Below are 144,179 nucleotides of genomic sequence, written 5' to 3' on the forward strand. Positions count from 1 at the left end.
TGGAGGAAATTACACTTGCCTGTGAAATGAAACCTTCCAGATTTATGTTGTTTCAGAGAAGAAATTGACTCCGGGCAGCTGCCTCTGTACAGTGATAGATATTGTTGTCTGCTGAAAAGCTTTACTGGCCTGATTGGATTTGATGAGCCAGGGAAAGCAATGTAAATGTAACCCATGTAGAGGTTACCAAAGCACCTATGGCAATGCAAGCAGATGAAAGAGGTTTATCTGATGTGAACAGTTGAATGTCTGGAGGGAACTTCAGCCTGTTAGTTGTGAATTTTGGTCTGACAGAAAAGGCGGAGAATCACAATCAGTCTACCAGCAGGGAGATAAAACACTGTTTTTAGATGTATTCTCTTTGGTGCACTGCAACCTGATAAAACCATAATAAGAGCATCATTAAAATAGATACACCCTAAAATAATTGGTCAAGCAAATTTGATAGTAATGGAAAACTCAACACAATGAGATGGCACTGACATCTTTGGCATCCCAGCTGGTGGATGAAAAGGATGCGTGTCAGAGAGAGGGGCGCTGCTCCTGCAATATCCTGTTTGTGACTCGTCTGAAATGCTGCTGACACAAGATCGTCTGACGGGTTAAGGAAGGTAAAGATTAACAATATACCTTGACGGATTATACCGCGTAGAGAGAGCGCGCGGGCCTTCTGATATTCAAGAAGTTTAAAACAGAAGCCACAAGTATCAATCAATCCCTTTCCCCATTTGTGCCACTTGTGCGTCACTGAGTGCGCACGGCGCGCTGCCTTTTGCTGCTGGAGGAGAGGAGAGGCTGTGCATTCACTCCCACATTCAACAGGCACTGAGGGATACTTTCTAGATGCAGTTTTCCCGCGTTGCATAAGTTGTATAGCCTACTTAAAAGTGCAGAGTGGTTGCAGACAAGGATCTTGGAAGAGGATACGTATTTCTGGGGGTGTTTAAATTGCGCGCTATGGCACATAGACGCAAATCCTCTACCAACACACCTGCTTTGCACTTCTGTAGATAAATCAGACAAGTAAAACAACTGAAACCGTCACTACATTCGAGGGAAAGAGGAAGAAAATGGCAGCTCCACATAACGGATCCAACATAACGGGGAACTACACGAACCAGTTTGTTCAGCCGCCGTGGCGTATCGCTCTCTGGTCGGTCGCCTACAGCTCTGTGCTGGCGGTGGCGGTGTTTGGAAACCTCATTGTGATATGGATCATTCTCGCCCACAAGCGTATGAGGACGGTGACGAACTATTTCCTGCTGAACTTGGCGTTTTCAGACGCGTCGATGGCCGCATTCAACACTTTGATAAACTTTATCTACGCCGCTCACGGGGAGTGGTACTTCGGGGAAGCCTACTGCAAATTCCATAACTTCTTCCCGGTCACATCCGTGTTTGCAAGCATCTACTCCATGACTGCAATAGCTGTGGACAGGTGGGTTTATGGAATGCTGGAATAATATTTAACTAACGATGCCAAGTCCACATCTCTCTATATATATAAGTTATCCATTAGGCTTTGTGTGGGTAAAATATTGTGTTTTTTATTAAAAATGTAACAATTGTTTTTAATAGGTTTCTGTGTAAATCTGTTCCCGTATTGTAATCAATAAGAACAGTACATCCACTACAGTGGCCATACCTCCTGTGGCGGTATTTTCTGTACAGCTATTGAAGTAAAATAGGCCTGTACTCCATATTAATCCAATCCATCTTCAGCACAATTTAATCATCAAAGAAGCAGTGAACCCTCCAAAACATTTGCACGGAACACGAATATGTCAAGCTAATAAGAATGTAAAAATATTCTCGTCAACCAACCACTTTCATCTCCCGGGTTTGATGCATGTTTTGGACCTTTTCTTCCTGATTATTGGCTTCCACCAGCAGAGGCGGAAAACCAACTTTGTGTTATGACTTGCTTGATGTCAATTTAAACGTTTGGTAAGGATTGTGTAATTTAAATTATTTGTGCCCTATCACAAGAATATAGCCCCCCCCCTCCCTCCTGTATACATTTATTTCAGGTCCCAGTGGAGGAGTGGGTAATTATTTGCATTAGGAAAGCGGTAGCTCAGCAGGGTGACTGCCATCTCACACCGCATGGGTCTATTCCACAGATTTATTTTTACATTTCACTGCAATGAATCTTCAAGCAGTTGTTTGGCAAAGAGGCGGTGAATGACTCTATGTGCCATCACATTAAAAAAAACAACACCCTTTCCTCTGTGCTTCTACACGCTTCGACTCTCTTGCTTTGTGTCACATGCACTCTGCTCATCATCTGTGCTGTTTCACACGTTTTCTTTCTTGGTTCCTCCATCTGGTTCTATAAGTCTCCCCCAGTGGTTTCCAGCAATGCAGGGATGCAGTAAATACCATCAGCTGGGCTTTGATTCTGATCAGTGGACCATCCTTTAAATAAGGGGATTAAACTGATGAAGGAAGCAGGGGGAACATAATGAAAACAAAAAGCTCGTTGAAGCTGAAAGCAAGCATAATGTGCGTCTCCAGCTTGTGTAAGTGTCACAATGTGTGATATCGTGTGAGGTGTGTTCCTCCTCCAGTTCTTCTCTTTGACACACAAATGGAACAATGCATTTCCTCAGGCCGTGCTCATTTTGGCTCCTCTACGACAACTTACATGCGTTTGTATTTTTGGTCTGCAGTGTCCATTCGATTTTGTCAACCGTGCACTGAGAAAGAGAACATCGGCATGACCTACATGATGTCGATGTAACCCCCGGACATGCTTTTCGTAACCCCAGTATGGTGCTGTCTCTGCTCTGATGTCTTGAAATGGCACGAGGCCACAGTTCGTGATCATCTGTGAATTTGTCCTTCCTGTTGACTCTCTCGGCTGCCGAGTGCGTTTCCTTGGGCACTGCAGCAAAAGAAACACAGGTTTCTGTGTGAAAGGTAACTCTCGGGAAGATTTAATGATATCCCAGCTGGTGACTTTTACCATTTCCCATATTTTATACATCCATAACTATTTTAAGGGCATGATTTTTTTTAGGTACTAACAGCTTTGAAAATGTACTTCTAAAAAATGTGTTTCTTTCTAAAGACTTTGTTCTTGTTACTCTTGATAATCGACTTTGATGAAAAGTTCTGATTAAAATTACTATACAAAGGAAGAAATGACCCCTCTAACAGAGAAATAGATGTCACGTGTTCTCTAAGAATGTTTTTTTTAATACTTTGAGCATTGATAGATAAAAGTTAAAGCAAAACAATCTTCATAGAAACCAGTATTAAGTGTTAAGTGTTAATAATATCATTAACAAATGAATAGTTTTTTGTTTTTTTTTGGTGATACTGTGAAGTGAAGATGGCTGAAACATTTTCCTCTCTCCTGAGTACATTTGAGGCAGCACTTGACATTTAGCTGCATGCGCAAAGTCTGGCTACTTGGCCTGGAAGTCTATCTCTGCTAGTTAAACAACAGGTGGAGATTAAGGGAGTGTTTACTTGGTAATGTCACACTGTTGTGACATGGTTTTAAAACAACATTGTGTCTGAATGCTTCCCTGTGGAGTCTAAGGCATGACAGAGTCCCATTTAAAAAAAAGAAGAAAAGAAAAGAAAAAAATGTGAAAGGATTGTTGATGATGATGCCTCTGAGTGTGCTTTGATCCATCCATACTAAAAAGGAATATGTGTGCGAGTGTGTTTGGGGAGGGGGTGTAATCCTGTTTAGTTTATTCAAGTGCTTCATTGTGGTTATTGTTCAGTGGCTATCAGTGCTATTAAATCAGCACTCATTGTGCAAGCTTGTTGGATCCTAAATAACTCTGCTGCTCGGGCGCATCCTTGATTGGACATCTAACAAGGGCCAGCAAGACACAATAAGTTCCAAGAAATGACTGGTGAATAGACGGGGTATCTTTGTTGTTGTCCCCCAGAGAGCTCCAGTCTCTAAGGTGAAAAGACAAGCCCTATTCTTAACCAACATTATGAAAATTGAGTTAGCAGCTCTAAGCCTGTGCTAAGCAATTTAAAATCATGTATCATCCTGAGTTGGGTTCATGCAGGCGGTAGTCTCCTGCCAGATTTGACGGTTTCATCGTGTCCTTTGAACAAAATCTCTTTCAAGTTTTTTTTTATTTTTTGAGAATGAATTTCCCTGAAAATCAAGCATCAATGTGGAATTGGAATTGCAGACAAATGTAATTTTAATGTGGAAAATTGTATTCAATCATCATTTGAACTGCCTGAACACAAATACATGCAAGAAATAGTTGTTTACCTCTCGTACTTTTCTTTAATATTTGCATTTTTCTTGTAAAATGCTGTTCATGTTCACCTAAAAAAAAAAATCCTTTATATTCAACAGTTCAGAAATCATATTCACTGTAATGTCCTCATGTACAAGCAGACTTTGCCTAATGTGAATATGGGAAAAAAAACGATAAAAAACAAGAAAGAAGAAAATGTCTCAATTATAAAATGTATATCATATCTCGGGAGACTTCTGGTTTAAAAAAAAACAGATGAAATCAATAAATCAATCACTAATTAAATATGCTGTCAATTTTTCAAACACGATGCTGTCTTTTTGACCGACCGACGTCTTTCCTGTAGGTACATGGCCATCATCCACCCTCTGAAGCCTCGTCTATCAGCGAAGGCCACCACAGGGGTCATCATATGTATCTGGAGTCTGGCTGTGGTTCTGGCCTTCCCTCTCTGCTACTTCTCCACCATCCGAGCTCTGCCCCAAAGAACCGTCTGCTACGTGGCCTGGCCCAACAAGGGAGAAGACCACTTCATGTGAGACATATTTAGTTACTTGCTTTGATAACAGGCTGCACAGCTCAGACCTTTCCATTTTAATAGGGCTGTTGTTGTTGCAACAGCTTTGTCTGAGTTTAAATGTAAGTAATCTTAACTGGTTGCTCCTGTAGACTGTATGTAAAATCGACGTTGTCTCTGAATCTGAAAAGTGAAAACAATGCAGAAGTGCCTTAAATTGCAATACCACTGAGGGCCAATAGGTGCTAGCTCCAAAAACCTCTCTGGCTCCCACAGACTGCCATTAAAAAAATTGTCATATTTTCTCATGAAATACATAGTCATTTTTTCACAGGTCATGGTGTCATTCACTAAATTCTCTCCTGATCGGTTTTCTGATGATCCTTCTTAAAATAATCCATCATTAATAGGCCTCAAACAAAGGTATGTTTGGGGGCCTCCCTGGTTTGATTGATGTGCCTGGGGTGCAGTAAAGTTGCTGATATAGGTGGCATAATGTCTTCTGGTACTCAATTAGATCCACCTCTTCACTCCTCCCCAGCCTTTCCAAATATGATCACATGGCTCCAAAAAACGTAGATCGTATTAGCCAAAATGCCCGACTCAATGCTTCTAAATGGCAGTTCACAAACCAATGGGTGATTGGTGAATTGAGCAGAGCAGTCCAGTATGGTTGGGAAAAATGAAAGCCAGGACAGTTTACCATCTATATGATAAGCTTCGCTAACAAACTGCTGTCTGCAGCCTCATATTTACTGTACAGACACGAGAGGGGTTTCAAACTTCCTTCTCACCAAGAGCATGACTAATTGTATTGAAAATGTCAAACTATTGCTTTAATTGAAGTCAGTTGTAGGTTTCAGTCAGTAAACTACTGCAGCTTGAATTTGTCCCCTCCGAGTCAGACTGTCAAAACCGAGTTCTGCTGTGATGTTCTGAGGCGTCTGTAGGAAAACATTCAGTGCAAATGACTAGATTTTGGCGCGATTGCACTGCTCTCAGCGCATTGAAAACCTACAAGTTTCGCGCGATTAAACAATCGTCACTCCTAACCATCCCTACTTGCCCGATTTTGCTCCCCACTCCTTCTTTCTGTTCCCCAATAATTTGTCACAAACTTTGATGTGCGCTCTCTGCGTTGCCTTTGTCCCAAACACAATGGGTGAATTTAGAGTTTGTCACTGTGTTTGGATGCCATCCAAAGCCCCTCCAAATTGAGACACTTGCTACTGCAATTACAAACAGACCTACTCATTTGTTCTTATGGCTGCAGGTGATTCACATTATCTCTTCACAATGATGCACGTACGTCAGAGGTCTGCCGTCATTAAACGGATGGCGGCACTATCAAGGAGAGTAGTTTCACCAGGAGTTAAACACAATCCGTGTCTTTGTGCTCCTTTAAAGATGAATTATTACAGTGTAGAACAGCAAATTTTCTTGTACAGCCTCTCCTCAAAATAATCAACCATTTTGTTTTCCTGGCACAGTCGGTACTCCAGTAATACATACAGTCCATGCGGTCACAAATTTTGGGCTGCACACGGACGTGCACAGCGGGGTACGCACGGACCCTCACAGACTTTGGCAAATGACAAAATGACGAGTGGATGTGAAAGAGCATGAATTGGGCTTTAATGTAACATGCTGAACCTCAGTGATGTAAAAAGGTATGTATTTGTAGTGAAACATGAAAAAAAAAAAAGGCTCATATGAATGGATTCACTACCTCACCATTTCTCTACTTTCTTCCCAGGTACCATATCATCGTTACAGTCCTGGTCTATGTGCTGCCCTTAGTGGTAATGGGCATCACTTACACCATCGTGGGGGTGACGCTGTGGGGAGGTGAGATACCTGGAGACTCATCGGATAACTACCACGGACAGCTCCGGGCTAAAAGGAAGGTAGGCAAGCTTAAGGAGGAAATAGTCTCAGGTCACTCAGGAATTGAGGTGTGGTCTAATTTTTTTGTGAACACGACGATTGTTGAATGCTTACTGGGGCCTGGGAATAATCTGTCATTTTTCAGCCATTGTAAAGCTTGTGGCTTCAGGTTATTTTATCTTGCTTCTGTTTTGTTACCTAAAGTGGAATAGGAAAATAACAGTTTGAGGCAGTTTGGTGTTAATATATATTTGTTGTTTGGAGTCTCAAGAGATTTTAGAATCTTTAAAGAAAGTGTTTAAAAAGAATCTGCCAAGGCAGAACAATTATGCAGGTCTTTTTCACTGTGAATATACCTTCAGGATTTGGATTTAAGCTTCTGTCTCTATTAATGACTGCGGTTACAAACATTTATAATCCCAGAACACCACCAAATCTGATTAATTGTTCCTTGGCCTGTTTCATGGACTCAGTTTTTTATGATAATGTCTTGTTAAGAGTGTCCTGCTGATGACAGCCTGGTGAGGACATAGCATGTTTTGCTGGGGATGAAGGTAATGCTTTGCAGCACCGAAATTATAGCAACTCCATATTTTTACTGTTTTACACGGTCTGCAATATATAACCTCTTAATATTTCATACATTTAAATGAACCAAATTAACCCTATTTAAGCTTTTATTGGTGTGTTTAATCACTGGAACTAATATTTCTGTTTTCAATATGATCAGGTAAACATGCAGTAGCAGCAGCAGGACTACATAGGAACCATACATATTATTCCTCACTACAGCAGGAAAATTGAGCTCTTACATTTGTAACAAAGACACGACAGATAGGCACATTACATCCAGTTCCCACTGGTGAAATGAAAAAGAACAATGATGTAGACTGAGTTCAACAATTCTTAATCTAGTGTAGCTTTGCAGAAAGATTAAAGTCACTGATAAATGTTAAACTTAAATGTGAGAATATTAACCTCAGCATATTAGTGAACGAGATGATGACTTGCGTGTGCAGCAGGTATTGTGCCGGGAACATTTCAGGGAAGAAAACCTTGATTCTGCACAACACAACCTTTGTGACTCTTAATTATTGTCAATCAAATGCTTGTGAATGAGCCAGACAGGTAGATGTTTGGAAAACCAACAGCGTCTCAAGGTAATTAGAGTTTGTCCCCACTGTCGCAGACACAAATGAAACCAATGGCTTTTTTAAAAATCAGAAATCGGTATCTCATTCAAGACACGTCTTTATAATGAAAGTGTTTACTGCCATGAACAATGGCCAAATTCGAGAAAACACATTTCGAAGCAGGATGATGAACGCAAACAATTCATGACACATTCTATTGTGTCATTGGCAAATAGAGTAACTGTATATAAATCTTGGCTCAGACTCAGTTAATACCACCAGCGGATATCCTATCTTGGATCTCTTCATGAATCACAATAATGTACTAAATCAGAAACCAAAGGTTCTCAACCGTTTTGTTGTTGTTGTTGTTGTTGTTATTGTACCCCTTCAGCTCAAATAGAGTAGTTCACTTTCATTGATGTCACCCATCATGTTCATTATTGTGTCAATTTAAGTGAATATTAGACAGAATGCTAATTATAATGAAAACAGGGTATCAACAGGTTTGGTCAAGTTTGAATTTACACTAGTACTGCCTGGACTAGCAGAAGCTTTTAGCTATTCGATTAAATGTTTCTCATTTCTCAAATGTTAGGTTCTTCAGAGCACATTGTGTACAGCTTTCTGGTTGGTGGAAATGTGTCTTATTCACTTATAATTCTTTTTTTGTTGTTGTTTGTGACAGTAAATGCACTGAAGATTGTTTCATTTATGTAGATCAATTAACTTAGGCTAAAATACTTCAGCGATTTTTTAAATTTTTTTTTTTAGCTGGGCTGTTACAGTGAGGCCACACAGATCCACCCATGCCCACCTCATACGCACGCTTTGATTGGCACATTTTAAGTTGTTCTAATAAGTGTCAAAGTAATACTTTGATGCAATCCTATGTTTAAAGTTTTAATGACATTTCTGGATAACTGACTGGATGAACTGTAATACAGCTTTCATTATAGGCTCAACCACAATTGTTAACTAAGTAGTGTTGCTGCTCACTAGTCACTGCAAATCCCCCCAGCTTCTACTTGTGGCTGTTATACGTTCATTAGAAATGTTTTTGTTTTGCAAGCCGTGGTTCACACGGTGATGCTAATGAGCTTTATATCGCTGTATGAAACCAGTAAGTGGTCAAACTCGTAGGAAACAGTCAGACAACAGTAAAAGAATGGCAAAGTAGGTTTAGCTCACTTCATCATTTCTTAAATGGAAAAAATCATCCCCATGCTTCTGAGCTTGTCATCCAACAGTTTGATTTTAGTAATGGCTGATGTACTCAATCCCCCGAAGAATTGATGCCAGTTACTACCAGGTAAAAATTTTCATCTTTGCCTTTTCCTGTTTTCACTTCCCCAAAAATCAATATGGGCCTCAACATTTTTTATTTTTTTATTTCTGTCTTCCTGACAGAAAATGGGTCTTTGGGGAGTCCTTCCTAACTTCAGATCATTCAGTAAAAAAAAAATATTGTGTGTGTGTGTGTGTGTGTGTGGAGGGAGGGGAGGGGAGGGAGGGGCGGGGGGGTTACCCATTTGCTTTCAGTGTTAAAGACAGACTACATTTTTTTTAACACAGTCTGATTCTGCAATCGCAGTTCTGTCCTCAGCGTCTTCTTCTACAATATCAGGTTGAGAGTTTAGTGCTCACGGACTCTGGTCAGAGTACGTTACAGAAAGTAGACACCATCCTGAAGCCACACTGTGAAGTATCACAGAAGTAGCTGCGTCAAAGCATAATGTTTTTTTTTTTTTTTTACTGTATTCCAGACTCATGGCAAAACATACTAAATACAACAAAATAAAACATTCAGCTCAGTGAGCTGAATCACAACCACAACACAATCAAAGCTTGATGACCCACACTGGAATTTAAATAACTGTGACAGAAATTCTGACTAATAGATTCTCTAACTACTGTCTTAGATCTCCTCTTCTTTCCAATGATCAGTGTTTTTGCTTTTTAAGACAATCCTTTCAATATTATAATTTATTTTACAATACATTTTTAAATAGTTAAAAATTACCAACATAAAAAAAAAAAAAATTGCTTTTGGAAAACTCACTGCTAATGTCAGCATTTTAACACCTCTATAGAGCTTTAATAAACTCCTGGCTTACACACTGTCGGCTGTGGACACCACATAGTAGCTCTCTTTAAACTTCTTTCTGGAGTCCACTCAGAGTTCTTGTTCCTCACGTGCACAGTAGGTTGGTGTCTCAAGGAAGAAACTCTCGTTAATTGTCCCTCTACAAACTGTAGCACATTTGATTGCCTTTATGTTGTTATAATACGGTAGTGCCGGATCTCTTCACACAGCCTCTTTTTTTTTTTTTCTTTCTGGAAGCCAGCGAATTACAAAAGAGAAATCCCAGAAATTATAATAATGATCTTTGATTGTAAAGATGTGCAGGTGAACTATTTACCTGCCACTATGTTAGTTTTTTATTCGGTAAAACACTGCATAGTTGTTGGGTAATTTTTGCCCTTATTTGCATGAAATTGTGAGCCTCACCATTTTTGCTCTGCTAATATTACTTGCTTTTCCTAAAATTCCAAAAAGTCTTCTGAGACTATTTGCTCATGTCAGTTGAGTTTGTATACTTGTGGCTCTAAGAGGCTCTACAGAATTTCACCACAGCGGTACTTTGAGATAAATGCGAAGCATTTACACAGGCGACATGACCAGCATGCTAAGTAGGACACAATGATGGTGCTAACATTGAAATGTTATGTTATGTTTGCCATCCCAGTTTAGTGTACGATGCCGACTCCAAGCTGGAAATGACCTCATGAAGACACGGATTCGAGCCCCGCTCAGGTATCACACATGGTTCATGGTTTATGGAGGGCGAGTCCCCTTAATAAGCCACATGGTTCACAGAGAGCAAATCCCTGTAAGGGTAAGCCACGTGGTTCACGGAGGGCGAGACCTCCTAAGGCGAGTCCCTCTAAGGGTAAGCCACATGGTTTCGGGTTCGTACGTGTAGTCATACTAATACCAAACCAAAGGTCAACAACAATACAAAACTCAAACAACAAAAAAGTCCAAAAGAGACTTTTTTTTTTTTTTCATTGTGCACTGGTTAGAGCAGTTGCCTCCTCACAGTGAGAAGTAACTTGAGGCATACATGTCAGTTCAGAAAAAGGTTATACTCAAAAAAGTGATAAAAAAAAAAAAGTCATCCAAAATATCCAAAGTATGTTGTCCAAATCAAGATAAACCTATACAATGTTGCCATGTCCAATTTTAAGACAGATGAAATTGTTATAATTCTGCAGAGATGTTACACCCTAGGCATACCTCAAACGTGTGCATGCTACCTTCTTGTTACAGGAACGTTGCCATGCTCCGAATGATCCCGTGATGATTGATGGAACTAGCTAATTCACTCACTCCCTTTCTCATTCATGTTTAGCATGCGGTAGATTGACTGCGGTGAGCAGCTGTTAGCTGGTGTGAGGCTCTATTTTGCATTCATGTTCATCGTTAGCATAGATTTTGGGGTGAAACATGAGCATGAATGCAGATATTAGCTGTCAGTAACTTTGCAAGAAACATGACCTTGCATGTGTTTTGCTGCAAAGGCAATCATGTAGAAAAATCCTTTGTTAAAATTAACAGATTTAATTCTACTAGTAAAACACAGAGACAGGCTGCCTGACTGCACAGGTCACATAGCAGTAAAGCTGCTCAGAAGCTTCACTCGCTGTGTTGTAAGTTGTAACTTAGAGACAAACATAGGTTTAGTGCTGCCAGAGAGCTCTGTGTGCGATCGGTCGTGAGTACCATCGATTGTCCATTGAATCGAAAGTGAGTCAATAAAATGTTCGCAGTTCCCCTGATCTGGTGGAAAATTGTTTACATTTTTTTAAGTGCTTGATGATCCAATCATCTGTAAAACATGTCATGCAAGAGAGCCAATTAAAAACAAATGGAATGGTAAAAGTTATCATTTTGATAATTAGGGTGTATCGATTAATTCACATCATTAATTCAAAGCCATTCAGGAAATGTTGGTGTTACGTGAACTTAACTGTATCCGTTTCAGATTAACAGCCCTCTAATGTTTCATCTGACAGGCACCCTTCATTTCTTGACAAGGCTCTTATTTTTTAAAACATTTGCAGGAAGTTGTTGTGTCTGAAATTGAACGTGCTAAATGTAATATATCTTCAAATTAGTAGATTGGTGGAAAGTTCCATTGTGACAAAACACTGGCAATTCTATAAATACTTTCACTCCACAATCCACATGTACAGGTACCAGTAATCCTCTGAGATACGCATGTGCTTGCGCAAAAATAATACAGCGAGCAGTCGATATGTAGATTACTCGGGGACAGTGGTTTCATGGGGGACGACAGCTGAGATGTGAGGCTTCAGGTAGGCACAAGCACATTTTGACATCAATGCAATAGGTTTTGAAATATATTCAGATGTATATCATGGTGTCAGCTGCAGATTTACATATCTTAGAAAAAGAGCCTTGGCGGAGGTCTGCGCTCTCCGAGTGCCCTTCCTCTCATCATTTTTTTTTTTTTAATAAATTATTATATATTATTTTTCTCTGTTTTTATCCCACTTCTCTTTGTAGTATAGCCATCATGAGACATCAAAGTATTGGAAATAGATATGACATGGTCCCTTGAGGTCTTCTCAACTGAATCTAAATTTACCTATGTTCTTCATACTTCTGTTATTCTCTCTACTCTGTCTGAGCCCATTTAAAGTACACAGGAATTTTCAAGACCTACCTATAGGAAAACCATCCAAGGCACTCCGACTGTCCTCTTGAATTGAATCAAGAAACAGTGTACTTGCATGTCTGCATATATTATTCAGCATTCATCCATCTGGCGTTTTTTAATTACAAACCTATGCTGCAACATGTACTTTGACAGCATCAACAGCTGCCTCATGAAAACTTGTCACATGTTATGTTTTTTATTATAGATGAAATTTACCATGTTTACAAGGTAAATTGTTTCAACAAGGACTTCAGTTGAGTTTTCCTAGGACTTTATGTTTTATAATTTGCTTCCATTCCTTTTATTAAACAACATAGATAGAGCATGTACTGTCTGTGGTGTCGTTGTGTAATCTAAATAAAATTAGAATGTCCTTTATACCCTCATAGTACAATTTTATTACTCAGGGTTTACCGCAACATGAAAATAAAGATTCAGAGGATATTCATATAGACATGTTGTCCTTGTACCATAGCCAATAAAAAGGTTTTATGTTTGGTAGCAGAGAAATTGACAGAGCACATCTGAGATCCTCTGGCAGGGAGTTTCAGCTCACAAAAGTGTAAAAAAAAAAAAAGGGTGCTTTTCTAGTTTTAGAGATGACTCTTGATGTTTTTAAAAGGCAACAACAGATGACCTGGTTGAGCTGGAAAGCCCTGGTTGATGGGTACTTCATAAATACAGTGCATTGTGCCAGAATATTTAGTACTTAGTATATGAGAAAGAGCTATGCAACGATCAATTCCTAATTTCAGTATTTCAGTGAGGCAGAACAAGAGTATTATTTATGTGATGAACCTGCTACATACACTTTAGTACCTAAAGTAAAACAAAGGAAAATACTATTGTTTGTTGGTTCTGCTGGTTCTTTGCATGAGTATTTGTATTTTTGTGGGCAGGCAAGCAAAAATTAAATTTTCACTGACTTCAGCTCAACCCTAACAGCCTCATTCCAAGGTGTTCATGTCAAACCATCAGTTGAAAAACATGCTTAAAGGGATTAAAGTATGTGAAGATATGATCTACAGACCTGACATCTCCAATAAAAAACTTTCAATGCTCACCAACTTAAAATGAATCTATTTGTCAACATTTCTGTCATGAATTTCTGCTCACAGGATGACATTCTCACTTATTTTATCAAAGATAATTTTCACATTATAAGACCCAAAATTATGATCAGTCAAGATTTTGTTCATTTTGCCTATTTTCATCCAGTTTCAAGAAAAAAAACCCATTATTTTTCATTATAAGTTTATTGAAAACCCTCTCTTCATCAGAAAGACTATGGTTAAAATAATTCTGATGAATGAACACAATTCTTGGAAAATTCCACCTTTGCTTTATTATTTTCCTTCATCGCACTTAAACAGCTGTTATCACAGTGAGCATTGATTCATGTTTGCAGCTGACTGGTTACTGTTCTACTTTAATTTAACGCCACTTGAACTCTGCCTTTCATTCCTGTCAACACCTCTGTTTTAATTGGCCATCTCGATTTAAAGCGTTGGTGTCACAGATGCAGCTCTAAATTTGATTTATTTTTATATTACTGGTGGAAGTTTTATCTTCTACCAGTTTATAAGCATCCATTTGGCCACATATGCATGTCCTTAACGCAATAATATTAAGTTCTGTGCCTGTGCTGATGATTCACAGCTTTCTGTCCCCCTAAAGCCTGATGTTTACTCCCACCACCAACACTTTCATTGGTTTCCATTGACATATGTTTAGTTTGTTGTTAATATTAGTTCAACTTTTCTTTGAAAAGAAGTGTTGAAGAAATGTGCGTCAATAAGCGAGGGACTGCTCATATCACTTGTTTTACTCCTAGCTGTTGTTGTTGTTTAGCAGGCTAATTCAAATACAGCTGGGCATAAAACAATTCTTGGTTCATATTACCTCCATTTTTGCTTCTTTTCATCGGCTCCCTATGAGATTTACTCTACATTTTTTTCATCATTTTTCAAAGCTTTGCATTTCAGATGTAAGAGCCCCTTTGGTTCAAAGGCTCAACAAATCTGTGTATTTGCTTTGACTTTAACCCTTTTATTCTCAATCTATTTCATGATAATAACACAGATAAAAAATGACCACTTGGCACTCGAGACATTTTTTATTTGAGCTGCCAGGGCTTCGCAGACTATCCTTTCAAATTGTTAATTTAGCTGTTTGAGGAGAGAGTTGCGAGTCTGTATTTTTGTCACAGATCAAACCTTGGCCACTGTTTTTTTACTATAACTTTTTACTGCATGTTCCTGCTGTGCTCTGGCATTTTCAAAACCAGTCTGATATACAATTATTGTGTTTTGTTGTTATTTATTGTACTACTTTAGCTATGTATGTTTGATGAACAGTATTTCAACTGTCACTGAATGTATTTTCAAAAGCCTTCAAAGAAATGATGTGCCTACATTGTTTCCTTGGCAGCGATTGACTGATAACAGGCACAAACAGACTGCTGGTTTACAGCACTGACATCTTGAGAGAGGGACGGCATGTTTACGCATACAATCAGAAGGACATGCTTGTACACGGATTGCAGAGATTTCACTCATTCAATGTGTAGGACTTGTAGTTCTTAAAGTAGTTGCCAAAAATAATCAGTCAAAGAGACTGTGATTAAGCAGAGGCCTACTTTTAATGTTTTGGAGGCCAGCCTTACATAAAGTATGCGGTATACTCATAATAATTCTCTGGAAGTCCAAATATGGATTGTTCAAAGAACACTCAAGAGCACTCAGCAAATGTGTCTCTCTTCTTCAAGTTTATCTACATTTTCATTCTACTGAGAATCTAAACATGGTGATGGGATAGCTTAGCCCTTATTAACAAGAAATCAAAGAGTATAATAAGTTTTTCAGCAGTTGGTTCTCTTACTTGAATTGATTCTACTAATATTCTGCACTGCATGTCGCCTGTTTGAACATAGATTTCCATCGTTGTACATGACCTATTAAAGTCACATACTTGGCCACACTGTTACACAGTATGAGATGCGTTTTCATGTTTATAAATATGGACACTCAAAGTTTTTTTTTTTTTTTAGTCAATCCCACATTCACCTACTGTCAAAATTGCTTGCCAGAGCACCAAATGTGTTTTTATCCACTACTGAAAACAGTCCCCAACAAATGTTGGTGAAATGAAAAGGTTATTTTTTCATGTTTGAGCATCATTTTGCGGAAACTACAGTACCCTTCTGCTTAACAAAATTCAATTATCTTCTCTTTTTTTCTTTTTTTTTTTAAGGTACATTTTTAAATATATATATATATATATACATGTTCATTGAGAGCAGATGAGGAATGAGGGGAAGGGTGCCAGAGGCATAGGAATATAAACAAATACTGAGATGGGGTCAAAGACATTGCTGGTTTTGGGATTTGTTGACATTAAAAAAGAAAAGAAACATAAGAATATGATTTATTGTATTTCACTGATTGTCGTTTTATCTGTGATTTAAAAAAAAAAATCATGACCATAATGGCTATTAACAACTGACATCAAAATTAATTGATCAAGACACCTAAATAACATAAATATATGTTCTTCACAATCTGAGCTATGCACATGTAAAAATCAGTTTTACTATTGCAGAACTGTCTGACACAATACACGTACTTCAAATAAACACGACTCGTCACCGTCCCCTAAATGTTCTCCCCTTAAATGACTGTAACACACGGTTGAAGGATTCTTTTAAAATAGAACACGCCACGTGGAATGGAAACTTTTACTCTGCACGCATAACAACTTCTCACACAACTTTTAAGTTCGATTATATCATCAAAGCATTCATTTCATTTTACAATCTTTCATCAAACGAAAATATGGACTGAATGCTTCAACACTGTTTTAACAGCCCATTAGTTTATGGTATGATTTGTAGTATGCCGTAAACTTCTTTGAGACATGCACTTAAAACAATAGAGTGCCAAGATTCTGTTTAGATTTCAGGGGGGTATTCGATGATGTCTGTTTTGTCTCTGGTCATGTCTCCACTTGCAGTGGCTCTGCATCTGAGGAGTCGCACACTGTTGTGGATTCTGTTCCACAGCCACCACCCAGAGACAATCCACAGCAGTTAATTTCTTCCATTTTGAAAAAGACACTAAACGAGTAATCAAAACTGATAGATGGAAAGAGAAGTTGTGAAAAGGACCTTGCATCTTTATGCGCAAATGTTTTTATGTAAAATTACTTTTACTATTTACACTTGTTATTTATTGGTGTATTTAACAGAGATACTGTACATAATTAAAAATGGCTAGAAATGGGCTTCCAAATGTTACAAAGTTAAACTGAAAGCAGAATATAAGTTTAAAATCAGTAAGTCAGGGAAATCATTTAGAAACGTGAGCAATCATAATTCCAGAAGAAAATATTAACATCTAATTATATTGATTCTATGAATGTGACACTATTGTACTACATTTTAAGATACAATTTTAAACATGCAACAAAATAAACGCATAGAAAATATATACAAAGAAATAAAATGGGGAATTTTCATGTTAATAACAATAAAGACTTAAGGCAATACAATAATTTCTTCTTTCTCCTTTAACTTATATTTTCAATTGATTTAATTTAAAATATCATCTCAATAGGTTGGTATGATGAGGGTGCCAATTTCCATTTTAATTTCAAAGCTTTTTAAATGGGAGTTAATAATAACAATGATTTTTTTTTAGGTGAGTAAACAGTCATGGTAAAAGATGATGATTCTTATTAGTACTGCAATCATGATCCAAATTTGATTAATTACATAATATTCTAAGTATATAAATATTGGTTTTCCCAAAAGTAATTCATAAAACAGGGAATTCCAACCTTGTAAATTGCAACTTAATTATAAATAAACTCAGATGTAGGCCAGGTGAGGAACTGTTTTGATTTCAGGCTGGATCACTGGATTAGTCCGGGGCTGGTCCTGACCTCCCTGAGGAACGAGCCCACACACCAGACCTGAGCTATTTAAACCACTGCTACTGCTACACAGTTGTGCCTGACATCCCATTGCTACCACTGCAATCCTCGCACGTTTAAATCAATTTGCTTCATCTGTCGGCGTAAGAATAAGTACACTATATACAGAACAGAATGAAGCATATCATTTTTCAGGAACAGTGATGGTGGGGCGGCAGTGATTTTTTTTTTTTCTTCTCTCCTGCCATACACACTGCTGCACTGACATATGTCATAATGATTACAGCATCTGAATATTTCTCACTGTCTCTGTTGCAGGTGGTGAAGATGATGATCATTGTTGTTGTGACCTTTGCCCTCTGTTGGCTGCCATACCATGTCTACTTTATTGTGACTGGTCTCAACAAGAGCCTCAGCAGATGGAAATACATCCAGCAGGTGTACCTGTCAGTGCTGTGGCTGGCAATGAGCTCCACCATGTACAATCCTATCATCTACTGCTGCCTCAACAGCAGGTGGGTAACAACAACGACAACTAAGAGTTACTACTGAACATCCCTACCTTATCATCATTTCTGAACGAGGCCAGCAAGCTTCTCTTTCAAATCCGACCCACAATCATCTGCGCAGCAAAATATACATCACATCGACTGAGCTGGTGGCACTAATGCTCCGCCCAGTTGCTATTTGCAAAAGGAAGAAGATGAAGAGGCATTAAAAAGAAGCATAATGTTAAGTGTAGCGCTCGTTGCAAATTCCATACATTTCACAATTATTTGAATTGATTACAATCCCCTCTTAGCTTACTTGCCAGTCTTCGGTGTAGTATGGTGCACAGTGAACGTGGCTTCACATAAAAGAAAACATGCAACATTTATCAGAATTAAATATCATTGAAGGACTGCAATGTACAATCATACTTTTAAGACAGATTCCAAACAATAACCTGGCCTGTGTTGGCTAACTCTTCCCGTCTCCCTCCTGATGTGCTACCAGGTTTCGAGCTGGCTTCAAGCGAGCATTTCGTTGGTGCCCGTTCATCAAGGTGTCCAGCTACGACGAGCTGGAACTGCGCTCCACACGGCTGCACCCGATGCGCCAGAGCAGCATGTACACGCTGTCACGAATGGATACCACCGTGGTGGTGGCTTACGACCCTGCTGAGGGCAACGGCGGTGCTGGAGGTGGCCCTGGAAGGAAGCCCTCTCTGTCCTCTCGGAAGAGAAGCTACACCACATCTCGCCACACAGAGATCACTGCATGCAATGATAGCAGTGTTTACGTGCAAAATGGAGGAGCTCCGACCGCTCAGCCTGAGGAATTCTCTTGAGGAGCCTTTCTGCAAACATGAATACAGCAGAACATTTGCATGTGGAGAGGTTTCTACACATGCATGATACACTGTAAATACAAGCAGTGCACATGGTGTTTGCTTAGCTTGAACATAAAGCATTGTACAAAGGCAGAAGGAGATACTTTGGCATGAGAAGTTTAACTCTTGTCCAATCAAAGTCCCTCTGCAGAGGCTGTTCCTTCTTCAGACAAACATTCAGCTCTGACTGAGATTAGCGTCGAAACACAACCCGTGTCTATGTTAAGGTCTCAGTCCTACAGTTGAATGAAAATATAACTAAGTCTATGCTAGAATGGCCTTCTCATAACAGAGATACACGATGAAATTACATGATGGTAACAATGTAAGTATGTCATAGTTTTTATTACCATCAATTACAACTGTGAACTTTATGTGATTCAGAGGATGGACTCTGCATCTGTTTCCCCCTGAAGCCTTGGGCAAGCGGCTGCAGAGTCACCAATGGAATAGCTGCTGATTGATTTCTGCCTTGCTCCACTGATCGCCCTGCCTTTTGACTTTCGGTTATGTAACTGCTGTAAGGAACATTTTCCTGGTGATTGGCGATAAGCCAGAAGTGAAATCCAGTGTACATTTGCAGCATGTCAATAAACAGGCTGCTGAATGTGCTCACAAAAAAGCAAGCTAACTAATTACAGTAGGGGCTAATGTGTCAGTGTCTCGGTATAGTTGCTGTAAATGCCTTTCTACAGTGCGTAATCAGAAAGCTTTTGGCCTCATGCTGCTGTTGGTGTTTCAATGCTGTTTTCCTGTGTTGCATGTTACTTGAAGTCCCCGCCTGTGTGCACATGATGTGTTGAAATGTGCACCAATCTAGTCTTTTGCCATGCTGGGTTTACAGTATGATACAATGAACCATACTGTGACAAGTAGGATTATAATGACTACAGGAGCAGAGTGTCCTCTCTGATTCAGGCCTCAGCGAGACAAATACATGACCTCTGGTAAAGGTGAGACAACCCTTCACTGTATATACTCCAATGTGTTGCTGTAATGTTTTGACCATCTGTATATTTCCAGTTTAAAGTGAAATGGTTTCAACATTTTATGATGTACAGCATATTCCACAAAAAGTTCCCAGACATTCAATTTATCACCAAATCGAGACAATAAATTTCTACATCCCTAAAATTGACCACATATATAATTGCCCTTAGCTATTCTTACCAACAATTTTGAATGTTTAGAGGATTCATGAAAGTAATTACATAAGAATGTAAAAAAAAATATGTTGTTGTACTTTTCAGTGTTATGCGGTTTTGAGCTGTCGTCAAATCGTTTTATTGAAGCTGGTTAAATATTTGTATACGTGGTAATTAAGCCATTTTCTTGTCTTCTATATAAAATTGTTAAATGTACAGAAATGTGTGCCTCAAGTGGTGACCATATTGTTTGTTTTGTCTTTAAAGGATAGTTTATTTCAGCCTGAGCCTCAAATATTTGTCTTTCTTTCTTTCTTTCTTTCTTTCTTTCTTTCTTTCTTTCTTTCTTTCTTTCTTTCTTTCCTCCATACATAGATAGTGCTTCTATCACTGCTCTTATTCAAAAAGACTCAGGTTGAAAATAACTATATTATGCTTTAAACAAAAAAATATATAATGATTATTCCTGGCAAATCACAAATATTTCGATATATTGAGAAAAGGAAATTTTTATTATTGTTGAATTGTTGTTATTGATGATGCAAACTTTACAATTCTATATCAGATTTCTTATAAAACTGCCTCCAAAAGGTTTTTCATTGCTCTTTCATTGAGGTATGAGATGGTTTGCTCATGGTTATAAAATCTCTTTTGTTGTTCAGCTGTATTTCCATACTGATGAATTTCCAGCTGTTTAAACATTTTGCGTGTGCTCTTGTACATCCATGTGAACAGGAAACTAATAGCTACAGCCTCTCAGAGATTAAATCACATCAGATACATATAATGCTGAACAATACTCCCGTGAATGCCGTCATTAATTCAAAAAATGTGTCAGTTATATAATTCCTTAAACCACTGAACAACTCACACTTATTTATTGATTTGTTTTGGAGCTTCTGTTAGACCACTGAAATGCAGTTCAATGACCACTCATCACCAAAGGAACAAATATTGTAGGTTATAACATGAATTTGACCTTTAATAATGTGCCAGTACGTGCTTTTTCTCTGTCTTGCTTTACCAAATTTTTTTAATAAACAACTGTAACAGTGAACATTAGAGCAAAAGTGGTTCAGTACAAAGCATTGATCTGACACATAGATTTCTCAGGTGGGGGGCCATCTTAAGTTACTTTTATAGAAGCAGTTTTTCAAAAATGTGTCACGTTATAGGTGAAACTACAACATCGCTTTATTGCAAATCACACAAGGGAGTATATGTGATTGGATGTGTGGACAATGGGCTGAAGGCCAAAGAGATCAAATTAAAGTAATTTGAAGTAGACGCAGTATAAAACTTCATGACATCTTATTGAGTAAGACTGCAGTGTTTCATAGTGAGACAGCCATCCTTTCTGCCTCCCTTTCCAAATTACAAGCTCTGCTTTGATATCATGTTTAATCTCACTACCTCCTCAAAACATTATTACAGCATGACTTGTCAAATCTTTGAAAATTAGATGCTTAGCAATAGATTTTAGCTTCCAGATGCTCCTCGTACACAGAGTTAAAAACAAATGCTTCAGCTGATAGATTTCTATAAAGCCTCGTTACAACAATATCTGAGATTACTTTGCTTGATTACCTCATTGTTTTTACATATTTATCAGTATTTTTGTCACTGAAACTTGTTGCCATGATCTCACTCATCACTCAAACTGAAAGAAAAAAAAATAATAACAACATACAGATACTGACACAAAATTAAATAATGCATGTATTATTTGGCACTTAAAATCAGCAGGGGCAGATAGCTGTTTTTTGGAAATTCACTAGCTTTATGCTTTGTTGGACGTGTCAACACATCACCTCACATAGCTTAGCACAGGAAAATTGTATTTCTTCAAAATTGAAATGATTAAAAACTCAATCATTGTAATGTGATGCGTGTAGTAATTGTCTGTAATAAAATGACTATTCTTTGGACTTGGGCCAGTTTGAATGCTGTTGTTAAACCTTACAGGAAAGCTAGTGTGCTACAATTTGTCAATCAGTGATTTCAGTACATAAAGCTTTATTATTAAATATTCCAAATGACATGTAACTGATAGCTGATCAGCTTTTCAACACGGTTGTATTATAAGATTATTTCATTCTACAGTGAACAATGCTGAATAAGATAACAGAGTAGCTTGTTCCAGCTAGTTGCTGCTTTATAGTGCAGTCTGCTGATCTGTGGCAAAGCATTTGTTCAGCATGTGTTTATATGTTATATATGTTGTATTAAAATATAGCCTACATACAAGTTAAGTGTTCAGTTTGTGATGTAATATGTTTACATCTCATCAATCTTTCACTCAGTCAGTGGAGGAACTAAAAATGGAATCCTTCTGATGTTCAGCTGAAAACTTCACGGAGCACAGTGGCCTGCAAAACAGCACTATTTCTGAAGCAGAGGTGCCTTTTCACTGCCAACAAGCATGGATCTGCACCACTAAATAAGGACATTGTTACCAAGAAATCTCTGTCTACAGCATGCGCTTTAGGAGTGCTGGACTGCTGGTCTGTGTCAGACCACTTGGCAGCTCTGTCATTTTTAGAGAAACCCAGCACAGCAAGTGGCATAAAGCTGTCAATTTCCTCAGCACCACTGCAGCCAAATTACACACTTTGTGCACAGTTGTGAAAATTGTTTCTTCAGCTCTTCTCAGAAGAAAACATCTTTCATTGCTGTGGTTACTTGTTTTTTTATGTTCACAAAACATCGAATGGATCTGTTTAAGTGATTTAAAATTCCTCTCATGGCAGCAATGATTAGTCAAACCCTTTTTGCTCTTACTTCTTTGAGCAAAACCGCTTACAGTGTAAAAATTGTAGGCCTATTTCTCCTAACGGCCACATGTGCTATTCAACATATCTTTGTATCAGCCATGAGGAATCCATTGCCTCTCAGATGAAAGAACATCATGAAATTATCACCTGTTTACAACATTTACACATATCTGTGTATTCTGTTCACTGAATCTGAATGAAATCACTTTATTGTACCCTGAGCAGAGACTGAAAATCCAGCATGTGACTTTCACTGCATACTGACAGAAATGGTGTGAAATTCTACATTAGTTTCTATAAATGCATCCTCACTACTCCTAGATCTGCTCTCACAGTGAGCTTCGCAGAAGTAATGCTCACAAAAAGCCCAAAAGATCTATTCATCTCAACGGCCTCAGGGCAAACAAATGACAACAATAAAAATTCATGTTAAAAATCAATAAATACAATTCTGTAAACTAGAATAAACACAAAGGATAAAAATACTAATTAAAACTTAAAAACCAAGACAATAAATACATAATAAATAAATATTTGTGTGAATCTTGCTTGTAAAGTCTTACAATCCAGCTGAAAACTCTCCAGATTGTACCAACATACACTGAGCGACACTTGTTGGCTGCAAAGCAACACCTATAAGCAGTGTCACTGACGTCAATTGACTCGTGCAGCACATACTTGGATATGTCATGCAGTGAGTGATCAAGGTGCAGAAGGCAGGATGGGAAGATATGGGCAGCGAATGTGATAAATCTGCTACTTTTCTTGAGACCTGATGTCTTACATCATCGTCAAAAAATGCGACAACCTTACGAAGAAACATCATGCGCCACTGTTGTGTCTATTTTTTCTGTCTTCCAACCTTCATACCATCATCCAGTGCAGTCATTTTTAGAATGCAGCTCTAGCTGCTAAAGATTTTTCCAGATGTCACCTTATAGGCCAATATGCTTAACAAACGAGCTCAATGGCATTTTCACAGTAAGAAAGACTTAAATTACACAATCATTATTCCAGTCTTGGCCTTTCTGCCTTTCAGTTAATCAGTTTGTTCCCTGTACCAATCCCTCCAGCCATCAGTGGGCCCCAGTATTTCTGTCACTCTCTCTGCCCAGTCACCTGCTGGCCATGCCCACCTGACCTGCTCCCAGTTCCCCCAACCTGCAGCCACTCTACAATCAGCTGCTCTGAATCATGGTGAGATAGATTTTAAGTCTAAAGAATCAATTTAATGACTGTCAAGATGGGATTTATTTTCATCATTATTGTTAAAGGAAACAACAATGATTACAAAAAATAGTATTAAGGTGTTCTGACTGTCTGCTAATATGCAAGGTTAGTTTCTTAAACTTAATTAGATCAGAGTGAAGTCAGAATTCTTCATTCAACTCAAGTCAAAATGGTTTGAATTAGGAGAACTTTCTTAGTTCTAAAGGGGTCTTTAATGACGAATTTTACATTTTGAGTTAAAGAAAGACTTAAAAAAATAACTAGAAATTAAACAGTCTATTTACATTTTACTAAATTGTATTTTCTTCCGGTGCAGTGCAAGAATATCACTGGGCTGTGAAAACCTGCAGTCAAAACAGAGACTGATGTCAGATCTGCCTCAGTTTTGTCAGCGTCTGTAGAAAATGTTCAGTGAAACCTGTCCTTTTCCCACAAAAGCAAATATCTGCTTTTTAAAGGATTATCGAAACAAATCCAAAATATGCTCTGACTCATCACCTCTCAAATTTTTACAGACCAAGCTGGTCCAGAGAAGCCTTCAAAGCTGCACCAGGGTGATTCCTGACAACACTGAGGTAAGCATGAAATATGCACTAGTTTACAAAACTTGCTAGGCCTGAGGTGGTTTTTAGAGTGATGTTGTGAGGAAGTAAGTGTAGTATTTTCCTGTGACTCTGGTCAGTGAAGAGGATAGCTTGATATGTCTGTCTGTCTGTCTCTCTGTGTGTGTGTGTGTGTGTATGTGTGTGTGTGTGTGTGTGTTCTCCTGTGTTTTGGCCTGCATTGTTTACCATTTTATAACTTTCCATATAAAGTCAAACTGTGCAGATATGGCAGCGCAGTGAGCGTTGGGTGGCATTTTGACTTGTCAAACACGGGTGTTATTAGATAAATAATGGCTCCATTCCAGCCTCCATTAATGTCATAATTACACCTTTTTGTTTTTCCAGCTTTTCCTGAAATAGGGAATTTTAAGTGTGTATGTGTGTTTCATGAAAAGCTCAAGTTAAACTGTGTCTGTTTCGAACATTGTTTGGAAGAAAGTACTCGTGGCTCTCTAGATGAGTAATAGCTCTCCAGAGAGTGTTTAACATTGGCTGCGTCCTCTTGAGAGGCGCCCTGAACACTTGATTTGAGTATAGGAATGTGAAGTGAAGACTTGCGTGGCATACCAGGAGTCTCAAGCAGTGACTCCCAAGGTAATTAAAGAGCTGCAATGAGTACAGCGCATTTAATGAGGATCACAATTCAGTCCCTCTTGGACTGAATAAATATTATGTAATGAGGTGTATACAAATATAGTTGCTGAATCTAATTACTTACAGCCTATTTACTTCCTCCACATGTTGCATTCAGTTTTTGACCTGCGTACATTTTATACAGTAGTCCCATGGTATTTCTCATAATTACGGTCCAATAATCATTGTTGGCAATGATATCATTAACCAATATATTATTAAGATATATATATAAAACAAAAATTGCTGCAGAATGGGTGGATTTGTGGTTTTCATTTTAAAACACTGTCTAAATTAATACTTAATATTCTGAGTCTTCCACTAACAGTACAATGCAGGACAAACTACAGCTTTGTTGGCCAATATTAATCATCAACTATGAAAATACAGTTGCAGCAGATACAATCCTGTGTATTCATAACTGACATTCAGTCTATACTCCTCAGTTTATAATTGTCTGTTTGAACAAGGGCTTGACGCCAACAGTTTCACCAGTCTTTATCAAAAATGAATCAATGATAAGAGAAGTGTATTCCGCTAACATACACAGCTCTTCTAAACACAAAACAGAGCAGTAACTCCGTGGACATGCCATCACTCTGAAACGGGTCTAAACAGTAAGCCAGGTTGATTCCAGATTCATAGCCTAATTAGTTTGACAGGCACACTGTGGCAAATCTGCAAGCTCTCACTAACACTTGATTTTTATTGAAATCCTGGTCAGTCTGACCAGTATATATTAACTGCAAAAAGAAAATGTATGAAAGGCAGGCGCAAGCCGAACTTTAACCGATTCTTCAGGACTTTCTCACACTTAACCCCTCTTGAGAAATCATAGTCATTGCAATGTCTTGTATTTTAATAAAAGGGCATTCCTTTTGGAAGCGATCACCTCAAAGACAATCTAATGATACAGATGTTATATTTCTATTCATCTAACTTAATAGCAGTCCATTAACATTAGATATAATTCCAGCATATTGTGTGAAGAGCAATGGGGAGTAAACACTGCATTTCTCCAAAAATGTCACCCTTATGTGAAATCAAAAAACCTCTATGGCGTAAATTTCTTTTTCATTAAGTACCTATTGTAGCTTCTGGAAAAAAATGACTCAAAGATTCTCAGTGATTCGATTTATTAGGCTTTATGAGACCACCAGTACTGTCCTTCCATTGTATTTCCACACTTAGATGGAGCTTCCTTGTCCAAATGCAGGATGGTGCTATATCTTCTGAATGAGCACTGACCACTGAGGTCATTTGCAACAATTGATTTTAAACAGATCAACACTTGGTAGGAAAGGTGCCCTCTATTGAAGGGTATGTTCATTAAAACATCACAGCATTAAAGAGAATAAATTCTCTGAGCGCCACTAACTCAATTCAAACTTTGTCTGCGTTCAATAGAAATCTGACATTGACATCAAATCCTGATGCAAAAAAACAACTGCAACAAAAAAACGCATTACTCCAATACCAAAAGGTACGAAGAACATGTTATTGTAGCCACTGACGCAGAGGGTACTGACTTACATTCTTACAGGCTCCCACAGTGATCATTGTGTAAATTACGACTCACATTAAAATTTTTGCAATTCTACAATTCTCTGGAAATTGCACTCTTGATCATCCCTGCTCCATAGTAATTGCTGTCATTGTTTAAATAAAAAATAATGAATGTACCAATAAATAATCCTGTGCAAAAAGCAGTAATACAGATTATGATATTTAATGCATTACTTTTCATGTTATACAATTGTGAAAACTTTACTGAAAAACATGAAGTATAAAAAAAAAAAAAAAGATAAGTTATATTCCTTCTCACCTCACAAACTTTACTCAAAGTATTTTCACTCTTCTTATTTCAAAGTTCTCAGAAACTTCTCGGTCACGTGCGTGAAATTGTTCATTTGTATTGACAGGTTATCCGATTTCATGCCTAACACGTTATTGAAATACATGAACACAATGTAGGGTATTTGAGAAATGAAGCACCGTAGTCTTCATGTAGCAGTTTATAAATATATGTAAACAAAGCAGCGAAAACTTTAGTAACTTAATCATTGTGGCATTTAGAACTGCTTATAGTTATATAACTTGAACATTTTCAAAACGAGTGTAATTAAAGTGAAAGTAAGTAATGCTGTGCTGCAGCTTGGTTCAAATGACACCAACTAAACAATTAAAAGGAGCTCAACAGTAAATGCTACTGCAGCACTAATGTGCGGTACATGTGATAACGTGTTCTGTAGCTTTGAGTGACTTGACACCAAATTCACCTTTTTAAGTTTGGTATTTGAATGTAAAGCCACTTTGCTATGTTATCTATTAATTTGGGGTCCCATATTACAATCCACTTGACCCAAACAATCGATGACGTGCATGTTTAGTTAAACACTATATTGCTGATGTACTAATAGTCCAAAGCATAAATTTAATCAGATTCTATGTCAATTTTGGTGTGGTGTCACATTTTGTTTACAACCAGGAGTTCTCTACTGCACTGATTTATTGCTCTGACTAGTTTATTCCCCATTGCAGCAGTAGCAAAGGCTCAAAACCTTCATATGATGTAAATTGACATTCATTTCCTCAAGCCTCAGGGCAGCTAAAGAGCTTCTGTGTCGGGAATCCAACTGTGTTAATTCAGCAGAAAACCCGGTGGGAAAGTGTCTATTTAATTTGCCATACACTACTCTGATAAAAGTGTGGAAAATGCAACTGAAGTACATCTCCTGTTGGGACCATCTTGGTCTCTGAAATATTGTGACTGTGTTGCGAAGGATAATGACTTGAAGCACTGCCAATACATATTCACTGCAGGGTAACAGCAGGGTGGTACAAAGATATAAAGAACAGCAAAAAGTCTGGCATGTTCTGCCACTATGTAGTGTGTAACTCTGATCAGGTTCATTCCTGTGGTAAGGGTACAGTTTCTGCTTGATTGCAGTAATACTATGATGGACTCAAAGCAGGTTCCAATAACACAAGTGAACTGCCAAATCAAAGTGATAAATGATTTTTGCTGCTGTAAAACCTAGCTTGAATCAGTTCTTATTCAAGCAGAGCTTGAATTCCTTTTTGTTTGGTCCCTACACATTTAACTTACATTTTTTTGGCGGAGAGAACTTGGGCATTGACAGTTATTAATTGTCTGACACTTTGGACTGTCAGCAAAACCATTAAGTGGTTGAGCTCGTTTTAAACCCCAGATTTATTCATTTTACTAGTGGTAGTTTTTTATTCACTTGTCGATTTTACATTGGCCTGTAAATGTTATCTAAATTGAACTTTAAATACAAAGTACAGCTGTTTTCTTGGCCATTTGAAAAGAAAACCATCTGGAGATTTTTTTTTTTACACAAAACATGTACTGTAGAAAGTTCAAGATTTACAGGTAATTCCCTCCAAACCTTTACAGTTAATGGATCAAAGAAAGTCAAGTTAGTTTGTTTTATGTTTACGCTGATAAACTGATAGCTTGATGGATCTTCTGAAATTTGTCACAACAAAAAGCCAAAGTCATTATAGGTACCAGCAGTCTAGCAACAAACAAGTTACAAGTCCGATATAATAATGGTAGTTATTATTCCTAATGCGTTGCTCTTCTCAGTTCTAAAACTGTAAATGTAAAGTATTTTAAATAACATAATGAACCTGGTTGTTTGTGCTTTGTTCAACTTGGCGGGATGTTACCAATATGGATTTCAATAGTAGAGACAATAGCATCAACACCACTTTTTTTTTTTTTTTTTTTTTTTCTTATATCCATTGACTGAAGCCAGTGTATGAGATGGGAGAAGAAAACAGTAAATATTGCCTGGTGCCCTCGGTGTCTTTTGATTCAGCTATACGAGATTAAACTGAGGATAGAACTTCTGCAATGTCATCAAGAGTCAGCACAATATTTGTATGACCTGTTCCTATAGATGAGTGGGATTTTAATAACAGATCCAACAGTTTAATGAATGAGGTTAGACTGTAATATTTGAGTTAGAAGTGGCTGTCTCGGTTGCTTCTCTAATATTTTTCTCGAATCAAATCTCCTTCTGAAGGCAAGTTCGCCTGCAGTTGCAACACGGTTGCAGAGGCACCTAACCTTGGTGACCTCATCGGTCTCGCCTGCCCAGGCAAAAGAGAGTTCTTGTCTCCCTGTGTCATCTTTATTATTAGCAGGGCTCACAGTGTGTGGATTGGGCTTGGCATAACTGGTAAAGGTCAGCTAGGAGGTGGATGATGTGGCAGGGCCCAGGGGTAAGCTGAGGCAAGATGAGGAGGAAGTGAGGAGTGGTGGGTTATTACATGGGGTGTTAGACTAAATGAAGCACAAGGAGTTCTTCAAGAGACTTATATAAGGAATTGAAGTGTTAAAGCAGTGTCAGAAATTGGATCCATGAGCTGGTTGTCAATGAGATAAAGCTGGGAATCCATATTAACGGCAAGATGTGAGCAGCATGCATATGTCCTCAGATCCAACTGTCTGTCAGCAGCACAAAGGAGCAGAGAGGAGAGGGGAAGGACAAACTGTCTTCTTTGGAAAAAGTTAGTTTTCAAGTAGGCCCATCAGGAACAAATCAGTGAAGTTTATAAGTATGAATTTATTGATTTGCCCATGAAACCAGAGAGTTCTGTGAAACAGCGAGCCTAACCTGTCATTGCAGAAATGTTTGTGACATAAATGTAAATAACAGGAGGATTTTTCTTTTCTTAGGAAAAAATGTATTCAAAGCTTAAAAAATATGAAGGGTAAACCATGAGAATGTTATTCAAATCATCGTTTTAGTGGAACAAGTTTAAATGTATTCCATGCACGTTTTGCAATTAGATTCAGTAATGTATATTTTGTGCGTATGTGGCAGCTCTCATTAAAAATGTTTTACTCTATGCTGATACCAAACCTGATCCAACCAGCATTATATTTCTTTCAAAATGTATTTGCTGTTGCCAATGAGGAAAAAGACAGAATGCACCCAATTAGTTTTGTGAAATTAATAGAACAAAAACATGTATGGTTTCAGCAAATGCCCAAAACACATTTACATTTACTGAAGATGAAGTCCTACAACTGAACCTGTTGATTCCTCTGTTGACTGTTTGAAATGTTCACCTCATCGATCTTCACATTTGATTATTTTATTTTATTCCTCCTTTATTCCTTCCTTTTTTCTGGCAACATTTTCTTTCATTATATCAAAAGATTTTCTGCTACTGATTTGTGTGTGTACTTGGTTATGCTATCACCTACAAATCACAGCTAAGACTTACTTAAGGTCATGTTAATTAGGACTCTAGTTCAACCCAAGGCCTTTCAAAAATAGCACTAATCTATTAAGCCCCACAAACTTAACAGTGGCTTCTGACAGTATCATTGCTTCTCTTATTGTATGTGCTGGGAGTATAGATGTGAAAGAAATGACAGGCTCCTCTGAGATGTAGCCCACGTTGAGACGCTATTGTGTCTTTGGTCTCTCACATTACTCGGACTAAACCTCTCTTCAATTATCGCCTTTGAATACTGTATGTCTCTTGCCGGCAGGTTTTAAAATGAAAACCATGGTACACAATTCCTGACAAACAAAACTCATCCTGTTTTGTGACAGGACCAAAAAAAAAAAAAAAAATCTAATTTAAAGGTAATTTAGGAGTTAAGTGCAAGAAAAATCGCTGCAGAACAGTTGAAATGAATGAAAGAATGAATGACTCAGTGAATGAATAAATTCAGATTCTAACTTTTCTACAGTAAACATGCATTTCTGTCAAATCATCACTAACATGTTGCGATGATAAAACAATTGCATTGACAGTATGTTTTTAAATCAAGTTGACTTGCTTTGTTCTGAACAGCACAAAAAGAAAATATAACTGATTTGCTGGTGCACATGTTTCCATATTAGTCCTCAGCCGTATCAGACCGCTTCTACATTATTTGGTAGACGAAGACGCTGTGTCCCCGGTCTTCAACACAAGCACATTTATTTTTGTATTTTTTTAAGGACATTGTTGCAGTTAGTGGTGTGTACAGAAACACTACAATGGAATTAGCCGATGTGTTACCACAATTGGCGTAGTTTCTTTACAAATGAATCACTCTTCTTTTATTGCTGAGGGGAACTATTGAAACAGACCATGCCCTTCTGGGAAAAGTTAATTGTAAATGATAAGCATCTGCAGTGCATTCACTGTAATCATTTCTTGAGGATTTTCTAAGCAAATGTTTCACATGGAATTGGACCTGATTTGAATGTGTAGATGTGCAGCTTTTTGAACAAAGATCTTTAGCTATCAGCAGTCACCAGAGACAGGAAAAAGCATTTTGAATGACAGGTTGGTTGGAAGTGCCGTAAAACCTCTTCAACTCTGTTTTCTTTTTGTTTGTGCACATTAAATCTCTCTCAAGGAGAAAAAGAGTTTTGATAGTAAGCAAGTTTGCAACAGTGTGCGCCCATAGTTATTCCTCAGCATACCATTCAAAATGGGCCCCGAGCAGTGTGAGATAAGAGAAACGATGACCACTTTCTGTTTCCAATATCGACATTCATCACTTGACCGAAGTACCTATTTCAACAGCAGGTCTGACAGCTAGGGCTGCTAGCTCTTGCCTTTGACATATTTTTCAGGTCTCAGACACTTCTCCATCCCCCAATCTCAACCCTCAGATAACAGACAAAGCAGCTGGCATGTGGTTTGAAGGCAATCACTACTCTGGTTCTCAAGCACAACGCTGTATATAAAAATGATTTTCTGTAGTGTGATCGGTGGTAATGGACGTTTGACGTGATTCAAAAGTTGTGAATTGGCTGCTGGCATTGCTTGTTTGAAGTGTCATATTTGTGTCTGCAGCCGTGGGTCAGGAGTTTTGCTGAAATAAGTGTTACTGCTGACACGAAAACAGAAGCCACGTCCACAGTACATCAGAGCACTGAGCAAGTGTGCAGTGTAGTTAAAGACATTTAGAAAGAAGGCTTTTGATGTGGTGCACATGCTGTATATTTATCGTGGATTGGGGTTGTTACATTTTACAGTTACATATCAGTGCCATCTGAAAACATGCCAGTATTTTACAACTGCCAAAATAACAGTAACAGACATTTTAGCTCATTACTCCCCTTCAACCTTTTTAACCAGGGAATGATCCTTTTTTTTGGGCTACAATCATTACATTATCATAAAAAATAAAACAACACAGGTCTAAAACCTTTAGGGTTTGTTTTTTTTTTGTTTTTTTTTGTAAAAACATGTTGCCCTGATGTAATGCTGAAATACTACTACTTCATAGAGACAAAAAAAATTGAAATGCCTCTCAATATAATGTAGTTCAGTACAACACCACCTTTAATGCTGAACTCTGTAATAGACATAATATGTAGTTAACAGGTATGTCAACAAACCTTGAGTATTATAAACATGTTTCTTGCAATTTGTTGGATGATCGGGAAAAAAATTATATCAATTGGGTGCAGGGATATGATACGTATTCTCACTCAACAAAAAGCAAAAAAAAATAAAGAGCAACAATTAAACGAGTTTGAATTTGGAAGTACACAGACTGACTGCCTGGAAGGGGTGGGTATCCAAACATTCAAAATGGCCAAATCCAACTATGGCATTGTAACAAGTTACAAATGGATAGAGTCCAAACTGCCTTCTTCCAAAATATAAAGAGATGCATTATATTTAAAAGGTGCAGACACATGCCCATACAGTGATGATCAGTCTTGCTAAATATGCTCGGAAACAGATGATTCCCTTTCTAGACTTGATTTCATGTTTTTGAGATACAGACTGTTAGGTTAGAAAAGACGACATTAACATATAATCGGTGAGTTTAAATTTGAGATGACCTCCACTGTTAAAGGTTTTAGAGAGAGCATGCAGGGGCAACATGGCTGATGGTTCAGTGTCTTATCAAGGGACACAGCAGCAGCCCCGGGCAGAAACCTGACACTGATGACCAAATATTCGCTGGAAAATCCCATTAACAATTTCCAATCTGACACCGTTGGAGTCTATCAGTGCAAGAAAATGATGACACTGAGTAAAGTTTGATTGTTTGGCCATTTTAATGTAAGCAAAGAAACTCAAACACGTGGCTTCTGTTTACACAAGAGATATTTGTGTCAATCTCTGGAGAACTGGAAGGACTGAAATATTGATTCTGATTCCATCTTTGCTGCGACTTGGTCAAAATAGAAATCGAGCACCAGCCTCCCATAAATAATCCCATCTGTTGCAGTTGGACCTTAATTTCTTTGCAATTTCTATAAAACTGCCATCTGACAAGATATCTTCAAGCTAGAAGAAGCCTATGGTTGTACGTGGTATAAATGCTTTGACCACTTGTTTGGGAAAAACAAATGAAAAGCAGCTCTATAATCTACTACAACGGTACGTTTGTGAAAGAAACTGGCACGTTTAACAATGTTTTTATGTGTGGAAAAAAGGCTATAAACTTATTTTCGAGTTGGATAAGAAGATAAATAACAATGTGAAAATAGCTTGGAAGTACAAGGTTCATCATATAATTAACACATTACATCTTGTTTGGTAAAACCATACAAAAAAAATGTTTTTTACTTGATCATTCTAAACATAACTACAGCATAACTTTTCTCTTTTGGCTGACAAGCAACTGTTACAGAAGCTTCCCAGAGGAGAAGTTTTAACAGATGTGCGCTAATGTTTAAATTTATTCACATTGTTTTGAGCACAATCCCGGTAGCATATCCCAAAATACATTTTGGCTGCGGTCAATCCAAATTCCCCTCATCCTTTTCTCTGAGGAACAGACCTTGTTAGTGTTGTGCAGACTGAACAGGAGGCTGCTTGGTTTCAGAGTGTGCAGAGACATTTACATTAATGACCATTCAGCGTTGGATGAAGGGCCTCAAAATTGTCAGTTTATAGAATGGTTTTATAGCCTGCGAGCCACAGCAGCGTGCACCTGCATTTTATGCAACTTGCCTGTTTTTCCCTCAGCACACAAATAAATGTTGCAATGCACAATTTTGGTTCGACTGTGTTCTCTGACAGCAGTCTCACTCGAATGGCAAACGCGGGTGTGATGTATTCGACACACAGACGGGCATTTTAAGAATGTACCCTGCCGGGATTAAAAAGAAACAGGTCCTCATAAATCAAGAAAATAAGATGAATACAATAATTTTGGCTGGACAGCAACAGCTGTGGCGGGGCCAGAACTATAAAGCGAGTGTCTGTCACTGAGTGAGAGAAATATCAAAGAATTTAAGCTGCTGTGCTACAAAATGTGTGTTGAGTATAAAATTATAAATGTTTTATTGTTCACGTAAAAAGCATATTCAGCTGGTTTGGGTGGAGCTCAGCTACGTGAATGAATGTTAATATGCATGAGTAGCTCTCGGACACTTTCATTGTGCAAAAGTAGCTCAGAGGAAAAGAGGTTGGGGACTCCTGATGTAGATTATCTTGTAACAAACGTGGAAAAGTTGGGATATATGTATTATATGTGGCACTGAGTGAACGTCACTGAGAGACTCAGGTCTTTACACGCCTTGACAAAAGGCTAAAATGACAAAGCTTTCTTGATTCTCTTGGTCAACACTGATTACCTACTGACAGGGACAAAAAACATAAATGTTTAGGAATTCATCTGTTTCAGGGCATCTCCAACTCGCAGGACTGAAGGAGCTACTGTCATGGTAACAGATGACAGAGAGCCCCAGCCTCAGCAGGCTGCAGCTGTGCCAGCGGCACCAACAGCATATTAGGCAGGGTTCGTCATAATGTTTCGGTTTATTATGCGAATATAATTATAATTATTTACTGCTCAAAACAACTTCTGGGGAGCTTTCGGCAAAAGGCAAAAATTCTTGAAGCAGACAGCCGTGGCAGGAAAGATTGTCTGATACTCAATCAGTTGTGTCCTTTATCAATAACATATGTGCCTGAATTACTCAAACTTGACACATTTTTATCTGAAGTAACAGCAAAATGTAGTTTTGCCCAATTGTTGCGGGATGTGTGCACCCTCATGAAAAAAATACAACAAATGTAAAACTTCCAAAATAGGAGGATTATTTTTCTGATTTTTACTTCATTTTTTACATGTAGCTGCCAAAGACCAAACAATTCATTTAACATCTGTGCTGTCTCTGAGCACCTCTTTACAAACATTAATGTGTTTTTTGGTGTCCATTCATCATGCTGATTGTAGTCACTAGAATATCTTTAGTAATTTATGTTGCTGTTGTGAAACATGCAGCACCACATGAAAGAAATAAAAATATGATCATGTGCTTTGTCAAATTTGATCAGACAATGCACAAAAAATTAACATGAACCATCACCTTGTAGTTTTTCAGAAAAAAATATCTAGATATGTTTTCACAATAGAATTACGTTTGAAGCTTTCAGAACTGCATGAAATATATAAGCTATACTGTTAAAGTTATGTAATTGACAAGCTTTTAAACGGGCTGATATCAGTCCCTCCAAATGAACACGAGTTAGATTCAAACATTTTTGGCACACATATTTAACCATGTCACCATAACAACAATTTAGAATCTGCCAAATTATTGAGAGCAAAAGACAGATTTTGAAAGAAATATATTTTTATTTTTATATTTATATTTTTAATTATACAAAAGAGAAATACGTGCAGCTTCAAAGGCTGTGGATGGATTCCAAATTGAAACCCTTTGTCTTTGAGTATATTGTAGGCTCTTTAACATGAATACTGGCAAAATAGGTGACCAGCAGAAAATTGAAATTCTATATACAAGTTGCATTTTCCACCTTCCAGTGACAACTCTTGTTGTTGAAGAAATCAGAAGAGTGACTATTTAAGAACAGGATGTCCCAAATGTTTGGTTACCTGGAAATAATGCACACCTTGGGAGGCACAAGTTTCTCACTTTCTTTTTAACTGCATCCACATTGAGGGTTAAATAAGGTATCATATAAAAGCCCAAATGAAATTGTAACTTCTGGGTTCTATCCCACAAATACAGATAAGAAAAACATATTCATTACTACATATTCAATTACTCAACCAGGACACCGAAATCCTGCCTTGGAAAAAGCCTGTCTTGTGTTTGATTTATAGTTCAATCAAATGTTTCTGTTTTTGACTGCCTTTAACAAACAATGTTCCCCAAAAGCCCTGGACCAATTCCAAAGAAGGACCAACTGTTAGAAACATCCTTAGACAGCTCAAAGTGCAGTTTAAAATTTGGAGAAAAATTAATCACATTAAGAGAAAGCGTCGGTAGGTATGGCAGAACCCATGTTACGGTAAACACTGGTAAATCTGTGGTTTGGGCCTGTATAAAAACTAAATGAAGTTTAGCATTAAGTTCAAAAGCCAAATAAAATGAATTTCCCATTGCCTTCATTCTTCTGTAATATGGTTTCACTGTAAAGTTTAGTTTTCCCAGGTGGAGAATGAACTTGTTTAAACTTCCCAAAAGAATGAAAAGAACATGAATGCAGTCTGGCTATCTTAAACATTCACAGGGATAAGCATACGATTTATCCTGCATCTTAAAAGTGACACAGGATTCAGCTTAAAATTCTGGGGCTGTAAAATAAAATATGTCATGGAACAAAAGCATAATAAATTATGCATCCCAAAGAATAAAAGGGCACTTGGAGAGCACAGACCTTCAGCAAGGTCAATATTCTGATATACAACTGACTGCTTGCTGTAGTAAGTCTGAGCAGGTACATGTGTATCCCAGAAGGTTACTGGTACTTGTAATTCTAAAATGATGATGTTATTGTTTATTAACATTAGCCTATGTTTTGTCACAACTGAACTTTACTACCATTTAGTAGATGTTTCTGTCAAATTAAATTCCATTTATAAAGCAGTAAATCACAACACAAGTCATTTTAGGACACTTAAGATCATGATCGAACAATATTAATGTCAGTAATTTAACAATTCCCACACATGCAGCATTTGGCATCAATACCGATTTTTAGAAACTCCCATTTAGCAGGAAAAACCTCCAACAGAACTGGAGGAGGATAGTCACCTGCCTCAACGGGCTTCAGTTTAGAGCTTTGCTTTCTTCATGCTGTTATGCAGCCGACTTCCCAGGACAGCTAACGGGGGCTATCGGGTCAGCCTTCAGCATTGTGCAGGAAGCACATGAAGTGAATGTCTCGATATTGGTATTGGTATCAATTGGTATTGATGTCTGTATTGTTTTGCGTTTCTTTATCTGATGTGATTGGACAACTCTCGATGCCGTCTTTCAGGTTCACCTCACATCCGGCATTACGTAATCACACGGTTACTCCTGCTTCTTTGCTATCTGACCGGCAGTGGAATGGCAACTTAAACCGGAACTGCGGAAAATTCGGGTATTTCTAGGGATGAGACGAGTACTTGGCTGAAACGAGTATTGGGTACGGATAATGTACTTTTGACGAGTACGAGTATCACCCGAATAAATATGTCAATATCCGTGTTGATGAAGACTTCGAACAGACACTAGCTGTCACTGCTTGTGAACGTCATCCTTTGATGTTACAAGTGAATTTAATTTACTTTACTAAATATTCCAGTCACTGCCTACAGATGTGCGTGTCCTATGTGGAACCAAATTCTCTCCTTGTACTGCCAAAACTGGTATTACAGATGCTACAGGCGAGTCTGCATGACTTCAAAGAATGAGCTTGACTATCACACTTTGTAGCCGATATTTGGAAATCCTCCTTTGTAGAGATGGAGAGTTGACTGTTTGCCTGCTCTCATCAGTTCAAGGACTATTAGATAAAATAACTGAAACAGATCGGCGTGCCAGAGAGCTGACACTTCTTTGAGCTGACTTCAAGGCCACCGACACAAATAACTCCAGCTTAATAAAAAAATGCATATGTATTTAGGATAGTTTTTCTGTGGCCATTAATATAATCTTATTGTTGACCTTAAATGGCATAAAATCTTTAAATCATAAATCTTTGAAAAGATTATGCTTAGCTATTTCAGCTGCATCAGACAAGGCAGAGGGAAACCCCCCAGCATGTGCATATTTGGCAACACAGCATTTGATGATTTTGACCCGTTGTCTCTCACTATTGTCAGAATTAGCTGTATGGAGGCTTCACAGCCCATTTAACTCTTAAACCTCCAGGAAACAGGGTTGTTGTTGAATATGGAAAATTAGTAGTCCATCATAAAGGTATGTAAAAATGTCTACCTCTACTCTGGGAAAACTGTACCACTTACAGAATAGAAAGTAAGGTCAGATTTAGAAGTTAATGTCAGATTAACTTTAACAAGAAATCCTGGTTGGTTACTGGAATTTTAATACTTCAACTACCTGTCAGCAATAAATGTTACAGCTCTCTTTTATGGCTGCTTTTGTTTGTTATATTTAAACTGACTGGCTTATTAATAGCTATATATAAATCATACAAAATAATAAAACAAATCTTGTCTATTTTATCTCACCATGTGTATCTCACCATCTGTCCCACTTTATATTCTCAAACAAGTGGAAAACTGGATATGCTTTAATTACTTTTGATTGGTTGTTTAGATGCATAAACTGATGATGGTGACTGCAGTTTAAACATGTATACTGTAAGGGGTCCACATTTATTGACTCATTTAGTTAAAACAAAGAATGTAAACCTTGTAGAGTCTTGACGGGTTCCCTTGGATTGAATGGATATGTAGCCTTAAGGAGTTAAGCGCTTGAATTTTTTTCCTCCAACACAATCAATACGGCGTGGAACAAGTCACTTTTAATGTAGATTCTATGCTATTGCTTTGATTTTTTTTTTTTAACGGATACTCTGGCAGTCTTGTCTTGCATTACAGATACAAAGACTGCTCTAAATCAACTCTAGTAAAGGCTGAGATATCCTAGTTTTAGCCCCCCAGTATGCATGGGACAAGCTCCAGAAATCCAGACATAACCTCAAGCAGTATCTTTCATTAGACTCTTGCTGCCCAGTATAAGGCCCTGGTTTTCAAATCTGTGTTAAATCAGTATTCTGCAGTCACAGTGCTTGTAAAATCTTAAAATAGCATCTGAAATCTCCTCCCTTCGCACCCCTGCAACATCACCTATGTGTCCAACAATATTTGATAGTTTCTGAAACCTACAATCTGGCAAGCTCGTCCACACAGCCATCAGTGAGCACAGCTGAGACTTAAGGTTCCCACACAGAAGACAAAAAACACCTGTTCTCAACACTTGTTACTTTGTGTAAAATGAAATAATTACTTTTATCAGCTGAATATGTAAACTTACAGAAAATACATCACTATAATTATATAGCATAATTTGTTCTGAAGAAATTTGAGATTTTTAGTACCTGTTGGAGACCTTGGAAGTCTCCAACAGAGAGCTGGGTTCTGAACTCCGAATGTCACTAGAAAGTAAAGATCTTGCAAGTGCTTTGAATAGAGAAACTTGTAGATTAGCCCTCTTTGTGGCTAAACATCAAACAGGGAGAGAAGGCATCAATTTCATATAAAATGGCTGTATTTATTTATTTAAAACCTAATAATTTAAAAAATTGTGCAGATTTCATGAAACTATTAAGAAAAAAAACTAGAGATTAATACTGATGTGTAAATATCCCTTTAAAAAAATATCCCTTTTAAAAAAAACACTACATCATATTATTCAAATGCATGCACTGTTAGGATGGGTTTGAGCATCTGCTATTTCCCTCTTCAACAAGCGACCAGTGGCAGAGACTGCCTTGATGTAATTGGCCCACTAGTTGCTCCATCTTTTCAAAATATTGTGCAACGACTGAGGTGTGTGTGTTCGAGTAAATCCAGTTATCATCTGTGGTGATGAAGATACTCGCTCCCCCTTGGTCTCATTTAAAAATAGCTGCTGGGCTGATGACGCCCACGACAAATGGGGAAATGTTCAGAAACATTCAGTCATTCAACTAAACCAATGCAGTAGGTCAGAAGATGACATGCCATTCACAGTTTGCTGAGTGTTCATCATTTCAGTAACAGGAAACCGATGTCAAGAAAAGCTTTTAGTGTATTTCTGGTCAGGTGATTGCACCTGTGATGTTAGGGAATATGAGAGACTGGCATTGTTTAAAAATGATAGTTCTTTTCTGATTATGAAACATTGTTCTTCAAATGTTTTGGGAGTCAAGAATTGTTTTGGGTGAAAATTGTACAATGGGGTAGGGTCACATTAAAGTCGTATTAGATATTTTAATCTTTGTAAAGAACAACTTGTCCATGATTAACCTTCTCCAGCAAACACGGGTTACAAACCTGTGGGATTCCCATCATTATACTATGAAATTTAAGATGGCAGAGGAAAAAGTCAGACTGTTTTCATGGTGAACTCAAAGTCCCTGATCTCGAATGTAATAGGCTAGCTGCTGCTACACAGCGTAGCGTCTTACAAAAGCTTAAATTAACAGCTCCTACTTAAAAGAAAATGAAGTTTGATTTTGTAAATAATACCGTTTGGGGCTGTTCTGGGGTTTTCAGGGATTTTGCCCAAATGCCATAGAAATGTAGATGTTAATTTTACGGAACACTTTACAAAGTGACTTCTCTTTTGTGTCAGCTGGAAAAACTGCCATGGAAACTTTAATGCTTTTTGACATATTTTAAAGTCCCGGAAAAAACTATAGTCAGATCAAGAATGAACTTCTATACTCAAATGTCTGAACTAAAATGTCTTCTTTTTTCTCTTGTTCTTTGTAATTGGCTAATGTTTTGACTGGAATTATTAAGTTGACATCCTCAAATCATAAATACATTTGCAGTTTTTGTAGTTTCAGCCAAATTATTAAGAAGTTTTTATTTTGTGTGTTCTTTTTCAATAAACCATTAACCCTTTGTGATAAAGTGATAATAAAACTGTCTCTGGCTTTGTGCAGACCTCAAAGGTTAGTTTCCATTTCTTTCCAAAGATGTTTTATCATCAAGATGGTTCACACACACACAAAAAAAGGAGAAAAGGACCATATCACTTGCATATTGCATATCATTATTTAATGGCGCTTAAACAAATAAAAAGTCAGACAATACCAAGCCTACACATGGCTCGTATAGGCTTATTCAAAGTCTATGATATGGCTAAGTGTGGTGTAACTAGCCTAAGAGTAGTGTGATTTAAGGACACTTAGGATAACACTGCCTTCAACGCAGTTAAAAAAAAAACCCCGCTCATAATAAATTGTTTGATTGTTTTGCAGGAAAGGAAACCTAACTTTAACTCTCTCATCGTGCACAGCAGGCGGCAGAAACCTTAAAAAAAAACCCGTGACTGCACTCTCTTGCTCTCGATTTCCTCTTTTCAAAATACAAGCCGCTGTCTCGCACACGCCCCGGTCTCGAACCAATACCATTACAAGCAGAAGGTCACGTGTCCGGCCGTGCTGCTCTTTGACGTTCACTGTGTCGGGAGCTTAAGCAGTGGTAAGTTTCCAAAACTAGTTTATGCAAGCTTGTGCCTAACTTTGCAAATACAAATGAGACGTAGGTGTACGCGGGCGTCAGTGGACATCATTGTTGCCCGTTTTGAAGACTACAAACTGCCTCTTGTCTGTGCTGGAGTTCGTGTTGCTGAGGCACGTTTATAGACACGTATTATCCAAAGGGCACAGTCATAGAAATACGAGCGTGTCGTTCAGGTCACGCTGGTGCAGGGCAGTCCAGCATGATCGATGCAACTATAAAGGACGCGTGGGCACACCAAAATAAAGCCTTTATTAATGGCCTATACAACTGCGATCATGCCATCAGTCATTTGATTTTTTTTTCTTTTTCTTCCATGTCTCCACCCTCCCCCCCCTCCTGTCTCTGCGACTGTATTTACACCTTTATACCTCTAAATATCGTCGAATTAATCCTTGAAAAATGAGGCTCCTTGTAACAGAACTTGCCTGTGATTCATCAAGTTTTTAATTACATTTCTATAGCAAAATATTCCAGTGATAGTTGGCTGCGCGTTTGTGGATTCATTGCAAACAGGACCTGCTAATGGATAATTCGGCATGTTTCCACGGCCTTGATGAAGATACAGCAGGCACAAATACAGGTGTCAAGTAAATCCGGATTTCAAAATTACATTTTAGTCTTTTTTGTTCTGCTTTTTAATACGATTATGCATGAATGCTCATATGCACCACTGAGACTCTTGGATATTTGAATCTGCACCATCAAAAACCTTAGTCCTGACTAAAATCTCAGCAATCCAACTCAATAACGTAGAAACTGGTTTTAGTATGTTAATGTATTGCATTATTAGAGGCAAGAAAACCTGTGCACTTGTTGGCATTAACATGTGCATGGAAGGCAAAAATTTATAGTCAATTTCAAGTCCACTTTTGAGAACTCACTCATGTAAAATTGCACCTGCCACACTTCCGGTATACCGCAGCCTATATAACAGAACTATTCTCCACTGTGGTTACGCTGTAGCTTCACCAGCGTCGAGGAGATTTGAAATGATTCGACAGAAAATGAATTGCCATTTATTTTGATAATCGGTTGATCGTTTTGAGTCATTGTGTTTAAATGGAAAATGCTAAAATTCTGTTTTCAGCTTCGTTAATATGAATATTTTCTGGTTCCTTAAGTCCTCTATTATGATAAACAAAATATCTCCTGGTTGTCGACTGTTGGTCAGGAGAAAACAAGAACTTTTAATCTTCTTTTTTTTTTTGTCTTTGGGAAACATTTTTAACTATGTTCTGACATTTTAAAGACCAAATAGTTCATCAACCAGAGAAAATAATAAAGAATAATGATTTCTGAAATTAATTGTTATTTGCAGCCCTACCAAGTGGCGAGCGATTTTAAACAGTATTCTTATAGTCTTTTAGTATAGTTACTTAATATTTAATGATTAACTCGTTCTTGGAAGATATTAGATACAATTACTTATCAAACACATTTCCTCATGATCTGCTACAATCATCTTTTGTGATGTAATCAAATATACATAAATATTTATAGCCTAGGACTTTGTAACTATATGACCGCTCGCTATAAAGAGGTACTATGTTGTCTCCATTAGTGGTTTCATAACGCATTATTATGTATGAGTGGTCACTTCAAATTTTCTTCTGAAGCTATGTGACATTAGAAGCCGCCACTTTCTGTAAGACCATTTTACTCGGGGAAACAAATGGCCTGTCAAGCATTGCTTGTTGGTTTAATAGCAATTGTTCGATGATTGAGCCATGCAGTTAAAAGTTAAAATGGGTAATATATTGCGGTGTTTTGAGCTGCACTTCCCAAAGATTGCTTATCAGTCAGTGGTGGTGGGCTTTGACATATTTCTCTCTGTTGGATGTGCTGGTTTCTGTGTTTATCCAACCATAGTGTCTTCTCGGCAAATTTTAACTGGCCAGTTGTCCTTCAAAATATTTTCAACAAACGGCTGCTAATGAGAGTTCATTTAAATGTAGTATGATAAAAGGAAATTAAACGTGCTTCATGGCCTTCTTAGATTATATTTTTTCCCAAAAATATTACGACTTGGCTTTTTTTTTTTTTTTTTTTTAAATTAAATCACATGTATTTGAATCATTTAATGGCTTGTAATCCTTTAGCACTGTTTACCACATGAAATATTCTTTCATTCTGCAACAATTATTTAAAAAATTTTTTTTTTACAAGCAGGAGCATTTATCATCAAACTGCAAACTGAATCTTGTTGCTGTTGTTGTTCAGTACTCACTTTTTGTTTTGTGTTCTGGTCGCAGCAGTGAAAGGTGAACTATGGGCCGCCTGGATGGGAAAGTGATTGTGTTGTCTGCTGCTGCGCAGGGGATTGGACGTGCTGCAGCAATAGTAATGAGCTTTAATAAGAACTTATATTAGATATATTTCCCTCTCTTGCAGTGGAAAAACTGTTTATTTACTAGTTTGTGGTGTTCAGACTCAAAGCTGTGTATTTCTTTTACATACATTTTGTAGCAGCTGTACCACAAAACACTGTCCTTCCAGATTACTGCCACAGTCTTACACACTGTCATATAAATGTTAATGTTAAAGGCCAATTCAGGCCAATCCTCTCCTGATGTTCAAAACAAGGAGATAAATGAATACTTGAAAATCTCACACATCCTTGTCAACATTGGGTCATCACGATTTCATTTACACTCAAAAAAAGGTGCCTTTTGACTGGAGGCAGAATGGATTTATGAAGAGTTGAGGGAATAGGGTTAGAAATTGACATTCTGTGTCTTCAGATGTTTGATAATGAGGTCCTGATTATTATTGATAACCTGAATTGTTCCCTGAGGGGGTGACTCTGTGCATTCAGGAAGCAATTCAGATTTAATAAGTAGCCAAACATTCCTGCCTCTCATTGTTGCTAGCATAATTTCTTTCATATTCCAAAGCTTTTTTTTTACCTAAACAGCCATAATACATTTTAGAAATAGAATACATTTGTTTGTATCCCAGGAACATAAGAAAATATTCTTTGTCTACAAGGTCAAATTGGGATGCTAGTTGTGACTGACTCAAGTTTTTCCACCTCAGGCATTTGCGAAGGAGGGAGCTCGGGTCACTGCAACAGACATTAATGGAGAGAAGCTGAAGGAGCTGGACCGCATACAGGGTACAAGTCATCTCAGTTGGTCTGGAGCTGCCATCTGCTGGGAACCAGTGTGATGTGCACTTGATGCCTGGTGGATGTCCCCCCCCCCTTCACTCAAGTTATTTCACAACTTTAGTTTTAAGGCACTAACTTAGTAGTAAATTAGACAGTTTATCTTGTTTGTAAAATTACAAACTATCTTATCATAAACATAACAACTATAAAATGTTGCCAACAATCAAACAGTGGCTGTCAAAAATGCAAAAACGCGCTCCAGAGCCAGTGTTTGGTTTGTCTATTCAGGATTTCTGTAGAAACGTGGTGGGCTATATGTACTGTAGATATGAAGGGTTAATTCCAATATAATGAAAATGTTCTTGGTTTCAGGTGATTATGCAGTAATGAACACATAAATGAAGCTGTCCTCCTACAAAAAACAGACTCAATAGGTCTTCTTCACTTATTACAACTCACAACTATATTCTAAACTTAAGCAAAATCTAGTCGTCTAAATAACAACAATCATGTCTCGGAAAAGTGAAGTGTGAAAATGTGAGTTTACCATGTGAGTAATACAACAGCGGACTTGGATGCAAGAGTCCAGAGTTTGCTTCTCGTTTCAGTTGCGAATTGAGACAGTTAATTTTAAAATGATTCCCTGCTGCAATGACATGACACACAGCAAGGTTCAAGTCACAATTATTTTTGCCTAGCTAAGTGTTTTTTGTGCCTAGACCTAACCGGGTGCCCGAATCCAGGGAACACTCCTGTGGGTCATATTTGAGGGTCGGAATAAATGACCTTAATGGACATATGGGTTGGAGGACTTGTTGGCCAACACACTATTTTTAAAATTTTCCTTAGTATTTCCGAGGCATATCCTACTGTTAAAAATATTTGTTTTGCCATTTGTGTCTGAATGGATTCATATGTGGTCGATTTCTATCTTTTTTATTTCATGACCCAGTAATGTCTTTTGAGAAACATGTTAACGGATCTCTATTTATTCCAGTCCCTGCTGGAACAGTGACTGGAATAAATAGGAGGTGATGAACACTCCTCCCTCTCTTTACATGCACTTCACCTTTAAATGCTTTCTGAAGAACTGTTGAGTGTAATGTAGGAAAAGATAGCAGCCACGTCTGACTAATTGTGAATGTGAAGGAGTGTGGTGGCAGAGAGTTACTAGAGGTTATCTGTTTTATCTATTTTGTGGGGGACAATATTTTGCTAGACATCTGAGTTAGCTAAATGCTAATGGGGGAGTAAAGCTAATAAGTTAAAATAACCAAAATATTATGATCTACATCTTAAACTGTCTTCTGCAAAAAAAAAATTACGTCATGACAATAAATCTGCTTTTATTACGATGAAAACGGTGCAAGTGTCATCAAAACTGATTGGGACATTTTTTTCTTTTCATCATCAGGGATCAAGACCAAAGTGGTGGACGTGACCAAGAAGGACCAGGTGGAGGCTCTGGCCAAGGAACACGAACACGTAGATGTGCTGTTCAACGTTGCAGGGTACTTTTCTTGGAGGAGTGTCACATACATTCTCAAACATACAGTTAATGCATAGCAGAACAGTGTTTTATTTGTCTCTCTCTAACATGCTGTCTCCACATTAAGGCATGTTCATCCATCTCCTGCTTAACTACATTTCTTAAATCCGTATACCGCACAGTTTGACCTCCACTTGACCTTTTCTCAATCTCATTAACAAAGGTCTTTAAATTGCTACCAATACTCAATCGAGGCTCAGTAAAATATGGAGGGGAGAGACACAGCTTTGTATCTTGGAAACAGCAGTGGTTTGTAGTGTAATGATCAAATTTCTCTGTTTTTTTTAATTCTGATTAATAGATGAGGTATTTTGACTCAGCTTAAACCATATGTAATATGATCGTGTTTTACATTGTACTCGAGTGAGTATATTTTTTCCTGCTTTCTGTGTTTACTTGTCATCTGTTGCATCCAGATTCGTGCACCACGGCTCCATCTTGGACTGTGAAGAGTCCGACTGGGACTTCACAATGAATGTGAACGTGCGCAGCATGTACCTCATGAGCAAAGCTTTCCTTCCTAAGGTGACCTTTGCCTGCTTTACTAAATAGTTGACACTGTTTATCCTGTTGTTGAGAGTATTAAATACCGTAGGTGCTTTTGAAAATTGAGTGACATATGCCTTTAACTTTGTTCTCATCCTTTATGTGCGCGGATTAGCTGTATTACTCTGAGCCCGTGACATGATGGGCTCTGACTGCCCAACAACTAATCCAGCTTTAGTAGCAAACTAGCCGAACTGTCTCCAAGGGTTATTTCAGCTCAGATCATAGTACATTTCTCAATTCTTTGCTAAATAAAAACCTAAGATCATTGGTCATTTAAATCTTACCTCTATCTATTATATTGACTTTATGTGCCACGGTCCTGATTTATGTTGTCATTCTAGATGTTGGCAAAGAAGTCGGGCAACATTATTAACATGGCATCTGTTGCATCAAGCATAAAAGGTAAACGAGAAACTTCCGCAGATCCTTGCTCTGTAGATAATTGTAGAACAAACATTGTTCTCAATCGACAGGCCATTGGACTGTTGCAGTATGACCATTCATTGTAATCCTCTTATCCTTCTCAGATAATTACTCTTCGTGTGTGTGTGTGTGTGTGTGTGTCTATGTCTATGTGTGAGTAACAGATGTGTTTCCTTGACACAGGTGTAGTGAACCGGTGCGTCTACAGTACCTCCAAGGCTGCAGTGATTGGGCTCACCAAGTCTATAGCGGCTGATTTCATTGAGCAAGGCATTCGCTGTAATTGTGTTTGTCCTGGTAAGACTGGAAAACTATTCACAATAGCACGAGTGTTTCTTTAGTCTTCCTCAATAGTACTCAAGGTTATTCAATGTAATGTAAACATCCTTTTGACCAAATTGAACCAACGTTTATAGAAAAATTGGATCTGTTATGTTTACAGGACATTTTGTATTTAAAAAGTCTCAAGTCCAGTCTCAATAACTGCTGTGCAAACTTATATAGAGTAGTATTTGTACAGCAGTCCTAGTCCTGGCCTAAATTCAATCATGCCAATTTAATAATCAAAATCCTCCATTTATTAAAAGGCAAACCATATTTCTTCATTTAGCCTTGTGTTATAATGAATGTTGCAGATGAACGAAAGGCTCTCATATATTTTCTCAGGGACTGTTGATACTCCTTCACTGAGGGGCAGGATCCAGGCCCAACCTGACCCCGAACAGGTACTGCAGGCATAAGTTTACATGTTTTAAGTAACCTGGCAGTAAATTCCTGCACGAGTCATTTAAATATCATCTTGGATTCCACAAGAATAAAATCCTGAGGGTTTGGTATTGAAGATAACGAATGCTACAACTGTTTACTCCTCTGCAGGCTTACAAGGATTTTATGGCCAGACAGAAAACGGGCAGAATGTGCACAGCTGAAGAGGTAGCATACCTGTGTGTGTACCTGGCCTCAGATGAGGTGAGTGCTTGCAGATATGTCGTTCATGCAGTATCGTGACTCATAGAGTATGTGTACAGCAGCCTATGTATGCTTACCATTGATGTAAACTTAATATTTTAAGGACATAAAGGAAGACAAAGTTGTGGTTATGGGTCTTCAGCAGTGAAATAGTCTACCGGTGGTGTAATGCGCCTTTTGTCCTTCACAGTCGGCCTATGTGACCGGGACCGAGCAAATCATTGACGGAGGATGGAGACTGTGAGGAAACCAGTGGCAAGCGTGTCATAAAAGTAGCGGAGGCAAAAATCTGGATAAATAAATTATGCACAATTTGATCATTCCCCCCACCCCACACACTTATTTTTCAGTTTTTATGGAAGAAATGTATCCTATTTTACAACCTAAATATAGACTCAACAAATGCTCAACAAATCTTATAATAAATTGACAATGAAGCCAGTATAGTAGGGTGGTGTGACCAAATCCTTTTAACACTTTACAATTAAATCTGTGAATTTCATTGTGAATAATGATGAAATAATGATGAACCATGCATCGTACAAGTAGTGGAGGTAAATACCTGGATAAATAAAGTATGCACAAATTGACGCTTTTTTTTAATTTTTATTTTTGCACTTATTTTTCAGTTTATTATGGAAGAAATGTATCCCATTTTACAACGTAAACATATGATTCAACACACCTTGTAATAAATTGACAATGAAGCCAGTATAGCAGGGTGGTGGGACCGAATCCTTTTAACACTTTACAATTCAATCTATATGAATTTCACTGTGAATAAATGATGCAACGCCTTGATATTAAAACATCTCCAGCAATACATGCGGGGACACTCATGACTTCCTCCCAACCACGCAGCCCCTTGTGAACGCGCTCCACACTAGCCCGGCCGTCGGCTAATCCGCCTCATTCCCATTTCCCGGCTGCTGTGTCTGCCGCAGGACCGCCAGAGACGCTTGCCATTTGGCATTTCACACGCTATGGCAACGTTAACGATATGAGGTGAGCTGCTTTTTTCTTCTTCTTCAAACGTGTTAATAATTAGGGAGTCCCGTCAGAGAGGGGTGTGAGTGAGCGGAGGGGCTGAAGCGCGCAGGCACAGCCAGCTACTGAAAACAAAGGCATCCAATATCGGACAAGAGTCACATCGCCGCGCTGCGTCGAGATTAAACCTCGAGCAGAAAAGTCCAATTGAGCTTTCGTTTATTTTTTTTTTTTACCGGAGGGGCAGTCGCGTCCGTGGCCACCGGCTGACCTTACTTTGGTGTCGTGCTAACGTTAGTTTACAATCCGGTGTCTTCGCTTGGCGGTAAATCAAACCGGAGGCATGTAAAAAGCACGTTGTGGAATGGAAACGCGTCCACAAACTTTAAAAAAAAAAAAGTTTGCTTTGTTAAATAGTCGCTAGTCAAACAGCTGATGTTTTTTTTTGTTTTTTTTAGTAGCTACTGTGCGAAAACACGGTCGGCTACCAAGCGGTACTGCGATAGCGCGCGTCCGATAATGGACGCGCGCGTTACGGTTTATCTTAAGGCGTTGATTGGAACCTCGAGACGACCCGGCTTCGGTTGTCGTGCACGTGCGCGCGCGCGCGTTACCTCCGAGACACGCGGAGCGAAATGGTTCCCGACAGCCTCGTCCCGAAACACCCGCGTTGCTTTTGATGGCTACTTCTGCCAGTTTAGATGGGTTCGTTGTTTTGCTGCTGCTACATAACGCTAACCCTACTTGCGTTACCATCGGCGATAACCTACTTCAGCTAACGTGCCATATGGTCGAGCTGTAAGCATTGATTAGTGTCCTCGGTTCCCAATTGGATTAACTAACGTCTGTTGCCATGAGCAACTGTCAAAACATTGTAGTAGCGCTGATTTAGCCTACATTAGCTGTCAACTTTTGCATACGTCATAGCTGGAACTGAAGCCATTGAGCTGAACCCATAATTATGTTTTTTTTTTTTTTTTTTTTTTTTTTTTTTTGTGATACGTTAACTCCAATTCACTTCCATTTTAATGCTAAGTCAGATCATTTATAGTTAACCCCACAATTTCTACGCTGTTGTTACACTTTGAAAATAGTCCACCTTAAGTAAAAGTCTTGCATTCAAAACCTTTTATAAGTAAAGGTATGCAAGCATTATTAGTAAAATGTACTTGGAGTACGACAAGTAAACTTTGTGATACTTTATGTAATATTGGTTTGTTTAATCTGCAGACATTTTGTGTATTTTATGTATCATGTCTGTGGTTTTTCAGTTCTAATCAAACTTAACAATCTCGGAACAAATCTTCTGTTTTCAGCTGTGATGATGTATTTTCCAGCGGATCCCAGAGGGTTTTTATACACTTCATTAAACTTAAAAAAAAAAGAAGCCCATTAAGGAACATTTATTTCTTGAGCTCATCATAAAAAGTCAAATTGAGAATCATTAAAGTCAGAGGTACATGGTTTGACTGGACATGAAGGGAATGAAAAACAGTAATATTAGAGTATAGTAATTAAAGCTTTCAGACAACTAGTGAAGTAAATGTACAATATTTGAGACAAAGTGGAGTAGAAGTATACAGTTGCATGAAATGAAAATACTTCAAGTGCAAGTAGCTTGACATTACTTCAGTAAATTATACTTAGTTACATTTCACCACTGCTCTTGATTAGAGCCATTGCAGTATTTATAAAACTTCAATAAAACCCATTTCTTTTAAACATAGCCATCTTGACTTTAAAACCTGTGTTTTGCATTACAAGTCTCTATGTGAGGTTCAACTTCTTATTGCACATCGAGTCAATTTCCACACCTGTACCAACACCAGTGCTCCCTGTTGTAAAGTGTTTTCTACTGATTAACACGTGTTTTATGAATAGGAGTCGGAGCTCGGCGCTCGACGTACAGCAGCAGAAGTGAAGGACCTGCCCGTCAATGGCCATCCCCACACCTCGGCTTAATGTACTGTGATAGAGACGCGGCTGGACCAGAAATACTGTAGCTGACTAACTGCCATGGAGGACAATCAGCAGAAACCTGATATCACAGAGCCGAGCTCTGCTCCCAGTCCAGCACCCAGCCCTGCACCCAGCCCTGCACCCAGCCCACTGACGGACAGAAATCCTTTGCCTGCACCAAACCATGTGGAGGTATAGTATTTTACTAATACTAACTTCTTATTTACTCTGGTCCTCAAACCTAATAGTAAATACTGTTTTTCTTGATAGGGAAAAAGGTTCTAAAAATTTCTGTGCATGTGTGTATTCACAAAATTAGACATTTTAGGTCATGTATAAATGATATCATTGTTTTCACGTGGCTGCTCTATCCGTTACGTTCGTTTACTGCGTTCATATAATGCTTCCATGTTTTATATACTTTTATATAGACCTCGTTAAGTTAAACAGCTCACCTAATTGTTTATCATTTACTCCTATAAACTTTGAACCAACACACCCTCCTGAGCAATAAGACAGAAGGTGTAATGGGATTTATAGTTATCAGTTCCTAGGGCAGGTTTATAGCTTCAGTCCGTTATTTGCTATGAACGCAGTAACCTGTAATCTGATGTGCCTTTATGTCAACATAGTGATGAGGCACATACGTGTTTGGCAATTAATACACTTTCAGTCAAATCTGCCAGTCTTCTAATCTTTAAATAAGCACTGCATTCATATTTGTGTCAATATTATATCTTAGATGTGATGAGCTCTGTAGATGAGCAGTCATTTCTTTGGTTGCTCAGCGACCTTTGTAAGGATATTGATTGTAATATGTATTGTATTAATATTGCTGTCAGAGAAATACATTAGTTTGTTTCTATTTAAGAAAAATGTTTTTTGTCAAAACCAATATTTATTATGTAATGCCTTTATAACTTAGCTGTAAGGGCATCCAACAAACCACTGACTTGCTCTTCTCCATGTCCTGATCTTTCCTTTAAAGCACCTAAATGTGAGCCAGATCCAGGTGGTGGTGCGGCGCTGCTCGACTCCAAATGTAACAGAGGAGACCACCTATTTTATTCCTCGCAACCCTGGGGTTGATGCTGGCACCAATACAGACCCGCCTGTGGTCTGTTGCCCTTTGCTCCACAGATTTTGTCCGTGCCCGCCAAGAGGCCTCCTCGCCTCTCTCATTACCAAAGGTAAGCAAGGGGGAGTTTCTAGTTGGTTCCCTGTGTTTCACTTGTGAAAAACTGCAGATGAAATTAAGCTACCTGAGAAATGCGGCTTTGTTTAGATAAATATTCACTTGTGCCTACAACCCCAATTCCAACAAAGTTGAGACGCTGTGTAAAAATGTGGGGTTGTACACATATGCAGGTTACACACTCTGAAACTTGAATTCATTGTTCAAACTACATTCACAGAGATGCAGTAAGTAGTCAGTCAGCACCGAACTCTTAATAGCCCTGTTCATTAATGATTAAGAGGTTGAAAATTGTAAGACAACAAAAAATATAGATAATATTTGGTATTTGTAATGCCTGTAAAATCATCATCACACTCTGTGGTGACGTACCGTTTCTCAGTAATCTAACGTCGGTCTCCTCCGTTTTCTTAAAGTGCTTTTGGCAGCTGTGCTCTTTGGAGTGGTCTGGTCTATCACAGAGGACGAATGTCTGCCAGGAGGGAACTTGTTTGGCATCACAATACTCTTCATCTGTGCACTCATCGGTGGCAAATTGGTGGCTCTCATCCATCTCCCCAAACTTCCACCATTCCCACCACTCCTTGGTAAGACATAGAATGACTTTATTATCGTTATTATTATTATTTTTGTCACTGTTAAACCTGTATATTTGACGCACACTTCACTTACAAAGTTTGGCAAAGTTTTTACTTGAAAAATAAACTTAAAATGTAAACTGCCCAAACGCTTGTACACAACCGTGTAGCTACCGTATTTCTATTCACAGCGATGAGACGGATGATATGAAGGCTGGAAGACTGAGCCATCACTATTTCCCACTGTAATTCTCACTGTTTCAATAAATAGTCGGGCGGTATGGATTGGAGAATATATTTTAGAGATTAGCTTTTGGAAGGTTGTGATGGTCATGGGTGCAACTCTTCCACCCCAATGTAAGTCAGCGAGGCCAGCATTAGCTAGCAGGCTGATTCAAATTAGTCGAAAAACCTACTTAGTGTTCTGTATTCACAGTACAAAGACTTGTACGTGTCGGAGTTGAGTAGTGCCAGTATTGGGGTAAGGTTTATAATGCTGGCTTTGCAAAATACAACTCGTGCCTCACGGTGTGTTTCACAGTGGAAGCTCTTAAAATATTCCAAACCGAAACTTAAATGTCTTCGAGAAGCCTCTTGAGTTACGTGAACTAGTCACATGAATATTAAGAAAACAAGGTAAAAAGGCAGCACCTGATTGACTGAAATCATGCTACTCACTTGCTTCATTCTTAGTCATGTCCACATTAGCTGCTGTTGTACTGGAGTTTTGTGTTTCGCTTACATTATGATAGTCCTGCTATTTTAATAAACCTGTTGGTTATCCTGAAGGAGGTGATGGTACTCCATCAGCCAAGGCTTGGAATACATCACGGCATTGATCAGAAAGTCATGGAAATGTAATGAAATGTGACTACACCCCTGATTTTGTCACACTCCTTGATAAAAATCAAGGAAACTGCAGCCACTCCTTATTTGCAAATATCATCAAAAGGTAGATTGAAGTACAGCTTTGAGTTCATTTTTTTCTGTAAACATCTTTATCATGTGTGTTTCTTTTCATTTTTGTCCGAGTCCTCAAACGAATGACTTTGTTGACCAGTTCATGTTCATTTCTGCACTTTCGTTCATCTTTTGCATCGACCACCAAGATGATTGCTTTGTTATAGAAATGAAAGGATTGTGGTCGCTTTGCAGGCTAAAAGTGAAGTCTCATGTCCCCAGTCATTTGACTAATTCATAATTCATGAATTCTGTCAAAATGATTGAAGTTCAGAGCCATTTCTGTACACCCGTAATTTCAAATCTCTTCACTTATTCATAATGTAATTGTTCTTCATAATTTGTTAATTCCTAATCATATTCATAGTTATGCTGTTTAGCAGTACAACGGCCAGATGAATCATGAAGTTTCAGAGCAGGTATTGAAACATGAATTATTAGTGTTACGGCACGATATTCACAGTCTGCTCTGAGTCTCGCTGTCCAGGTTGAGCACCGTACGTTCGAAAAGCACCAGGTGTCCCGAATAATAAACAGTCCTCGATGATACCAAGAATCACCTTTCCTCTGTCTCACCCTCTGCTGCGCTGCAGGTATGCTGTTGATGGGTTTTCTGCTCAGGAACATCCCAGTTGTCAAAGATGGGGTGTACATTAACTTCAGATGGTCCGCGTCACTGAGGAATATTGCTCTGGCTGTCATCCTGGCCAGAGCTGGGCTGGGTTTGGATCCCACGGTATGCTCACACTCTTCCGTTGAAGCTTGCTATCTACAGTCAGAAATGATTTCAGAGATACAATAATTATGTTAAAACAAAACTTTTATCTTTCCACATTGCTTCCCTGTACCGGAGCAGGCGGCAGTATTGTTGATTTCTTTCTAAATAGTCATTAAGCCCTCAAATTCTCCAAAGTAATGGCAAAGTCACAGCTTTCCAAAAGTGATGTCTTGAAATTGTTTAATTTAGCAAGCCAGCATTCAGAAAATTGTGAACATTCAATTCCTTATGATATGTTGATATGTAAGCAAATCAGAGCCTTGTAGAAGATGTAACCAGTATGTGCTTGGGATTTTGGCTTTAAAACTCCCATATTTGACTATAGATAGAAGACATGTTTGTGGTTTTACACACCGAAAACCTTAATGTACTTTTAAATCACCTCTCTGGATCTTCTTTCTGGAGCTCTACCAAGAAAGGCTATTTTGTGTCTGTGCTTTCAAGGCGCATTGATATCATTGACCCTCTCAGGAATTCTGATTGGCTGACTCTTTTGTCATTGATGTATGCCCAGGACAACCACAGGTTGTCTTTGGTCTTGATGGAATGATTGCTGTGTGTTTTATTCCATATACAAGGTTGAACAGTGGGCTGCGCTGAAGGTGCACGTATCATAACCATGAGTTAACTGTAAGTCCTAACAGCTCGTCCAAAGCACAGTTGCTTTATACAAGCTGTGTGCATTTTTGTGTGGATTGGGTGTTTTGACATTTAAACATTATTTATGTACACCTAGACCTGCTTGATAATCCAAAAAAAATAAATGGTAATCTGAATTTATACAACATGGGACCTTTTAAAAGTGGTTTAATCGGTTAGTTACAATGTTATCAAGTCATTTTTCAAATGTCTAATTATTCAGTGCTACTAAACATCACTTTTTCTGCATCTCTCTACAGAATTTGATCAATTCCTGTTAAAAACTCTTGAATGTTGTATGTTTTCATTGTCAGGCTCTGAAGAAACTAAAATCCGTGTGCATACGTTTGGCAACTGGGCCCTGCATAATAGAAGCTTGCACCATAGCTCTGATCTCTCACTTCCTCATGGGGTTGCCCTGGGTGTGGGGCTTCATCCTTGGGTAAATGTAACACTACTCACTCTCTTTTTCTGCCCAACTCTGCATTTCCTACATTCTAACAAATACCACCATTGCTTGATGTCTAGGAGAGACAGACAGACAGACAGACAGACCGACAGACAGACAGACCCACCTCTTTTGAGGAACTGATTACATTTTTCACAAACAGAAAAAAAAAAAATCAAATATATTCATCATTTCAATTTCAACAGTTTTCTCTCCGACACCTTTAGGCAGAGAATAGAGGCAAGTTATATCAGCACGCATACTAGTATAAAATGCAGCCTTTTTTTGACCTCACGTAGTTCAATTTTTTTAGTTTACAGATAAGCTTGGTTTTATCTACTAGGTGAGTGGACTGTTCAGCTCTCTGAGGTCCAGGAGGTACTAGAGAGTGTAAAGGGCAAGTCAAGTTTTACAAATAAGACATGGGAGGCTGCTTATTGATGGCAAAGATAACTTCAGCTGACACTGTACAAAACACTGTCTACTGTACAATAATCATGTTCCCACAAAGGAGAGGACAAAAACACATATTACATAACAACTTCTTACCTAGTCTCACACACATTTCATGTTTGTGATGTCTTTTGCCCATTTAAAAGTTCAACATAAGAGCCTTCTGTTTTGTCTGGATTCAAGGCTTGAACTTCAAACAAAACGACCTGTAAAAAGAAAATCTCTCTGCGCAAATGTCTCCCTTTTGTATTTGTATTTAGTTGGTTTGTAAGGTTTTCCAAAGGCATTTTTAATTCCTTCCTTCCTTTTTTTTTTTTTTTAAGGAGTTAGTAATTTAATAAACAATCCACCCTCTCCACATTGTAGCTTTGTGCTGGGCGCTGTGTCTCCAGCAGTGGTGGTTCCCTCCATGCTGCTGCTGCAGAAGGAGGGATATGGTTTAGAGCAGGGCATCCCCACCCTGCTGATGGCTGCTGGCAGCTTCGACGACATTCTTGCCATCACAGGGTTCACCACATGCTTGGGCATGGCGTTCGCCACAGGTAACCTGCGGATGTGTGTGTGTGTTTGCATGTGTGGAGAAGGGAAGAAAAAAAAATGAGAAGTGCTGAGCTCAGTGTTTTTTTGTTGTTGAAACACACCACCTTATCTCCAGGGGGGGAGGGAGCGAGTTCAGTCGGTCAACACTGAAAAGCACACTGAAAAAATACCTCCTGTGTGTAGTTTGTCTGGAGCTCAGCAGAGGGTGTAAGAATGCTGATGATTCATTAGAAATGTGACTTCTTTTTGGGCCAACATGATTTGTTTCCTGACTTCAGTGACTTTGTATTACTATACCAATGTACGTGGAGGGAACTTTTAATAATTCTGCAAGAAGACTAAACCCAGATGTGTTTCAATATGTACTTTTATTGGCCAGATTATTCCGAAAAAATAGTTCAAACTAATGCATTCTATTACCCCATAAATCATACCTTAATGAGGGTTATATTGTTCCAATTTTGTCAAAACAGTGTTGGAGTGGTGGCAGTGCAGCTGTATTCAACTAGAGATGGCAGTTTGGGGTGCCATTGAACTTTATTATGGTCTTGTTACCCTTCATTACGAGAAATGGGTGAGACAAAAATGCTGGAAACACTTCAGTATAATGCAAAACAATTCAACAGCACTACATGTGTATATTCCAAAATGACCATAAAATCTAACCTCCCGAAGACATTTTTTAACAAAAACGGAGCTGAACATGGATTTACGTCAAGACTGTTGTATTAGCCTGCATTAGTCAAAGAAACATGTACCTAATAAACTGGCAACTGACTGTATTTAGGACATTATTAACGCACTGCTCTGTTGATCGCTCCAGGCTCCACTTGGTACAACCTCCTGAGAGGCGTACTGGAAGTGGCTGGAGGGATGGTTGCTGGGATTCTTCTTGGCTTCCTCATTCAGTATTTCCCTAGTCTTGACCAGGTAGGCACTATGACAGTATTATCATTATATGAGCCTGTTTTATTTTACTGTTGCTTTCTCACCCTTACCGCACTTGGCAACATAGACTAAGTGTGAAACAATATGGGAACAGCCAGCAAAGGCTTGCATGAATAAAGTCTGTTAAGTGTTCCTCTTCTGATTTAAGCACTTTGGATTCACAGAAGTAGGAAAATACATGGAAATATAAAAGAAGAAAAGTGATAATGGGTGAAGTATTTCCTGACATAACCGGAATGACTACAATCTCAACTCCACTCATGTACATGCATGTTTATAGCCTTTTACACTCGAGTTATAAAGAAATCATTCAGTGTAAAAAAAAAAGATTTAGTAATGAGCACAAGGAAATACAATTTCCACCACTATATACATACATTAAATTCAGCATTTTGTATATCTAAATGTCACCATATTAATACAGTTTCTGCAACCTTTTCTTGAAGAAACACTTGGTGATGAAGCGTTCCTTTTTGGTGCTGGGTCTGTCTGTCTTCTCCGTGTTCGGCAGCAATGTGGCAGGCTTTCCTGGCTCTGGAGGCCTCTGCACTTTGGTGTTGGCATTTCTGGCTGGCGTCGGCTGGGGGACAGAAAAGGTAATAACATACAGCATGCATTCCTTATCTGTAGTAAATACTGTACAGTATATGTTTTGGCTTCAGAGGTGAATTTTGACAAACTCAACTCAACAGAAAAGTATATTTCACAGTGAATTATCGATGCTTACTGCACATCAGTCTACTAGGTTGTGTACTGCAAGTGCCTCATTAGTATATTAGTGATTCAATTTTTACCCTGCTGCATGTCAGACGACCTCACTAAACATTTGCTGTGCTGTTTGTTTGAAGGAAGACGTGGAGGAAGTAGTGGGGTGGGCGTGGGACGTGTTTCAGCCTCTGCTCTTTGGACTGATAGGAGCCGAGATTCGGGTCTATGAGTTGGAAGGACTGTCAGTCGGTGAGACGACCACAAATAGCCTTCAAAATAACACAGTTATCTTTGTGAAATATTCAAATGTGTCTGTATGGATGTAAATATATTTGCATAGCCAAAAAAAAGTGGACTCATGACAGATGTACGGCTTTGTCCTGGTGTATAAATACCTGCATCAGCACACGTATGCTACTTACTTACTTACTTATTTCTTCTGTAGGCATATCAAATAACATATTTTCATCTTTTGTAAGTACTGTAATCGAAGAATAGCTACAAATATATTTCTAGTAATCATTATTGTGTTGTTGATATACTATACAGTACAAAACACTGGTGAGTTATAGCAGTACATCTTTCTGTGTCAGTATGTTGTGATATCCCTGTGTGATGCTTGTCTATATGTCTCTCTAGGTCTTGGTATAGCCTCTCTGCTAATTGCTCTGCTGGTTAGAGTGCTCTTCACCTTTGTCTGTGTGTTGTGTGCGGGCTTTACCATGAAGGAAAAGGTGTTCATAGCCCTAGCATGGATGCCCAAAGCAACAGTGCAGGTATGTCTGTGCTGGAATATGTCAGCACTAAACTCCTCTTTCTGGAAATATGTTTTGTACATTTTTCAGAACTTAGGAAGTCTTTTCCAGTAAGTTATTAGTGAAGTGGACGTTTTCAGAAAGTTTTTCCTTTTGCAAACACACATTTTAAATAAAAGTACAGGCACTGAAATAGTAAGCTTCGAGTGTTCGTTTACGGTGACGCATGTTGCGAGCACGGGGGAAAACACAGCTGTTGTCCTTCTCTCCATCAGGCAGCTATAGGCTCCACAGCTTTGGACATGGCCAGAACAAAGAATGACGCGCAGATGCAGAAGTACGGCATGGATGTGCTGACTGTGGCTGTGCTCGCCATCCTTCTCACTGCTCCTGTGGGAGCTCTTATCATAGGTCTCACAGGACCTTGCCTGCTGCAGAAACCCAAGAACTCAGTCTGTGGTGAGCGAGTCAAACCCAATTTATCAGCCTTTTTCTTAGGTGGGTATGGTCCTACTTTTTCAAAATTCAACTCGGCTCAACAACCCTGTCCAACCTTGCTTCGTAGCTGTGTTCTCCCTACTTCACCTTTGTGTTAGCTTTGACAATAATTTGCATAGCTTTCAGTCACTTCTGTTCACCCTTTAATTCAGCAGCTTCATGACTTTGTTGCTTTCACAGTGCAAGAACATTCAGTTTAATCAGTGTAAAAGTGTAACTGATGGTTGTACTTTATTTATTTGTTAAATCTTTTTGTTTTGAGAGAGAGAACTTGAACATGTATTTTACCGAAGCCCTTCTCATCACTTTTTCTCCTTCTGTCTTCTCTTCATCTCCCCCAGGCACCTCAGCAGGAGACGAAGGTGACGATGAAACTCCTATCACCTATGAAAGTACACTCTGATATCATCACTCGGAGAGAGGGGACATTTAAACTCTTTAAACGCCCTTAAATATTTGAGCTTTCGTTTAGCCACCAAGTGGCTCTCTTGTTGGTCAGCACCTGGTGTTTGACAACCTGCAGGAATTCGTGAATCACTGTGTATTTATAGCCTCCAGTGGTTTTCAGGCTTCACGCTCTAAACAAATGACCGTCATCTCACCATCTGCGCTGTCGTACCAAATGAACATTTAATCAGATACATACATGAGGCATACAAATGGTAACATTTAAAAAAAAAAAAAAAGGTGGATGTTGTTCCTTCTTGGCATTTTTACTGTATCCGGTTGCCCATTTTTTATGACTAGATTTCTCTTAACTATTTACTGTACTTGAACTTGAAAAAGTAATGCTGCATTTAATTAGAAGCAGTTTTCTTTGAGGGCTATGTAACTGAATGTACTGATAGTAGCACTACTTGATTGCTTGAATTAGACCACAGAGTAGACAAACATAAGTGTTTATGTGTTCTACACTCGGTACGTTACTCCTGTCTGTTTGTGTATTTTGGGTTTTGTTTTTTTGTGTTAGTTGTGTGTCTCAGTGATGAGAAGGATTTGAGTAGTTTACAACAACTCAAGAAAGGATCTGAATTATCCATGATACGTTGCTGTGTTTTTACATGGTACAGCTAAAACTCATATGAACTACTATGCACTGTGTCAGCTGTCAATGTCATGAACAATCCTTTCATGTAAACTCAACCTTTTATAATTTAGTTATGAAACAAAGTTCATAATTAAGATTTTTCACAATTGTTCATAATAGATTTTTTTTATTACAGAAGTATGCAGTGTAACTTAAGATGTGATTGATTTGTTTTGAATATATATGAACTCATTTACAAGGTTTATTGTAAATAAACTATCTATTTATGATGAATATGGAATTAAGCATTAGGTTTTTTTTTACAAAATATTGTTTCAGCAATAAATGATAAAACCCACACAGAATTCTCCATCTCTTTGACATAGCTTTAGTTACAGTTTAGATGATTATTCCACGTATATTTATACTTATTATTAACTGAATTCACTCTCCCTTTTCAAATTTGGCTTAAGGGAGGTCAGTGAGGCCACTAATGTGATCCAGGCTGAAAAAGCTCAAAAGCCATTGGATGGATTGTCATGAAACTTGCTATAAATATTAATGGTTCCCAGAGGAATAAAAATCCTCGGACTTTTTCACAAACGCCGCCAGCAGGTTAAAGTTTTCACTTATCCAGTAAGACAGATATTTTTTGACCATCATTTTTTAGAGGTTCATGATCCGCAGCTGATATATTACCATGCCATGAGTGCTTTTTTTTTTCTTTCTTTCCGATATGGTAAACATAACCACGGCATGTCAGCATAGTAAAATTAGCAGCCTCGCAGAGCGGCTTGCAGCCTTCTTGCTGTTGTAATACTGCAGGTTTTCCTTGACAAAAATGAGAAGCAGATGCACTCATTTACCCTTTCATTTATACAACTCACAAGGCTACATGACGTGTTCCCTGTCATAACATGAACAGTTATTCATAAACATTATGAAAATACAGATCTGATAATAAAGCCATTTTTTTATGGAGTATTTTTTTTTAATGAAGATGTCTGCTATATACAATGATTCTGACAATACGGAAGAAGAAAAATAACGTACAAAACACAGTTCTGGGGCTGCAGAAGTTCTCAGACCTCATTAGGTTATTGAGGTTAAAACGGCATTTAACTGGATATTGCTCAACATTGCAGTGTTTTGAAATGTTTGATGGCAACAAGATTGAATACAAAATCTCAAACTCAAATGTTTAAAGGATAAAAAAAAAAAAAAAAAAGCACAAATGAAGAATAATAACCAGCCTCCCATACACACAATAATTTATAAGAGAATATCATACATCCTTAAAGTTTGGACAGTATGTTAATATTTGGCACACAGACTAAAGTATGGTAAAGAAAGCAAAAAGAAAAACTAAAATAAGGCTGGCTGTTTAAACAGTATAACATTAACTACAAGTTGAACTAGTATGAAGCACGTTTTTTTTTTTAACTGGTAATAAAACTTCTCCACTGATGGGTTCAGATTACTGAAAGTCATCATAAAGTAACTGCAGTATGTTTCAAGTTTTCCCCTCAAAGTGGACCCAGTGATTTGTAACTGATTCCAAAAGGACATAATCTATTTTACAGTCTTTTAGAAAGGTGGTTTTGTTAACAAACAAAAGTGTACTACCAACATAAAAAAAAAGAAAAAGAAACAAAACCTTGCTAACTGTACAATCCCATTAAAGAACCTCAAATGCAGCTTTCACACAAATATGACATCACAACAAGGTCAAGAAAATAAACTGTGAACTGGTTAGAGGAAAACTCCCATCAGTGGTCGATTATAGTATCTTCTTTTTGAGTATGAGCGGTCCCACGTTGTCTCCAGTTAGCTCGTTGTGCTTTAAGTGTGACTTGTCACAAACAGGAAACTAAAAACAGGAAACAACTTAATATTAGCTGAAAAGCAAGATGCAGAAACACTGTCTAATCCAAAAGTAACAAAAACACATTACTCAAGAAATGATAAACTATATCTCCAATGTAAGTAACTTAACTGTATTTTTAAGTCTGACATAAAAAACAACAACCACAAAGCCAGTTAGGCTCACTAACAGTCAGTCAGGTCACACTATGGCATTAAAACAATTAGGGAACTTACAGTTTTGGAGCGCCAGCAGCGACAGTAACACACATTTGTGCTGTTCAGGTCCTCGATGTCGATCTCGTTGACCACTTTCGGGTTCTCCTTCTGGATCTTCAGGTTGATCAGGCAGTCTCTCTGCTTCCTCTTCTTGGGCAGAAATGGGCGAATGGTCAGATATCCGAGCAAAGCCAGGATACCGAGGAGAGGCAGCAACCGCAGCCACTCGGACACTATAGACATGTTACAAGAACACAGGCACACAATGAGCAACTACAATGTAAACTCCTAAAACCAGTCTTTACCACTGGTTAGGCGTTTATTTGTGGCCCCATACGGGATAGGACTCTGAAATCTGACACTTCAGTTTAGAGATGAAACATTTCATGAATTAATTCAGTGGCAGAAAATAGATCTCAAACTGTTTGTATTATCTCATAATTGTAATTTAATTTCCAATCTTGACTAGTTTCACTTTTTGAAATGTCATGATTTTCTACTTTTGGTCAAATTGGAGTGGTTATCTTCAGGTTTGAATTTAAGATCTAACATAATTTTCATGACGAGAAAATTCCTTTAAGAAAAAAATATTAGATGAATAAATAATTGCTTTTTGCAGCTCTACTTTAATTCACAAGCCAATGTAAAATTAGGAAAACAATTACCAATTCCAATCTTTACAATTTCACCTAAATGTACCACTGTAACACACTTCACTAATGCCGTATGTCAAATAGCTTTACCTAAATCTTTGTGGTGTGGACAAACGTGTTTTAGTGAGAACACCAGAGAAACATTGCTTTTACTAAAAGCTCTCTATATATTCATTGGGGGTGTAAGAAAATATAGATACCCTGGAGTATTGCAACATTTTGGTTTGTGATATTTTATCGATTCTCAAAAACCCCCGTGTTGATTTCTAATGGTTTACATGCAAAAAAATTCAAGTCAATTTCTTTGCTTGGATTGCACAAAAAGTAGTGCTATAATATTGGATGTTACAGGGACTGAGATGAATGCAGATGCCACTGTTCCTACTGCATAAAAAAAACTTTTCCTTCAGATTTTATGCATGTGGTTGTGTCTTCATACGATGACAGTTTTCCTCAAATTAGATATAAAAAAAAAGATGCATATGAGACATTTATGTTATGTATGTTAACAAATGTGGAACAATAGGCAAATTTCTGTTTCTATATTTCTCTCCACCCCAGTGAGCTGTTTCTGCTGCACCAGCTCATGTCTGATGTGCATTGACTGTATTATTACACTCCATCACTGCTGAGTATAATCCCGGACCAACAGTCACCAGGGGAAATCCCCCATTGAGGCCTTCAGAGTGCTTTGGGAAAACCAATCGTACATGGAGAGGACAGACAGTGAGGATTAACCACAGTCGTGTAATTTGAGTTAGACTCCATCTCCTGGAACTTCTCATAATACTCTTATGGCAGTTAAAAGGATTTTGATGCCTAATAGGACATTTCTAATCCTTAATCCTTTTAATGAATTATGTTCCGTAGAGGAACAAAGAATGTCTTCACATTCAGGAGACCTGAAATGTTTCATCTTCTAATCTACAGTGACTGACTACATTGGTAATTTATGACAGAATATAACTTCAGAAATAGGTTTTACCTTCAAGCAAGAATTAGCTTAACGTTTATATTAATAATATGACCAACATAAACGCTATTACTGAGGATTAAGCAACACAATCACTAAAATCTCCAGTGTTTAGTTGAAGGCCTTCTCACAACTCATGAGGATCTGCATGTCGCTTGTCACACAAGAATGGGAGAGTAATGCAGGACAAGCTCACCATTTTGACTTTTTGGGTCTATTTTTAGCATCAAATCAAGAATCTTGAAGGGTCAGTGTTGCTCAAAAGGTTTTTTTTTTTGAAGTGGATGATCCTTCAAGATGTACTTTCACTTGATTTTCACAAGTACTCAATTTAGATGCTGAAGACATTTGTGTTTTGTTTATTTTAGTGACATGTTGCCTCTTTGTTAATGAACTGATATATTAATGAATTAGCCTTTGTGCTCCAACTTTAACAGGTTTAAAAGATGCTCTGTGATCAAATGTGGAGACACTGGTCGACATTTTTTTTTTAAACCATTTTATGACACTTAACGACCAAACAGCGAATCGATTAATCCTAAATTTGGGGACCTAATGTGGGGGGTAGGGGGAGCCAGAGACCAGGACTGGTTGTTAAAGAAGTATATGCATGTAGTCTCTAGTCTGAGACTGTCATCCGTGTGCATCACTTGTTACATGTTATGCTGAAGCAACAATTTCCAGATGCTGGGATTAACAGGATATCACTTACACACGAGAGGACAGTCGGCAATTTTACAACATGCAAAACAATCCACAGTTAATGTCACAACTGTCTCAACATTCAAACACACTTAAACTGCGGAGAGAATTACTTTTCAACAGACACTACTTTAAGGTCACATCCGAGTCGTTGCTGAACAGAAGAACAACATGAAACGACAGTAACGAGATGCACTTGAGGTCATTAAACAGGGCTGTCGGACGCCGCTATTCGCAGCACGAATACAACAAAGGCCAGCTGAGGTGAAGCGCCCCGTGCTCCGTAACGTATCCCGGGTGAGTTCACAAGTCATCTTCACGGGACATTCAGGAGTGCAACACAGCTGCTGCTCTTTTTTTTTACCTGTTAACTGCGTGAATCCGCCGATCGTCTCCGGGAGCGGAAGCCTCTTGAGGTAGGCTGGGAGCTGGGTTTTTATTATCTTTGAAATGCTTTCTAAAACCATCCTGAATCGCTCAGCTGGGAAGGTTTTGTGTTTGACTTGAAATAGTTCCTGGGCTCCGTTTAGGTCGCTGCGTTCATTTCTAAGCGCAGCCAGCCACCGGGGACGTAAACTCCTTTCGGTAAAAGTCTGAAAACGAATGAAGGAAAGCGTAACTGTTTCCGTGAATACACGTAACGACGAGACGCGACGGCGGCGTCTGACCAATCAGCGTCGGAGGAGTTGGTGCATCCTGATTGGACAACTTGAACTGAGCGGAAGCAGAAGGCGGGCTCTGGCCAATGTGCTTTGTATAATAAGGTGGTTTTAAAAGACGTAAATAAAGTTTAAAAGCAAAAGCAAAACGATGAAATACGAGTGTGACCATTTTAACTTTTGTAAACTTTTACAAGTTGCACCTTGCTTTAATTAGCCACCAGTTATGACTTAAAATTGCTGTCTTATTTCAAAAGAAGCTTGGCTTAAAATGTACAAACTAACCATGTGAAATTTTGTGAGATAGTTATTGTGGACATTATTAGTAAGTCTGCAACAATTAACAGATGAATGCAGAAAAACAGCCAAGTTTGAGCCTTAAAAACTAAGACAAGTATATCAAATTGAAATCTGTTACTCTGATAAACATTTTCATTGAGCTGAATCTTTTACACACATGGTCAGAAACAGCAATTTTGAGGCAAATCAGATCGAGCCCAATAATTTGTAAGGATATGAATAATATCTAGATTTTTTGTTTGTTTTGTTTTTTTGATTGAGCATGAGGAGTTATAGTTCGTGATAACAATGTTATAGATAAGCTATAATTTTGATTATTTATTTTTTTTGGCAAAGGGTATTCAATTTGATACCTATTGAAATCATCTGTGTGATCATTGCGCCCTCTAGTGCTGACGCAGGTTTCTTTGAAGTCCTTCGTGGAGAACTTCATTACCCAGAATTCAATGGAAATTGAAGCGTCCTACTGCTTCGCCTAAAAAAAAAAAAAATGTCGGTGTTTGTCTAACACATTCATATCTTACGGCTCATAAAAACATCAATACTGATGTTCAAATAAATATGAACAACCCAGAGTTCATGTAAAAAAAAAACAACAACAAGAACACCGTTTACCTTTCACCTACTTTTAAAATTAGATTCACAGGGATAGTTGTAGACAGCTAAAAATCCGCGCATGAGGTCCTTCAAGCCTTTGGTGTCATTGGTGAATGACCGAAGATGTCTCACAGCAGGTTGTTTGCCAGGCTGCTTTGTAAGTATTATTATTTTTTTGGACAAATGATAGTTTTGAACACTTACAATGTTTGTCAGTTTAGTTTCTGTAGCACCACGTAGGTGGCTCTGCCCTCTGGTTGCTTTGTACATCAGCGGAGCTTCTCGTACGAAGCTCTCCTCGGTTTGGTTGTCATTTAGCTTCCGTGCTACTTAGCCACATCAGCCTGAGAGAAGCAACAACTGTATGCAGGTGAAGCTCAACTTTGACAGCCAGCCAGCTAACGTCCAGCTCGAGTGCAACTTCAACCAGCCCTGCTTTTCAGGCAGGTGTCGACCACTGACCTTGCCAGTCCTCTTGACCAAAACGTAGTTGGCCCCTGTGAAAGCAGTTTTTTTTTTTTTTTTTTTTTACCAAAGTAGACCACGTTTAGTTTTCACTCTGCAGCGATTGTAGGTAGGTAGGTAGGTATATACTTTATTAATCCCCGAGGGGAAATTTTTTTCGCCACAGCAGCATACATACAGATGCAATAATAGAAACAATAGAATAAAATAATAGAATAGAATAATATAATAGAAAAGCAATAAAATAAAATAGCAGTAAATAGCAGTAAAAAATATAAATATAAAATGCACAGTATATACAGTATATATACAGTACATTATATATCTATATATATTATACAACAAACCAATAAACACAGTCAACATATATATATATGTATATATATACATACAGTACAGTATATATCTATATATATAATATACAAGCAACCAAGAAACACAGTCAACAGTGTTATTGTACTGTGATGGATTTTGCCAGAGGTGAGTTATTGTAAAGTCTTATGGCAGTGGGCAGGAATGATCTCCTGTATCTGTCCTTGTGACAGCGGAGCTGGAGGAACCTTTTAGAGAAAGTGCTCCGCTGTCCCTGCAGCAGGTGGTTGAGAGGGTGGAAGACGTTAAATGAGCTGCTCAGTTATTTTTGCAGGCTGCGTTGTTTACATTTTTTTGTGTGTGTAGTTTAGTCTATAAAAGAAGTAATATTTGTTCAGTAAGTGTCTGTCGAGACATTTATCTCGAGTGGATAACTGAACTTTGCACCGTGTGTTTTGATAAGTTGTTTCTGACCGAGGCGCTGAAGCAGAGCAAAGTTCACGCATCCAGAGTATTGTTGTTGTTGTTGTTGTTGCTGCTGCTGCTGTGTTTTGCCTTTTCACTTCAGTCCCGACTGACCGAATGAGAGCCAGAACATTTAAAATGTTTATAACCTTTTGTGTTTTCTTTTTTAACAAACTTCGTCAGCCAACTTCATTCCAACTTATTGAGTGTTTACACTTTTTTTGTTGTTAAAGTTTATGTTCTGTAGACCTCATTTTTATCAACTGTATACTCACTTTTGAGATACTTTTTTTTGTTTTTTTTAATTGTGAATTATTTTTGTTATAATGAAAATAAAATTGTAATTTCTTGATGGATTATCACGGACTGGTGTCTGTCATATATCTTAGTCAGTTTTTTTTGTTGTTGGTTTTTTTTTTAAACCATTTCATATTTTCCAATGGCAGCAAATAACAGCTAATAGTCACCCCTGTTGTCCTCCTGACCCGGTCTGTTTTGAGCGCTTGTAAAGCATAATGGAAAATTCATCACAAAATTGTTTTATCAAACTTCGTCAGCCAACTTCATTACAACTAATTGACAGTGTTTACATTTTTTTTGTGTGTGTGTGTCTGTATTTATGCGTGTTTTTTTGTTTGTTTTGTTGGGTTGTAGTCTTTTAAGGGAAAGTCAAATGAAAGGTCTAGTTAGAACAGATTCTCACATGTGTAGCTTTGAACTCGGGATTGGGGTGAGGTGGTCGCACCACCGGGTCATTTGTGACCCGCGAGGACCACAGAATCTATATTTTCATTTCAACCAACCATAGTTCAATGTAAGTTGTCATCATTGATTTGTGTTTGTTTGTTTTTGTTTTTTGTTGTTTTTGTTTTCTGTCATTTGAGGAAATTAAATGACAAATAAATAAAACATTTTTTTCTAATCAAAAATGGTTTTGAAACTGGGTCACAAAAGACCCGAGTACATGGGGAGGGTTAAATAAAGCCAAGTCTTCTCATACAAGTTTTAGCTTGAAAACAAGACAGACCGTCTCTGGTCGTCAGCAGACGTAATTTAACCTTTAACCTTGTCTAGATAGATGTCAGCTTTTATTTCGGGCCCTTTTGGTTCCAGCAACGACCTTACCTGCATCTGATAGAGGGAAAACTGATTTAAATACATTGATGAGGTTATGTTTTCACGTACTGAATAATTGCAATCTGTCGGGTTGTTGCATTCATCCTCTATTTCAGTTTATGGAGATCACGGTGGCATATCATCTGTTTTGGCGGCAACATCTGAATGAAATCTTCAAGGCCGCAGCAATATATTGCAGATACTTTGCTTTATCAATTATTGGTTAATAAATGTCTCTAAAATGGCAGAAAGTTGGGGGAAGAAGGCCACCACAAGTTCCCAGAGCCCTGGATGACATTTCCAAAGCTAAAGACAGCAAATATATGGCCAGTTTGCTCAACAAATACGGAAACTGTATTGATTAGTGGATTGATTTAAAAGAAGAAAAAAAGCAATGATTTATTTTCTCCTGCTTGATAAATGGATCAATAAACATTTTGTTTCATCGCTGAAGTCATTTTTTGTTTTTATTCAGATAGTGATTAAAAGCATTAGATACAATGGAGCAGTAACTATAAATTCATTTTGAATAGTCTTTTATGAAATTAGAGTACATCAATTTTAGTTAGTGTAATTACACTTACTAAAATTGATGTACTTTATATGTCACAGTTCCATTAGTTGTTGACATCACAACAGCTTCATAGCATAAGCAGCCATATCCATTTAGACATATTCATAGTGCAGCTTCCATACTAAGAGTGTTTGTGGTCACAGCTGCAGTAAAAGTTAGCCGTCAAGTCTAAAGGGCAGCTGAAAGTGTTGCTCAACAACAGTAAAACCTAGTTGCAGAAACAAAGAGGTTGCCAAAACACTGTGGGGTTCAAAATCTAAAGGATGATATCGGCAAAGTAAAGGAATAGAGAAATATAACGGCCTATGAAAAAAAAAAATGGTTTGGTGTTTTGAAGTATTTAAAGAAAATGTTGTTTTTTTTCTTTTTCATTACCATTTTTAACAACAGCTTTATGTATGTACACAACTTCCTTAATGCAAAAAGTGTTTCCCAAAGAAAAGATGAAAACAAATGCTCTGTGTTGATCTTCCCTATTCAGTGCAGCAGAGTGGAGTCAGGCATTGTTATACGGGATCAAGAAAGAACCTCTACATCACCAAGACCACGAAGGTCATCTGCCAAGGTTTCACAGGGAAGCAGGTTTGTACTGAAAACTACTCTTTATTATTGCTTCACACCAGCTTAGGTTACTGTAATCTTGTTGAGAAATCTCAGTTTTTCCTTACTGCCTACACAATTCCTCATTTTCTAATGTGTGTCAAAGGCTTTCTGTGTGACTACTTGTTAAAATCTCCCTATTGGTTTCCATTTCAGTGTATCTGTGGTCAGGCAGTTAAGTTTGATTTTATAGCCCAAAAACAGCAGTTTGTCTCAGGGCACATGCAGACATACATACAACACCCTCTATTCTTAACCTACCACAATTAAGAGGGAAAAAAAAAAAAATTCAGCAACAATTCCTTGTCTTGCATTATTCCTGCAGGACTCCTTCACAACTAAAAACATATTTCTTACTAGCTTTTTTTTTTTGTCCCTTCTCTCAGGGGAGACATGCATGCAATAGAGATAGAAGTAGCATACATAGAATTACAGTAGAGAGAACGATAATGACAGTACCAAGTAGTAAAGGAGGTTATGTTTTTGTCATGTTTGTCAGCAGGATTACAGAAAAAAAACAAAAAAACTCCTTGCCTGATTATTGAGACTTGGTGGAGCCAAGGAAGAACACATTCAAATTTGGAGTGGATCAGAATCATGAGGCGGATCCAAAAATTATTTTTCACCTCCATTAACATTGCAAGATGGAGCATATAGCTAAATGCCATAGATCTTAAAATCCAGTAGACTGTAGTAAAGTTCAGTAGTAATAAAACGACATTCACGGGCACCGGTAATCCTCTGAGATACACGCGTACATGCTCGGCCTTTACGAAGCACTCGAGGACAGCGGTTTCAGGAGAGAACCAGAACAATTGTTACATCGCCACAAGGTAAATGTATTCATACGTGTATCGGTTACACATTTGCATATCATTGAAGAGTGGACCGTTGACCTTGAGGTCTGTGCCCCTCCGAATGCTTCTAGTTTAAAGAGTTTCAGACTGTGTCTTTGGAGTGAAGTCCGTCGTGGAATTTCTTTGAAAATTATTCATGGTCTGTGTCAAAAGCTGTAGCTTCACCTTGGAAAACTAATAATCTCTTTTGCTGTTCACATTGTGTGAATTGTTGCCAGAGTTGTTTCACTGCTTTAAAAAAAAAAAAAAAAAATCTGGTTTGTTCCTTATTTTTATTTCCGGTATTTTTGCAGAGAAAACTTTTATTTTTACTGTGACATCAGTGTTTTTTTCCACATGACTACTCTTGTTCATAGTTTCAGTCAATAGCAATAACTCTGTATGACAGGTTGTTGATCCTTCGAGTTATATTTTGAGCATGAAAAGGCTTAGGTGATTGTCTTTGAACCGTGTCCAGTCAAGGAGAGTAAAAATCTTGGCAAAGTGTGTTCGACAAGCCAGAAATGTGGACTTTACAGATTTATATCCCCCCCCTCTGTCCTTACGCACATTTCATTTTTCATCTTCCATTTTCTCTTCAACATAATAAAAGGTTGTTAAATATAGTTCCAGTGAACACTCCGGGTAATTAGAAAAGGATGAGAAATGAAGCAAGTGCTATTGAGTGCACATCGTCGTGTCTCCCTGGCTTGATAAGCAAGCCATTTTTCTAAATTATTGTCCCAACATTTGCGATAATAATGACCGGGCAAAAACAGCAAAGTTAGCAGGGTGAGGGAGTACATTACAAATGGAGGGGGAAAAAAAAAAAAAAATGCTGATTCATAGCTTCTCATTCCTCTTAATAGGCTGGTTATCATTTTCACATTAAGGTCATTTATTTGCACTTGTAGTTACGGTTCTTGCTGCTTTATCTACATTGTTTCAGCATCTTCAGTAATAATTAACTGGCTACAGACTGATAGGATTTGTTCAGCAGAAAATCAATTTGGACCGACTTGATGCACTCATTTTCTGAGAGAGTACAACTGGGATTCACTCGCGTTTTTACCTCGCCAAATGCATTCTACTCCCTTTGGTGTTATTGCTGCTTGGTCTTGTTTATTTTCATTTGAAATGGGCCTTGGTGGTGATATTTGTATGAACGGAAAGTAATAATCGACTGAGACCACAAACACCAGCGTCCTTCGCTTTACCGACGCATGTTAACCTCCTGACGCACAGTTTTCATCTTTTTCCACTTCAGTTGCTTTAGGGTTAGAAAAATCAACGTTATTCTTCCCTCACTTAATAAATATACATGACGTATTATTTATTCCGTCAGACTTTTAGAGCTCTTCCTTGAAGCTGGATGATGTTTACACTGTGGAATATTTCAAATCGAAAAGTGCATGTGTTGACCTTCTATTTCTAATCAGTAACCAAAATTGAAACTCAACCGTTAGTCCCTGTTTTGTATGACAGCATCCTTACATGCAGCTTTTTGTAGACATTTATTCCTGCGTCTGCTGCATTGGATATCTCCCGAGTTTAAACCGTTCGACTGCACAGCATGAGTTGGTACTAATGTACCCACAGAACAATGAGTATGATCCATAATATACTTTATATAGACCACGCTGACACAATTTGTTGCACAGAACTGCTAAAATATGTTGGAGGTAACTCTGTAAACTGTTTCTGCTCAGCACTTTCACCTAATATAAGCCTACAAATTCTATAGGCTATGGTATTATGCAGTAAAGAGAAGTCTGTATTCAATGGAGAGAATACCATGAAACTACCCACCCAAATTACCCCAAAATTAATTAATGCTCCAACTGCAGCAACGCAGCCACGAAACCTTCTTGACATGAAAGCGACCATGTGTGAAAGATTTGTGCAAATTCTCTTTCTCGGAGGATATTTTACTGTCAGCACTGCAAAATATCAAAAGCTGCTTTTGATTTGTTTTTCAAATGTTCGGCAAGGAGATTAAACTATGCTTACATCATTATTTATTTGTCAAGAACATTCGGAGTGCTTCTCATTGAATATATTTACCGGCAGCTTCATCCCCTGCTGGAATCCAGCCTCACTTCTGTATCCGTCCCTTTGCTCGGCAGCGCAGGTGATTAATCCTGGATGGCAGCATATTTCCTCCTTCCTCTCTGTCTGCACTGATATCTCAATGTTGACGTTTTAGAAGTGGCTGCAGCCCACCTCATTACACACACTGACTTCTTTTTCCCCTCTTCCCTGGTAGGGAACGTTTCACAGTCAGCAGTCTATTGACTATGGCTCCCAGTTAGTTGGAGGTGTTTCCCCTGGCAAGGGTGGCAAGACGCACCTCGGCCTGCCAGTCTTCAACTCAGTGAAGGAGGTGAGAGTGACGTCTTATCTATCTTTGGTCGTCCCTTGTAAATATATTTAAAATCAAGAATTAAAATGTAGTTTGGGTTAAATTTGCAGAGTGCATCCTGCGAAACACTGGAGCCGGAGGAAATGTTTTTTTTTTTAATTATTTTTTTTAAATGAAACATTAGGTGGCACTATTTCATAACTTTTAGAATTTCCATTTTTGATGCACCACCAATACCCTTTTATTCCTCGCCTCAGGCAAGGGATGGCACAGGGGCAAGTGCCACCGTGATTTATGTACCCCCTCCGTTCGCGGCAGCAGCCATTATTGAGGCCATTGACGCAGCGATGCCTCTGGTGGTGTGCATCACTGAGGGCATCCCCCAGCAGGACATGGTGAGAGTCAAACATAAGCTCCTGCGCCAGAACACCACCCGCCTCATCGGCCCAAACTGCCCAGGAGTCATCAACGTAAGCGCACACACACACACACACACACACACACACACACACACACACACACACACACACACACACACACACACCCAGTGACGCACATTCTGTTTTTTGTGGTTTTTTTTCCCTTTCTTGTGTTTGTGTGTTATGGCTGAGCGGGCTAAAAGTACAAATTCCTTCACATGGGTTCACGGGTAATTGAGATTTAATGCATTCATATTCTGTATAGAACAAAAACCTTAAAGGAGGATGATTTGCGTCCTTGTTTTATGTTTTGTTTGTGTGTTGTTGTTGCATTACTAATGTTCACTGTTGTGGTCTTTTTATATGGGGATTTGTACAGTGGATCGTTTTAGAAATCAAAAAGAAGACATAATCAATCAGTTTACAGCGATGAATGTCTTGTATGAAAACAAAATAAAGTGTCCTAGCGAGTTTTAAGTTGGAACAAATGATGTAACATTTGCAGTGATGAGATTGAGCTGAAGTAGTGAAATTAATAACAAAAACATTCTGTGTATTTTTTGGGCTTTTAATGCAATTTTAATTTTTTCTTAATATGCTCCTCTTAATGTATTTCTGCAAAACATTTTGAACTCCCTTGTTTTTCTTGTTTTTATTATCTTTGAGTGTAATTTCAATTTAAATGCATTTCTCTGCCTCCGTGAAACACTTTAAATTGCCTTGTGTCTGAGTGCTGCCTTATGAATAGCTTTGCATGCATGTCATAGGAATGTGCCCAGTTTTAATTGAAAACTAGAATGTATCTTTTTTTTGCAGCCTGGGGAATGCAAGATCGGCATCATGCCAGGTCACATTCACAAGAAAGGAAGAATTGGTGAGTTTTACTAATGAGGCTTTTAAATTTGTGAAATCTGAAAATGTTTTGTTGGGATCTTTACATGTCAAGTTTATAGATAAAAATGTATAGTTTACTTTTGAATATTAAAGGTGATTTTAGTTAACAATGTTGGCTGAAAGAGAGCTTATATACTTGTGCCTAAACAGAAATTATCTGCTGACTCCAGAAACAACTTTTATATTACTGTGTGGAACCCAGAAAAAAAAAAAAACCTTCACACTAATATCGTTATTCCCAGATTAAACTTTTTTGCAGCATTGTACTTGAATCCTAAAATGAAGTCTCTGCTGCTGACAGCTTGATAAGCAGCATGTGCTGCTGCTAGTCCATGAACCTTTACAGGAAGTCTGTTTTATAGTAAATCGGCTGCCATCATCACCAAGGCATAGACAGAGCAGCTGTTACAGAACTCTGTTGTGATCGTGATCCGTGTTGTTTTTTTTGCTGTCTCGATGAAACGATTCAGTTGAAATCAGATAGAAAATGACAGCTGGAGTTTTTTTTCTAATAGTTTAATCCCCTTTCACCGAAACGTTTAGTCCTATTTTTATTTTGTGTTTAAAAAAAAAAAAAAAAAAAGTTTTTAAAATCTCTCTTTCAGGCATCGTTTCCAGATCGGGTACCCTGACATATGAAGCTGTGCACCAAACCACACAAGTAGGCCTGGGCCAGTCACTCTGTGTTGGTAAGTTACCCGGGACTACCTTAGCAAAATACCTTAGCCCTGGTTGTATCCAGACAGCCTTAAACGAGCTACCAGCTTGGATGTAAAGAACCTAATAAAGTGTTTGGCTTCATTGGCTGCTGGAAGTAGACACTAAGAAACATTTGTATTAGTATGTGCTGCATTTCATTTGAAGACGGGATGGTCACTTATTACCACGCACTCAAAATCACATACTTGCATTTAGTTTGAGTCCCAGTGGATGTTGACAAAGCCGAAGACTTGAAAAGACATGAGACTTTCATCTTTAGTAATACCTCTGAAAGATAATAATTGAACATCTCACTGGACTTGATGTAAAAAGGCAGGTGATCTACCAAGTTCCCCATGCTTTCAAATTCATCAGATGCTAATAGATTTCAGCAAATTGTAGAGACATTTTGTATTAAAAGGCGCTCAACTTTCTTAATAGTGCTCATAGCTGAGCACTATAGTTGCTGCTATCTTTGAATAGCCCAATTGAAATTGCATAAACGCACCGAGTGGCTCAGATGGAAGTAAAAGCTTTAGCTGCCTATTTTCAAGTCTTTGTCCTGAAAATCTTAGAGATATTGTGTTTCTTCTTGGATCTCTTAGTAGTTATTATTATTTTTATTTTTTTTCAAGCCCGAATCAGAAGAATAACACTAGTGATTGTGTGTTATCTTAAACGTGAAGAATTTAAAACGTGCGTATTCTATGAATATGCTTTATATCAGATATCCTGCTGTAATATTTTTTTTTAATTTTTTTATTAATGTTATTGTTTGATGTAATTCAACATGACTCCCCGGCTGCAGCGGATGTTGTCCATGTGACTTTAAACAAGACTCTACTTTTACAGATTCTAAAGGACAGAGTTTATTTTTGAAATGTGTTAAAAACCTGGTAGTGTTAGATATAAAATTACAGGTATTAAAACAATTTCTGCTTTCATAAAGTACAGATGTGGAATTTTCCATTATCTACCCATCTGTTTATCACTGTGCTCTTTCTCACATCCTTGTTTTTGTAGTTTATACATTTCTACTGTGGTTTAACAACACAAGCCGTTTCATAGCACAACCTGAAGCCATCACATTTTATGGAAGCATTTCCTTGTTAATTAACTTTAATTCCTTGGCATATTCATATTGTCATCCTTTCTGCTTTCTGGAGGCAGCTCTGAATATACTGGGAATTCCAGCAGTATTAGTTCAGGTTTGATCAGAACATGTGGACATTTAGTTAAGACACCATTATACCCAGCTCTATTACGTCTTGGCAATACATCAGAAATAGGATTAACTGTTTAAAAAAAAAAATCATTCTTTTGGCCAACTCATCTGACACCAGAGAATCCATATTAAAGAGCTGGTTGGACATCCGAATCAAATGAAAAACAAATTGGCTTCATTATTATTTAGACATTTTTAATTATGGAGTATCCTCTAGCCAGACTTCATAAAGTCAGTGCTGCAACAGTATTAAATATTGTAGAGTTCATTAAAGGGGTTTATTGGTGGGTCTGCTAGCGACTTCTTATGTTTGAGTATGACCTAGAGGCTACAGCAAATTACAGTTAATACAATATTTAGTATCTCTGTCATCTCTGTTGCTGGTAATGTGGTTGTCTTTGATTATTATTCATGTCGGGGTTTTTTTTTCTTGGTGATGCCAGGTTTTTTAATGGTACCAACATAAATTTAGGTGACATTTTGTCTCGGACGATTTGTCTTGTGGAGGTTCGCCCACGCTTTTATAGACCCTGGTGGAAATTATTCTTGAAAATTATTGTTGCACACTTGTGGTTTGCTAAAGCTTTGTAAGTCATGTTCCTTGGACATGAAAAGAAAATTATTAAACTGCCGTGCACAGATAATGGTGGTTTAGGACAATTGAAGTAAAATTGAAAAATGATGTGAAATGGCGCTCCTGTCAACCTCAGTCCCGTTTATTTCTGACAAAATGTTGCAGAAATGACTTGGCAGCTCTGTGAACTTTTACAGTGTCTGTCACTGCTCTCAGAGTAATGTCTACACACTGCAGGCAGCTGTTACACAAGGAAAAAGCTCTTATAAACTCAGTGTGACCTACCTGCCCAGCACCAAGCAGCAGATGGACAAAGTTGATGAATAGCTGTTGAATGCAGCGCAGAGTTTAGCAGCTTAAGAGCCAGATGTTTTGGTCAGGACTCGGGTGACGCTTAGGAATTTAAATGAAGACGAAATGCCAGACTTTGATGATGAACATGATTTCAACTTGATGAGACTTCCCCATGTATGTTTAATATGTAAATAGACAAGTGTTTGCTAACGGGCACGTCATAGGTTTTGTAAATCTATAAGAAAACGTTGCAAAAAGTAAAAGAAGTCTGAATACTTTTTGACGCCACTGGATGCATGTGATGATGTGGTTGTCGGGACACGACTCGATGAAAGTGACACTGAATCCGTGTGTAGAAGGCAACAGAAGCATTCAAATCACAGTGGAACTTTAATATTGAAAGAATTCGGGCAGGGAAACTCCGGCGGATCTCGGTGTTGATTATCATCTTCGTATTTGACTTGCAGGCTGACCAGCCACGTGGTCCTCAAATTTTCACAGGATTTATCCTTTGAGAGTTTTGAGTGTGCAACAAGTGCGTGCTTTGTCTCCTGCTAGGTATCGGCGGGGATCCTTTTAACGGTACAGACTTCATAGACTGTCTGGAGGTGTTCCTGCAGGATCCCAAGACGGAGGGCATCATCCTCATCGGTGAGATCGGAGGAAATGCGGAGGAGAATGCAGCAGATTACCTGAAACAGCACAATACCGTAAGGAAATAACACACTGGACACGTATCCTTTCACTTCACTGTCCTTATAATCTCCTCTCCTCATCAGATATATATGAAAATAATGTATCCTTCTCTGAATTCGCTCTCGGTAATGCCCTCTCAGATCTGTCGGCTCCAGTGAACACTTAAAACCGTCATATGTCGCGAACAAAGTGGAGTTACTGCACGAGAGTGTCCTTCCTTTTGATCGCAGCCGCTGGCTTTCTCGCTTGGGTTTTCTGTGTCCATGTGATTTGTGTGACCGAGATCAAGAGTGACAGATGGGATGAAGATATGATTCACGGGGCATGTTCCAGAAGCCGGCAGTGTTGACGAACAGTGAGCCTTTTGTGATGCCCACGTGACAAAGAGCAGCAGGGTGATGATTGGCTAATGTAGCGAAGTGGTTCGAACTTGTCAGTGACATTTTGAACTTCAGCTGGACTGAACTTGGTGTGCTGCTTCTTGCAGATTACTTTTAGCCTGTTCATTTTTCAGTGTGTGTGTGTGTGTGTGTGTGTGTGTGTGTGTGTGTGTGCGTGCGTGCGTGCGTGCGTGCGTGCGTGCGTGCGTGCGTGCGCGCGCGCTTATGGCGCTCTCGAGCTGAGAAATGGATTTGATTTGCCCTCGGCTTCACTAATGCATGCAAATCTCCCGCAGGCGTCTCAGGAGAATAACTTCTCTCACTCAACAAATAGAGTACAAACACCCACCCCACCCCACCCAATCGCCCAGAGTGTTGACAGCGGGGACAGTTCAAATGAAACACACGCATGAAAAAGCCAAGCAGAGCGTGGGAGTAAGCTGCAGATCTCCCGTTGAAAGTCAAGCGTCTAGAACATCATACACGTAAAACGGTGCTGCTACACCTTATTTTTTTAATAGTTAAGAACAGTGCAAAGATGTCTAGAGATGATGTTCATACTTTAAATGAAACTTAACTTGACTTTAAGTCACTGAAATGCTAACGCACAGCTGATCTCCTGAGTATCATGTTCATGTGAAGTGCAGTGGGTGGGAATGAGCAGCAGGTCAGATCAGCAAAATCTCAAAATATATAATTTAATGATACATGGCCAACGATGAAACAATCTGAATTGAAGGTTTAGATGTTGTTTTTATTCCATTTTTAGCACTTTAAAATGTAAGTAATCTGCTTCAGTAGGAGTGTGTAGGTGTGATTTGATTAGATTTGATTGACAGGGGCAACCCAGCACTCGGTTGGTTTCACACCTCTGAATCCCACATCGATTTGGAACGGCGTTGTGCCTTTTAAAGACTATTTTTCATTTGTTCCAGGAACAACTGAACAATCATGAAGAATAGCTCCAGAAAAAATGTCCTGAAAAATAGAGACATGCATGACATCATCGCAGCAACAAAACATCAGCATATTTCTTTCATCTTTGGTTACTGAACTTAGCAGCCACAGCTTCTACATGTACTGAAAAAGACATAAAGGCGACGGTTTCGCCACTCTTACCATCAAGAAATTGGATTCAGATTTGATTTTACTTCTGATACTAACTGGTTGTTTCGTCTGCCTATTTACATCAATAAATAACAAGAACACGTCTCTGCATAATGCAGTACGGTTCAACAGCAGCGCAAACTGTACCCAAACCACCACGCGGTGGATTCAACATCTCTTTTAAGACCGTGCTGACGGCACATTATAATCTCCATTATTGCAGGACTGGTTATATTGTAGCAAAGTGTTACTCATACACCAGCGCAGAGTGTGTTTAGCATCCCTACTGAGCCCCGGCCACTTCAAATCAAGGAGAAGTACACAGCCATTACAGCCAAGACTAAAATACCAAGCACAGTTCTCTAAGGGCCACATTACTGTAAAGAAATATGACTATTTCAAAAATGCTGCATTTCACATGGGCTTGACAAATTCACACATGTACTGAACGCTCAAAAGAAGTTAAAGGGTCGAGTGTCATGATTGATTCGTGTCATGCAACATTACATATATTGAACTCCTGTTTGAGAAAGACGCGTGATACCGGAAGGTCAGGACGTATTGATTTCGGTGTCCATCGGCGTCACGGTTGAGTTCCTGCACACCGTTTATCTACAGACGCCTTAATTCTGTCAAATTCAGGACAACAACCTGATACTTCCCTCCAGGTTCTGCTGTCACATTTTATATTGCAGGGCATATTTCAACATTCAGTCTTCATCAGTGGCAATGCTTGCTGTTGCTAAACGTGATATGGTCTTAAAAAGTCACCTGTATCAAAGCGCTGCCTATCATTACCAGAGTCTCAAAGGCTTTGCGAAGTCAGAAATAGGTTGTGCACAGTGTAACCATATTACAATTTGGTTCATGCATATTAAGTGGAATGGAGTATTTGGCACCTAAGCTACCTTAGAGGTTTACTGAATTTCCTTTGCTTTGACTTTTAGCCCAGCCTGTCTCCACTGTTCTCAATTAAAGCCCTTGTAATTCTGTGGAAACAACACGGAGAATGAAGGCAGGTTGTTGTCCGGAGGGAGTCTGAGGTTAGAAAAGTGTCGGTGTGCGCTATGTGCACACGCAATGTCAGTTACTCGTGCCTCCTCTACTCATGTTGGCACACAGATGAGGGAACTACTCTATTGGTCTCGTAATGAAGGTAATAAATCTGCAGCGCCAACAGTGGAAGACAAAAGACGGCTAAAGCGAATAGTGGTATGACTCTCCTCCCTGTATGAATTGATACCTGGAGCCCAGGGAGGCAGGGATTAATAGAGTAATTAAACCCCTTTCGTTTGAGGTAGATTTAAGACTTGATGCACGTGAGGGTTGGTTTGTTTATCCGGAACGTGATTTGACTTCTGAATATATAAGTGGGATGTTTGCTAATTTGTTTTGTGTACCGTTAACACCGTACAGAACAGATGCTTGCAACATATTGAAAGCACCTTAAAGGAAATTACTTTAAAGTAATATTGCCTCTCTCTCTCTTCATTTTCCTGTTAACTGTGCAAGCGTTAATGTCTCATTAGTGGTGCATTTTGAGGCAAAGTCTTCGGCATTTCCCTGGCTGATATACGTCCTCCTCGTCTTAATTATCAAAAGTCCTCTCCGGTTTATATTAGTGGCTGCCACCTTGTTCCTGCCAGTGTCAGATTTGAGTTTGGAGCTGTAATCGTAGCAGAAGTGGGTGTCTTTGAAGGACCTAGCTGTATTGCCTTGGATGTTAAACATGCCACATTCACTCTGAAAGCAGTCGACCAGTGAACGAGCAGGACAGCTGTGTGTGTGTGTGTGTGTGTGTGTGTGTGTGTGTGTGTGTGTGTGTGTGTGTGTGTGTGTGTGTGTGTCTGGTGTGTGCGTGTTTACGCACGCAAAGCCATCCTCCGCAATTACGGTGTTACCAAGTATGAAATATTGGCTGCTGTACGTGCACACGCACGTAGAGCACGCGCACGCGTTATTGCTGAAGATGAAATATTAGCTCTCTTCACCTTGGAAATGATCTTAACTGTTGAATGTAACATCCATCACTGAGCAAGCAGCATAGACAGGCGCTGAGCTAATCAGCGCCTGCATGACTAATTACCATTTCAGAAATGAGATGATATGAAATAGCAGGAGCCTGAGCCCCTATCTGGTCATACACCAGCCCATGCAATTAAATGGCTTGATTGACCCTTTGTTTTAATAATGCAGGCAGAGATGGAGATGGAGATGGCTGGTTAGACAAGCCTGTTATCAAGGGACTCTGTAATGGGAGGACACGGGGTGTTTCATTTCTAATGAATGAATAAAATGCAGGTGCAGAAAACTGGCTTTCTCTTTTTTTCCTGTGCCCCACCCAGTTGTTTTGATGCCTTCCGTGCCACGTTGTCGTTTTGCTGACTGCACCCTCTTTCCCTCTTTCTCGCTTTCTGTCCATCTTCGCCTCATTTTATGCTCGAGTTTTTCTTTCTCTCCCTTTTCCATTTCCCAGGGAGCTAATGCAAAGCCCGTGGTGTCCTTTATCGCGGGACTAACTGCTCCTCCCGGCCGCAGGATGGGCCACGCCGGCGCCATCATCGCTGGCGGAAAGGGTGGAGCCAAGGAGAAGATTGCAGCCCTGCAGTCAGCTGGAGTTGTAGTCAGCATGTCCCCTGCTCAGCTGGGCAGCACCATGTTCAAGGTGAGTCGTTTGTCTCGAGCATATATTCAGAGGCTCAAAGATAAGTAATCCCGAACGGAGCTTTTAGGAAACCACATACATTTATTGAAGTGCTGCACTCGTCTATAGGAACCTCAAAACTGAACTTAGTAGGAGTAACACTTCGCACTATTTAATATAGTCTGTGTGTAATATCAGAGGAATATTGTTCCTTTTACACCACTGCCATTCATTACTTTGCAGACTAACAGTTTGCATAAACATAAGACCAGCGAATTAATTATGATGCAGTGCTACAGGTGAAAATACTAAGCAGCGCATAAAGTAGTTCCAATAAGTTCTGCCTCAGCCACCTACAGCAATTTTGCTTGCATGGTAGTGAGTCAGTGGTAATAATCCAATGATTTAAATTTATAAATTATATTATTATAATTAATAAATTATATAACGCCTGCAAATAAGTAATTCTGCATAATATTAACTTTTACTTGATTCTCGTCCATTTATAATAATAAGAGCATGTCTGAATTGCGGTATATCTGCGTTTGTGTAAAATATGTGAGTCCTACTTCTGCCACTGATCATATACTTATAGTATTTTTATGGTGTGTAAGAACCAAGAGAGTACCACATATCCACATTTCATACTGACAGCATCATTAAATTCAATATTTAATAATCCGGTTTCAGTAAAACTGTCCGCGCTCTTCTGCAGCTTCTGTTAGAGATTCATCTTGTTTTAAATGTGATGCTAGTATTAAAATTTTGCTCTTTAAATTAGCCCCCAGGGTCACTTGCGTCAAAGTCAGACCTAGTTACATTCATGTAACGCTTTCTCTTTGCGTAAGATAATACAATGAATTTTTGCACAACCATCACCCACCGCATGTCTGAACAATAAAAAGCCTTAACTATAACAGATGGAAGCCAGAAAAATGACTTTATTCCCTGTTTGTAAGGATTTTTCTTTCTACCAGAGACCCACTATAGTCACATGTCATGTTTGTGTTTTGCGTCCTCACAATTACATACGATCGATTTAAAAATGCTCAGTCACATAGTAACATGTTCAAATATTGTCTTGCAACATATAATTCCAAATACATGTGGCTCAAATTGTTGTGTTTGCTGCATCCGTCTTGTCTGATCTCTTTTTCTTGAACCTGGCTTCAGTCTCTTCTCTTCAGTTTCTGTTTGTATTGTTGCTGTCAAATTAAAATGTAGGATGATTTTGGCTTAAGAATTGAAAATTAGCAATAAAAAAAAAAATAAAAAAAAAAAATACTGCAAAGCTGTCAGTGCTAAATAACAAATAGCCAAATAAAGATTCCTGTGCCCAATTTTTTTCCCTGTTGGATCAACTGAAATTGATACAATAAGGAACAATGAGTAATTATGCTTTTCTTTAGGCTCCAGTTAAAAATATCTTGTGATGCCGGTCGCTTGCAGCACCATCGCTACAAATGTGCAAAGGCTTACTGGGAACAGGAACGATGATTTTACTTTTATTTTTAGTGGGAGGAGGGTTCAGATTGAACTTTTAATATGAGAAAAATATGAGGCAGAAGAGAAGGGCAGAAATTAATATACGCGTGTTGACAGTGGCTGAGTTTGCGACACTGCCTCTTTATTTTAGTTTATCTCCAGGGAAACACTGTTAACAAGACGTATAAAAAGTGAAAGCATGTATTACACCCATTCATTATCCTATACTTTCATTACCAGTGCTGGCACTACTGCACGCAGATATAGATTTATATGACTCTTTTTTTTTCTTTTTTTTCCTCTCTCTCCCAAAGTTTAATTCATAATCATTGTGTGTAATGATGAAAAACGTGCGCTGTGGTTGCTCATTTTGCCGCGCGCTGCGTTTCATACATCTCTGTTACTCTCGTTGACCGCCGTAATCGAAGTAATAACACGAAAGAGAAGCGTGTAGACGTAAATGCGTGTCGACGTAAATGCGTGTGGACGAGCGCGTTTCTCAGGACCGCCGGTGACCTCCGTCTCTGCCGCTCGGGTGGCGGACGGTCTTTCACGCAGCCCGCTGACCTGCACGGGCTTCGACACAAGTGGTTAAACACGTGTCTGCAGAAGCATATTTAATCAGATCGGAATATTATATGAATTATACATGACGCTTCTCTCGACTTTCAGCGGAAGGTTTATGCGTTGTCGAGCTTTCAGTAAAATGTCTAATTTCAGGCCGGGATAATGCTCTCGCTTCCAAGTGGTACATTATCGAGTTGAACAAACACCGCTGAAGATGTTGTCTGTCCTCAAATTTACATAAGCGCACTCTCGCACGCTATTTGTCATAAAAATATTCACAGGTACACACTGGCCACTCGGCTGTGGTGTAAGCAGGACACGGCGTGCCAGTGTTGCCTCCACCGTCTGTGTTGGAAGGGTGACATTTTCATTTCTATCAGTTCTGACAGTTTGGTACAATTCATAATATTTTTGCAGCAGGTCTTGGTTTATTTATTTGTTACCCAAACCAAGTGGTGTCTAATTCACATAAGAGGCAGGAAAATTAAATCGTGAACAGAAAACTAAATCGTTGAATTTCTGTAAACTGTCAGCACTGAGTTGATCAGAGATACGAGTCAGCCGTGGACTTCTGCCACAGGGAGATGCACGGCAAGTGCTTTTTTTTTTTAATCAACAAGGAAAGTTCAAATAGCGGATAGAAGGAGGAAGATCAGACAACAAGCAGTTTATGTCGTATATTAACAAGGAATATCTTCATAAGGTTTTTTTTTTTAATCATCAGTGTTGTAGTTGTCCCCAGTGTTTGTGGTTTGGCTCCTTTTTGATTAGCTGTTGCAGCATGTGGGTTAAGAGTAGATATCTTGTTTCATAATACAAACATTATGCCTGATGAAACTTCAGAATGGAAAATGTATTTCTAATAAGCTCGGTGCTGATGTTTCAACAGTGCTTAATTTTCAACTAATTCTACGTTTTTCTTTGCCCATGTTGACTTTACTGAACATGACTAGTTTTAATTACCGTCTAATTCTTAGAGGCTCATTATCAGTTAAAAGCGCTGAAATCTTTTCATATAAAAGTATTGATTTATATTGCAACATGAAATATTCATGACTGATTAAGCAACAGTCAAAGTTCAAGTAAAAAAAATAACTCATTTATGAAGAGACTCGCACTCAAAACCTAATTTGCTTCATCAGGAGTGTGTGGGCGTGTGTGGTTTTGCAATAATAACTGACAGAGGTATGTGGCGTAATCTTCTTCCAAGACAAGCCAGGGAGAAAATCAAGGGCAAAAACACAATTGTAGGGAAAACAGTTCTAACTTTAGCTGACGAATGTGTTTTCATGTGGGGCCCCATATCTCACTGAGGCACAATATTAAATATGCAGCACTTGCGATGATGATATCCAAAAAGAATTTTCAGTGCCACTGGTGCAAGGGCGAGATATCTGGGAACTTCTAATTATCGAAGAAGGACCCAATTCATATGCAAGGTAGAAGAATTATGACCTTTTACTTGTTTACAAAATATCTCCAACTCTTAATCGCAGACGGCGTTATCCTGTTCTGCTCAATACCAATAGTGAGGCTTGCATGCATAGAGATGCACAGAGAGTAGTGCTGCTTGTGTAATAAATCCAAAAGCTGAAGGGGGTGAACAGACCATATTTACGATGGCTGCTCTCCTCATACATCTGGGCCCAGGTGTGTCAAAGCTGTTGTCATCGCCGGCTTGTAAATGTCTCGCTTTTCATTCACGTAACGTCGTGGTTTTTTTTTTTTTTTTGTGTGTTTTTTTTCCTCTGCTCTCCTCAGTTTCAGTCCAGCGGTATTTTCACCTGTCGATTTTGAGTGGCAACCTGTACTTTTCCTGATTTTCCTCCCCGTCCTGACTTGTCAAGTGTCTGACAAAAACAAAATAAAAAATGCCCTTCCCTCCCAAACCGCCGTACTCTCTTGCCTTCGTGCTATGATTCCTGTCTAGTGCCCTTGAGTTAACGTCTGCTGCCGAGGACCAACAAAGCATCTGTCTGCCTGCCACAAACACGGTCCTGCTCTTCATCTTTTTTCTTTTTTTTTTTTCCTTGTCACTCTTTCCGTCCCATGTCTTCTCATTTCCTTCACAGCTTTCTCTCTAATTCCTGAACTTATGTTTCACTCCCTTTTAACCCAACCTCAAGTGTGAAGCAAAAATCTAGTGTACAAGGCCACAACTCTCCTGTTTAATCCTCACACGCACACACAAACGCACACGCACACACAAAATAGTGTGTCCTCAATTTTGACGACCCTCCTGAAAAATCAGTGTGTGATAGTTCGTTGGGGTGCCTCCCCAGCATTTCACATTTTTGAAACATAAATGTTTTTGCTCCTCAAGGTGGCAGTAGAGCCACAGAGGAATGGGCCAACGTGTGCATGAATACTTGCGTGTTCTGTAGACCTGATAAATGACATTTGCATTAAGTTCCTTTCCCCCTGTGGAATGGGAAATTCTCTGGGAACGACGTATTCTATCATGCTACGATTTGTGTGATATTTTTCCAAATTGAATATGTAAATAGCAACATCCTTTTTAATGGCTAACATAATGCTTTCTCATTTATAGTCACATGGTTGGACTGTGCCGATAAACACAGCGACTGTAACCTCACATAAATCAGACTTTTGCAGATGTGTAGCCCCCATCAATCCCAGCGAGCGAGCCGTTTTTAATGTTGACAACTAGAGCTTACCGACACGTACGTGCGACATGATTTGCACCCTTCAAGGAGAACGACACTCCAAATCTCCAGCCGCCTCTGTTTCCCCTCCCTCAACTGCAGCTCTTGTACACAGGATCAAAACATAGCTGTGTGAATTCTGCTTGAATAAAACATTCACGTCGGCCTGTCTCGCTTCATATCATGTTGTTTCTTCTCTTCTTCCTCTCGCTTGTCCATCTCCGCAGGAGTTTGAGAAGAGGAAGATGTTGTAAATTGTGAAGAAGGCAACTGACCCTTTACCCCCTGCCTCGAAATTGAGATGAGCAGCCTGATTCTGGAGGTGGATATGCCCCGCAGTGTCCGTAAACCCTGATTATTTCAACGACGATGCGCACATCCAGTGTTTATATTTCAATGTCTGCGATGAACTTGTACCTTGCACATAACTAAAGAATAAAACATAGCGTCTTAATGGTACCCTGAAGAACTCCGACACAATGTAAAGGCTTCATAGAGGATTTCTTCCTCCACACAATGTCAACAGTTAAAGAAAGGAGGGATGCCGTGGTGACCTGTTTCATTCTGTAATACTCCTGCTGTAAGATGTTTTTCCATCACCTATTTCACTGGCTGTCCACCTGAATAAGAAATAGTTCTCATCATTTCCCAGCTGTGTTGTGTTTGTACTTTCACATGACATTTGTGAGAAACAGATGTGGCTCATTATAGAATGAGCTTGTTTGTCTCCCAAGTTTTTAGCATATTTAAAACATGAGGAGCAAAAAACTTCACAGACGCAGATACAAAAGGTTATAAACTTTGCGAGTAACATATTGAATGTAAAAAAAAAAAAAAAAAATCAATCACCGGGTGAGTAGTTAAGATGATGACTATCTTCAATTAGCTGGTGTTGGAAAAGCGTAGCATTTTGATTTAGTCATGCCTACATCCTGTGTAGAAACATTTTTTTAGATCAATCGATTAGTTCCTCTTAATGTTGTTGGGCAAGAATTAAACACATTTAACCATTTTTTTTTTCAGGTCTGTTCGCACCAGCGTTCAAAAAGGTGTGTCATTGACTAATAGCAAACAATCTGGTCAGCGTTGACCCTGAGGGAAACCAGGGAACTTCAAAACGGAGCAAGCTGTCATAAACACTGTTGTTCGTTCGCCACCTCAGACATAGTAATTTCTCAACAAAAGTTTTGTAGAAGGAGTCAATGGCATGCATATGTCTGTCTAATAAATTGTATGAACCTTGTATAGAAGCAGCAACCAACAATGACGTTGCCATTCATTTGTGAGCTGCCGTTCTGAAGCCTCCCGATTCGGTATTTTAACAGTCGTCATCTTGCTATTCTGGAGCCAGAAGCGTCCGTATTTGGAAGAGCTGCTTGGGGAGAAACAAGCGGTGGATCTGACTCGATCTAATTGGGAACCCGGAGACGCGACGCCCCGCCCCACCGATAGATGAAACCTTACTGCAGCACAGGCCCACAAATATACAGCTTTCGGAGGGCTAATATCTAATTAATGATGGGATTATTTTTCTGCAGAAAACCAATAAGGAGTGACTTTATGACTGTTATGAGTTTTGGAAAAAATGTATCGACTTTGTATTCGATGAGAGAAATTAAATGGAAGTCAATGGAGCCGGAGGCTTTTTGGAGCCAACTCTCGGTGGCTCTCGACGGTATTGCAGTCGAATGCGCTTCCGCATCGGCCTCATTTATCAGACCCAAAGTTATGGTCACTTTTAAAAAACACCCTATGCTCGTATCCTGCTCGCGTGCCGTGATTTAGCAAGGCCGTTGCCCTGAGAAGATTTTGTTCCCCATCAACAACTTATTAATAAATGAAATGATAAATATAAAATGATAATGAGTCAAAGTCATGACATCTCATCCCGCTAGGGCTCAGCTCTACTCAATCTTTAATGCAGCATTTCTTTCCTCCATCTATGTGAGACAAGACTCGGTGAATATCTATAGCTGGAGCATCTATGAAACGAGATTTTAATTTGATACATACATGAAGTCATGACATTTGGCCAAACAATGGTGTAACTTTTATCACTTCCTCGCTAATTCATTCTGCGACAGACATTTGCGTTTAAAGGGCAAATTCTCAATCAATTTATTTAAAGTGCAGAATCACTGAGGGACATGGTGCCAATACATTTTACAATCACAAAGAATACATTCACCAGAACTCTTGTGGTGGCCTACAAATGCATGACGAGCACGAGAGAGGAGAGGTGCTCAGTGCATCATAGGAGGTCCACCCGTAGGGATGGTTCACCAGAGCCGTTCTTTTTATTTGTATTCATAAAATGTAAAAATCTTTTATTATGAATGAGGTTTCTTTACATCTAAAACAGAAACCAGAAGCTACACAATTTGGGATTATGCTCAAAACTGCATTTTACTTTCAAAATAATCTTTCCTTTTTTTTCTTCATTTAGAAATTTAGTTTTGAGCTTCACAGCTATTACACATTTCAGGTAAAGTGTAGCCAGCTTTCTTAACTCCTTTTTTTTTTCTTTTTTTTATTTGATTTATGGAGAACAAAAACTAGAAATTTAAATGTAAAATTACGATCGACATCACAGCCAATGCGACTATTCAAAGCAGAGTTTCAGGTTCGCCACTGATCAAGACAAACCCGAGTTTCACAAAAAGCTAAAGGTTGAATTAACACTTCATTACTGTACGCAGGGTGAAATTAGAGAGAGTGGAAGAAAATTAAAGGGGCAGATAAGGTAGTTGGTTCTGCTTCCACCGAATCTTTTTAAATTAACTCACGAGGAACAAAAGTGTGTAATGAAGCATATAATGCCCTACACTGGACATCTCTACAGCCTATTCTTATCTGCTCCACAGCAGTCAGCCAAGGCAGATTATTCTGTGTACACAGTGTTAACAATTACTTTTTAATCTGCATTAGTGAATTAACATAATGACTGACAGTGGAACAGAAAGCTTATTTGTTTAGAGGCTCAGAAGTTCTTTCTCTTACTGAAGTTTCCAAGCTGCATTCTGCTTTTGTTGGACTCGTATAGGTGAGATGCGAGAGAGGCCAAAGTTTGTCTTCCGCTGGGCTATAGCTAATGTTGTGTTTTGTAAGAATGGCTTCATACAGCTTTAATTAATTACAGGTTCAAATTATAACTTAACTGTTCACTAACGTCAAACCAGCTCCAAAAGTAATAATTCAGTGTTTTCATTGAAGTCATGAGCCACACAGAACTACACTTCTTACAGTTAAATTGCTATGCAAGTTTTGATAGACAGTATCATAAACCTCCAGAGAGTCTTGGAAGCTGAACCTGGTCTCTATAATTTCTTTATATTGATCTGTCTGTTCTCTGTTGGCGATGAGGTGTATTACTCGGATAACTCGGATACCTGTAAAGCCCATGTATATTTTGTCTTCCTATAGGCTGGTTGGTTGCCATAGTCACACAGCGCTGCAAGTTGAAAAAGTTCAGTCATCATAAACAGCGATCACATTCAGTTGGCTGCAATATGTAACCTCACTGCTAGATGGCACTGAATTCTACGCACTGTTGTTTTTAGTAAATTTAAAAAAATTAAAATTGGCCTGAAATTTTGAAAATATATGAAGGTGTTTCAAGGTTGCAAAGTGACTTACAGTCAATCGCAGACATCTTTTATCCCAGCACTTGCACTACACAAACTATACTGTGAAAGTATTTCATTCATGAATTTGGGACACATGCTGCATTCCCGTCATATGAGATTGGTGATTAGAGATACACATGTTTACGCCATGCGAGCTCTGATGGTTTTGGCACAATATATATGTCGTGATATTATAACAAATGATCCACTAAATGTGGGCTGAATTGCCTTTAACGGTGAAGTTAATGCATCCATATTTCATTGCATTGTCATAGTTTTGACACAGATATCATTTACAATTTTGAGACAGGTAATTATGACATCTATGTGTACACATTTAAATTGGTGTTAAGTGCCTTGAGTTCTTTCAAGTTCACATCTTGGTTGGTTAATTGAGTTATCAAGGAAAGTTGCTTTAATGAGCAAAATGTAGTGTAAGCAGTGTAGAAGACAGGTATATTTGTTGTCATCCTTTTGGCCAGAGGAGCTGAAGAGCATTTGCTGACAATTATTCTCTCAGAAAAATTATTCTCCCATAAATTGCTGACTGAACCTCACCACAAGACCTACAGCAAAGGCCTCATTACCAAGAGAGTACAGACTTCAGTCGAGTCAAACGGCGAAGTTGAAGAAACAAGAATGTTCTTCGGAGCAGAAGGCAGTCCTAATGAACTCAACAGGGTATTCTGCAAGTGCCCCTGCACACCCTGCAACACCTTATGACTAATGTATGTGCGGAGAGGTTGAACAGTTTTTTGGTGCCCAGCATGTAAATCAGTCATTTAATTAAGCAGTTGTTAATGAACAGATGAGATAAATCTTATGTTAAGCGGTAAGAGCTTTTTTTTTTTTTTCCTTATTTCCACACTGTGTTCAGGGATAAGTAGGAGCTAACACGCCGTGTACCGTGGTCATTACCATTGCCATTGAAATGTGACAATAGGGCAGGCTGCCACTTGCCAATTGAGTTAATGATGTCTCTGTGTCAAAAAGATGCGCGATCTCTTAGGCGTACAAGTGTGGATTAGATTTGCTGTGCTGGTTTGTAATTACCTGGTTTGTTGGCAGCATCCCTCAACGACCTGCTCATCCATTCAATGTCACATGTTGCTCTTTTTAGACTGAAAGTGCCCGCTATCATTGTCAGATAGTTTTATTGATAGCGTTGACCGTACATGATGTTGCGAAATCTGGTTGGCACAGTCTCGATTGGAGGACGCGAAATAAAACCAAGAGGCTTGACAGTAGCAATTTGCATGAGGCGGTATGGTTTTAATAGAACCACTGACTTGAGATTACTTTGGGAATTGAGGGCAAGAATCAGGATCAAGGAGCGGATGTACTGCGATCTTGGAACAGAGCCCCATTGTTGTGGTTTTTTTCTGCAAGTCAGCTGTGGATTGGTTTCTTCCTTTGACAGAGGAAAGGTTTTATTCACCTGGATTACAATAGTAAAAAGACACAAGACAATGCTTCATCCAGAGTTTGAGAGGGTTTTTCACAGCAGATTCTTTAGTAGATTCATTCATATTCTCGTTAGTTGTAAAAGTACTCATTGCTCTGGTTTTGTTTTTTTCTTTGGTCCACTTTTATAGATTATGAGAAAGAATAGGGACTAGATATTTTGAATATTACTGAATTTTTGCTTGCTTTTGTTTTCTTTCTTTTTTAAATCCAATTTAAATGTCTCAATGTACAGGGGTATGTTTCTTTGATAGCTTGTCTTAATTTGTTTTTATTTCCCGAATTGCCTTGTTGAAAGTTCTATGCACATTACTAATAACTGATTAATAGCTTGTAACCCACCTATAACCGTCAGTAAATAAGATAAAGGCATTAGGACAAACTCATAAATCTGCATGTAAAAGTGTCTCAGCCGCAGTTAAAACCCTACAGTGGAGAAAATATGTGGAATTAGGAAAAGGAGGAATGAGATTACAATTGTCTCCATTGGTGGCGATAAAATGAGTGTAATAGTGAGCCCGCATGCTGGGTTATCATGTGCGACCAGTCAGAGCTAAGGCTCCTCATCAGGATTCCTCCCAGTGGAAATGACAGTGGTGGGGGCTAATCCCAGGGAGAGATGGGTTTTGATGTGCTGTAATTTGTGATATGGCCTTTAGTTTGCCAGAAATGGTGTTTGCAAAAGATGGGAACAGGATTGACAAGAATATGAATTCTATGAAGCACAATTAGGCTTCGACAGGACCATTACCATTCATATCATGTCGTGCATCTGCATCATTTTGTGAACTTTCTGCCTCCGACATAACAGTGCCCCATCATCTTTATTAATGACTACATTTATTCATTTGAAATCCAATTGGCCAGGAACACAAAGTCCGAGCCTTGTTGCATACTGTTCATGCTGTTCAGCCGTAGAGATATTCTGTTGATGCTAAAAATCCATTTAGTTGCATAGGGATGTACAATATGATGAATGAAAGCTCCTCTGATCCTGAAACGTTTATTTAAATTTCAGTTTACATGCTGGTTTGTTTGTCTGCAGGTTGGCAGGTATCTCCTCATATGTCATGATTAGCAGCTCCAGGTGATGCTTTAGGATGTGAGGTGCTGCAGAAAATGAAGTACATTATGAAATGCTTAATCCTCAACCTTTGAAAAGAGTGAATAAATTAAAACAAACCTCAAAAGGATCCGAGGAAGTTCTGTTGAAATGCTATTCGACTGCCTCATGGTTTTATTAATTCACCTTTAGCCATATGATGAACAATTAAAGGCCAGCTTCGGCCTTTTACGTGCTCTCCTCTTCAGAGCCACTCTGGGCTTTCACAAATACCACTGATGATAAAGATATTCTAACTTCTATTTCACCAGAAGGATGAAAAAGCTGCCTCAAGCCGGAAAGTCTCCCGATTGATGCATTAATCGCAGCCATGGAGATCCTCACAGCACAGAGGTGAGTTTACCTGCGCTTTTGATAAGAGGAAGATAGAAGAATGCCGCATAATGGCTTCCTAACAGCCCGGCGTCTCATCAGAAAGGCAGCGATCCCCCCCCCTCCCCCCACGGCAGCTCATTCAATCCCTTATAGCTGAGTGCTGAGAAGTAACTCCTCTTGCTGCCTATCCATCATACCCCGAGTGAACACAACACACACGGTAATGTTAGATTTAACACAGTTTAAGCTCTTCTCTGTGTTGTGCCTTTATTAAATTCCGTGCCAGTGCGGGTATGGTAGGGAGTCTCTATGGGCAGGTTGATAGCTAGACAAAAGTCAATGGAGGAAAGGGCTCCTGTAACACTTTGGCAAAAGGTTGATTGAAAATCTCCGGTGATTTAAAGGTTACAGGTTTGAGGCCGGTAAAGGGAAGAAAATGGGAGCATGCTCATTGGACCTAAACCCCACAGGGAGTCTTAAACACTCCAGTTGTTGACCTGAGCAGACACTGATGCAGCAGTCTGGACTCCAGTGTTGTGTGTGTGTGTGTATGTGTGTGTGTGTGTGTGTGTGTGTGTGTGTGTGTGTGTGTGTGTGTGTGTGTGTGTGTGTGTGTGTGTTTTTCGGGGCATGGGAAAATAAATGTATATTGCAGTTTATTGCTTGAAAAATTCAAATAATTAGATGAAGCCGAGTTGTTCCCCCTCTTCTCACGTTACATTTTCCTTCCAATTTTGCTATAACCAAGGCAAGATTACCTACAGCACAAAGCGGCCCAGACCCCCAAATGCTTTACTCTCACTATGTGGCAATTGGTTCTAGTCATTTGATTCACTGTAACTTTGTTTGGGAGTCTGGGAATACTCTCTGCTATAGCACAATAACAAATGGCCTTTAGATGAGTCCTGCATTTTTATGTGGTCTTGAATCTCTGTGTCCAAATCTCATTTTAAAGGAATATTTACACATTCAGGAAATGCATTCAGTGGTGGTTTTAGAAGAGAAAAGAACAAGAACCCCCAAATTACAAAGTTTTACTGTTTAATATTTTTGCACTATTTCATATTTTCCACAGGTGATAATCCAACTGAGCTCTTCCTCAAAGTGATGCTCCGTTTTTCGTAGTTTGGGTAGATATGTGTGCTCTACGCTTTGCAGATGACTCCCGCTCCTTTCATGGTTGGTAACCCTCGGTAAGATGCTTGAAATCCTTAAAGCCTGTTCTTGCCCAGGTCCCATCTCTTCACACAACAGAAGCACAAAAAAAAAAGCCCTTTCATTGAGAAGCTCGCATTTGGCCATCCAGAGAACCACTCCACAACAAATTAGTTATTTAATATGAATATCATGTGGCAGGAGGGCATTGACGTATCTACTTTTTCTTCTGAAGGCAGACTTTCAAATTTGTGTTATTGGATACTTCCCTTCATAATGACTGCAGCTGTTCTCCTCTGTAGATGAAACACAGAACCATCTGCCAACTATAAGTGAATGAGGTGAACTATGGGCACTTTGGCAAATAGCCAATCAAAGTGCAGAGGGCAACAAGCTTCATTCCTCATGAATAGTAGCGTCATTGGAAGCAGTTGTCTCTTGTATTCCTTTGGTATGTCATAGAGTAAAGCAAAGAAAGTGTGAAAAAAAAAGAAAATATATTGCTGCTTCTACAAAAAAAAATAAAAATCTGAAATGGCCCCAACAGATTTTTAAGCACCCCCTGAATAACATTTGATTTTATTCATGGGATAGTAGGACATTTCAAACTAAATGCTTTTCTTGAATTAGTATTACATGTCATTGAGCCTGTTTAAATGGAGAAAAGTGGTCACCCTGCTGTTTGGTATCATTGTGTGCGCCACACTGAACATGTACCGGAGACAGCAAAGCAGAGAGCTGTCTGAGGAGATCAGACATACAATAATAGACAAGCATGTTCAAATGTTACGGGTGCCAGGGATGGTACCACAGCAACAAAAATGAATATCCTGTGGAACACAGGTAAAGTTCAGCAGCAATGACGACACAAAGCGTTCAGTTCTTTTGGGAGTGACAGCCTAAAGCAACCTGCAACAGTTCCTCCTGAGGCGCTGCAATTCTTTACTGTCCCTCTGGACAGTGCATGTGTTTAAATTACATTCTGTAATTATTACTTAAATTCCCAGACTCATGTTCTACATATTAAATCGCTAAAAATAAACAATGACAAAATGAAATCACAAATTAACATAAATGTGGTCAACATTTTTGGGTGTGCCACATAATGGTCCATTGGACTGCAGTCAAACGGCCTGGATGCATCTGCAAGAGGAAAATGGACCTCAGATTGAACAGAAGGATGGTGGTAATGGTGGACGGAGAGCCAAAGAAAACGTCCAAGTAGATATAAACTGAATTTCAAGGTCAGTGTCTGATGGCAAAGTAATCCCACACTGCTGATGATAGAAACTGTTTCCGGGGTGGAGACTGTTGGTCAGTCTCATTTCATTTTCTTTGCTGCGTTTATGTGTTGTGCCAGTTGCTGAGGAGGAAAGGAGATGCTCAACGATTGTTCTTGTAGTTGCATTTTTTTTTCAATACCGATAATAGGCAATTGTACATGGTATGATAACCATTAATTGTCACGCCGCAGAATACGGTGGTACTGGTATACAGCTGCAACACAAGTGCCGTTTTGCACTTTCCATTTTTTTTTGGCCACCAGCGATTCGCTTCGATTTGCTGTTACAAGCTTTTTGGGTTGGGCTAAATGTTTATGTTGCGCATGATTCTCGTTGTTTTCACCAATTTGTTGCCGCCAAATACCACAAGTAGACTGATTCTTGCCTGTGCGCTACAATATCCTCCTTAAGTTTCTCCATAAGTAAACACCGTTTTATGCTGTGGGGCTAAAAATGTATATATATATATATATATATATATATATATAAAAAAAAGCCATTGTCAATGGTGACATGTCTTTTTTATTAGCGAGAATCTCGTATCCGATTAGTCAAGACTTTTTCATTTCAGTTTTGTTTCCATCTCTCCGTCTTTGGTTCTGTATTCTGGCTGCTGTTGTACGTCCTAACCTTTGGCTCAGCTCACTGTGCCGAAAATGACATACCTTCAGAATACAGGGCTTTGAATTATTTGTTTTTTTCTTTTTGACTTTTATTTATCTTAGGAAAGTCAGCTGAGCATGCTTGCTCTTTTCCAGCTCTGCCCTACTTAACATTCATGGTACAGTGTCACACATTCACGCCTGGAAGCAGGTAGGTGCAGCCCCAGTCATCAACTGTTCCCCATTCAACAGCTCCACTGGAGCAGCTGAGGTTAAAGTGTCTTACTCAAGGGCTCCCTTACATGACCCTCATCTGTTTGCTTTTATTTAATCCAGCTTTTTGGATAGTATATTGACATAAATACTTGAGGGAAGGAGAGCAAACATTCTCCACCTTCCAAAAAATAAAAAGCAGAATTAATATTAATAGAATTTTAAGTTCTTGTACATGATAGCCAAGCTGTTTCTTGAAGTGCTTGACCCTAAAAAAAACTCCTGAAAGCCTCCCTCTCAAGCATGTCTGTTTATTTATCTTTTTTTCCTTTGCTCTGCATGTCTGCCATGCTGCTACTGTCCCTGAGGTTCCGAGCCAAATTTTTCACAACAGCAACTGCAATAATCATCTCTATGGTAACTCTGCTGAAAATGCTTTGCTGCATTTGAAGCAGGCAGGACAATAAGCGGGAGGGGGTGGGGGAGCGTGAGACGGGCTGTGGGCTTTTCATTTTATTTTCAGCTGTTTTCCAGCCATCAGTTATTCTTCCATGTTTTAAGTCCATCAGTCAAACCCACTTAAGAATCCTCAGATCACATCAAAAATGGAATTGGGTGAATGTTATTTTTTTCCTGCCAATCCTGCGCTATGAATAAAATCAAGTTGTGCTGTCAAAAGTTATTCATTCTAATAGCATGTCTGACTGCTTCATGTCTGAAAGGGGAGACAGTGTTGCTCGTCTTCCAAGCCAGCCCGTGTTTATCAATAGCAGTTAGAAGAAAAGCACATATTCTCGTTTGAAGTAGATGTGCCATCATATTTTAGGACAGTGTGTTTGCCTCATAAATATCTCACACTTACCATCAATCAGTGAGCTAGTTGTAGTAAGTTTTACGTTATGGTCTGTTGTTGAGATATGTGGCTGTAAGTGCTTGTGCTGTAGTCACAGATGAATAATTTATGTGTCCACTAAATTCTGCTTTCATCCAGCTGGGAAATGAATACCAAACCAGCAGTGCTCAGCGAGGTGTGGGACTCAAATCCCCGGCTCTTTACTTTTATCTTTTGGTGCAAATATTTGTCTCATGAATTTCTCTGCCAACTGTTCCCAAAGATATTGTACCCCCAAGATACAGCTCAGGTTCTCCTCAACATTTATTCAAATCTTTATTATCAGTTCAACCTCTCCTTAAAGCCCTTAGCTCAGGGAGTATTGCATTCATACATTTGCTGTTGAAACATGTACACAGGGTTTTAGTGCTTCCTCGTGGTGAAACATGTTCCTCTGCTAGGAGTCTGAGCAGAGAGCTGCCTGTGTTATGTGTTGGTTCAGCCTGTGAATCTATCACTCTGCTAAGATTAATTAGTGCTGCAGGTCTGACTTAAAGGTCGCAGCCTGGGGATCAGTCAATAGGGCCACTGCTGCCTTGGGACATCTCTGGACAAATGAAAATGTGTAGATTGAGCAGAATACTAGGAAGCAACTACGTTTTTGCAGTGTGTGTGTGTGTGTGTGTGTGTGTGTGTGTGTGTGTGTGTTAAAGTGAGTGATGTTTGAAACTGTCAAGACAGATGAGGTGTTCCTTTGTGTTATTATTCTAAATCTGTGGCAGGCAATTACTGCAAAAAAAAAATGTAAAAATAAATCTCAAGTTTTAGAATATGAATATTAATTAAACCAAAATGATGAGATACTTAATGATATGATGAGTTAAAATCTTTAACTCAGAATCTTATAACCTTGACTTTGTATCTTTTCAATTAGTATCTCATATTATTAACTAGACTTTCAAGCTTTGTATTCAGTGTGCAGATGTCTTTTTTTTTTTTTTTTTTTTTTTTTTTTTTTTTTACTGAGAGATCATGAGATAATGAGAATTCATCTTGTCAAGCTTCAAGTTATGTACTTATTGTGGCTGAACCCCAGTGATTTTGGACCAATCGGTGTCCAATGCTGAACTACAGGCATGATTTAAGTGTGACTATAGCAAAAAGTAGTTGGTTGTTCAAAAACAACAATGGCTTTTCCTGAAGAGGTCAACACAGAATCTACAAAAAACAAAGCGGCAACCAGCCATGACGTCAGTTTGTGAAAAGCTTCCAGTCTGGCATTGGTAGTTTGTAGCCTGAAATGACCGTATTTGGACGGGCTGGGAAGAAGCGGGCCGTGGATCTGACCGAGGACACTACGTCCGCCCACCTATTGCTGAAACCTGAATGCATCCCAGACATGTCACTTGAACTGGAAACAAAAATAATTATGGCGTTATTTTCAGATAGACCACCAGAACACTGATCTAAAAGGAGTGATTTTGGCAAATGATACAATTACGACTCGTAGAAAAAAATGTATTGACTTTGTATTTCATTAAAGAAATTTATGCTTTATGAATAGAAGTCTATGTAGCCAGACCACAAGCCAACAATTATTTTTTTTTGCATGTGAGAAATATGTCAACATGCCTCAGTTCAGGTCATTTGCACAATGTTTTCTCTAAGACTGCTCAGAATGTCACAGTAGAACTCAGTGTTGACAGTCTGACCCTTGAAACGTGAGTGCCATTCAGAATACCTTGCCCGGCTCAATGCCACATGCCGTAAGTGTTCTGAAGCATTTCAAAGGTCTCTTTTGCCAATGTCCAAAATTTGGTATGTTCGCTTTCTGCTCATGTCAATGGAGAAATTCCAAATGCGCATGTACCAGTGGTCGTAAAACCGTGTGTAGCACAGGTGCTGATGTTGACACGCAGTGTTGGTTTGAGAAAAGTCTCAAACCAATGGCTCGCTACTAACAACATTTGCGCCTACGAAGTATGCACGCTAACCACTAAAGTATTAGGTTGCCCAACAAGGGTCAGTCAAAATTAGAGTTTTCAACCAACAGTTGTAGTTTCCATCAGAAAAATAGATGAGAATTCTGCATTAATCTCTTAATGTTAATCTCTTAAATCTCTCTCTTACTTCTCTAAATGAAAATACGCTGTTGCAAAAGTTACAAGCATTTTCGTGGTAAATCTGCTCTTCTTATCATTGCAAACTGTCCTGTGCTAGAACTGGAAGCTTGAAGGAGCTGTGTCATTTGTGAGTTGGTAAATTACCAGGAGTATTTCTATTTTAGCTGGCCTAAAATTTTGTTGTTGTTTTCTTTCTGTCTTTCAAAAAGATTCATGCTGAAAGGACTCACCTATTGCTATCTTTTGTATGCAAGTTAAAATTGAGCAACACAAAAAAACATGCTTTTTCAGCTTCTGCTCCTGCCCATCGCCTGGCACTTTTAATACCATAATGATGATGTAAAAAATGTTTAGCTGCTCCCAAGTCACAAAGTGGATTATTATCATTGCACCTTGTATCACTGACATCAAAAGATGCCTCCTATTCCCTAAATTACATCTCTTTCTTTTCTGTGTTTTCTCACTGTTTCCTAAGAGACAGCAAACTTCTCTCCCGTGTAACAACAGTTTTGACCTGACATGACTTGCCAGGTGTTGAATTATTCTGGATTTTCCCCCCTCTGAAATGTTGCATTTACACAACAAAGAGAAAATGCAAGCCTCGTTCTCAGGCATGTTCAACAAAATGGGCTAATTGGGACGGCTGGCTTACCAGTCACACTGCGTTTTAATTTGCTTCTCACAGTGCAGAGGTTCTGTTTCACTTTTACAATTTGTTGAGTGCCAATGACTAAAATGCTGACATTGGATAGGGGACATTAATAAGGCTACGCTGGTCGCCCACATCTAGATAAAGACAATCAAATTGTACATATTGTGTTTTTCAAATTACTCAGCTGGAGATTAAAGCAATTGGAACACAATCGAAAATTGGCTAGAGAGCATTGCTCCTATTAGATAAAAAGTATTATGATTGGCTGTGCAACACTGGACTCCTTCTTATACATTGCAAATATTTGTTTTATTCACTGCTTAACTATTATAATGTTTTGACATCAATTTGAAAATCAGGCAGCTTCCACTTATAGGTATAAGATGAGAAGAAGAATCTTGCAAAGACCATAAAAAAATGTCTTCTGCAAAATAAATGACAGCCTGCCCTGGAAATGATATGGAGCTTCACACATACCAGGTGGCACAAACCATTAGCAGAGCGTGAAATGGAATGATGTAGACACATTTTGTGTTGTGGGACTCACACATTACAGTTTGGGGAAGTAGTGGAGAGGCTTTGGTATGTGGGAGCACAAGCAATGAGCATGAATTGTGAATGAGTGAGTGTCTGAGCTGAACACTTGCATAACACCTTAGCTCAGAGAAATATGGCTCGCTGAAACGGAAGCACTGTGTTTTGAAGACATCTTGTCATCTTGTTCAAATTAAAGTACGAGAACTTCTCGGTATGATTACATATTATGGTTATTCATAAATTATGGAATGTTGTTCCTCTAAAGATACTGGAACATTCGGAGTGTATGATTTTGCATTCCCTTTTAAGGTTTGCAGATGTTTATGGGGATAATTTTAGATAAACGGATTTAGCAGATTACCTGCTCTCGGCAGAGGACAGACATGAACTTCTAAGTCAAGTGCTGACATGTAGCTTCACAAAGACTCTACCGTCCTGTTAATGAATCATTAAAGGGGAACAAATGTTAGTGTTTCCATTGATGCAGACTTAAATTTTTGGTTATACGTATATAAAAAAGCAGAAACCAGATAGAATCTCTTCATTTAATATTATGGTCGAATAAAACGTTTGATACAATTCATTGTGCCATTATGATGTCATATTAGGTAAAATAGCACAGTATGTTGTGAAAAAAACATGAAAATATAACATGTTTAATCTGGTAAACTAGTTGAAATACAGAAGTAGCTTCTTATGTGCCAAATCAATACTGGCTCTAACTGATTTTGGAAAGAAACCAGTGTCATCAAATGCTGTGCTGCCTTCACTTTGCTCTGGTGCACTTGCTAATGTGGCTCTCGACAGCATACAAAATTCTACGTAGAGTCCTGCTCAAAAGTTTTAGCCACTTTACATGTTTATATTGTGATCTGTTCATTCTGCAACATCAACCCCAAACATACAGCCAACGTCAAGACTATCTTCATCTACAGAAAGATCAAGAAGTCCTGCAAGAGATGGTATGGCTCCCAAAGAGACTTGGATTTCAACAGTCAGTCTGCGGTTGCATAAAGAGACAGAATTCCTGGAATTCAATGGGAGGAAATTGGAAACATTTTCTGGATTTGTTTCAATTAAGAAGAGATTTTAGTGACTAAGTAAAAGCAGGGAACTCATGAGCCACAGACTTAAAAAAAAGCTAAAAAAAAAAAAAAAAAATCATGGTCAAAATTGAAGTATCAGTATCTAAGAAAGTCTGATTTTTAGTGCCCGGTATGGGCAAAAATAATTTCCCATAAACCAACACACCTACATGTATTTCATTATATCGCCCCTGCCCAATAAATGCCTACCTCTTTTAAGTTTCCTGCAGTTTTTATGTTACGGATTTTTAGACTCCAGACCTAAGCAGAGCAAACCCTGATGACGACAGTATGGTTGGTTCATTTCTGTTCATTTAGCAGTTTTCACAGGCTGAGTAGTACTCTCCTCTAGTTATGCAGCGCCCCTTCAGTTGTACAGTAAATAAAAGCAACATTTTGGGGACCACGAACAATACTGTTATTTATAATGATTAAGATTTTACTGAATTTTAGCTGCAGGTGTTTTTGCTAAAGCCAACGGTAGGCCTCCATTGACAGGCTCTTGGCTACGAGCAGTAGCGCTAACATGAGCTTGCTGCACCTGGCTTGCATTTAGTACCATATTGGTAGGATTTGAATTTTGTAAGGCTAATGTAACGTTACTTAGACTAGCCATCAGTTTGCTACAGAACTGGAGTTGTTTCACTGTCAGATCAACTGGTCCCTAAACCCATCCCTATCTCTAGTCCTAACCCAGACCTGAATTGCCCGACAACATACCAACCAATCGCAGGCACATTACAGATAACCTGATATGGAGAGGGTAGAAAAGAGCACCGGCAGCTTGTAAGAAGATCCAGTGCGTAAGACGGAGTCAGGTTACACCAAAGAGTAACATTTTGAAGTGCTCTTGCTGGTGGCAGCCCACGGCAACCAGTGGAAATGGCTGTATGATTTCATTATATCTGGCCCAAATTTAGACTCAAGGATGAACTTATTCGAGTTTGATGGCCAAAGGTCACTGTGACCTCACAAAACATATTTGTGGCCACGACTCAAGAATTAATTCACTAATGATGACAAAATGTTCTACAAATATCTAATCGGATAATATAATGAAGTCATAACATTTTAAATCCAAAAGGTGTAAGGTCAACTTAAATGGGACATCGTAATGTTCCGCAAAACCACTTTTCTTGCCTTTATTCAACACCGTAACTCAGAGACAGAAGGGGAGATTGTGAGCATATTTCACACTTAGTCAGATGCTGAATTGGTAACACTAATCTTTGGTGTCCACCTTGAAACTGTGAAGATTGCACAAATCATTTGTACTGTCGCTTAGAATCACTTGAATGCATAACTACCTGCCAGACATTAAACTATCCGTCAGAAACATTGGAACAAATGTTTAGTTCACTTAGCAGCAAAACAACAGCTCATGCATGTGGAACAGCTGCTGAAAAATCATTGCATTTTCCTTGACCTGTCCTGTCACAGGGACTTTTAATACAACAACTAATCAGTTTAAGTGTCCTCAACAGAGTAAAGAGTAAAACTAAAAAGCCTTTGTGACATTCAGCTTATACTTTATATTGATTTTCCATCCCCCTGCTTATGACTGTAGACAAACGCAACTGAATATATTTCAGTCATTCAGTGTAAGACACAGAGTTCAAGGCATGGCCCCTCTTCAGAAGGTCATAAGAATATGTTTATTTGTATGTTCAACTACTACCAATAATCTAGACTGGAGGGTTTCCTAGTTTTAAAATAAGTGACAAAACTTGAGATAAGTGTGATTGCGTATGCTTTCAGCAGAGTAATTTTAGGATAAGTTTGCCATGAAGCTTTAAAGGGAACTGAGAGTCTGATGATCTACTGCAGGAATTTTCCCTCTGTTTCTGTTTTGCAGCTGATTGAGCATGTTCTCTTTTTTTCCTCCTCAAATATGCCTACATTTTCTTTTGTCATTTAGTTTATTCTTTACAAGCTTTGCCCTATTGGCTGGTACATGCTGCCGGAGAAATGCTTACTCTTAAATCATTTAGCACGTTTTGTGGATCAATGATCCCCTTCAACTTTGGAGAAACGACGTCTATTGGATTGATGTTTCCCAGAGCAACACTCTGAGTAAATATATCTGCATTCATTGAGCTGCCCTGCTCAATCACACTGCTTTGGCTGCAGCACTACAAGATGGCTTGCACCCAGAGGGAGATACTGGCAGACTGTGTGAGGCATCTTGCTGACTGCTCAAGTGCCTTTATCTGTGTATTTCCTAATGGCATAGTGCTTGCACAGACTTTTATGTTAAAAAAGAGATAATGTTCAAAGCGATTTCTTTCCCCCATGACTTAATTAGTGATAATTACACCATAGAAGTGAATGTTTTCAAACTTGTCCTGAATCTTCAGTTGTTCTTTTAGGTTGGCTGTGACTGAAAACGTCCTAAAATTGATTCCAGTTCAGTGAAACTGTTTTGTATTTGAATGTTTTGGAATCTTTCAGCTCTGTCATTAGCAGCTTTGGCTTTTGTTCAGGTTCCTTGGTTCTTGTTTGATCAGTTACTCCAAGTAGAAGGACAAAGAAATCACAGTTAAGTATTTTGTCTGATGCCATTTGAGAGGAATAAATGTAGTTATCATTCTAATGTACTTTTTTTTTTTTTTTTTAAAAGAGCAGTGCTTCACCTGAGCTCTCTCGGATGAGACGACCTCTACGAATCCACTGGATATCTGCTGCAGTCATTTGACAAGTGATCAATAGGCCCTTGTGAGGGCAAAAACAATCCCAGTAGACCTTTATAATGTATACTTTCACTTGTTTAATGGCTCGGCTTGTTCCAAGGTGCCTGCCAAAAAAGGGTGATGCCGTCTGTTTTAAATTAGCACTGGCTGGGAAGGAAGCATTTGACAGTGTTGTTTAAATCAATCAGACGTTAGATGGAAGGGATCTCATTATGATTATGCTGATTCTGGGAATCAATCATGACCCAGCAGATGTTTCCAAAATAAATGTATTCTTCCTTTTGGCCCTGCCATCCATGTCATCCAACATCTTTGTAACTGCTTAAAACACCAATAATCCAGATGAAAGTGTGGCCTTCCCTTTTACCTGATCTGTGAATCTACATCAGTGTTTATCAAAAATAAATAACAGTAAACATTAAAATATGTAGTAATAACAGTTCTTTATCATAAAATCACATTTTGAAATGCAGTATGCTTCTTTTGTAAAATGTTTTTCTAAATTCGATGCTCTCCTGTGAAGTTTCTCATGTTCCTCTTCATAGTATTTGGCTTATATATGGCATGTGTGTGTGTGCACACCTGCTTGGTGGGCAGGTGGGGAGGGTGTGTGTGTGTGTGTGTGTGTGTGTGTGTGTGTGTGTGTGTGTGTGTGTGTGTGTGTGTGTGTGTGTGTGTGTAGGGGGTTCTCCAAAGTCTCCTTTTGTGTGATTCATTCATTCTCTCTGTTGTACTGTATTTGTTTTGTTGAAGTCAAAATGCTTCCGCACATCACAGAGATGATTTGATGTAATTGACCCCTGATTAAACATGTGGCCAACATGCTCTTATTTACATTGGACAGATAAGGAACCAAATTAATTTTAATATGATTATTAAATTAATATTCCCTCTCTTTTTCAGGTGTAACACCCAAGGGGAAAATATGGTATTTAATTGATAAAGCCTTCACTATGCTCATCAGTTAGTCACTAACCTTATCAGTCGGCTGTTTGGTGCTCTGTATTTGCGTTTATAAGAAAAACCGCTGCCTGCTGTGTCTGACAATCATGCTGATGAAAGTGGTGAGACTGAACCTGAAAAACAGTTCAGATAAATCAAACCAGTGAGATCAAAGACCCTATAGAGCTCCACGGAGCTGACGGAAGTCAGATAACGATTATCTTTCACGAACAATTAGTCATGTGATCCATTGTTAATACAAAAATATTGATCTTAGCTGCATCAAGATTCACAATTTCAGTATTAAGATTCACAAGTTTGCAATCCTGCACTTTGCATTCTGTTGTCAGTTGTCCCCGTTTTTTTTTTGTTTTTTTTATCTCTTCCCTGTGCATTCACACAAAGGTGCATTTAGCCTGATTCATATGAACAACAACAATGCCAATGTAAAATACTGAGCCCAAAATGCATGACACAAGATTAAAGCAGCCTCCTCCCTACTGCCAAGACACTCACACACACACACACACACACACACACACACACACACACACACACACACACACACACACACACACACACACACACACACACACACACACACACACCAGGGACAACAAAAACAGAGTGTACACTCTCACACAAAGGCTTCGGATCAAAACTAATAAAAAGCCTGGCAGAAGAGGATTGTTTTGAGCCTACTCTTTAAAGTGATACGATTAGGGCCACATATCAGGTCATCTGCCATGCTGTTCCATGGTTTTGCGGCAGAGTGACTAAAAACAGCTTCACCAGATTTTTATTTCACTCTTGGACCAAAAAGAAAAAAAAAAACTTCCTCAACCAGATGATCAGAGAAGTCTGCCGCTAATAAGCAGTAAACAAGTGAGAAATGTATTGTGGCACCAGGTCCTTCTTTGCTTTTATAAACCAGAAGTGCACTCTTAAAGTAGATTCAGCGGGATTAAAGGGAGCCAGTGTGAAGGTGTAACGACAGGAGTGATGGGCTCAGCACTTTATGCTGTAGTCTGTGCAGCAGCCTTGCAGTCTCCTGGGGAAGACCAGAGACAGGAACATTTCAATAATCTAATTCACTGGCCACAATGGATCTGGAAAGGGAAATAAAATAAATACATCAAACAGTAGAAGGTTTTTGGACCTATTGCCATCATTACAGTCAATGGGCTTTTTCAGTAGATTAACACTATTGTTCTGACATTATTCACCAGAGGGGCTTTCATATTCAAAAGCCCTCAGCAAGTCATAGACCGGAGGATGTCATCTTGCACTACACTAACCGTACAAGACTGTATTGTCCCCTGGGAATGGAAACTTCACCGGCTAGAGTATGTGATCTACATGTCTGATGATTTACTATGACGGGTGTTCTGTGGTCAATTCTTTGCTTCTCCACTCCCAGAAAAATACTTCAAAAGTTGGTCTCACGTTACCTTGGCTGAGCAACCTTTGATTGAAGTTGAAGGGTGAAGGACCCCTCCTTTCTTTTGGGGCCTCAAGGTATTTTTTCCACTCTGTGAGACAGATAGAGCAGTGTAGGAGACAGATATATAAGGAACTGTAGCAACAATTAAGGTGTTGCCAAAGAAAGCAGTGTGAAGTGGCAGATGCACTTAAAGTCTATTCAGCCACGCAAATGTGTTGCTTCACTTTAGAAACTCATTGAGCTCACTTTAACATCTGTATGAACACAACAAATTAAAAAGTACTTAAAGCAGCACTAATCAATAGCATGTTTGTATGTGATGTGAAAAATGTAGTTCATAGTGACGAACCCACACATAATTATTACCTGACTGTGCAGTCTCCCTCAGTTTGCACATTGTTTTTGTTTTCCAGCCAACAACTTTACTCTTTTGATTCAGTCTCAGTGCTCTCATCAACCTCATTTCCAGCCACAGCAGGCAGCTGTTTTCAGCTAATTGGAAACAACTTTAGCTGGGTACCAATAACACAACTCAAACTATATATCAACATCAGTGTTTGCTCTATGTGTAAATAGGCCGTTATTAGCTAATACATTTCCTATAATAACTTTATAAGGTGATATTATGTCAATGCTTTGTTTACAGCTTCTTTCCTTACCCCCTAAGTGACAAACAATAAATATAACAGGTTACTATTAGTCATTCTACGGTTGACTGACAGTAGGTCATCTAATAAATTTGTAATCTAATGAAGAGGACAAGTGCTGAATGTCATCATTAGGGCATTCAGGGTTAGCATGTGCTCGGGGAACACTCTTCTGGTTGCTCAGGTGACTCCAACAGACATGTTTCAGTGAGCGGTCACCTTCCTGTCCAGCCCTGTTGCACCCTCCTCATCCTGACATTTTCTCTTCTTGGTCATCCGAGGCTGAGGGGAAGACATAGACAGTACAAAATATGGCTGGTATTGTTCTCTTTCATTACATTTTTAAAATCTGAATCTCTCAAAACTCCGAGCTTTTGTCAGTGTTAACCAGCAAAATGTGTAATGACCACTGAACTGTCTATTAACAGCTACAGCTGGGACATCGATCTTGACCAGATGTATCGGCAGAACCGTAAAAACCTCCTAAATTAAACGTACTGTGTTGATATTAGCAGTGTTAGTTCTAATGATGAGTATTTCACTTTCTTAAAGCATGTCTCACCCATCTCAAACACCAACATAACACTTGAGGAATGAACTGAAACTCAGCCCACGTGGTCACCACGCAAAGGGAAAATGTCCTTTTTTTGTTTGTCAGTGTTACATTGAAAATGCCAATGTACATTTATGCCCCAGAACCATCAACCCTCTGTGGTTTTCTTCCATGCACTTTGTTTACTCTTAATATATTCCATTTTATTTTCATCATTTAAACTCTATTTGTCCCATGTCTGTGTCATTCTACGGTTGACTGACGTTGAAGACCCTTCCCTCGCTCGCCAACCCTTTCTGCAGTTTCTTCCATGGTTGTTTCTTTGAGCTATTTTTTTTTTCTTGTTCTTTTTGATGATGTAATGCAAATTGTTTGTTGCCCTTGTGTATCAATTCAAAAATAATGCCATCATGAAGACCTTTGAAGATGTGATTAAGGGCCTTGAATTAATGTGATTTGACTTGCAGCGAACTGAACTGGTGATTTATTTATGGCTTGAGTCACATTAAACTTTGATAACTACAATAACTTCTCCCTCTCCATCTTATCTACCCCGGTTTTGTTTTGTTGACAGGGGGCACAGGTCTAAAGCTGAACACGGTCAACAACAGGTAAACATTTTTCATCACAAAAACAGTATCCCACTCTTCAATGTTGGGTACACTTGTAGTTTAAAAGGTCAAAATATGGTACTGACTTTTCTGTGGCTTAAAACAAAGCAACATTACACGTATTGGATGTTGGTGTTGTTTTATTTTTTTATATCCAACTAAAAAGCCAAGATAACAATGTGTCAGTTCATCTCTCTGCTTTCTGACTTACCTACGCTGTCTGTGGCACTAAGCTAAAGTTGATATCTGGCATGACTAAAAACAATCAACGCTGACTTGTTTTAACTTATGTAACGTATTCAAAATTTGAATCTCAAAGATCTATTTTGTTACGTTTGGTAACATCTTTGGTGATAAGCGGTACAGTTGAAGCTTTGTTGTTTTGACTTCCTTCCTGTTGCCTGTGTGCCGTCAGTCAGTCAGCTGTTGAAAAGCAGGTGTGATTTTTTTTTGTAATGCTGCCACCGACACTGAGCTCGTTCAGTTCATGATAGCCACCTGCAGATGTAAGGACTTTAGTCAGTGGAACACGTGAGTGTATGAGTGTGTTTTGGTGTGCTTCAAAGCTTTCATATGCTGTTTTAGGAGTAATTGGAAATATACCTTCTGATCTTTGCAGTATTGGGGATGTGTTGCAAGATAAACAAGAGTGCCCATGTTTAGGGTAATTAAGAGACATGCCAACGAGTGTCTTTTAATGTGCCAAGAGAGAAAAATACGTTTATTTAGTGATGGGTGTTTTTCTGCATAGTTCCTCTGACAGTTGTTTCCCAATAACACGTAATTTGTCTTGACACATTTAGAAACAGTACGGCCGACTAATCACATCAAATAAGTTGCGTGGAGTCAGCTAGCCATTTGGCTGGTAAATCGATTAGACATTAATTACAAATATTTACTTCTGACAATTTTTTATTTTATTTCAGGCATTTCTGCAGCAGCGATCCTCACTGACAGGCAAATTCTTCTTAGTTCCTTTCTATTTGCCCAAACCACAGAATAAGAGATAAACAGCATTTTAAAAATGACACAGGGGATTTATCTGTGGTGGTAGTGGGTGGACAGCTGATATAAGGATTATCAGTAGGACATGCTGTGACGGTAAAATGAGTAAAGAGCTTTCCGAATGTTAACGAAGTTTGCAAAGGGGTAAAAAATGATTCATCACAGAACTACCATGCCAAATGTGAAACTGAAATGAAGTGAACATAATGAAGCCAAAATAAATATAGCTTTAAATAATGAATCATTTGTAGTATTATGGGATTATGACTTCGGCAGTAAAAAAAAAAAAAAAGGCTTTGGCATTAAACTGTGCCCTTGCTTCTGACTTTTAGGAAATGTACCTCTGACCTTTAAGATTGGTCTTATTTGTTTTGGACAGAAAAAGAATGAGAGGCAGTGGTTTGGAAATGATAATGTAACCTCCTAACGTTGAAATGACCAGTGGTTACTTGTCATATAATATTTGTTCAGGCATCAAAATAATATTTTAAGAAGTGGCTTACATGTACCTGTACAGTATCACAGTTACGGCGTACGCAGTGGCAATATATCCCACCATACTGGAATATTATTTTTCCTTCCTCTACAGTAATATAGTTTTATTCTCTCATGCTTGACGATCGCTTTGCTGCGGTTGCCGCACAGTTGATGACTGAGCAAGTCGAGAGACTTGTACTCCACTCATTATAGTCCCCCCCCACACACACACACACATACTCAAAAATGTATTTATGTTTTGGATTCACTGTGCAGAATGATGTATGTGCAGGGTTTGAAAGTTATAAGGCTGTTTTCACATCCGTCTGCTGAAGGGGGGAAGGTGTCGTGGAAAAACTGCTTTATGCTTAGAACTTAAGCCTCCCGTTGTCCTTGGGTCAAAATGACCCGCAGCTGTATTCAACCAAGTTCTATTTTATTTTCATATTTTTTGGGGATCATTGGTGACAAGGAGGCTGTGAGGGTGTCTTTAAAGAATGATCACCAATGATCCCAAAAAATATAGAAATAAAATAGAACTTGGTTGAACACAGCTGCGGGTCATTTTGACCCGAGGACAACGGGAGGGTTAAAGAAAACAACAAAAAAAAACTTGTAGGTTGTTCTAACATAATTATATTGTGTTGTCCAGCATACAGTCATTTTGTTGAAACTATCTCAAAGCTTCAGATAGAAATCCTCCAGCTGTTTTCGTGTACTATCACCATAAACCCTCATTCCATTGTTCAATTGTGTAAAGTTGCATTTTTCTGACCATGTAGAGACTGTGAGTATACAAACACCGTAGAAACCCCCAGTAAGACTAAAAACCTTGCAGAAAGAGCATTGTCCTTATCTCCAATCTGGCCCTTGGACTTTTGGCCTTTTGAAACTTGTAGCCGAGCACTGGCGCCTGCAGCTGTAATCCTGTATGCACTGTACATACATAAAAAAAAAATAAAAAAAAAATAAAAAGTCAATTCTTGACATTTTTCGGCTGCACCCACTCACTATTGTTATAATTCATATAGGCTAATCAGAGTTTTATGGGGGTGTGCAAAAAAAAAATAGCAGTAGACTTTATGCTGTAAAGTAACATATATTCATATTTGCATATACTCTTGTGCCCCTTCCTTCCCATTTCCCAGCATGCCTTTTATCCCGCATAGCTTTTAAAAATAAAGCAACCAAGTTAAACGGATGTTGGGAATTGGCAAAGATTATATTTCTTTTTAATAAAACATTTCAACACAGATAGCCTTCCTAGAAAATCATGTGACTCAAAACTAAGTGTACAAGGTGAGAAGGTGACATACATACCTGTCACATTTTTTTCAGGGATTGATTTAATTCTTAACTGCGAATGTGAGATTGCGGGTTTTAATGAAAGACTGTAAGGAACACCCACATATACTTAAGCTTCAATTACACTTGGCAAATGATGTATAATGGTATTGAGTACTCGACATAGTAAAAAAAAAAGTATTTATCTATCCGGCAGATACATTATGTGAATACATAAAATTAAATCTAGCCAGTGCCACTGAAGCCAAGTTCATGTTGCACACACATACACATATTAAACTGGGCTTAGTTGGATCATATCACCATAGTCCAAAAAAAACATACAAATGCAAAAATCTAGTTTGTAGAGCAATTTGGCACTGAGCGATAAAAGAAAGCAAATGATTACAAATAAATGATTATCAAATGAATCATGATAAACCATAAGCTGATTACTGAGTTTATTTTCAGAAAAGTTTCTCTGTGCACATTGAAAATCTAATTAAAAGGGGCAGGACCAAATGAACATCATTTGTGACATCGGAATTAGTCTAGAAGCAGATCCTGTTCCAGTATTCTGCTTATAAAAGCTTGATGTGGAAACTTGAATATTCATTAAGTGTGGACTTAACAGTGAAGTTTTAGAGATCTTGTGTTCCACAGTTAAACTTAGGAAATGAAAAATACATGCCTGTCCTTAAATTCTGAAATTCTTTATATAAAGATAATTTAAATTTTTTTTGTGAAAAAAACACATCAAACACATTGTTTTTTTAAATTAGAGTTTGCGATACCTGAAGATGGGACACACAGTGCTGTGTGTTTAAAAGATCGCTTTTATGTCAAATTAAGTGTGTTGAATTGTAGCGTTTTATATAAGTAAATAATTAATCTGAGCAATTATGCTACTCTTATTGACAAAACAACAGTACCATGAGTACTTTATGGAATACATGTTTATTGAAGCAAGCAGAAAATATGAAACAGCACACACTTAAATCAAACAAATCCCTGATACACTGTATTCATGCTGGCCAGGGAAGAGCATTTGATATGGTTTGTTAAATCACACAGCAAGATGGTAACTGCATCTTCAGAGCACATTACCAGCAATCAAATTGTATTTGGCCCCAACATGCATGACAATGTACAAAGCTCCCAAATAAAGTTAAACTTTGGCTAAAGAGGCTGAATGTGACTTCAGCAGCTCGACAATAACTTTTTCTGTATTTGCATTGAAGACATGAGCTCAAATTTCATTTTACAGTCAAACATTAGACTGACAAAAAAGATAAAGATTCCACGTGTCAGAGGATTCACGTAATCCAGGAAAATATGTGTGCATATATAAAGATGTATAAATTCTAGTGAAAAGGTCCTGAGTTATTGGGTAACTTCTGTCTATACGAGTCAGTTCTCTGGTGTAAATAATCTGTTCCATATTAATGGGAGGGATTTCGTGCCTGAGCCACTTCCTGCCAGCTGCCAGTCTCCTCAGCAATTAATTTAATTCCATTTGTGTCGGAGAAGAGTTTGGGTAGGAGACTGGAGACACAACAGTAGGAAGAGGCAGCGTCTTCTGACGACGAGGCCTTTGAAGTTGCCGGGTCCTTTAAAATAATTATGAAACGAAAGGAATGAAAACATGACGCACATGCTGCTAGATCTGAAAGACAATGCAGGGTGAACCTAATACGCCCACTTGCTGGAGGGTAATCTGTCTCCCTTTAATGATTTTTAATGATATTTCACTCCAACTAAATCACTTTGCTTGTAACAGAATCTTAAGTATGCTCGGATTTAAAATACTGCCTTTGCAGAAAAAACACATTAGTTTCCAACGTTTCCCGCGTGTGATCAAATGTATGAAATGTCTACCACAACCCGGGGAAAATATGTGGAAAAGGTTTCACGTGGGAATCTACATGGCCCTTACACTTTACACCATTAAAATGTTCCAAAACCACATGTTTCCCATGAGCCAAATACTTGTTTCACGTGCACAAAACAAGTGTCATGGGATCACATTCGTTTTTGCACGTGTGAAGTTCATGTGTTTTTACTGTTAGGGTAAAATTTTCCAAATAAAATTAAATTGGAATTACTGAGGTGCACCTGTTGACAGAACTGGAAGCGATAGGAGTGCATGTGCCATTATCATTTGAAGCACAGTGCGTACAAACTGCAAAGTATCGATAATTATGCATCTAGTCAGTGAACATTGGCTTGATATACATACTATTGCTGGAATATGATGATACAAATAATCATTTAAAAAAATAATTTACACAACACTGATGTGGTGGTGTACTGAGACACTCTGTCAGTACACTTTTATTTCACTGCAACAGGGGAGAAGTGAAACCGACAGACCAATGTGCCAACAAAGGTAGAAAAGCAGATGATTTCTAGCAGGTGAATGTGGAGACAAACAACGGACAATTTGAAATGTTTAATGTTTGTTGGACATCAAGGAATCACGTACAGTGTTTTGGTAGGAAACCAGAACTTTGTGTGTTTACAAGGAAACTGCTGAAGGCGCTTTGAATTTACATTACTCCTTCAGTCAATTATTTTACAAGAGACAAAATGTAATTAATACACTTACAAAGTTCCTGCAAAGCAGACCTTTAGGTTATGTTTACAGGGTGATAATAATAATGTCCACTCTAATATAGATAATTACAGTTGTTGACAGTTTTAATAGTCAATCTATTGCCTCACATTAGTGGTGTGCACGTAAACATAATATACAGATAAATTCTTAATCTGTCTTTTAGTGGCGATAATTAACAATATTGATTGATGAATTTACGAATAAATTTAAATATTGCGGACAACTTTTTTTTAATTGTCGCTGAAGCATCACTGCAACTTTTACAATGTATTTATATCCGGAGTATTAGTCTATCGCCTCTAAAGCATTAACGTTTCTCCATGTTAAGAAGTATGTCCCTCTCTCATTATTATAATTAGTGCATATAAGATGTAGCCTATGTATAGTAGTGTGCGAACATGAATTAGAATACTATTACATAACCTAATGTTCCATCTTATCATGTTTTAATATATGCAGTTATTAACGACCGATACATTCTCACCAGAAAATAATCAATGACTTGAGAGAATCGTGATTAAAAGTGGCCCAAAACAACTTGTTTTCCAGAATTAAGGTAAAACAAACACATAGTACAACTCTGAAAGCTGCTCTAAGGAGAAATCAAGGAAAGCTAATTGAGAAAAGCAATTTATTTAGCTGGTTTAAAGTTTCATAGAGAATTTAATTACCACTTAGTGAATAATTTCCTAAAGTTTTTTTTTCATTTCAGACAACCAGGGCCATAATTCTTTAAGTTAAACACAGCATCATTGTCTTTTTTCGGCTTCTCCCTCACAAAGCTCATTATCCACTACTGTCTCCTCTTCCCTCTCTTTGCCTCCATCCTCTGGCTTACTCTACGTCTCTGCTCCACAGCTCATCTTGTTCACTGCAGCCAATTTAAAAGCAGCTTAATCCTGGAGAGAATACTGTTGCTGCTTGCAGTTGCACTCCTGTGATTGATGTCCCGCAAGATCTAATCTAATGTGCAACATTTGTCTGATTGACACCACTCAGGTGTGCTCTGACAAAAGCGAGTGAATGCAGAAAGTACAAAGGGGGTTTAGTTTGTGCCCACTTCCTGCTTGGAGATTAGAACCACTTGTCAAGCCTTCAACACTATCAAGTCATTCCTGATTGCACTTGAAATCAGCTTTTTAAAATTATTGTTGTCTTTTCTTTATTTTTTTTTTACAGTATCTGCAGCAGCCTTGATTGGCCACGAGGGTGTAACTGGTGACATTGTGTATGAAAAAGTTGTGAGAAAACCAAGTCAAACACAGCTCCACTGAAAAAATAAGGCATTAAGTGGGACTTGTAGCCGGAGGGTATCATCTGATCAGCAAATTTAACCCATGCTTGATCTTGAAAAAAATAATAATACAATACTACCGAGGACCAATAGGGGCTGGCTCCAAAAGCATCTCCCTCCAATAGACTCCCTTTCAATTTCTTCTATGAAATAGGAAGTCAAAACTTGTTTTTTCCACAATTCACTGTTTCTAATTCAAAAAGGGGTATGTTTGGGGGCGTGTCTGCTTTGATTGACATGGGGAGCAGTCAGGTTTCCCATATAGGTGGGCAGACATGTTGACCTCGGGTTCTCTGTCAGATCATTATCAGATCCTCCTCCCCCTCTTCCCCAGTCCATCTAAATATGGTCTCTTCTGGCTCTGACCATTGCAGATGTTTTTATTAGAAAAATGCAAACGTTGAATTGCTTCATCTAGCTCCCCCAAAGCTGCCATTGTTGAAATTATATTTAAAAACAGACACTTGACTTTAACGTCATCACTCTTAGCCACCCCCACTGGTCACTGATTGGTGGAGTGAACCTTCATGTGAACATGATTTCTGGACTATCCAGCAAAGACTGAAGCTGTGAGCACTAGACGGATAGGGCCAAGCTAACAGTCAACCACTTTAACTGCATTCTATTACATCATCTTAAATTAAAAATCGAAATATTTCGAATGCACTCTGCCCCCCTGCCACTTTCAGCGGGATATATCAGGGACTTTGCACGCCGGATAAAGTCTGTCTAGCAACAGCAACCAAATACACATCTCATTGTTTGTGGATGATGATGACACTGCTCTTAAAACTTTTAGTTGGGTCAATCTTCTCATCACCTTGTTCTCGGAGTACTTTCAGTGATGTACCTGGATGAACCCACGTTTGAGCTCGCAGCAAGCTTGCACGTCGTATCATGTCAACTGTAGGTTGAATGGAACAAACATAGGGCTCTCACATGGGAGACTGATTTATAAGGATGTGAGAAAGTAAAAGTCAACATGGATTTCTTTTATCTAACGAATGTAAGTTACTTTCCTAAACCTCGCCAGGTGGTTTTTGATGCATCAACCTAAGGTAACTTGTGCATTATATATGAGATGTCAAAGGGCAGCTTGTGCGCAGCTCTGATTTGCCAGCCGACTGTGACAAACAGCAGCAATTTATGCCCCGGGATGAGAATAGGTTGATCTGCATTGTCTAATACTCTAAATTCTGCAAAAACAACAAATTAGATGTAATGCAAGTTGAAATATCAATTACATTATAATTATGTAGTTTAAAATTTCAGCTGTTACTACACTGCAATACAAACACTAAATTTGCTTTTAGTTCAGCTGTAATCTGTTAATTGTCTATTCTTGTAGTTAAGTTCCTAATCATTGCCTCAATTAGTGGTAAATAAAACATTTAGAAAAGCACTTCTTACACAACTACAACTTATAATCACAACTTGCATGCATTCAACTGGTGCACAATAGCAGAAATCCCCTTGTTATTAAAAGTGAGGATGTGTGTAACTGCAGTGCCAGAGAAATGTACTTCCAGCATACAGCAGAGGAATACTGCAGTGAAGAAGCTCCTCTGATAACAGCCCGAAGGTGCAGCGGCTTCACAATAGCTGCTTTGAAATAATTTTATTGGACTATCTGCACATAAAAGTTAGAACTTGGTTCTCTGAGACTGGTATTTTTTCTGTTTTTATTCGCTCCATTCTGATGCTTTCCCCCCTCTATTTCTACTGTAAACATCCCTTTCTTGTTTGCCACTTGAAATTTCTTTAATAACTTGAAAATAATTATAATGTAAAAACACTATAATCATGCTCTGCCACATATACACATACAGTATAGGCCACAGTTTGACTGAAGTTTGAAACTATCAAAACGATAATAGTCTTCTGTAAAAAGCTAGATTGAACACTCAAAGCTAAATTTTTTATTTTTTTTATTTTATTTTTTTTATTAGAGGGTACGAGTTGTTTCTTTCTATCCCTTTAAGATGGCGAGATATCTCCCTGCATTGTCACTCATCTTGATGAGTTGCTTCGAAAGAGCATCTAGCCTGGGGCAGAGGTAGCGAGCATCTGCAAAGACAGTTGTTAGAGAAGCTAGGAGTGATTTTTTTTATTTCCCTCTATTTTTCCATGTTTTTTGGGGCTTTGTCTGAATCTTTCAGTCTTCCCAATAGTTTTCTCATACTTTAATGTCAAATATGTGTGTATTGTGACTTTAAATAACATTCTCGAACAACCAGAGAATTTTTTAACTTCAAAGTAAGGATGTGAATCAAGTAAAATAACCACAGGTCATACAAGAATTTATGGTTTCAAGTTTTCACATTCGGTTAGCTGATAGTGTTTGATTTCAAAATAGAACCAACATCCATGACATTTACATTACACCACCTCTTTTACGTGTTTAGTAGGTCACCAGTGTCAGCATACGGTTTCTTAGCCAGAGGGTGCATGTAAATTAAGCTGACTTAATGGGATTTTAGGGCAAAGTTTGTAGTCGTGGGTCATGTTTACTTGCGGTCGGTTTGAGTCGGACTGAACCATTATTTTGACATCTTACAGCCCCTCCTGCTGTATTATCAATTCAAATCCTGTTTAAGTGAATGTGCATACAGAGCCCTAAATGATGATTTGATCCTACAGTAAGTGTTCCAGGATGATACTGTGAGCCCCAGTGTGAATGTTAAATTAAGTCTCAATGCTATCTGAAATCAGGCTCCATGCCAAGCGTCTATGCAGTCTTGCGTCTATGTAGCAAGACTGTGTTGCCACACACTCCACCCGGAAATGTGTATTTGGGCAGCTGCTGTGAGTGTGTGTATGAATAATACACAGCATTTCTAATGAATCCTGTGCTCTTGACTGGAGAGCTGTTGGTGCTGGGGTGGGCTGTCTGGTGTCAACCAGTCCAACTTAAGAATCCGACTGAGCTCTAAAAGCTTTGCAATAAAGTCTGAGTGCCACAACAGAAAAATCAGACAATGGAAGACTGAAGTATATGTTCTTGGAGGAGATTGTAACTACCCCACAATTCCTTGGAGAAGTCTTAAATTATATTACAGAGTAAACATGAATTTAAAGGCCCAATCTGCCGATTTTCAACCTTGTCTCTATCAACCTAAATTGGATATATAGGGAAAAAAAACATGTTCATGTTCTCTGTGTTGCTGGGAAGCAGTTGAATATCTGGTGATCTTCCAACACCAGTGCCATCATTTGATATGTACAGTGACGTAGTTTGTTGGTCTGGAAGAACCAAAGGTTAATCTAACCTTCCGGGGATGGAGATGTGCTCTAAATGCAGCTCAAAAATTTGTCGGCATTGCAACTATATTTCCAACAGGAAAAATGGCATCACAAAATATGAGGGCAGAGGATATAGACAAGGATACATTTTCACGTTTTTTTAATTACTCTGGTATTTTTCCATGTTTATTCGGGCCGATGTGTACGCAGGGCATATGTCCAGAGATTACCACCCAGAAACTAAGCTTCTCAGATAAAACAGTGGCAGGTGATACCTTTGTACCTTTTCTGGATGCTGTAATCAACACTAACCCTGAGAGAGCTCTGGTGTGCATTACTTATGCCTGAAACTTTTAGTCTTCACCTGGGCAAAGGTGTGCTGAAAAACGTCTTTAGGATATTGAATCTAAACTGGAAAAGATAACCAAAAACAACAGGGCTAAAAAGGGAGATGACCGATGACGGATTTAAGGGTTGGGCGTCAGAGGTTTGATCACAATGTATTCTGGTACATGTTGGCGCTGCTGACGCACCCTTAGAGAAAAACAACATGAATTTCACAATTGCAAAAACACATGTGGTCAAATGTGACAACATGACCACATGTGATTGAAACATTTATTTTGTCCGTGGGTTTTGGAACATGTTCATGGTGTAATGTCTGAAGCCCATGTAGATTTCCATCTGAAAACTTTTCCAAACACTATCCCCATGTTATCATATGTTGCAACATGTGGTAAACGTGTGTAATACATGTGACCACGTGTCCCCTTCAAAAAACATGGGAATTTTCTTTGTAAGGGCACCTAACAGAAAAATTCTGTAATACTCAGCTTTCTCAGTCAATATAGCACAAACTAATGTAATTAATTGCTTTAATTGACTATATTTACCATTAACAATGATTGGATAGCCTCATAGAAGGTGACAAAATGTATCTTTAAATCTGCATTAAGCTGGGGTTTTTTTTGTCATTCATGAGCAGTGTAAGGAAGTTCATTTGTTCTCTGGAATCTTGTTTGCGGCTCCTGACAAATTATATCCTAACATTCCTACTCTTAGCTCTTATTTAAGTCCTATGATGTCCTGAATAAAAATATCTGTCTAAATTCTTCACCTGGTCGACCAGTGTGTCTGACTGTGTTTGGTGCAGAGCATTTAGCATACAGTGGTTTTTAAGAGCTTTTTAGTTGAAAACAGCTGCCTGCTGTGGCCAAAAACAACTCGTGATAGTGGTGAGGATAAATCAAAGATATGAAATTCACTATACACCTCCACTAAGCAATAGCTTCATAATTTTAAGATATTTTTTTTCACAATGTCATATGATACAATGTATTTTTTATAACGATATTGATTGTACCCTTATTAAACATCTGCCTTCCGTTGAAATCCCACAGCTTGTTAGAGCCCCCCTTCATTTATATTTAGAAAACAAACCCACAGCAGCTTTAGAGTTTCTGAATAATAACATCATTTGTAATAAAAGTGAAGTAGGATTTAACACACTGTAGTTCTAAAGAACTTTGTTGTTTTGTTGTTGTTGAACCCAAGAGAGCTTTAAATTCTGAAATATCAGACAAGGCATAATGTCAGTGTTGAAATGACATTTTGAAGATAGCATTTGTAGCCAAGAATATTAAAATTGATGAGAGCAGCGGGGAATGCTACAACATTAACATTCATATCTTTCACTATCTGGCTTCTGACATTGATGAGCTTTCAAAAAAAATATACAGTTTTTCATTGCCTGTTTTGCTTTGAGACAAGAAAATCTCATCAAGGATGATCCCCAAAAAAATCCTGCTTTTGTGTTCTTACAAGATACAGCTGTCATCCAACTACAACTATTCTGCATGAAAATACAACATCTAGAAAGAAATGCTCTCATACATTGGTATAATATCACAGAGTGACGCACAGCTGCTTTGCATTAAAGGATAGTTTCACTGTTTTCGCATGTTTTGGTCGATTTAATTATATTATCTCACTCCGAGTGACTACTGCTTTTTCTGAATGGATGCCAAGAGGATTAATTTCTCTAACTGATTTACTCCACATGGTTAAAATGAAGAAGAGATGAGCTGTGCAGCAGACACAGGTGTCCTTGATTGAATGTTATGGTGAGGGAAACCGCTTTTGCTCATTTCTTCACATCCCCCACTGTAAAAGAGCAGTGTCCTGCCGCGTTATAATTTACTCGTGGAATTTTCAGGATTTTTGGAGGTAGAGGGATCAATTACTCAATCTACAGCATCTTTGGGGTCCCAAGGAGAATGTGCGTTTTACAAAAATGCAGAGCGATATCTGTGGAGAGAATTGCTAACCTGTGGTCCATCACCATGTTCATCCCTGTGGGAAATTTAAAGTGCTGCAGCAGATTTGCTGGAAGAAAACTGAGCACACTAAGGATTCCCACATCGCAGAGACATCGGAAGAACATGCAGACTCTACGCAGAAATACCCCAGCCAGCCAGCAGAGACAACCCCACGAGATCTCTTCTTGACATTGATGGAAAGTAGTGTGTTTATGCTTTAAAGGACTTATACAACAATGTAACAATATTCCTTTAGAAGTGAAAGTCCTGCAGTTAAAATCGAACTAAACTAAATATTCATTCTTCAGAAGAATCCAGTTTGCCACCGATACTCTGTATAAGTAGTATTCTACTTTTGCCGTGAGTTAAGGTGAAGCTATTTTCTATACAGTGAGTCTAGTACCGCCCAACATATGAATTAAGCACCTGTCAAAATGTCACAAGATAAGACTCCCCAGTCAAAATTGAATTTCCTCTTGGAGAGGAAAGAAAAAACAACAACAATGTTCTGATCAAGTGGCAAACACCAGTGATGTGGCCCATTGGTTGTGAACTGCCATGAAGAAGCCTCCAGTTTGACTTTTCTGCCATCGCCATCAATCTAGTTTGTAGCGTGTTAGAGCCAGAAGTGACCAGTTTTGGACAAGGAGCGAACGGTGGATCTGACCCAATCTAATTGGAAATGTGAGGACACTATGCCCTGCCCACCCATAATGGAAACCTGACTTCACCATGGACCCGTCAATCAAGCAGATACACTCCCAAAATAAATCTTTTTTTCGCCTAATATCTAAGTAATGGTGAGATTTTTTTCAGATGAAGCACTAAAAAGCGAAAAAGAAGTGACTTTAGCTGACAACACAATGTTTTATAGACTTTGTATTTCATGAAAAAAGTTGAATAAGAATCTATGGAGCCAGAGGTTGGAACTTTTAAAGGCATTACACTTTAAGGCACTTCTGCATTGGCCGCATTTTTTATTTTTTTATTTTTTTATTTTTTATTTTTTTTACCCAGAAGCTATACGCCCACTTTTACATACAGTCTATGGGTCTGATACATAAACTTGTATTCGTGCTTTGGACTTTTTTCTAATGTTTCATTTTTGTGAAATTATGGATAATTTGTACAATTATTGAAATGAAATTACCCGAGAAGGTCATAAAGGAAATGTGTTCCCGGTGGAACAGCTAATATCCCTTTAAGGTGTCACAAGACAAAGGATTGGTTTATTGTTTTTAATAACCTTTAACTTTAGCCGTCAGATGTAATCCAGCAAAAAGTGAAATATAAACGTATAAAGTAGTGACAAATTTATGCATGTATGTACAAATACTTTGAATTTACTTAAGTATTAACTATCACTGCCTCTTGCTATGAGGTAATCACTGCCCCATGCAGCTCATGTTTACATGTATACAATGGTTTTTCCCATGTGTTGCTGAGTGATAAATTCAAACCTGAAACAAAGCTCGGCCTGTTTAATCAATGAACCCATGTGAACACATTCTATATTTTGGGGTTAATTGCCTTTGAAAACTTCAATATTTCACATTTTTATCGAGAATACTAAAGGCAGATGGAGCCCAAACGTAACATGAATAATGCTGCATAAATGAATAAAAATGTAAAAATCATTTAGATTAAAGCACTGATAAAGTGTCGTGAATGCCATCTTCTCTTGACAGCCTGTGAACATAGTGCAGGTTCTGCTTCACATTGTAGCTGGAAGTGTTTCCCTGGTGACCTTCCTTACTTTGCTGCTTTTGCAGTAGCTTTAAAAAAAAATAAAAAAATAGAAGCTTGCAAAAGAAACATTAGTTTTTATAATGGCAGTGCATTTTCATAAGAAACATTAGACCAGATATACCTGCCTACTACATCACAATTGATTATAGGGCCAGAGCCAACAATAACAAGAGTTCAGATAGCTGTTCCTTATCTTGTAGTGCTGTTATCAGTTCAATCACAGACTCAATCTTCAGTCACAAAGGTAACCGAATAAAAGTGGTGAGTTGCTTCTCATGGCTGTTTATCACTTAGCCGCAACAGTGGCTAATCTGGAAAAGTTGAATTTACCAGGTCTTATAATGATGATGTGTCTAACAATAGATGAATGTAATGTATGTTACATGTTTATCTGATGTGACAGACAACCCTGTGCTTGAGAGCCTCTTTGCTAGTGTGTAAAACTACTTATGTTCACATTCCCTAAATAAAGCACTTACTTGCATTGAACTGAGCACCGAATGCGCTACCACATTTTTAAAAATGCAACCACTTCCATTGAAGATAACTACAGGAACTGTTGAGGCAACCAAAGAAAAAAAATTGCCATTTTTAAATGCATTGCAGCCCAGTACAATATCTTATATTACATGCTACATTCGTGAAACATATTGATTATTTCATACTATGATACAGTTGACACCATTATAGTTTGATTGTAATTTTTATGGCAATTTTTTAAGGCCGTAGGTTGAGCTGTGATTGTATTGGACTGGATTGCCCTGCGATATATCAGTCTTGTTCTGACACATATGATGGAGAATTATTTTTTAATAAACAACTCTTTATACAATGCAGCCCTGACTGACTGATTTTTGTTGGAGAAGGTACAAACAGTGATCAAGAAAAAGGAAATGGAGATATGGCTGAAAAGATACGAGGAAGACCAAAAAGGAAGGGTATAGTGTGAAATACAAAAGTCTGTCATAACAAGGAATTACAAAGAGGAAGAGAAGGAAGGAAATAGTCATAACAAGACTTAGATTGGACCCCAAAGGATTGACTTGCACTAATGTTTGTAATTGGGAAGGGTATGGTTAAGTATGAGAACTGTGGAGTCAAAAAAGATGTAGGAAAGACTAAGGTTACATGATAAAGAAGTGGCATCTAATAAGGTTCATGGGAACAGAGGAGAGGCAAAGGTGTACAAATCTCAAAGAATATTTCTTAAGAGACTGGAATATAAAAAATAGGCTGAAATGACTCACTTTTGTACAGTAGGTGGCGGTATAAACCCTGCAGAAGAAGAAGAAGAAGAAGAAATAATGATAACCCCGTCCTGACATCCACCTGCAGGTGGCGGGAAGGGACAGGTATAGTGGGTCCAGTAGTAACACAAATTTGAAGCCTGAAGGCACCGCCAATGTCCAACTAGAAACGAGTGTTTACAAGTAAAATATGTGTAAAAACCGTCAGTCAAAAGCAGAGCTAGGCTGCAGCACAGTCAAGCAATTACAGTCTCACCTGTTGCCTAAGGGGGGAGTTGTGATGTAGCCAGAAACGGTAAACTTGGACCTAAAAACAAGGTGCTAAAAGTAGCAAGAGTGAACTGCATTTCTATAACAGTGAATAAGGAGAGAGAAACGGTTCTTCCACAATGTCAGTGTCCCTCAGACGAATTTGTTAAGGACGTCTCAAGGAGAAAAACAAGACAGAGCAACTTCAGAAGGTAAGACCATTGTGTTGCTGCTGCCTGCTGCTGCTTTTGTTTGTCGCATGTGTTTCATAAACCGAGCATAAAATGCTTAATTTGTGTGTTGCCTGCTGGATTTGCATGAATTGGGAATGCACCATTAATGCAATAACGTCGTTAAGAAGAAGTGTCCTTGAAGGGTTGGGCGGTTATCACCTGCTGCTGATGTTGTTGTTGTTGTTGTTGTTGCTGCTGCATGAAGCTGGTCTGAGATTAGTTCTGTTGTCATCTTGCAGACTTAGAGTGTTTGCATAGATGCCATTGTGTGAGATTTTGTGGCCGCACTGAGTGTGGAGACGTGTGTGCTCCATCTTGTGTATTTGTGTTGAACGGCAGTGGTTGGTTGTCGCTCTGGATCTGCTGTGTTTGCCTTTTGTAGCATACTTTTGCCATTTTCAGGACAGGTACAAGTGAAAGTGGCAATTATCTGCTACTGACACACAGTATCAAATTCGCTGTAATTTAAGCTCTCTTTTTAAAACACAATATTTAATAAGATTTGTTTAGTTTACTGAAAAACAGAACGTGTGGTTTGGAACGTCTAGTTAATTTTAAGATCGTACTGAATGGAAATACAACTAAATTCATGTTGTTTTCCAGGGATAAAAATATAGATTACACTAGTCTGAATATATCCACTGCAAAGAAACATCAACATCAACATCAAGGGAGTTACTGAGTACAAATATTTTGGCATATGGTTTGATGAAAAATTTGCATTTAAATGTCATGTTGACTGTTTGGTGAGTAAACATGTTCTGTATAAGAACAAAACCATCTTCCCAATGATCTGCGTAAAAAGGGTTAATAAAGCAGTTTTTCTGTCTGTATTGGAATATACAGATTTAATTTCTAGAAATGCTGCTCCCTCCACTCTCAAATAGACAGGATCTATCATTCGGGCTAATAGTTTTATTTCTGGTGATAGCTATGGTATGCATCAATGTATACTTTGTGGTAACGTGGGTTGTTCTTCTGAGGTGAAGCTAGCACTGGTTCCTGTATATTTATAAGTTCAATATTAGCAAGATACCACCTTATTACACATCCATACTATAAACTTTGGAACTTATCAATCAAAATAAATAAAAAAAGTATTGGTATTGCACATTTTAACACACGACAAAGGTCGCCCAAAGTGCTGCACATAGATAGCAGTCATACATTCGAAAAGACTGGATTACGAAAAGTAAGCAACGTTAAAATCAAGACAAACTAACACAAATCACACAAAAGTGCCAAGTTAAGATCAAAGCGGATAGGCCGGGGGAAATAAATAGGTTTTTAAACAGCTTTTAAACATCGGTTAGGTGGATGACAACCTAATATGAAGGGGAAGGTTGTTCCAGAGCTTAGGGGAAGCAACAGAGAAGGACCGGCCGGCCAGGGTTGTCATTTTTGATCTAGGAACAACTAAAAGCTGTTGGTCGAGAGACCTGAGTGAGCGAGGTGGGCGATAGGGCTGCAGCAGGTCGGACAGATTGGACACTTAAAAACAAATATTAAAATTTAATAATGAATTCTGTACTTGACTGGTAGCCAATGAAGGGATTTTAAGATCGGTGAAATGTGTTCACGCCTGCGCGTACCAGTTCAAAGTCTCGCTGCAGAGTTCTGCACCGACTGAAGGAGTGATAAAAGATTTTTGCCGATTCCAGAATGCAAAGAATTACAATAGTCCAGTCTATAGGTGATCAAATCATGATGAACTTTCTCCAGGTCTTTCGACAAGAGAAAGGATTTTACCATAGCCAAGATTCTTAGCTGAAAGAAGTTGACTTTGACAATGAACGCGACTTGGAGATCCAATATAAAAGGTGAGTCCAAAATCACACCCAGATTTTTTGACTTGGAAATTGCAGTGGGTTGCCATGGGGCCAAGACACAATGAGGGACTGTCCGGTACAGCAGCTGAAAGACGAAAGCGATTGATTAGCATGATCTCTATTTTACCTTCGTTGAGGCATAGAAAATGTAGCAAGAGCCAGCTTTTGACATCAGCCATGCAGCACATTAATGAATTTATAGAGGCAGTTCCAGATTTGAGGAGAAGGTATATTTGAATATCAAACTTCCTCAACTGACTCGCTTATGTTTAAAGTCCCCTGAGTATAGTCTGATCTAGGTAAAAAAAAGATTTTTGTTCTAATGCCTCCTTTTCCTGGAGGATCTTCAATGCACTTTCGAAATCAATTTCCTGTTGCCATATGGCCAATTAACATTCATATTCACAAACCTCCCTGCCTAAACTTGTAACAGTATTAACTGATTTTATCAGTGCTTGTCTGCATAGTAGTATTTTATTGTGCCCACTGGTATGTTTCTACCTAACTTATTTCAGTCTTGTCTACGAATATTGTTATAATATTGCATATTTTTTTAAGTCTCAAGTTCTGTTATGCTCATTACGTATTTTATTGACTTAGGGCCTGATTTACTAAATGTTTGCGTCTGTAAAATCACATGCAAACTCCACACCTTATTTTAGTACGACTGAAAAGCAACGTATTAATCAGCTGTGCAAATCTGGAGAGACGACTGCTCTTATTGTGGTGAGAAGGAGACGCAGAGAAACGAAAGGATACGTTGAGAACGTGGTTTTACACCCGTGAAAACATTTTTGAGATGACGGAGGGAAAAATTATTCAGACATATCGTTTGTCCGGCGATGACATTTCTGAGCTATTGAATGAACTGAATGATGATCGACAGCCAACAACAAGGAGGAGCCACAAAATACCAGCAATGTCAAAACTTCTTACGACTCAGCGTTTTCCTGCCTCTGGGTCATTCCAGCGTATCGCTGCTTGGATATCCCCACCCAGTCCCGTTATTCAGGTGTGCTGTCACAGGTCCTCAATGTGTCCCGCAGAATTCTCAGGTAGCTTCATAAGGTTCACGAGCACTCGCGAGACACTGAATGAAAAGTCACCTGCTCATCACAGAAAGATCTGGACCTGCTGATCGGTGTTTGTTAGAGGATCTCATCCACCGTTCCTCTGGTTTTATTTACCAACGTTTTATTATTAAGCCTTTTTTTAGCCATTTAGTATTTTCCACAGTATTGACTTTCTTGTTGATAATCTCCTATATAGCGTTTTGTTCTTGTTATATTTAAATTTCTTAATTTCAATGGGATCAGATTCCCTTTTCCTTTTGCAGTAGCTCTGTTTTCCATTGCTGGAATCACTTTAACACACACAAACCCCTCATTTAAATACAGCGATTTACACCTGATATAAGTGATATCAAATACTATTAATAAATAGTAAATCACCCGCAAAACGATTGCAAAATAAATGTGCAAATGTTTGGAAAAAACACAAAATTTGGAGTAACCTTTATTTGAGATCTTAGTAGCTTTTCTATTATTCTATTCTATTCTATTCTATTCTATTCTATTCTATTCTATTCTATTCTATTCTATTCTATTCTATTCTATTCTATTCTATTATTTTATTCTATTATTTCTATTATTATCTTATTGCTTCTGTATGCTGCTGTAGCAAAAAAAAATTCCCCTCGGGGACTAATAAAGTAAATACCTACCTACCTACCTACCTAAATCAGGCCCTTAGTGTTTTATTTGCTGTTCACAATGTATTCTCGGCATCATTGAAAATGAAGGCTACCCCTAGATGTTTTTCCAAGAATAGAAAAAGGTTGACTGAATGAATGAATGAAAAAAAAAAAAAATCAAAGCAACATTACAGAAAAAAAGACCAACTTATAATTGTAAGTGTAGAGTGAAACATAAATGTAATTGAATTCGTTTTGTTGCTGTAATTATTCCCATGTACGTTGTCTTCCAAGAAACTTCTTTCAAAGCACAAGAGCTCTTGTTATGTTAGATTTTCACCCTTGAAGGTACATTTTCTGGCTGATCTCCCATTAACCAGCCTCACTGCTCTCTTTGTCACAGGCGTACATTGTTTCCATGGAGTGGCATCAGTCTTTCCAAAGGCTGTTTGTTTGCTACAGATTGCTCATTCTGTTTTGTATTAGTCTACCACATGAATATAATTTAATTTCCTATTTGTGAAATTCAGCTGCTTATTTCACCAAGGACAGCTTTGCTCAATTGATAACTTACAAAGTGGCCAACACAAACCTCTCAGTCAACAAGGAAGCACTTGTATGCATTTATTCCGATAGTTGGATGAGAACATTAGGTGAGCAACATTAGTAACCGCAGCATGGGCAGAAAACAAATATTCTTGGTAAAGCTTGCCATGAAAGGACTCCATCTATTTTAGAAATGTCAATTTGGATACATCTCGTGTAACATTTTCTTTTACAAACATTACCAGCATTTGGTCGCTTTGTGGGGTTGGATGCTTTGCGGGCTTTTCTCCTCTTCCCTGACTAGTCAAATGTGTTTAGTCAGATTTCGGCACAAAACATTGTGGTTAGGTTTCTGGAAAGGTCAAAGTTTAAGTTAAAATAGAGGATCTTTGTCATCAGCATTTTTATAATAATCCAGCCCAACCAACTCCTTATGCAGGCTTCGCGGTCCTTGCTTCCTCCTCTCATTATTGCTTTTGCAACTAGAGGGCGGTATCACATTAAAAAGTGAATCAGGGTTGTTTGTTATGGCTGTAACGTCTGTCTATACAAATCTCATAATGTTCAGTTTTTTATTGACTTTCCTGGAAATGTTTAACTTTAATTATAGGTAGGCTACAATATATTTTTTTAATTGTGGTCACCGGTTACAAAGCGGTTTTGCACTGAACTTAACTAAATTGAAACACTTCTCAATAGAAAGTAGCTCATCATAATACCACCATTCACCGTGACCTACGTGATAAATCGTATAACTGACTCAAAACTTAAAAAAAAAAAAAGCGTCACTTTCTGAATAAAAAGAATAATAGGATTGGAGCCTCCAACCTGTCGCTCACAAGCTACCATTAGCTCGCCACCCATTTCAGAGTCGCGTTTCCGTTTCTGGAGGTTCCAACAATATGAAGGGTTTCCCATACAAGAACTCTTGTGGTGGGCTGCCCGTGATGGCCGCCCAAGCATGTTTGGTTATCGATTTCAACATCTTCAATTTATTAATTTTTTGAACCCGTCTGAGAGGACGACGCTATCGACACGGTACTTCAGGTTGACAATCTTCTCTCCCTCTCTTTCACCTGTGTGTGCTCCGCTTCATGTCAGTGTAACTTGAGGGCAGACAGGCACAGTTGAGCTCCACCTTGAGTGAGACACACGGAGATCAGAGGTCAGAAACTGAGACCTGCAACGCGCCTGCAAAATACAGCAGAGACTTTCACACTGAGCTGAAAAGAAACCGGTGCTCATAAATTAGGTAAATAACATAAATACAATATTTTGGGCTGGAAAGCTACAGCGGGGCAGAACTGCAAAGTACGTGTAAGTGAGAGATCAAAGTTACACTGCTGATTGGCTGAATGCTGAAACTTTTTCAATTTAAAGCATACAGAAAAAAAAAATCATGTACATGTTGCTGAATTTAAGCTACTGCGATACAAAATGTGTGTGTTAAGTATTTGTTATTGTTCACATAAAAGAAGCTTATTCAGCTGGTTTGCGTGGAGCTTGGCTATGTGTATATATGTTACTAAACAAGTATCTCTTGGACACTTTTATTTTGTCAAAGTAGTTCTTAGAGGAAACAAGGTTGGAGACCCCTGGATTAGATTGTGCAGGTGAACCAAATAAAGTGGCAACTGAGTAAAAGGCGCTATATAATTGCAGCCCATTTACTATTTGAAAAAGAGTATGCACTGTTCCAGGAAACAAAAATGCAATATAGAATTTTAAAGGGTGTCCACAGGCAAAGTGTGCATAAATACTGCAGGGTGGTGGGTAGGGTGGGATAGTGGGTCAACAGAGTTTATATGCATTTAGCCCTGTGTATGATTATTTCTACTTCTATTTTTCTCAATGTTGGAAGACTAAAGAACACCTTAAGATGACGATGAATATTGCACAGCCGCAAATCAATTATTTGAATTACTGTCTGATTTCCAGAGCAGTGTTTATGTTGTGTGTAAATAGGCTAAAAAGCTTTTTGCTGAGTTTCTCTTTTCTTTCTGTCCAGCTGGAAATGGTGACTCCAATTGGTTAATCAGCTTTGATGCCATTTCCTCAATCAAATGGGTTTTAAATAGTATTTCAGTCGTTAAATGTTGAAAAAGTATTGCTACTTCCACTGAACAGTAAAATTAAAACTCTCTTCTTTTACACTTCTCACAAATTTATGCAAGAAAATATTGCAAAGCAAAATGTCACACTGTAGTGTAGCCACTGGCTTTGCCTTTTATTAATTTTCTTCCTTCTTATCTACCATTTTAGTTTATATGTCTAATTTGCATGCACACAGTAGAGTCAACAAAACAAAAAGTGCAGAAAAAACAAAAGAAAGAAGAGGTGTGTTCACCTGCAGTGTGCACTTCTGTTTTATTTATGAAGGCTCTGCCAGGCACGATGGAGACAAATTACATTTTAACAATGTGAAATAGAATTTTGTTTACAAGGCTACGCTTCTCCTTGCTTTTTCAAATGAGATTTTTCACAGCCTCCTCATTTGTATCTCACAGCATTATCGTCTCAATCTTTCAAAACCAATCAGTCTCAAGAAAAGAACAGAAAAAAGAAGAAGGATGAATCACTGCTGTTCATAAAACAAGCAATTAGGTGTATTTATGAATGCACACCACATCAGCCAAAGATGCCCTCCCCCCTCCAAACCTCTTCCCCACCCACCCCCTCCATCCTGCGCCAAACCACTACTCAGTTAAGTAATTTTGGTGCCACACCCTCCACATTTTTTTTATTTAAAACCAAGTACAGTCTGTAGCACGGTAGAGTGCCCTCTCCGAAAGGCTGCACTTGGTGAGATTTGGGAAATGTTTACACAATCTGAAACAGAGACAGGAGACAATACGAGGACAGAGTGGAAACACACTCAACTAAATCACAGCCGTATCAGTGCATCACAGAGCTGCAGTGAACAACCATCTCTAAGCCTGGAATCCATTTCATAGATTATCAGCATTTGATATGAAGGTTAACCAAGCAAAGCATGTAGTCTTTGTTTGTAGAAAACGGCAAAGGGTTTTGGCTGGCAAAATCAACAACTGTTAAATCCTCTGTTTTTAGCTCACTTTTTGAACTGATGATTTTTTTTTACTGAACAATTTTGTTTTCTTTTTCATTTGTTTAATTGTTTTACAGTATTTTGTTTGGTTAGGTTAGTTTTAAAATAAATGTTACAGCGCAGGATAGACGCAATTTTTCAGAGAAAGAGAACAAATATTGGTATTGTATTATGCTTTATAAGTTCTAATGTTGAAATGTGAACACAAATACTTTACTTTAATAAATTGACAATTAGTACCTTAGCTAGTAAGCTACCTTAAGGATAACTTGTTGGTAAAAACAAACATAAAATCTCAAAATGACAACAAACCTGTTTTTTTAATGGTAATTTAAGTACATTTCAATTTGTCGGTCTATTTTGGCCATACAAAAAAAAAAACATGGGAGTTAAAAATGAAAAAAGCATTGAGATGCTTTGAGAATTGTAATTGCTCATAAATTGGCGTTTCATTATAATTAGAAACTTAATATGTCATAATAATGAGAAGCCCAAAGAGCGGACAATCTGGGCTGTAACAGAGAAGCTGACAGTGACAAATGGATTCAAAATTAAAAATGACAAATTGATTTGTCATTGTCAATTTAGATGAATCAGTTTACACAAATTTATTTAAGTTTTGTTTCATGCTTGGGATGAGGCACTGCAAGTTTCTGTTGTTATTGATTGAAGTAGATGTCTTCAACATACAGTATGTTAATGCATGAAGTAAAGACTTGTAAAGATGTTGGAACTTTACAACACAAGTCCTAGTCTTGGATTAAACTTGACAGTTGGTATTCTACATGATGGGATTTCATTTAATTCTGAACTACAACCTGGTTTCCAAAAATGTTTGGATGCTGCGTAAAATGTAAATAAAAACTGAATGCGATGATTTGCAAAGCATGTAAACCCATATTAAATTGAAAACAGACCAAAGACAACATATCAAGTGTCATAAAAAAAGATCTGCTCATTTTGAATTTGATGCCAGTCACACGTTTGTTGATTCAAATCTAAATCATTTACTGTCTGTTCTCCTCATACAGAGCCTCATAACTTTAAAATATCTGAGCCAAATGGGTAGTGCAGTCATATTATATGCTGTTGCATATATATGGTATTTGCCACTACACAGCAGCCTTGTCAAAAAAGACAGGCATAACTACAGCACAGCTATCTCCAGCCCAGCCCCACTCATTGCTGTGGTCTTTGTGGGAGGGATGAGTGCTGTTAAAATGTTACATCACAGAGATGGTGCACTGTATTGTCAATTTTTTTTTTATAATCTAACAAAAAGCTTTTTGATGATAAGTGTCCAGTGAAAATGGGCCAACATGTATTCCCCTGCTCTCTCTGTGTCTGTCAGCAGAGAGGAGGTAACATGTGGTTTCTTCACCACCGTGTGTTAATGTGCTCACTACAGTGCTGCCAAACCTGCTGTGCTGGATAGAACATGAAGATGGAAGAGGTAGCTGTAAACAGGAACTCTCCCTCCCTCCCCCCTTTGCAAAAGAATAGTGCTGATGGACAAAACAAAAACCTGTAAACGTGGCTTTCTTTTTAGCTTTGTTTGAGTCAGCAGGGACAAGAGGTGACAGAGGTAAATTGGGGTCATCAAACAAAAACAGGGAATATAGCACTTTGCTTTGTTACCCAAGGCTGAGTGATTGATATGTTGTTGACCAGGTGATAGCTTTTCAATTCTCTCTCCTGTGCCGTTTTCCTCTCACCTTCCTGAATTGATACCATTTTAAGAATTTTCAGGAGTTCGTGCTAAGGCACCTTACAATATCAGTGGTGTTTGGCTCAAATATGTTAGCGGATATTTCTAGACACCATCTGGAGCAGGGGCATGAGAGAATTTGTTTATGTGACATCACAAATTGGTTTGTGGGCTGCCGTTTCAAGCCTCAAGTTCAGTATTTCGGCCATCACCGTCTTGTTTTTTTTTAGAGCCAGAATTTTTTTATTTTTTTATTTTTTATTTTATACACTTTATTAATCCCCGAGGGGAAATTTCTTCACTACAGCAGGGGGGCTCTCAGGGGGGAGATGCTGCAGCAGGCTGCATGATCAGAAGTGATCATATGTGGACGAGCTGGGGAGGAGTGCATGATGGAGCCGACCCAATCTGAATTCAAACCTGAGGCCACTACACCCGCACACCTTTAGCTGAAACCTGACTGCAACTCAGTCATTTCAATAGAATGGGCACTCCCACGAACATACCTTTCTTGAAGGCCTAATGTCTCCTTACTTATCTGATTATTCTCAGATGAACCACTGATGAACCAGATGAATCGAATGACACCATAATGACTTGTTTCATGAAAGAGGTTTAATGGCTGTCGATGGAGCCAGTGGCTTTGGAGCCAACCACTAGCGGCCCTCATTGGTATTGCACTTGAAGGGACATCCACATTGCCACACTTTTCAGTACTGGAAGGTACTTCCACTTTTTTATACAGTCTATGGCTGAAACTTTTGCATTGTATTGGCGCTGGTATTGACAAACTTTCCGCTGCCTGATCCGTTGTTTTTTCTGAATGATCAGTGGAATCTGTTTGACCTGAATTTTCTCCTTTTTACCATATTTAGACAGAAGTTGGTCACTGCTTGGCTTTGGTGAACATGTTTCTGATGGGGGTAGAACTTTTGTCGAATGTAGAAACTGCTATCTGACACGTATTAGAACTTGTTTTATAAATCGTATTTTGGTAATTCTGTCTTTCAGTGTAGTTCTGTGGATTAGCAGTGCCTTGTAGGGAAATACAGATGCAGACTGAGTCTCTAAATGTTGTCAACAGGGGATTATAAATACGTCCAACTTGGGTCGAAGACGTGTTTAGCAGAGCATGTTATACATGGGTTTGCTGTATGAAAGAAGTGTAAGAAAAGCCTTAAATACTTTAATAATCTTTTGACAGCACAGAGATTTTTCTGCGCTATGACTGCCGTTTCCTGTCGTTGCTATGGAAATACTGTCTACTTTGCTTTTTAAACTGACATTGTCAGAGCAGTTCAAATAATCCTCCTTCAAGGAGAGGGCACACGTAAAATGAATGACTGCCTCTTGTCATGTAATGTCATTTTCCTGAAGCACTTTATAGCATATCTGACATGAAAGAAAGTGAATCTCATGGTAGTGGTGCAGCTTGGTGTTACAGCTGCAGCACTGACAGGGAGGAGTTAATGTCACCTCTACAATGCCAACTGTATATACGAACATCATCTTCTGGATCTGTGACTGGCGTTTGTTTTTAAACTTGTTATTCATACGCGACAAAAGCTTATTTTTATTGTCACAGAAATATTCATAGGTCCAGGTAATGTTTTAATCCAATATTTCTGTCTGCTCTGCTACTCGACCTCTATGCTCCTTTGCCTTCTTCTTTGTGCTGCAGTGTAGTCACTCACTGAATGGGAATGAAAACAAGATGCACCTCCCTCCCTCTATACCACCAGAGAGCGCAGTGTTTTTACTGTCCTGCCTCAGCCTAAAAGTTGAATAGCTCTATACTTCCCTCCAGTAAGTAGCAAAAACAACAGACGCAGATTAATAGTAATCTAAGAAATAAATTCAGGATTGGAATTTAATAAAATAACTGCCAGTAAAAGGTCAAAACTAAAAACATTCTTATAAATGTGTGGTATTGGGGATTCTTATCAGTGCAATTCACATTGAGGATAAACTTCATTCTCAGTTTAGCAGTACATCAAGACTCGCTGGAAATACACCCCGAGCCAAACCATTTAAGACTCTAAAAAGATCCAGAAATTACAGTTTGCAACTACATTTTCAGAGGTATCTCAGTAAATGTTTGGTACAAGTGCTCATTAACATACTTTACTCCTTTCTGTTCGAACAAAAGTCCAGTACCATATGTGGATTTATATTTCTTTGCTCTTATAAGAGCAGTTTTTTTTAATTTGTTGGAAAATCTTTTCTTGTATCAAAATTATGGTATGAGGCTTAATTTTGGACTTAATGATTGCTTCAGGATATTTTAATGTCGTGATGTGACGTAAATGTTGTATTTCCCGGTTTAAAAGGCTGCATTGCAGTAAAGTGATGCAATTTTCTGAACTTACCAGACTGTTCTTGCTGTTCTATTATTTGCCTGTACCCACTTAAATCTACATTGCTGATGATTGTTTATCAAAAATCTCATTATGGAAATACTTTGTGAAAGAACCAATAGTCATTCCTACAATATTGTCACAGTATCAATATTGAGGTAATAATTGACTTGATCTGCCAGTTCATTACTGCGAATGTTCTGGCAAGCTAAACTTAAATTAGCCACCTTTTTCCATATAGCCTCAGTTTTTCAATAAATGACAAACAAAAAACGTGTTATAATTTGCAAAACAGCATGCTGTGATGTTGTCCAAACTCTTCACACAATAAAATAGTGCTCTGTAAAAAGAAAATACTGTAACAAAAAACTCCACATCAAAGACAGCAAAGCAAAAAAACAAGCTTATTTTTTGGTGTATCAAATCACAAGTTAAGATTTGCGGTCTATATTTTCTCTGCTACGCCAGGTTATTGATTTTCATCCGCATCACATCATCTGATTACCCACCATGAACAAAAAAAAAAAAAAAAAAAAGATATCTAACCCTGGCATGCCTCTGCAGTGGTGTCCTCAGAGGTGAAGTCTGCAGCAAGTGTGACCTGGACATCAAATTTGGGTCTGTAGTATAGCCTGAGCGATTCTGGATTCTATGGGCAGATTCCAATATTGATTTTTCAAAGCAGCTCCACACCATCACAGCTCCCCCGCCATGCTTCATGGGGGAACCACAGATACAGATACCATCCGTTCACCTTCTCTGCGTTTCGCAAAGACACGGGAGCTGGAAAATCTCACGTTTGGACTTATCAGACCAAAGTCCAGATAACTACTTGTCTAATTTCCATTATTTTGGTTTCCTTTCTCAAGGAGTTCTCCTCTTATTATTGCTCTTTTTCAGTAGTGGAGTCTTTGCAACGATCCAACAGCAAAGGCCCGATTCAAGCCATCTCCTCCGAACAGTAGATGTTGAGATGTGTCTGTCACTAGAACTTGGAGATGTGTTGATGTGTGCTCTGATCTGAGGTGCTGTAAATTGTTGGTTTCTGAGGCTGGTGACTCTAATGAACTTCTCCTCTGCAGCAGAGGTAACTCTTGGTCTTCCTTTCCTGGGGCGGTGCTCATGAGAACTAGTATTATCACAGTGTTTAATTTTTTTTGAAACTGAACTCAAAGAAACTTTCAAAGTTTGAATTGACTGATCTTCATGCCTTAAAGTAATGGTGTACTGTGCTATTGTTTCTCTTGACTTTGTTGAGCATTTCTTCCGATAATATGGATTACTACAGTGATTTAATAGGATTGTTTGAAGTATACCAACATTACCTTGGCGTAACACAACTGATGGTCTTCCTTAAAGAAAGAAAGGTCAATTTTGACACGAGTTGTTAATGTTAAGCGCATCAAGATATTGCTAATAGTCATCAAAGCAAACTGTGGCTACTTAGATGATTCTAAAATATGAACCGCATTTAATATTCTTTTTAAATTGATTGAAACCTTTGTGTTTATTACAAATGTTTATAAATCAGATGTTTGCATTTGAAGTAGCAATAACTATAGAAAATCTGACTATTTACTTGAAAAAATACTTGAAAAAAAGCTATTCTGTTACATTTTTTAAATCCTTGACGTAATAATTTATTACACATTCTTGTATCACTTTCATATCAACCTTTCAGGACTCCCAATTGTTTTTTGGCTTACCCTAAAAAAAAAAAAAAAAAAAAAATCTATATTTCCCACCTTGCCTGTGTGCTTCTCAGTCGACGGTCAGTGTACTCAAATATCCCTGATGTTGAACATTCTCGTCATCCCCTCCGTTGTCAAATTAAACCACTGGGGACACATTGAGCCAGAGCAAAACGGACCTCTCTGCACTTTCAAAATTAAGCCTTACCAGTAAATCAACTTTCTGCTTAATTTTATTCAGCCAAAGTAGTAATAGTAAATGATAACCGTAACATTATCAAATTATTTTTAAATGATTCATAATAAGGAAAAAAAAAATCATAGGTAAGTTCTCTCATTAAGAATTTTATACTCATAGTACAAAACAGAACTAATGGACGCTCAGTCTAAGAGGGAATAATTATTCATTTGTGCTAAATAATCTGAGTATAAACATACACTTTATGTAACAAACAACCTTTTCTCTTTTCCACCCACACACCACCCTTTGGGTTTTGCCATTTCTCAATTTCTTCTCTGCTTCAACACAGCAATTAGGCCTTTCACCATCTCTCATAGTTCCAAAGCTGATGTATGGCCTAACCTTCCCTGATCAAAGTCAAATAATTCTGTTAATTAGCCCCACAGGTGCAAACTGGTTGTGGATGCGAGTCGATTTATTAGAAGCGCAAGCTCCCTACACTCGCTGTTTGCATTCGCACACATCCACACCACTGTCATGTTATTGCCTGTTTGTTTGTTTTTTAAATTAGAGCTTGCATTGAATTCCTCTTCTGTAGTGCTTGATAACGATTGCAGTCGTGCTGCATTACTGAGGTCAATATAACACTGAATGTGCCTTTTCCCGTATCTTCCACTACTGTATTGATTGAACTGATGTTGTAGGTCACATGCTTCCCTCTTCAGATATGTGATCTGTGCTGAGGTAGAGTTGATGTTCAGTTTGGTCAATTAATTAGAGGATGTAAAATTGTGAGGTGGATGGTTTGTGAGTGAAATCTTATAGTCTTTTATCTATTTTAGCTTATACTTACTTAAAATGCAAGACCATAATTTTTTCAAGCTTGACATGGACTCTAAATTAATAGTCAGACCATAAGTAGGTGGCATGCCTTCTTTAAAAAAATGGTTGCTGTGAGGAGAGAGATCAATGAAATGGCTTCTTACTGCTGTAAGGTATTCTTACTGCTGTAAGAAGCCGAAAAGCCATTTCACTGAGTGAAAATGATCAACTTCATAAAACCATAGGACTTATTAATATCAACATATTTGTGCCATTCCTTTTTTTTTTTTTTTTTTTTAAGTTGAAGCCCATAAAAAGACTAAACTTTTATTTAATTTTCCAACACAATTCAGGTTTACTCATGTTTAGGTTTGCTGAATTCCCGTGAAGGGGCTACTTTGCTTCAACCAAACAGTCAAGACAAAGAACTTTCACTTTTCGTATCATAAGATCCATACAGTTTTCAGATTTATAGGCTATTCCAATAGAGCTGGTTGTGATACCTGGATTTGTCAAGCTTTGCAGCCAACAAATCCCTTTTTAAAATCTTTCATCCACAGTCTTTTATACTTCCAACAGGAGTAAGTATGATGTGGATCTACTCGATGCGCGTTGGAACCCTTCATGAGACAGCTGTCACCCTACTTCTGTTAGCTGATACTCCAGTCTGCAGTATAGCTCCATAGTCACTGATGGAATAATAATGACCAGATAAAGGTAAAAGTTCAGTTTCATCTCTGTTTGTCGCATGCCCCTTGTCTCTTGATCTTCTCTGTGTGCAAATTGTTCCTCTCTCCGTCTGTCACAGTTCAACTCTGAGCCACATTGTTTTCCATACATCACCCTTCCAACCACCAAATGTCCCCATTCCCCCTTGCTTTCCCAACACCCCACCGTGAAACTTTTTGGGCTGGAACGATGTAACCTGGTATTACCAGAACCAAATTGACTGTGTAAATATATGGGTCTAGCCATGGTCAACTAAGGATTATTTCCAGTCGCTGTATCCTAATGGGCGTAGACATTGGGTTGATTTTGAAACTATTTGAGCAGCCCTTAAACAATCCGCATTGACCACATACCGCGTGCTTTGTGTTGAATCTCTACTACCACAACCAGAAAGCATTTAGCAAACTCAATGTCTCTGAGCGAGTGAGCGTGAACGACGACGTTACACAATTGAAGAATGTAGTGTGACTAACTTTTCAAATTAAAAGCCCTTATTTCAAATGCAAAGCGATCTGGCGTGTTAAACATGGTGCAGCCATATAACAGGTTTCGACCTATTATTTTTTTTTTTTTACCAGTCATTAAATTACATTTAAATCTTCTTTGTTTCTCAGCAAATGATCATTGCTACCCCCTTTTGATCCAATATTCTATATTGTTTTAACCCTGAGCCTTCCATAATCTTAAATCATTTTTATATTCCATTAACCTTCCAGGGACTACAGATAAAAATTGGCCTGGATGGTTAAATCTGGCACAGTTCCGTTGAAGACCTAAACGCTAATGTTGATCAATTTGCACTGCCCCTTCCTAAAAAAATAAACGTAATGACTCATTTTAGCTACTTGTTTATTATTGTAACCATGACAACAAAGGATTACTGGTATGATTTGCTGATATATAGTAAATCATCCAAATGAGTCTTTCTGCATCATCAGCATGAGAAGCATAAAAGGTGACTGAAAAAATGAAGTGTAGATAACAGTTTGTACACCATCAGTGGAAATAGCGATATGGAGCTGCATTTACTGCCTCCATAATGTTCTACACAGTACAACATCGCTCGGCTTCAGCACTCAACCGTAGTTCTGTACAGACATTGCATGGATTTTGTTCAATTTAATGATTTTGTAAACCAGTGGGAGTATCGCAGTTTTGTAAACACACCATCGGGCGCAGGACGTTCTCAACTCTCCCCTTTTCAGTTTCCGAGTTAAAACATGACTTTGAAGTAGTCTCAAGACAACCTCTACAAACTTGTTGAGCAATATCTTTGGGAAATACAAAGAGAATGAACTGTATTTCATTACCGATTAGCGAAAGAAGTGCCAGTACGTCGAATCATTTTTTGTTAAGAAATGTCTGAATAAAACGTACTTATTCATCGAAACACAGCTGATTTCTCTTGTATTTACACACATTTGGGAGAATTTCTGAAAAACAAGTCATTACTTTCCTGCAGTGTTTAAACACAATTTATTTGCAAAGATATTCGCAAATACATTATAATGTTTAATCATGCTGCCTTGCCTTGAGCAATGGAACTACGAATGTCTTGTTAGAAGAAGACTGGTCAACTCTCCAGAGTGTGCAAAGTTAAATAAACTTTCCAGCTCTATATAACAGGGTTTTTTTTTGATTAATGTAAAATGAAATACGATTTCTAATGAGTACACCTGCCAAGAATGGAAAAAAAGAGCTATTAGCCCTGGGACATGCACCTATTTAAAATTCGTTGGAGACCTTCACAGATTTCACTGTTTAACTTGTGCTGTGGTATTGTAACAATGCATCCTACCTCAAGAATAATGTTCTTAGTACAATCAACAGTTAAGCCCTTATTCATTTGAGTTTTAGGCTGATTGTTCACAGATAGACGTGCAACATGGATGTCCTCAATGATATCAAATACATATATATAAAAGAAAAGTCTTCACCCATCTCCCCTTCATTTATTAAAAAGACAAAACCACTTCAGCTGAGCTATTTAAAACCCCCATTTATTTTCTCATTTAATAATTTGGTACTTTATCATAGTGGCTGAAGTTATTGCTTTAAACTACAATTGGAAATTATGACAGACAAGTATTTGACCACAATTTTGATAATCAATCCAGAGCTGCAACTAATCTCTGCTGATTATGTTCTGGATTCACTGATTGATTGTTAAGTCTAAAAAATATCAAAACCTTGTGAAATGCTTATTTTTGTGTAACCAACACTTAAAATCCTCATGCTATTTAGATCAGTATCACATTATACAATGAAAAAAAATGATGAATCATGCACCAAATTAGATGCAGATTATTTTTTGGTGGTGGGCCTAATAAATTCATGATTTTTTTTTAGCTTTGAATCGACTACTTGGGGGAAAAAAAAGAAGAACTAGATTAATTGATAGTGACAATAACTCTTAGGTGCAGCCCTTGTGCCAGCTCTTTGAACGTCTTCTGCTCTGTATTTTGTGTTCCCGTATGTAATCACTGTATGTCACTATGGTTTATTACAATTACAGTACACTGTGTTTCATCTCCAATCTGCTGCTTTTGGCTGTTATCACTCCCAGACATACTGGGTCTATAGCCTACTTTGCCTCAGGGACTTGTCACTAGATGGAGACATTAATCTAAAAGACACACATATCTAGACATGAAGCCTTTATACTGTGGAATACAGAGTATGAATTGTCCTGTCCCGTTAGAATTGCAAGCATCCTAAACCCAACCCAAATCACCACAACTGATTTTTGTCATAGCAATGTCAGGCATTTGAAGTTGAGTCTTTTGTATCCTCATTAACTGTTCAGCTGTGTGTTCCTTGGCAAGGTAGTTAGGATGTGCCTGTTGCTTAGCAACAGAGGAAAATGCCCCCTCCCCCCACCTCACATTTCTGGAGTGCTTGCCGATGTTAAGGTAGTCCAAAGAGGAGCAAAACGGTCAACTTTTGAAGGCCACAAAGCATATCAACGACGACCAGAGAGTGGATGTTGGACCCAGAGTGAATTTGGCACAGTTGGGCGAGTTTGTGTACATGTGTGTATGCAAGTGTGCTCACTGCAGTTTTCACATACTCTCTGATTGCCTCGATAGAGAGCCTCTGAGTACGTTTGTGAAATAAAATTATGATTATCTCTTAACATAAAGGTCTTTTTCAGTTGCTTTGTCTTTATCGTTATAAAGTGTGCAGCAAAGAATCAAGCAATATTATTATTCGAGCTTGGCTTTAATTATAATATTCAAATGCAATATGAATTATTAATAGTGTTTTTGTGCACTTGCAGTTGTTCGCACAGTCGCAGTAATATCGACCACCAAGAAGCCAGTTTTTTGTTTTCCACTCTCTTTGCCTATCTCTGTGGGACTGTCTGCTCTCTCTCTCTCTCTCTCTCTCTCTCTCTCTCTCTCTCTCTCTCTCTCTCTCTCTCTCTATCTATGAATCTATCTTGCTCGCTCCTTCTCTGCCAGAGCTGACACCTGCTGGCTGAACACCAGTGATACTGACTAATAAATCCTGACAGCTTCTCGCCGGAGCCAATATTAATGCCCCGCTACCTGGCAGGCCAACCTGTGAGAGTGTTTCAATAAAGCAGTATACCCAGAGCTTCTTATTTACCAACCACAGACAAGCAGATTAAAGCCTGGCAGGATTTTTGTCCTCTTTTCGGCACAGCTTTGAGGTTAATTACCAGTCCGGGCCTCAGACACTAGTGCTTTGCCTGCTACAACCAAAATGACTTTTGACGTTTGTGTTAGATGGCTGGCTTTTAGACTTTAAACAATGTTACAACCTCCGTGCGTCTCATCTGGTTTGTGGTTTGTGTCAACAGAAGTTAAGAGGAGGTTAAACTTGCCCTGATGAAACATACATCCCCTCGAACGCCACTCTGTTTTTTTTTTGTTTTTTTTTTATAAGATCTCATTGAGGTAACCCTTCATCTCATTTTACATTCCTATCACTGTGTGCTGCTGCAGGCCTCCTGGGTTTGCTGTTCCTAAATCTCAGCCATCACAGGCAGCTCTTGAATCACTCTGCAGCAGAAAGCTGTACAGCCTCAGTTCCTTTTCTTTTAATTCACCTTCTCTCCTCCTTTTCCACTCCTTTGTTTTGTATACATTTTTGGGGGGTTGTTTGTTTCCTTCATTTTAGTTTGGAAAAGGTTTTCAGAAGTTGGCCGATGAGCAGGTAAAGGAGCATCAATTATTTCTAGGAGGGGTTGATGTGAGTTATCATAGTCACCTTCGGCACCCCTGCTGAGGTCTGACCAAGCGGTAACCAATCGTGATCTCACCTATTGGTTTGTGAACTGCTGTTCTGAAACCTCGAGTTTAGATTTGGGCTGTTGCCATCTTGGTATTGTGGAGTCAGAATTGACCATATTTGGACGAGCTTGGGGGGAAGCGAGCGATGGATCTGACTGGGAATCCGAGGACACTATGCTCCTGCCACCGATAGTGAAAACCTGACTGCACCACAGGTCTCTCAATCAAACAGACACACCGCCAAACATAGCGCTCTTTTAAATCTAATATCCAATTAAAGATGGGATTATTTCAGATGGACTGCCAGAAAACAAATGAGAGGGGGTGACTTTAGCAAATGACACCATTATGACTCGTGGAAAAGATTTCTTGACTCTGAATTTCATGAAAGAATTTAAATGGAGTCTATGTAGCCAGACCCTTTTTGAAGCCAACCCTTAGTGGCCCTCGGTGGAATTGCCATTGAGGCACTTCCGCATCAGCCTAATTTTTCAGACCTGGCAGCTACGTCCACTTTTACATACAGTCAATGGGTCTGACTTGTACTCCAGTTTTGTTCCACAGATACATGCTATTTTTTGAAAACCTCCGAC

General features: G+C 38.6%; 5 protein-coding genes across 6 annotated transcripts; 4 read left to right on the forward strand and 1 right to left on the reverse strand.

Moving 5' to 3' along the window:
* Positions 1-835: 835 nt before the first annotated feature.
* Positions 836-21,874, forward strand: tacr3a (tachykinin receptor 3a). Its single transcript, XM_069168255.1, has 5 exons — positions 836-1,438; positions 4,591-4,779; positions 6,518-6,668; positions 17,780-17,976; positions 18,458-21,874. The coding sequence occupies exons 1-5, from the start codon at positions 1,071-1,073 to the stop codon at positions 18,789-18,791; spliced, it is 1,239 nt and encodes a 412-aa protein (XP_069024356.1). The 5' UTR covers positions 836-1,070; the 3' UTR covers positions 18,792-21,874.
* A 19,671-nt stretch (positions 21,875-41,545) lies between these two features.
* bdh2 (3-hydroxybutyrate dehydrogenase, type 2) lies at positions 41,546-48,862 on the forward strand. Its single transcript, XM_069166912.1, has 10 exons — positions 41,546-41,631; positions 43,926-44,013; positions 44,710-44,788; positions 46,197-46,293; positions 46,748-46,856; positions 47,222-47,282; positions 47,487-47,600; positions 47,970-48,028; positions 48,180-48,272; positions 48,463-48,862. Exons 2-10 carry the CDS (start codon positions 43,942-43,944, stop codon positions 48,514-48,516), a joined length of 738 nt encoding a protein of 245 aa, XP_069023013.1. The 5' UTR covers positions 41,546-41,631; positions 43,926-43,941; the 3' UTR covers positions 48,517-48,862.
* A 104-nt stretch (positions 48,863-48,966) lies between these two features.
* Positions 48,967-61,110, forward strand: LOC138208792 (sodium/hydrogen exchanger 9B2). 2 transcript variants are annotated; one of them, XM_069166910.1, is made up of 13 exons: positions 48,967-49,277; positions 51,141-51,410; positions 52,207-52,408; positions 52,830-53,000; positions 54,545-54,687; positions 55,683-55,810; positions 56,636-56,811; positions 57,633-57,739; positions 58,204-58,353; positions 58,606-58,714; positions 59,105-59,241; positions 59,496-59,718; positions 60,060-61,110. In XM_069166910.1, the coding sequence occupies exons 2-13, from the start codon at positions 51,276-51,278 to the stop codon at positions 60,119-60,121; spliced, it is 1,743 nt and encodes a 580-aa protein (XP_069023011.1). In that variant the 5' UTR covers positions 48,967-49,277; positions 51,141-51,275; the 3' UTR covers positions 60,122-61,110. The 2 variants fall into 2 exon arrangements, with proteins under 2 accessions (XP_069023011.1, XP_069023012.1); XM_069166911.1 differs by having other exon boundaries at positions 59,496-59,679.
* Positions 61,097-65,741, reverse strand: cisd2 (CDGSH iron sulfur domain 2). Its single transcript, XM_069166913.1, has 3 exons — positions 65,520-65,741; positions 62,846-63,060; positions 61,097-62,615 (listed from the first exon to the last, which is right to left on the reverse strand). The coding sequence occupies exons 1-3, from the start codon at positions 65,620-65,622 to the stop codon at positions 62,526-62,528; spliced, it is 408 nt and encodes a 135-aa protein (XP_069023014.1). The 5' UTR covers positions 65,623-65,741; the 3' UTR covers positions 61,097-62,525.
* A 1,048-nt stretch (positions 65,742-66,789) lies between these two features.
* Positions 66,790-87,738, forward strand: suclg1 (succinate-CoA ligase GDP/ADP-forming subunit alph). Its single transcript, XM_069167140.1, has 9 exons — positions 66,790-66,868; positions 70,125-70,225; positions 73,346-73,462; positions 73,699-73,911; positions 74,677-74,734; positions 75,360-75,443; positions 78,105-78,256; positions 82,206-82,394; positions 87,319-87,738. The coding sequence occupies exons 1-9, from the start codon at positions 66,835-66,837 to the stop codon at positions 87,343-87,345; spliced, it is 975 nt and encodes a 324-aa protein (XP_069023241.1). The 5' UTR covers positions 66,790-66,834; the 3' UTR covers positions 87,346-87,738.
* The last annotated feature ends 56,441 nt before the right edge of the window (positions 87,739-144,179 follow it).

Source organism: Embiotoca jacksoni, unplaced genomic scaffold (genome assembly GCF_022577435.1).
Source record: "Embiotoca jacksoni isolate LCO1_2020_lvr unplaced genomic scaffold, fEmbJac1.0.p SCAF_4, whole genome shotgun sequence".
In the NCBI taxonomy this organism is placed as follows: Eukaryota; Metazoa; Chordata; class Actinopteri; family Embiotocidae; genus Embiotoca; species Embiotoca jacksoni.

Excerpts from the sequence above, each read along its gene's own strand:
- tacr3a (XM_069168255.1), top strand. The coding sequence starts at position 1,071 with ATGGCAGCTCCACATAACGGATCCAACATAACGGGGAACTACACGAAC. Across the intron at positions 4,780-6,517 it reads AAGGGAGAAGACCACTTCAT|GTACCATATCATCGTTACAG; the intron begins GTGAGACATATT and ends CTTTCTTCCCAG. Across the intron at positions 6,669-17,779 it reads AGCTCCGGGCTAAAAGGAAG|GTGGTGAAGATGATGATCAT; the intron begins GTAGGCAAGCTT and ends TCTCTGTTGCAG.
- bdh2 (XM_069166912.1), top strand. The coding sequence starts at position 43,942 with ATGGGCCGCCTGGATGGGAAAGTGATTGTGTTGTCTGCTGCTGCGCAG. Across the intron at positions 47,283-47,486 it reads TGTTGCATCAAGCATAAAAG|GTGTAGTGAACCGGTGCGTC; the intron begins GTAAACGAGAAA and ends TCCTTGACACAG. Across the intron at positions 47,601-47,969 it reads CTGTAATTGTGTTTGTCCTG|GGACTGTTGATACTCCTTCA; the intron begins GTAAGACTGGAA and ends ATATTTTCTCAG.
- LOC138208792 (XM_069166910.1), top strand. The coding sequence starts at position 51,276 with ATGGAGGACAATCAGCAGAAACCTGATATCACAGAGCCGAGCTCTGCT. Across the intron at positions 58,715-59,104 it reads GTTGGAAGGACTGTCAGTCG|GTCTTGGTATAGCCTCTCTG; the intron begins GTGAGACGACCA and ends ATGTCTCTCTAG. Across the intron at positions 59,719-60,059 it reads TTTATCAGCCTTTTTCTTAG|GCACCTCAGCAGGAGACGAA; the intron begins GTGGGTATGGTC and ends CATCTCCCCCAG.
- cisd2 (XM_069166913.1), bottom strand. The coding sequence starts at position 65,622 with ATGGTTTTAGAAAGCATTTCAAAGATAATAAAAACCCAGCTCCCAGCC. Across the intron at positions 63,061-65,519 it reads CGGATTCACGCAGTTAACAG|TGTCCGAGTGGCTGCGGTTG; the intron begins GTAAAAAAAAAG and ends ACATGTCTATAG. Across the intron at positions 62,616-62,845 it reads GCTGCTGGCGCTCCAAAACT|TTTCCTGTTTGTGACAAGTC; the intron begins GTAAGTTCCCTA and ends TCCTGTTTTTAG.
- suclg1 (XM_069167140.1), top strand. The coding sequence starts at position 66,835 with ATGTCTCACAGCAGGTTGTTTGCCAGGCTGCTTT. Across the intron at positions 73,463-73,698 it reads TCTTCAACTCAGTGAAGGAG|GCAAGGGATGGCACAGGGGC; the intron begins GTGAGAGTGACG and ends TCCTCGCCTCAG. Across the intron at positions 73,912-74,676 it reads ACTGCCCAGGAGTCATCAAC|CCTGGGGAATGCAAGATCGG; the intron begins GTAAGCGCACAC and ends TTTTTTTTGCAG.